Source organism: Delphinus delphis, chromosome 11 (genome assembly GCF_949987515.2).
Source record: "Delphinus delphis chromosome 11, mDelDel1.2, whole genome shotgun sequence".
In the NCBI taxonomy this organism is placed as follows: domain Eukaryota; kingdom Metazoa; phylum Chordata; class Mammalia; order Artiodactyla; family Delphinidae; genus Delphinus; species Delphinus delphis.
Genome location: NC_082693.1, coordinates 30,160,974 through 30,305,152, shown reverse-complemented (window position 1 = coordinate 30,305,152; position 144,179 = coordinate 30,160,974). Strand labels below are relative to the sequence as shown.

General features: G+C 35.1%; 1 protein-coding gene across 4 annotated transcripts; it reads left to right on the top strand.

Moving 5' to 3' along the window:
- The first annotated feature begins 32,782 nt into the window (after positions 1-32,782).
- ABCD2 (ATP binding cassette subfamily D member 2) lies at positions 32,783-110,409 on the top strand. 4 transcript variants are annotated; one of them, XM_060026162.1, is made up of 10 exons: positions 32,783-33,874; positions 35,383-35,563; positions 48,645-48,760; positions 51,505-51,673; positions 52,403-52,497; positions 55,974-56,119; positions 80,672-80,817; positions 90,852-90,936; positions 99,312-99,437; positions 108,992-110,409. In XM_060026162.1, exons 1-10 carry the CDS (start codon positions 32,939-32,941, stop codon positions 109,209-109,211), a joined length of 2,220 nt encoding a protein of 739 aa, XP_059882145.1. In that variant the 5' UTR covers positions 32,783-32,938; the 3' UTR covers positions 109,212-110,409. The 4 variants fall into 4 exon arrangements, with proteins under 4 accessions (XP_059882145.1, XP_059882144.1, XP_059882146.1 ...); XM_060026161.1 differs by having other exon boundaries at positions 48,639-48,760; XM_060026163.1 differs by lacking the exon at positions 99,312-99,437.
- The last annotated feature ends 33,770 nt before the right edge of the window (positions 110,410-144,179 follow it).

Genomic DNA, 144,179 nt, shown 5'->3' with positions numbered 1-144,179 from the left:
GTAAAAAAGGATCCTGATGTATAAGTCAAAGGTAATCTTTTAAAACTATTATTAAGGTACCCAATGCTAGTAAACAGTTAAGTACTCTATGTCTAAATGTTTTACTGGATATAGTCACTTTCAATTAACTATATTAAAGAAGAATATTGCATCAGTTAGGATTCTTAGTTAAAAGAAATGAAAGCATCTTTGGTTAATTTAAACAGAAAATAAATTAAAAGGAAATTGGATAAAACTACAATGAGATATTATCTCACACTGGTCAGAATGGCCATCATCAAAAAATCTACGAACAATAAATGCTGGAGAGGGTGTGGAAAAAAGGGAACCCTGTTGCACTGTTGGTGGGAATGTAAACTGATACAGCCACTATGGAGAACAGTATGGAGGTTCCTTAAAAAACTAAAAATAGAACTACCATATGACTCAGCAATCCTGCTACTGGGCATATACCCTGAGAAAACAATTATTCAAAAAGAGTCATATACCACAATGTTCACTGCAGCTCTATTTACAATAACCAGGACAGGGAAGCAACCTAAGTGTCCATCAATAGATGAATGGATAAAGAAGATGTGGCACATATATAAAATGGAATATTACTCAACCATAAAAAGAAACTAAATTGAGTTATTTGTAGTGAGGTGGATAGACCTAGAAACTGTCATACATAGTGAAGTAAGTCAGAAAGAGAAAAACAAATACCTTATGCTAACACTATATATGGAAACTAAAAAAATGTCATGAAGAACCTAGGGGCAAGACGGGAATAAAGACACAGACCTACTAGAGAATGGACTTGAGGACACAGGGAGGGGGAAGGGTAAGCTGGGACAAAGTGAGAGAGTGGCATGGACATATATACACTACCAAATGTAAAATAGCTAGCTAGTGGGAAGCAGCTGCATAGCACAGGGAGAGCAGCTCAGTGCTTTATGACCACCTAGAGGGCTGGGATAGGGAGGGCGGGAGGGAGGGAGACACAAGAGGGAAGAGATATGGGGATATATGCGTATGTATAACTGATTCACTTTGTTATAAAGCTGAAACTAACACACCATTGTAAAGCAATTATACTCCAATAAAGATGTTTAAAAAATAAAAATAAAAAATAAATGAATTCTCTTTGAGTATTGATATATATATATATAAAAAGGGAAATTGGATAGCTAATAGACCTGCAAAGAGGGCTGAGGAAGCAGATTTGGTAACTGGCAAGAACAAGGAAGTCGAGACAGCTGTGGGGTCACAGTCAAAATTATGCCATGATTAGTCTCATAAAGACACCACTGATGGCACTGGCAAACACTGGACACCACTGACTGCACCATTTCTACACCTGGACAATGAACAACAACCTCTTCTGGCATCACTGGCGTTACTAACCCTGAAAACTCAATGCTGTTGCAGATCCTACAACTGCCTGCAACTACAATAGGTGCCCTGTAGGTCTTATTTCTTTGGGTCACTAACCTCTGATTCAAGGTACAGGACAAGTACATCAAAGTCTGAGCTTAGATCATATGCCCATTCACTAGCAGCAAAACAGGGTGAAACAGGTATCTGGGTTTTTTTTTTTTTCCAGATTCTATGGAGGTAGGTGGGCTGTGCCTATCATCAAAATTCATAAAGTGAGAAATACCTAAGGCGTAGACAAGGTGCTCAGATTCAGATGTTGGGCTGCCGAAGGGTACAAAGTCCACTGAAGAGATGTTGTACAATAAAGTTAAAATAGTTGACATTCAAAAAGTGATTTTTTATTTGGCTATGTCAGGTATGGATTTGTATGTATATATTTATGTGTGTGCATGTTGGAGGTATATATATATATATTCCTAATAGTTGCTTCTAATGGTTTTGCTTAGATTAACATTAAAATAAGAGAGCAAAGTTGGTTTTTGCCCCCAAGGGTTAACCAAGATTGTGTCAGAGAAGAAGAAATTTTCCTCTGCCCTTCCAGGGTCTTATAACTGGTCTAAGAATTAAATTGACATGAGACACGTTAACAGGAGAAAACCAAACAAGTTTAATAACATGTATACATGAGAGAGATCCAGGAAAACTGAGTAACTCACCAAAATGGCTGAAGTCCTCACCTATTTTTTTTTTTTTTTCCCAGTACGTGGGCCTCTCACTGTTGTGGCCTCTCCCATTGCGGAGCACAGGCTCCAGACTTGCAGGCTCAGTGGCCATGGCTCACAGGCCCAGCCACTCCGTGGCATGTAGGATCTTCCCGGACCAGGGCACGAACCCATGTCCCCTGCATCAGCAGGCGACTCTCAACCACTGCGCCACCAGGGTGCAGTCCTCACCTTTAATACCATCTTCAGCTAAAGACAAAAGAGGATGTTGGGAGTAGTGGTTTGGGACTTCAAAGGGAAGAAAGGCAATTCATATGGAGATGGAAAAGCAAATGTTTGGTACATAAATGTTTGCTGGGCCATGTAGACAATGGGACACAGAGTGGACTCTGATCTGTAGGCCCTGCCAATTTTCCCACACCACACCTAGACGATATTTGCTGATATCTCTGATGATAGCTCTGTTCTGGGAACAGGCTGTCTATCTGAATTCTTTTAGGCAATTAGGAGAAAGGTCAATGTTTCTTCCTGAGTCTTTTGGGCCTAGAATGTTTTCAGCTTGAAATAATCCGCATGCCAAAGAGATATTTTGGGGTGGAAGATTTTGCTCCCTTACAGTGGCAATATAAGAGGTTCCTAAGCTTCCCTCTTCGCACAGACACACCCAGTGTACAGCTACACTTGGAGCATTCCCTATGAAAGAGATACAGAAACTAGGTGAGTGACTCCTGCACATTGGACAAATGATAAAATTTCCGCATTAAAATGAATAGGAAAGGCTGAGACACACTGTTACCATAAACCCTACCCTAGCACAATGCCATACAGTTGGGAGAGAACCCCCAACTCCTAGCTTCTCCCTGAGGAGCAAAGGGTTTGGACTCCATATCTACCACTCCAATCCACAGCTAATATTCAATGGTGAAACACTAAAACCTTTTCCTCTAAGATCAGGAACAAGGATGCCCAATCACACCACTTTCTTTCAACACAGTAAGGAAATCCTAGCCAGAGCAGTTGGGCAAGAAAAAGAAATAAAAGGCATCCAAACTAGAAAGGAACAAGTAAAATTGTCTTTATTTGCACATAACATGATATTATAGATAGAAAACCCTAAAGATTCCACCAGAAACTGTTACAACTAAAAAATTCAGTAATGTTTCAGGATACAATATCAATGTACAAAAATCACTTGTATTTGTAAGCATTAACAACGATCTATCAGAAAGAGAAATTAAGAAAACAATCCCATTAACAATGGCAGCAAAGAGAATAAAATACTTAATAAATTTAACCAAGGAGATGAAACATCTGTATACTAAAAACTATTAGACACTGATGACAGAAATTGCAGAAGACACAGCTAAATAGGAAGATATTCAGTGCTCATGGATTAAAATAATTAATATCATTTAAATGTCCATACTACTCAAAGTGATCTTCAGATTCAATGCAATCCCCATCAAAATTCCAGTGAAAGATTTTACAGAAATGGAACTAATAATCCTAAAATTTGTATGGAACCACAAAAGACCCCAAATAGCCAAGGCAATCTTGAGAAAGAACAAAGCTGGAGGCATTACACTGCTTGATTTCAAACAACATTACAAAGCTATGGTAATCAAACAGTATGGTACTGGCATAAAAACAGGCACATAGACCAATGGAACAGAAAAGACAGCCCAGAGATAAACGTACATACATATGGTCAATTAATTTATGACAATCAAGAATATACAATAAGGAAAGGATAGTCTCTTCAATAAATGGTGTTGGGAAAACTGCACAGCCATGTGCAAAAGAATAAAATTAAACTACTATCTTACACCATACACAAAAATTAACTCAATATGAATTAAACACTGGAATGTGAGACCTGAAATCATAAGATTCCTAGAAGAAAACAGAGAAAAAAACTCCTTGATATTGGTGTTGGTAGTGATTTTTTGGATATGGCACCAAAAGGATAAGGAAAAAAAGCAAAAATCAGTAAGTAAGACTACATCAAACTAGAAAGCTTCTGCGCAGTAAAGGAAAGCATCAACAAAATGAAAAGGCAACCTATGGAATGTGAAGATATATTTGCAAAGCTTATATCTGATAAGGGGTCAATATCTAAAATATGTAAGGAGCTCATACTATTCAATAGCAAAAGACCAAATGACCCAACTTAAAAATTGGCAAAGGACCTAAATAGACATTTTTCCAAAGAAGACATACAAATGGCCAACAGGTACATGAAAGAGTGCTCAATATCACCAATTATCAAGAAAATGCAAATCAAAACCACAATGATTTATCACCACACAACACTTAGGATACTTTTATCAAAAATAAAAAAGATAAATGCTGGGGAGGATGTGGAGAAAAAGGAACTCCTGCAAACTGTTGGTAGGAATGTAAATTGATGCAGCCACTATGGAAAACAGTACGGAGTTTCCTCAAGAAATTAAAAATAGAACTACCACATGATCCAGCAATACCACTTCTGGGTATGTATCCAAAGATATGTATCCATATCTCAAAGCGATAGCTCTAGTCACATGTTCATAGCAGCATTATTAACTATAGCCAAGATACAAAAACAACCTAATTGTTCATCAATGAAAGAATGGATCAAGAAAATGTGGTATATATATACACAATGGAAAGTCATTCAGCCTTTAAAAAGAATGAAATCATGTCATTTGCAATAATATGGATGAACTTGGGAGCATTAGCATAAGTAAAATAATCCAGAGAAAGACAAATACCACATGGTAACACTTATATGTGGAATCTAAACAAAAAAGTCAAACTCAGAAACAGAGAATAGAAAAGTGGTTGCTGAAGGGTGGCGGAAATAGGGAAAGCTCTGTAAAAATGGTACAGATTTTCAGTTACAAGATGACTACAGTCTGAGGATCTAATGTATACCATGGTATCTATAGTTGATAACATTGTACTGTATAACTGAAATTTGCTAAGAGAGGAGAACTTAAATGCTTTCACCAAAAAAAAAAAAAGATTGGTTCAAGATGGCGGATTAGAAGGACATGTGCTCACTCCTTCTTGCGAGAACACCAGAAGAACAACTAACTGCTGAACAATCATCGACAGGAAGACACTGGAGCTCACCAAAAAAGATACCCCACATCCAAAGACAAAGAAGAAGCTGCAATGAGATGGTAGGAGGGGCGCAATCACAATAAAATTGAATCCCATAACTGCTGCGTGGGCGACTCACAAACTGGAGAACACTTATACCACAGAAGTTCACCAACTGGAGTGAAGGTTCTGAGCCGCATGTCAGGCTTCCCAACCTGGGGGTCCATCAACAGGAGGAGGAATTCCTAGAGAATCAGACTTTGAAGGCTAGCAGGATTTGATTGTATGACTTCGACAGGACTGGGGGAAATAGAGATTCCACTCTTGGAGGGCACACACAAAGTAGTGTGCACGTTGGGACCCAGGAAAAGGAACAGTGGCCCCATAGGAGACTGAACCAGACCTACCTGCTAGTGTAGGAGGGTCTTCTGCAGAGGCGGCGGGTGACTGTGGCTCACCGTGGGGACAAGGACACTGGCAGCAGAAGTTCTGGGAAGTACTCCTTAGCATGAGCCCTCCCAGAGTCTGCAATTAACCCCACCAAAGAGCCGGTAGGCTCCATTGCTGGGTTGCCTCAGGCCAAACAACCAACAGGGAAGGAACCCAACCCCACCCATCAGCAGACAAGCAGACTGAAGTTTTACTGAGCTCTGCTCACCAGAGAAACACGCAGCTCTACCCACCACCAGTCCCTCCCATCAGGAAGCTTGCACAAGCCTCTTACATAGCCTCATCCACCAGAGGGCAGATAGCAGAAGCAAGAAGAATTACAATTCTGCAGGCTGTGGAAGGAAAACCACATTCACAGAGAGAAAAAATGAAAATGTGGAGGACTATGTACGAAATAAAGGAACAAGATAAAACCCCAGAAAAACAACTAAAAGAAGTGGAGATAGGCACCCTTCCAGAAAAAGAATTCAGAATAATGATCATGAAGATGATCCAGGACCTCGGAAAAAGAATGGAGGCAGGGCTTCCCTGGTGGTGCAGTGGTTGAGAGTCTGCCTGCTGATGCAGGGGACATGGGTTCGTGCCCCGGTCCAGGAAGATCCCACAAGCCGCAGAGCGGCTGGGCCCGTGAGCCATGGCTGCTGAGCTTGCGCATCCGGAGGCTGTGCTCCACAACGGGAGAGCCCACAACAGTGAGAGCCCCACATACCACACACACACACACAAAAAGTATGGAGGCAAAGATTGAGAAGATGCAAGAGATGTTTAACAAAGACCTAGAAGAATTAAAGAACAAACACATAGAAGAATTAAAGGATTAACAAACAGAAATGAATACAATAATTGAAATGAAAAATACACTAGAAGGAATCAATAGCAGAATAACTGAGGCAGAAGAACAGATAAGTGATCTGGAAGACAGAATGGTGGAATTCACTGCTGAGGAACAGAATAAAAAAAAAAGAATGAAAAGAAATGAAGACAGCCTAGGAGACCTCTGGGACAACATTAAACATAACAACATTCACATTATAGAGGTCCCAGAAAGAAGAGAGAGAGAAAGGACCCGAGAAAATATTTGAAAAGATTATAGTCAAAAACTTTCCGAACATGGGAAAGGAAATAGCCAACCAAGTCCAGGAAGTGCAGAGAGTCCCAGGCAGAATAAACCCAGGAAAAACATGCTGAGACACATAGTAATCAAATTGACAAAAATTAAAGACAAAGAAAAATCATTGAAAGGAGCAAGGGAAAAAGGACAAATAACATACAAGGGAACTCCCACAAGGTTAACAGCTGATTTCTCAGCAGAAACTCTACAAGTCAGAAGGGAGTAGCATGATACATTTAAAGTGATGAAAGGGAAAAAACTACAACCAAGAATACCCTACCCTGCAAGGATCTCATTAAGATTCGATGGAGAAATCAAAAGCTTTACAGACAAGCAAAAGTTAAGAGAATTCAGCAACATCAAACCAGCTCTAAAACAAATGCAAAAGGAACTTCTATAAGCGGGAAACACAAGAGAAGAAAAGGACCTACAAAAACGAACCCCCAAAATTAAGAAAATGGTCATAGGAACATACATATCAATAATTACCTTAAACATGAATGGATTAAGTGCTCCAACCAAAAGACACAGGCTCACTGAATGGATACAAAAACAAGACCCATATATATGCTGTATACAAGAGATCCACTTCAGACCTAGGGACACATACAGACTGAAAGTGAGGGGATGGAAAAAGATATTCCATGCAAACGGAAATCAAAAGAAATCTGGAGTAGCAATACTCATATCAGATAAAATAGACTTTAAAATAAAGAATGTTACAAGAGACAAGGAAGGACACTACATAATGATCAAGGGATCAATCCAAGAAGAAGATAAAACAATTATAAACATATATGTACCCAACATAGGAGCACCTCAATACATAAGGCAAATGCTAAGAGCTATAAAAGAGGAAATCGACAGTAACACAATAATAGTAGGGGACTTTAACACCTTCCTTACACCAATGGACAGATCATCCAAAATGAAAATAAATAAGGAAACAGACGCTTTAAATGACACAATACACTAGATAGATTTAATTGATATTTATAGGACATTCCATCCAAAAACAGCTGATTACACTTTCTTCTCAAGTGCGCACGGAACATTCTCCAGAATAGATCACATCTTGGGTCACAAATCAAGCTTCAGTAAATTTAAGAAAATTGAAATCATATCAAGCATCTTTTCTGACCACAACGCTATGAGATTAGAAATCAATTACAGGGAAAAAACCGTAAAAAACACAAACACATGGAGGCTAAGCAATACATTACTAAATAACCAAGAGATCACTGAAGAAATCAAAGAGGACATCAGAAAATACCTAGAGACAAATTACAACAGAAATATGACGATCCAAAACCTATGGGATGCAGCAAAAGCAGTCCTAAGAGGGAAGTTTATAGTAATAGAAGATTACCTCAAGAAACAAGAAAAATCTCAAGTAAACAATCGAACCTTACACCTAAAGGAACTAGAGAAAGAACAAACAAAACCCAAAGTTAGTAGAAGGAAAGAAATAATAAATGTCATATCAGCAATAAATGAAATAGAAAGAAAGTAAACAAAAGCAAACATCAATAAAACTAAAAGTTGGTTCTTTGAGAAGATAAATAAACTTGATAAACCTTTAGCCAGACTCATCAAGAAAAAGACTGAGAGGACTCAAATCAATAAAATTAGAAATGAAAAAGGAGAAGTTACAATGGACAACACAGAAATACAAAGCATCATAAGAGACTGCTACAAGCAACTCTATGCCAATAAAATGGACAACCTGGAAGAAATGGACAAGTTCTTAGAAAGGTATAACCTTCCAAGACTGAACGAGGAAGAAATAGAAAATGTGAACAGACCAATCACAAGTAATGAAATTGAAACTGTGATTACAAATCTTCCAACAAACAAAAGTCCAGGACCAGGTGGCTTCAAATGTGAATTCTATCAAACTTTTAGAGAATAGCTAGCACCTATGCTTCTCAAACTCTTCCAAAAATTGCAGAGGAAGGAACACTCCAAACTCATTCTATGAGGCCACCATCACCCTGACACCAAAACCAGACAGAGATACTACAAAAAAAGAAAATTACAGACCAATATCACTGATGTATATAGATGCAAAAATCTGCAACAAAATACTAGCAAACAATACAACAGCTCATTAAAAGGATCATACACCATGATCAAGTAGGATTTACCACAGGGATGCAAGGACTCTTAAATATATGCAAATCAATTAATGTGATACACCATATTAACAAATTGAAGAATAAAACCAGTATGATCATCTCAATAGATGCAGAAAAAGCTTTTGACATAATTCAACACCCATTTATGATAAAAACTCTACAGAAAGTGGGCAGAGAGGGAACCTACCTCAACATAATGAAGGTCATATACCACAAACGAACAGCAAACATCGTTCTCAAAGGTGAAAAACTGGGGCTTCCCTTGTGGCGCAGTGGTTGAGAGTCTGCCTGCCGATGCAGGGGACACAGGTTCGTGCCCCGGTCTGGGAAGATCCCACATGCCACGGAGCAGCTAGGCCCATGAGCCACGGCTGCTGAGCCTGCGCATCAGGAGCCTGTGCTCCACAACGGGAGAGGCCACAACAGTGAGAGGCATGCGTACTGCAAAAACAAAAATAAAAAAGGTGAAGAACTGAAAGCATTTCCACTAAGATCTGGAACAAGACAAGGATGTCCAGTATTTTTTTGTTTGTGTGTGTGTGTGTGTGTGTGTGTGTGTGTGTGTGTGTGTGTGGTACGCAGGCCTCTCACTGTTGTGGCCTCTCCCGTTGGGGAGCACAGGCTCCAGACGCGCAGGCTCAGCAGCCATGGCTCATAGGCCCAGCTGCTCTGTGGCATGTGGGATCTTCCCGGACCAGGGCACGAACCCGTGCCCCCTGCATCGGCAGGCGGACTCTCAACCACTGCACCACCAGGGAAGCCCAAGGATGTCCACTATTATTCAACATAGTTTTGGAAGTCTTAGCCATGGCAATTAGAGAAGAAAAGAAATAAAAGGAATACAAATTGGAAAAGAAGTAAAACTGTCACTGTTTGTACATGACATGATTCTATACATAGAGAATCCCAAAGATGTCACCAGAAAACTTCTAGAGCTAATCAATGAATTTGGTAAATCTGCAGGGTACAAAATTAATGCAGAGAAAACATTTGAATTCCTATACACTAACAATGAAAGATCAGAAAGAGAAATTAAGGAAACAATCCCATTTACCATTGCAACAAAAAGAATAAAATACCTAGGAATAAACCTACCTAAGGAGGTAAAAGACCTGTATTCAGAAAACTATAAGACACTAATGAAAGAAACCAAAGATGACACAAACAGATGGAGAGATATACCATGTTCTTGGATTGGAAGAATCAATATTGTGAAAATGACTATACTACCCAAAGCAATCTACAAATTCAATGCAGTCCCTATCAAATTACCAGTGGCATTTTTTACAGAACTGGAACAAAAAATCTTAAAATTTGTATGGAGACACAAAAGACCCGAATAGCCAATGAAGTCTTGAGGTTAAAAAAAAAAGGAGCTGGAGGAATCAGACTCCCTGATCAGACTATACTACAAAGCTACAGTAATCAGGCCAATATTGTACTGGCACAAAAGAAGAAATATAGATCAATGGAACAGGATAGAAAGTCCAGAGATAAACCCACACACCTATGGTCAACTAATCTATGACAAAGGAGGCAAGGATATACAATGGAGAAAAGACAGCCTCTTAACTAAGTGGTGCTGGGATAACTGCACAGCTACATGTAAGAGAATGAAATTAGAACACTCCCTAACACCATATACAAAAATAAATTCAAAATGGGTTAAAGACCTAAATGAAAGATCCGCCAGTATAAAACTCTTAGAGGAAAACATAGGAAGAACACTCTTTGACAAAAATCACAGCAAGATCTTTTTTGATCCACCTCCTAGAGTAATGGAAATAAAAACAAAAATAAACAAATGGGACCTAATAAAACTTAAAAGCTTTTGCACAGCAAAGGAAACCATAAACATGATGATAAGACAACCCTCAGAATGGGAGAAAATATTTGCAAATGAAGCAACAGACAAAGAATTAATCTCCAAAATATATAAATAGCTCATGCAGCTCAATATTAAAAAAAGAAACAACCCAATCAAAAAATGGGAAGAAGACCTAAACAGATATTTTTCCAAAGACATACAGATGGCCAACTGGCACATGAAAAGCTGCTCAACATCACTAACTATTAAAGAAATGCAAATCAAAACTACAATGAGGAATCACATCACACCAGTTAGAATGGGCATCATCAGAAAATCTATGAACAACAAATGCTGGAGAGGGTGTGGAGAAAAGGGAACCCTCTTGCACTGTTGGTGGGAATATAAGTTGATACAGCCACTATGGAGAACAGTATGGAGTTTCCTTAGAAAACTAAAAATAGAACTACCATATGACCCAGCAATCCCACTACTGGGCATATACCCAATAAAAACCATAATTCAGAAAGACACATGCACCGAATGTTCACTGCAGCACTATTTACAATAGCCAGGTCATGGAAATAACCTAAATGCCCACTGACAGATGAATGGATAAAGATGTGGTACATATATACAATGGAATATTATTCAACCATAATAAGGAATCAAATTGGGTCATTTGTAGAGGCGTGGATGGATCTAGAGACTGTCATAAAGAGTGAATTAAGGCAAAAATATAAAAAACAAATATATTAATGCATATATGTGGAACATAGAAAAATGGTACAGATGAACCAGTGTGCAGGGCAGAAATAGATACACCGATGTAGAGAACAAACGTATGGACACCAAGGGGGGAAGGTGGTGGTGGGGGTTGGTGGTAGGTGGACGAATTGGGAGATTGGGATTGACGATTGACATATACACACTAACATGTACAAAATAGATAACTAATAAGAACCTGCTGTATAAAAAATAAATATAATAAAATTCAAAAAAAAATTCTGTGAGGTGATGGATATGGTTATTAACTTGATGAAGGGATTACTTTCACAAAGTACACATATATGAAATCATCATGTTGTACACTTTAAATATCTTATATTTTTTATTTGTCAATTATTAACTCAATAAAGCTAGAGAAAAATAAAGATAGTAACAATGTGAGAACAATACCCCTATATAATGTGGGAAACTATGTGGAATTTTATGTCTAACAAAAAAGAAAAAGTCCACATAATTAAAACACCTTGCCATATATAAAATATGAATCCCCAGAAGTCATTAGCTACTTTGTCTACTGCAATATTAAATATATGCCTAACTACCAGATTTATATTTTGAAGTCTCCTGGATTTTATGCAAATATTCTCCAATATATTTTACTATAATGGTAAGCACAATAAAATGCAGCACTGATTATTACTTAGGGACAGGACTTCCATAGCCTGACCATCCCTTAGATTTCAACCTTGTTTTCCATTCTTCCACTTCATGTATTCCAACACCCAACCAAATTAAGATATATGCTTCTCTAAGTCAGAAAGGGAAAAACAAATGCCGTATGCTAACACATATATATGGAATCTAAAAAAAAAATGGTTCTGAAGAAACTAGGGACAAGACAGAATAAAGACACAGATGCATAGAATGGACTTGAGGACTCGGTGGGGAGGGGTAAGCTGGGACGAAGTGAGAGAGTAGCACTGACGTATATACACTACCAAATGTAAAATACATAGCTAGTGGGAAGCAGCTGCATAGCACAGGGAGATCAGCTTGGTGCTTTGTGACCACCTAGAGGGATGGGATAGAGAGGGTAGGAGGGAGAAGCAAGAGGGAGGGGATATGGGGATATATGTATACATATAGCTGATTCACTTTGTTATACAGCAGAAATTAACACACTGTAATTATACTCCAGTAAAGATGTTTAAAAAAATAAAATATATGCTACTCTTCTTCATATATAGATACTTCTTCCACCACATTTTTTTATTCAGAACTTTCAGTACCTTCAAGACCCCGTTCAAAAGCCAGTTTCTTCACGAAATTTATATGTACTTTATAAAAAATAACTTTAAGAGTTTTTCTAATATTGCCTTGAAATTTTAACTACCAGAGAATTGGGAGTGGGGAAATGGGAATGAGGCTCAGCCTTTTAACAATTATTATTTCATTCTAGAAAATGGATTTTTAAAGTCACATACCGCAACCATCTCTTTCAATAAAAGTCTGAATGAACACTATTAGTTGCCATTATAGCTACATACTAAAAAGAAAATCAGTAGGTCATAACCTCTTCATAAAACACTACAAGTTATCAATTATATGAAGAAAGAATATAGATATTTGTTACATTATTTTTTGTTAAGCAAAAAGAATAAAGTAAAACAGAGAGGTGTAAAAAAGGTTAATTGAGGGAAGGTAGGGAAAAAAGGGGAAAATAGTAAGGGAGAGAGTGAGGGAGGTGCAGAGAGAGACAGATACAGAAAGAAATAAAACCATGCTGGGAGGGATCTTCAAGATGGCAGAGGAGTGAGACATGGAGATCAGCTTCCTCCTCACAAATACATCAGAAATACATCTACATGTGGAATAACTCCTACAGAACACCTACTGAATGCTGGCAGAAGACCTCAGACTTCCCAAAAGGCAAGAGACTCCCCACATACCTGGGCAGGGCAAAAGAAAAAAGAAAAAACAGAAACAAAAGAATAGGTACGGGACCTACCCCTCTGGGAGGGAGCTTTGAAGGAGGAAAAGTTTCCACACACTAGAAAGCCCCTTCACTGGTGGAGACGGGGGGGGGGGGGGGGGGGAGTGGGCGGGGGGAAGCTTCGGAGCCAGAGAGGAGAGCGCAGCAACAGGAGTGCAGAGGGCAAAGTGCAGAGATTCCCGCACAGAGGATCGGTGCCAACCAGCACTCACCAACCTGAGAGGCTTGTCTGCTCACCTGCCAAGGCGGGTGGGGCTGGGAGATGAGGCTCGGGCTTCAGAGGTCAGATCCCAGGGAAAGGACTGGGGTTGGCTGCGTGAACACAGCCTGAAGGGGGCTAGTGTGCCACAGCTAGCCAGGAGGGAGCCCGGGAAAAAATCTGGACCTGCCTAAGAGGCAAAAGACCATTGTTTCAGGGTGCGCAAGGAGGGGGAATTCAGAGCACCGCCTAAACAAGCTCCCGAGACAGGCGTGAGGCACAGTTATCAGCGCAGACACCAGGGATAGGCATGAAACACTAACGGTACTGCTGTAGCCACCAAGAAGCCTGTGTGCAAGCACAGGTCACTATCCAGACCTCCCCTCCCGGGAACCTGTGCGGCCCGCCACTGCCAGGCTCCTGTTATCCAGGGACAACATCCTCGGGAGAACACATGGTGTGCCTCAGGCTATTGCAACATTACGCCGGCCTCTGCCTGCTGCAGGCTCACCACGCATTCTGTACCCCAGCCTGAGTGAGCCAGAGCCCCCTAATCAGCTGCTACTTTAACCCCGTCCTGTCTGGGCAGGGAACAGATGCCCTCAGGCAACCTACACACAGAAGCAGAGCCAATACCAAACCTGAACCCCAAGAGCTGTGAGAACAAAGAAGAGAAAGGGAAATTTCTCCCAGCAGCCTCAGTAGCAGTGGATTAAATCTCCACAGTCAACTTGATGTACCCTGCATCTGAGGAATACCTGAATACATAACGAATCATCCCAAAATTGAGGCGGTGAACTTTGGGAGCAACTGTAGACTTGGGGTTTGCTTTCTGCATCTAATTTGTTTCTGGTTTTATATTTATCTTAATTTAGTATTTAGAGCTTATCATTGGTAGATTCGTTTATTGATTTGGTTGTTCTCTTCCCTTTTTTCTTATATATATAAATGTATATATATTTTTTCCTTTTCCTCTTTTTGTGAGTATGTATGCGTATGCTTCTTTGTGTGATTTTGTCTGTATAGCTTTGCTTTTACCATTTGTCCTAGGGCTCTGTCTATCCGTTTTGGTTTTTTTTTTAGTATAGTTTTTAGCGCTTGGTATCATTGGTGGATTGTTTTTTGGTTCGGTTGCTCTCTTCTTTTTTCTTTCTTTTTTTAATTACTTTTCTATTTCTTTTAATCTTCAATAACATATATTTTTAAATTATGTTATTTTATTTACTTTTCTCTTTCTTTTTTTTTTCTCCTTTTTCTTCTGAGCTGTGTGGCTGACAGGGTCTTGGTGCTCCGGCCGGGTGTCAGGCCTGAGCCTCTGAGGTGGGAGACCCAAGTTCAGGACATTGGTCCACCAGAGACCTCCCAGCCCCACATAATATCAAATGGCAAAAGCTATCCCAGAGATCTCCATCTCAATGCTAAGACCCAGCTCCACTCAATGACCAGCAAGCTACAGTGCTGGACACCCTATGTCAAACAACTAGGAAGACAGGAACACAACCCCACCCAGTAGCAGAGAGGCTGCCTAAAATCATAGTAAGTTCACAAACACCCCATAACACACCACCGGATGTGGTCCTGCCCACTGGAGAGACAAGATCCAGCCTCATCTCCCAGAACACAGGCACCAGTCCCCTCCACCAGGAAGCCTACACAACACAATGAGAAAACCTTACCCACTGGAGGCAGACACCAAAAATAACGGGAACTATGAACCTTCAGCCTGCGAAAAGGAGACCCCAAGCACAGTAAGTTAAGCAAAATGAGAAAACAGAGAAATACACAGCAGATGAAAAAGCAAGGTAATAACCCACCAGAACAAACAAATGAAGAGGAAATAGGCAGTCTACCTGAAAAAGAATTCAGAGTAATGTAGTAAAGATGATCCAAAATCCTGGAAATAGAATGGAGAAAATACAAGACACGTTTAACAAGGACCGAGAAGAACTAAAGAGCACACAAACAATGATGACAACACAATAAATGAAATCAAAAATTCTCTAGAAGGAATCAATAGCGGAATAACTGAGGCAGAGGAATGTATAAGTTATCTAGAATATAAAATAGTAGAAATAACTACTGCAGAGCAGAAAAAAGAATGAAAAGAATTGAGGACAGTCTCAGAGACCTCTGGGACAACATTAAACACACCAACATTCAAATTATAGGGGTCCCAGAAGAAGAAGAGAAAAAAAAAAGAGACTGAGAAAATATTTGAAGAGATTATAATTGAAAACTTCCCTAACATGGGAAAGGAAATTGTCAATCAAGTCAGGAAGTACAGTGAGTCCCAAAAGGATAAATCCAAGGAGAAACATGCCAAGACATATTTTAAACAAACTATCAAAAATTAAAACAAAGAAAAAATATTAAAAGCAGTAGGGGAAAAGCAACAAATAATATACAAGGGAATCCCCATAAGGCTAACAGCTGATCTTTCAGCAGAAACTCTGCAAGCCAGAAGGGTGTGGAAGGACATATTTAAGTGATGAAAGAGGAAAACCTACAACCAACATTATTCTACCCAGCAAGGATCTCATTCAGATTGAAAGGAGAAATTAAAAGCTTTACAGACAAGCAAAAACTAAGAGAATTCAGCACCACCAAACCAGCTTTACAACAAATGCTAAAGGAGCTTCTCTAGGCAGGAAACACAAGAGAAGGAAAAGACCTACAAGAACAAACCCAAAACAATTAAAAAATGGTAATAGGAACATACATATCAGTAACTACCTTAAACGTAAATGTATTAAATGATCCAACCAAAAGACATAGACTGGTAGAATGAATACAAAAACAAACCCCGTATGTATGCTGTGTACAACAGACCCACTTCAGACCTAGGGACACATACAGACTGCAAGTGAGAGGATGGAAAGATATATTCCATGCAAATGGAAATCAAAAGAAAGCTGGAGTAGCAATTCTCATATCAGACAAAATAGACTTTAAAATAAAGACTATTACAAGAGGTGGGATGGGGAGGGTGGGAGGGAGACATAAGAGGGAGGAGATATGGGGATATATGTATATAGAGAGCTGATTCACTATGTTATAAAGCAGAAACTAACACACCATTGTAAAGCAATTATATTCCAATATAGATTTAAAAAAAAATTAAAAAAAGAAAAAAAAAAGACTATTACAAGAGACAAAGAAGGACACTATATAATGATCAAGGGATCAATCCAAGGAGAAGATATAACAATTTTAAATATTTATGCACCCAATATAGGAGCACCTCAATACATAAGGCAAATGCTAACAGCCATAAAACGGGAAATCAACAGTAACACAATAATAGTAGGGGACTTTGACACCCCACTTTCACCTATGGACAGATCATCCAAAATGAAAATAAATAAGTAAACAAAAGCTTTAAATGAGAGATTAAACAAGATGGACTTAATTGATATTTACAGGACATTCCATCCAAAAACAACAGAATACACTTTCTTCTCAAGGGCTCATGGAACTTTCTCCACAATAGATCATATCCTGGGTGACAAATCTAACCTTGGTAAATTTAATAAAATTGAAATCGTATCAAGTATCTTTTCCGACCACAACACTATGAGAGCAGATATCAATTACAGGAAAAAAACAGTAAAATATACATACACATGGAGGCTAAACAATACACTACTAAATAAACAAGAGTTCACCAAAGAAATCAAAGAGGAAATCAAAAAATACCTAGAAACAAATGACAATGAAAACACGATGGCCCAAAACCTATGGGATGCAGCAAAAGCAGTTCTAAGAGAAAGGTTTATAGCAATACAATCCTACCTCAAGAAACAAGGAACATCTCAAATAAACAACCTAACCTTACACCTAAAGCAATTAGAGAAAGAAGAACAAAAAAACCCCAAAGTTAGCAGAAGGAAACAAATCATAAAAATCAGATTAGAAATAAATGAAAAAGAAATGATGGAAACAATAGCAAAGATCAATAAATAAAACTAAAAGCTGGTTCTTGGAGAAGGTAAACAAAATTGATAAACCATTAGCCAGACTCATCAAGAAAAAAAGGGATAAGTTTCAAATCAACAGAATTGGAAATCAAAAAGGAGAAGTAACAACTGACACTGCAGAAATACAAAGGATCATGAGAGATTACTATAAGCAACTATATGCCAATAAAATGGACAACCTGGAAAAAATGGAGAAATTCTTAGAAAAGCACAACCTGAACCAGGAAAAATACAAAATATAAACAGACCAACCACAAGTAACATAATTGAAACCGTGATTAAAGATCTTCTAACGAACAAAAGCCCAGGACCAGATGGATTCACAGGCAAATTCTATCAAACATTTACAAAAGAGCTAACACTGATCCATCTCAAAACTCTTCCAAAATACAGCAGAGGGAGGAACACTCCCAAACTCATTCTATGAGGCCACCTCACCCTGATACCAAAACCAGAAAAAGATGTCACATAAAAAGAAAACTACAGTATCACTGATCAACATAGATGCAAAAATCCTCAACAAAATACTAGCAAACAGAATCCAACAGCACATTAAAAGGATCATAGACCATGATCAAGTGGGGTTTATCCCAGGAATGAAAGGATTCTTCAATATATGCAATCAATCAATGCGATACACAATATTAACAAATTGAAGCAGAAAAACCGTATGATCATCTCAATAGATGCAGATAAAGCTTTCAACAAAATTCAACACCCATTTATGAAAAAAACCCTCCAGAACGTAGGCATAAGGGAACTTACCTCAACGTAATAAAGGCCATATATGACAAACCCACAGCCAACATCATTCTCAATGGTGAAAAACTGAAACCATTTCCACTAAGATCAGGAACAAGACAAGGTTGCACACTCTCACCACTATTATTCAACATAGTTTTGGAAGTGTTAGCCACAGCAGTCAGAGAAGAAAAAGAAATAAAAGGAATCCAAATCAGAAAAGAAGTAAAACTGTCACTGTTTTCAGATGACATGATACTCTACATAGAGAATCCTAATGATGCTACCAGAAAACTACTAGGACTAATCAGTGAATTTGGTAAAGTAGCAGGATACAAAATTAATCCACAGAAATCTCTCACATTCCTATACACTCATGATGAAAAATCTGAAAGAGAAATTAAGGAAACACTCCCATTTACCATTGCAACAAAAAGAATAAAATACCTAGGAATAAACCCACCTAAGGAGACAAAAAACCTGTATGCAGAAAACTATGACACTAATGAAAATAATTAAAGATGATACAAAAGATGGAGAGATATACCATGTTCTTGGATTGGAAGAATCAACATTGTGAAAATGACTATACTACCCAAAGCAATCTACAGATTCAATGCAATCCATCTCTAACTATCAATGGCATTTTTCACAGAACTAGAACAAAAAATTTCACAATTTGTATGGAAACACAAAAGATCCCCAATAGCGAAAGCAATCTTGAGAAAGAAAAACAGAGCTGGAAAAATCATACTCCCTGACTTCAGACAATACTACAAAGCTACAGTAATCAAGACAGTATGGTACTGGCACAAAAACAGAAATACAGATCAATGGAATAGGATAGAAAGTCCAGAAATGAACACACGCACATATGGTCACCTTATCTTTGATAAAGAAGGCAAGAATATACAATGGAGAAAAGACAGCCTCTTCAATAAGTGGTGCTGGGAAAACTGGACAGCTACATGTAAAAGAATGAAATTAGAACACTCCCTAACACAATACACAGAAATAAACTCAAAATGGATTAAAGACCTAAATGTAAGGCCAGACACTATAAAACTCTTAGAGGAAAACATAGGCAGAACACTCTATGACATAAATCAATCACAGCAAGATCCTTTTCGACCCACCTCCTAGAGAAATGGAAATAAAAACAAAAATAAACAAATGGAACCTAATGAAACTTAAAAGCTTTTGCACAGCAAAGGAAACCATAAGATGAAAAGACAACCCACAGAATGGGAGAAAATATTTGCAAATGAAGCAACTGACAAAGGATTAATCTCCTAAATTTACAATCAGCTCATGCAGCTCAATATTTAAAAAAGAAACAACCCAATCTAAAAATGGGCAGAAGACCTAAACAGACATTTCTCCAAAGAAGATATACAGATTGCCAACAAACACATGAAAGGATGTTGAACATCACTAATCATTAGAGAAATACAAATCAAAACTGCAATGGGGTATCACCTCACACCAGTCAGAATGGCCATCAACAAAAAATCCACAAAAAACAAATGCTGGAGAGGGTGTGGAGAAAATGGAACCCTCTTGCACTGTTGGTGGGAATGTAAATTGATACAACCACTATGGAGAACAGTATGGAGGTTCCTTAAAATACTAAAAATAGAACTACCATACGACCCAGCAATCCCACTACTGGGCATACACTCTAAGAGAACCATAATTCAAAAAGTGTCACATACCTCAATATTCATTGTAGCTCTATTTTCAATAGCTAGGACATGGAAGCAACCTAAGTGTCCATCAACAGATGAATGGATAAAGAAGATGTGGCACATATATACAATGGAATATTACTCAGCCATAAAAGGAAACGAAATTGAGTTATTTGTAATGAGGTGGATGGACCTAGAGACTGTCATACAGAGTGAAGTCAGAAAGAGAAAAACAAATACCACATGCTGACACATATGTATAGAATGTAAGAAAAAAAATGTTCTGGAGAACCTAGGCGCAGGACAGGAATAAAGATGCAGACACAGAGAATGGACTTGAGTACATGGGGGGGAAAGGGTAAGATGGGACGAAGTGAGAGAGTGGCATGGACATATATACACTACCATGTAAAACAGATAGCTAGTGGGAAGCAGCTGCATAGCACAGGGAGGGGTGGGATAGGGAGGGTGGGAGGGAGAGGCAAGAGGGAGGAGATATGGGGATATATGTATAGCTGATTCACTTTGTTATACAGCGGAAACTAACATACCATTGTAAAGCAATTATACCCCAATAAAGATGTTAAAAAAAAAAAAGTGAACCATGCTGACTACAGAAATGTATCAAGGCATTCTGCCCCTTGCTATTCTTTCTAATAGGAAAAGCTTTAAAGGAAATGTTAAAGAAATACTTTCTTTAAAAAAAAAAAAGACAAAAGTAATAAGGTTGTCAACGTAATATCAAAAAGAATACTGAAGTACATTTTACATGGAATATGCAGGATATATTGAAACTACATTAGGGATTAAAAACTATGGGTGTCTTATGCCTTAATTGTCAGTTAGTCTTAAATTGTTCTTTTTTGTTTCTTTCATTTTGTTTTGCTTTTTAGTTTGCTGCTTATTTTTTTCAGTGGCATGATATCATGTAAGAGAAACTGTTCTAGATTGTTAAAATTTTATAATACCTTACGTATAATTAAAAGTGGAAAATGTAAATAAAATTAATAGAGCAATAACTAAAAATGAAAAATAATATTTTATGGTTCGTGTTACACCGAAATTAATATTAACCTAAAACATCATAATCTAGCACTGTTAGCTAGCAGACTTATTAAGATTCAGGGCAGTAACTAGCCTAGAAAAAGTACTTACATTGGCTTTCCACAAAACTAAAGCAGGTCTACCTGATGCGTTAAGAATAGTAATGATATATTTTAGAATATTATAGCTTTAAATAAATTCTTCTCTTGTAATACAAGAAAAAAGTTTTTAGATGTATGAATTACAAAAGGTAAAGTATTGTGAAAAAAATTTGGCAAATCAATAGGCAGAAATCCATCTAATACTCAGAATACAGAGGTTAATTAAAAGTAAGTTCTTAAGAGACTGAATTCTTATAGTATTTTCACACAGAAAACAATGTTTCACAATTACAGGCTGTAATAATAAACATGAGCCGCCATCTCTTGAGTCACACAGTGGAAGAGATTTTAGAATGTGAATGATACCCCAACATAGGTGTATATTTCACAATTAAGTTTTAAAAACATTATTTCAATAATTATAATTCACTAAAACCTTCAAAAGTTGAAGTTTTTTCCCTCCATTTAGGCCCTACTTTGAATAAAAATTTCCAACTGTTTGAACAAAATGTCATCAAAATTTAGAGGACTTGCTTATAAAAATGTTCAATAACAATGTAGGACAAACAGACTGATTTATAAAGTAATTCTTAAAGGACTCAAACGTTCATGAAATTCAATTAAGGAAAGGCAGCAAAGAGAAAAAGCTTTTAATGACATGCCAAAGTATTCTTTTTGTATTCAACATTAGTATTGTCTCAAAAACACTGTAATTCAGTTACATTAACTGTGCATATATAAAATTGTTTGAAACTGTGACAAGTACGGCTTCTGTTTGGTAAAATATAAAGCCTCTTTGGATGCAACCATGAAATATATGTAAACCACAACCAATTCCAGGTATATCTTGGCTACATAGGTACATAATTTAGTAAGAACCCTGTTTTACCCATGATGCTATGATCCATCAAATTTGTATTCATATTATTATTGCAGAAGTAATTTTACCTTTAATGTTCTTCAGTTCCATGTGTCAAATTACTGTCTGCAGCTATAATCGCCTTAAAATAACTACTATATCTGAAAGTAAATCCTGATGCTTTTCAGTAGGTTTGTGGCTTCAGATTGTCATGTGGTCAACGACATACCCATGAGAGATGATAAATGTTGGCACACATCTTGTACACAAGTTACAGATTCACATCAACTTGACTGAAAAACAAAATATCAGAACTTAATTTATCATTAAGTATTTATTCTTCTTTATTTGAGCTCCAGGCTGCAAAAAAGATTACAAAAGCATTATCAAAAAATATAAAAAAAGAAAATAATTGTTGGCAAAACCACTACAGCAGCAACAGTCCTACTACTCTTTGTATGCTCTATCACAGGACTGAAAGGCCCCAATTCCTTATAGATACTTCACTGACACCTAATATAAAATTTCCCAACCCCAGCCATGGTGGCTGGACAAATCTCTCCGACCTTAGCATGCAATGGTACAACTAGCTGGTACAACAAGCGGCCAGCAAGGATAGCAGCATTAAATACTTCCCACCCAATGCAAGTTAGTTGCCCCAAGCTGCTCATGTCCCAGCACACTTAATTTTATCAGCAAGTGCTGATAAAATAAACAGCAAGGTCCTACTGTATAGCACAGGGAACTATACTCAATATCCTATAATAAACCACAATGAAAAAGAGTATGTGCGTGTGTGTATATATGTGTGTAACTGAATCATCACTTTGCTGTATACCAGAAACTAACACAACATTGTAAATTAACTATACTTCAATTAAAAATAAAAACAAAACAAAAAACCTCCAAGAACAAAGCTGAACTGGGCATGCCACTAGGACCACAGGCATAAACCATGACTGTCCCAAGCAACTGAAATGATGTTCACTGTACATTTAAGTATTATCCCCATTTAACAGATGAAGAAAGAGATGTATAGAGACAGAGGTTAATTTATTGTGAAGACAATTTATTGTAAAGCTTAAGCTTCAGGGCACTTCACCTGAATATGCATGCCCTTTCCAAGCCCTGTACATAATTTTGTAGTCACAATTTTGTATTCTTTTTCCATAAAGAGGGCTCCTTACAACCTGGATCTGCCCCTGTACAGAGGTCTAATAATTAACCCAAATTCACATAGCCCACAGTACCTAAAAAGGAGTTAGCACTGGTATTGATTTGATTTGGAGAATATACAGTCATATCAGAAAATGAAAAAATAGTATTAGTTGTTTTTTTCCCCCCAAGCAGAATCCTAACTAGTATTGCTATCCTGGAGTCTTTCCCTGCTATATTCCAACCTACACACCACTAACATCACAAAGAGTCATAAAATACCACTTTCATTGCGTTACTTCTGAATTTGAATGAGTCTTCAATAACAGATCAAATTTCAACTTCTCAGTCTGTCTTTCAACCTGTCAAGCAAATACCACACACACTGTAAAATATTTAAATATATAATCTTATCTCCAATTAGTTATGTAATGTTTATTTTCTTCTTTGTCTTTCTCCATCTGAACTTTCTTTCATCCTTGTTTCTGATTTGCCAAGCCCTATCTAAAACTACCCCATGTTCTACTATTATTCACAGTATCTATTTTTTAAACCACATATTTTGGCCTCTGACCTTAAACATTTTCAAGCTTAATAGCATGTCATATTCCCCCTCCCCCCGATAAACTATAAATCTATCAGAAAGAGACTAAATTTCGGTTATTTTGTACCCCAACCTGGCACAGCACCTGGTGCATAGCATTCAACAAATGTTTTGAACAGGTGAACATTTTAGGCCTACATTTACAAAGGCAAACCTCTACCTCACCTAAATTTAAACAAGATTTTAATCTGTGTTTTTCTTATGACACTGGTCACATTCTTCAATCTAAGTTATAAAAAGGCGATCTCATTCTGAATAGCATATTCTGGCCCAAAGACTGGTTACATCTTTATATTCTACTTCCTCTCCTCTATCCTACCACCCTCATTTCTGAAGTGGCTATGAATTTGGTGAAACAAGTCACCAATCAATAAATAAGGAAAATAAAAGAGAAACTTTTCCAAATTTAAAAAAATCAGTTGCTTATACCTGACCTCTCTCAAATTTATACCTTAACCTGACTAGGAAAATACAGGGTCTCAGCGGTGACTTGTAAAAAGTATAAAACAAAAATTAGAGTTCTAGGTCAATGATTCCCAAATAAAAATAATTTTTTTAATTGGTAAGACTGACAAATTACTGATATTTTAATTTTGTCAAGAGAGGACTTAAAGGGGGAGAGGTACTTTAAAATCAAAAAAAGTAAGAGAAAAAAAAAGTAAGAGGAATATAATTTTAGAACAGTCCTTAAATTGAAAAACCTGACATTATCACTGATTAGCAAGTTTCAGGGACAGTAGATTGGGAACTGCTATCAGAGATGTATAAATTAGTTTCAGCTTAGATCAAATATCTTTACCCTAAAAGAGACTTTGTTTGAAATGAAATGTTATGACATCTTGCAAAGATGTCCACAAACCATAACACTAAAGGCAAACCAAGTTAAGTAATTTAAAAAGGAAAATAAGGGAAGCTTAGCCCTTTCCCTCACAAAAGAAGACATTTTATGTATAACTGGTAGAGTCCCTGAACTGAAGAGCAGCAAAAAGTCAAATACCAAGGAAAACTGTAAAGACCTTTGCAACTATAAAGATGCTCCTATTAGATGATTCTGTAATTACACTTAACATATATCAGATTCCTATAATATACAAGAATACTCTCCCTCAGTTTAATGTATACAATCAAGTTGTTATGACCAAAACATAAACTTGCTATAGCCTGCTTCATTCATTCCCTTGACAAAAATGTATAGTCCCTTAAGTGTTTTCCTGTCCTTATGCAGACCCCCCCCCCCACACACACACACACTGCAAAATAATCCTTTCAAGTTCTTTAATACCTCCCCTCTCAATCCATCTCTTCTAAGAACTCTTGCTAAAGATTAGGTCTCCAACTTGATCAATTATTTATCTCACATCCTTTTCAACTTTTAAGAACCTGTATTTCATTGCTTCTCTGTGGTGTTTGTTCTGCTATCCTTCAAGGCTTAACATAATTTCCTGTTTCTCAATTCTCTAAATATCCGCAGCCCTTTATTTATCCACAGGCCACTTTTACAATACACATGTTTCTATATAGCACTGTGTAGTGGTCAAGCACATTGTTCTCTAATCCTAACTCTTGTCACTGATTAGCTAGGTGACCTTGGGTGAGTCACTTAACATTAATGGTTTCCCCATCAGTAAAATGGGGATAACATCTGTACATACCTCATAGGGTTCTTGTTAAGAGTAAATGAGCTAATATACAAAAAGCACTTAGAACAGTGCTTGTTATATATTAAGTGCTATGTATCTAGTATTATAGTCATTTACCTAATTCTAATCTCACCATTCTACCATATATTCTTTTTGTGGGCCAAAATTATATCTTTCCACTTCTGAGCCCTTACAGCTTAACACCCCCATACAGCCTAACAATGTCCTAAACATGTAGGCATGTAAAAATATACTTGTTGAATACTTAATGTTGAATGTTGTAAGGGAGCAGTTGTTCTGAGGGGACTCTGTAAATGTTCTCCAGTTATTTCACTTGTCTATATTTTAAGTTCCTAACAGTTCCCCAAATTTTCAACCACAAAACCATCCTAACATCAGAGGGGAAGAAACAAGTACTCCAGGATGGGCTGGGATAAGAATTAAAATTTCTATTCTATAGTAGCTCCAATCAGCTGCTAGTGATTACTAAGCATTGTCTGGGATTCTGAGGCCCTTTAGGGTCTTATGATCAGATGCCATGATCAACTAATCTTGTCAACTGTTATAGTAGAAAGTGGAGGTACTCATCTTTTCATTACAAATCTGCGGTTTGACCCTAAGGAGCCCCTTCACCTCCCTGCACCCCCACCATGCACAAGAAAATTTATTTTAAATTACATATTGTACCTTAAAATTTCACAGGAGTTTTGTATTTTGCTCTATAATGTATCCATGTTAGTTTAAATTTTAAAATATATTTTTCTCTGATCTCCGAGGAGATCTGATGCTCCAAGGAGATGTGTCATGTTTCTTCTGTGGTTTCTTAAGCCCCCTGGTACCTAATACCTCCAGGTACAGCACTACCTCACTTTGAGAAACACAGTCTTTGACTACACGTTTCCTGTAGTTTACTGCTTTTACATCCTCCCAATAGCAACTAAAATATTACTCCCTGAATAACCAGAAGTTTGAGATATATAACAGAATAAGAATAGCACTTTTACATTTTCATGCTTAAAATGTAACACACTTGGGCTTCCCTGGTGGCGCAGTGGTTGAGAGTCCGCCTGCTGATGCAGGGGACACGGGTTCGCGCCCCGGTCCGGGAGGATCCCACATGCCACGGAGCGGCTGGGCCCGTGAGCCATGGCCACTGAGTCTGCGCGTCCGGAGCCTGTGCTCCACAACGGGAGAGGCCACAACAGTGAGAGGCCCGCGTACCGCAAAAAAAAAAAAAAAAAAAAAAAAAAGTAACATATTAAATGCTTAAGCATTTGTAAAATGACTTCATATCTCATTTAATATTCACATTTTAGAAAATATTATAATCAAATTGTATGAAATTATAATCATATATCAACTAAATCTTGTGAAGCCTGTAAATGAATTTTCACTTTTCTCCAAAGTGGAAGTTTGATGGTAGAACACTAGCCAGGAATAATCAAGATAAATTTCTAAAATAAAATGCTAACATATTCTTCAACAGGATAAATGTGCCTGCTAAAATTATTGGGCACAGTTACAATATTTGGTGAATACAAAAACTGTCTTTCCTCTTACAAATTCGTTAGAATGTAAATGTGTTATATTCTAACCATATACCACTCTCCTGGGTCTACTTGTGAAAAAAATTGTATTTAATGGCTTAGAGTTTCAATCAAAACAATTTTTTTCATCAAGGAATTTGATCAAATGAAATTATAGACCCACATGATTTCCATCCTAGTGGACTTCAAGGTCAATAGCAATGAATAGGTTATATAAAACTAAATTGTCAACCCATTATGTTTTATGTGATTACTCCTAAATACAAAGTACATTGTAAATTCTCTGTAAGTTATTAAAGTAAAAACTATTTATTTTATCTCACTTTAAAACAAACAATATTGGATTTTTATGGTTGATAGTGCCCCCCCATCAATATATTTAAGGGCCGCAAGGAATGTCTTCTTCCATAATACTTTGCAAATTCATGCAAAGATTATATATTGACCTAAAAGAAACCGCTCCCAAGAAAGAGGGGCAGGGCGGGAAGAAGGCAGAAAAGGGCTTAGGTGCTCAGAGGCCTCATTAGAGGAGGACGCGGGACACTAGGTGAGCAGAGAACCGCATGGAAAGTAGCACCACCCGTGAAGCCTTTGGAAACACAGCGGGGAAAAGCTGGATTGCTTCTGGTTTAGGAATAGAGACTTGGTGCTAGGATCTCCCATCTCAGATAACGATTGAAAGCCGCACTCCTGACAAGTTCTTTCCAGCTAAGTCTCTGCACTCCCCACCAGGGCTAACGGAAGAGGCGCCATTATGGGAATGGGACTCAAATGCTACAGTCTCAGGCTCCAGTAGCACAACTCACCGGGACCCCCCGACCCAATTCATCTCCTCAGAACTTCGGAGCAAGAAGACACCGGGGTCGCGACAGGCTGTTGCTCTGACTTCTTCGTTTTGGGATGAGTGACACGTTCTTAGGCCTCAGACAGCCCCTTCTCGGCTCCAGGGAGTATGGCGCAGCCTCCCAACAGCCTCTGTGGCCTCGGGTAGGCTGCTTCCGGGCCTCCCGACAGCCTCTGCGGTTTCTGCGGAGAACATATCCTGACAGAGCCGCAAGCGAAGCTCTGGGAAAGCAGTCAGCCCGCCTCAAGGAGGAAGAACACAGATTTAACAGCTCAGGCAAGGGAAACCTAAGTAAATGAAATATTGGATTGTGGCCACAGGGTTAGTGTTTCAAACCACCTGCACCATAATTTTATTTAGTTCTGTATTGGTTTCAGACTTTTCTTCCAGGTCAAAGACCAGACTTGGTGGAGAAAAAGAGAGGACAAAAGTTATAGATCCATAATCCTAAAGATAATATTTCCTTTCCCACTTACCACTCTTTCTCCAAATCCTTTAAAATCTTTCACTTGTAGTTTTAATATTCAGTAAACAGTTGTCTGTTAGAAACATTGCACCATAGTAATTGATTATTCTGTATATTTTGTTATTTTTTGAGAGAACTTCATCAAAACTTAATTTAGCTGTAAAGGCCCAAAGACTTTAAACTCCTTACTGAAAAAAAACCTCAAAACAAAAATTGGGTTTAGCTGTTCATATCTGTGTTATGTTTGTATGTCCTTACAAAAATTTATATTACAAAGTGTTCTATGATATTTTGGTTAGAAACTAGGAATCTCTTATCCCAAACAAATGCACAAAATACTTTTTTTTTTCCCAATTGTCATGATTGTTTTCCACATTTTAACCTGGGGAATATCTCATAATTTCAAATATAATACGTTTTCTGTTGTCCTTAGGAAATAGTACCTAAAATAGGATTATCTCCCAGGATATACATCTTGTGTAATCATATAAATACTGATTTTTATAACAAAAATTCAGTGAACTAAAAAATTAGACTAGTTGGGCTTCCCTGGTGGCGCAGTGGTTGAGAGTCCGCCTGCTGATGCAGGGGACATGGGTTCGTGCCCCGGTCCGGGAAGATCCCACATGCCGCAGAGCGCCTGGGCCCGTGAGCCATGGCCGCAGAGCCTGCACGTCCAGAGCCTGTGCTCCACAACTGGAGAGGCCACAACAGTGAGAGGCCCACGTACCGAAAAAAAAAAAAAAAAAAATTAGACTAGTTATTAGGTAGTTATTTGTAACAGCTGAAATGTTGACTTAAGATATCATCAATGTTATGCCTCACATGAATAAGGCTAGCATGACTGATAGATAATAAGAGTCAAAGACTGAGCTGTTTTAGGGCCAGAGGGCAATTAGGTAACCTCTTGGGTCAGGAAACTGTTCAAGAAAGAAATACAGCACTGATAAAATATTTAGCATTTGTTGAAAAGGAAATCCATCCAAAATTCTTAAACCTTAATTTATCTTTATTACTAAAAATTATTTACTTTCTGATGATTTACTATCTAAACACATAAGCATATATTATCTACATGATATATATTTTTATTTACATACCTGTATATGTAGATCTCTTTATTATAAAAAATTACATTTTACAGTTTATAAATCATATAGTTTTCCTGATATGTGTAAATATGTGTATATGTTCTCTAACATATATAAAATGTATTTAATCCTGCTCTTCCATGGACATTGGTAGTATCCACTTTGACACGGACATTGAGAGTATCTCACTTGAGAACAGAGTAATTTAATAATTATTGCCTAATTTTATTATTATTATTATTTTTATTATTATTATTTTTTTTTTTTGCGGTACGCGGGCCTCTCACTGTTGCGGCCTCTCCCGTTGCGGAGCACAGGCTCCGGACGCGCAGGCTCAGCGGCCATGGCTCACGGGCCCAGGCGCTCTGCGGCATGTGGGATCTTCCCGGACCGGGGCACGAACCTGTGTCCCCTGCATCAGCAGGCGGACTCTCAACCACTGCGCCACCAGGGAAGCCCTATTTTTAATTTTTATTTACTTTCAATATCTTTGTCTAAGATTATTTCTTCCCTCTTAAGAAAATGTTAATACTTCCCCATATAAAAACATGTAAACTTGACAAGCTTGAGTGGAAATTAGACTGAACTATGTTTACTATAGTAAGCAGTGATTTTTTTTTCCACCTCCCTTTTCTCTAGTTTGGAACTCAAATTAAATTAACATTATCGCTGCTTTAATTGCATCATGCCAGTATAAAAAAATGAAAGAAGTACTTTGACATTCGTAGTTTCTTATTTAAATGGCATATATTTCCAACTGGAATTACCTATCTGGTTTTCTATCATCTCTGCCTTTCCTGAAGGCTTGAGCCTAGTCTCAGATGCTCAAATCAATCCTGGCCTTTGGGGGCAGGGTGGGATAAAGGGTGGGAGTGGAATTTAAGTGGTGATAGTTAGGCCTGTACTTTAGTGGCTTAACAAGTTAAATCTTATATTGACCTTTTCCCTAGTTCTAGTAACTGGACTTCAACCTTCCTTGTACCACATTTCTGGCAAACAAATTTCTCTTCTTGATCATTTTCTTTATACCCAGTTCCTCAGTCTAACAAGGCTTTCACTCCAGGCTTTAAAAGCTTTTTCCTGTACCCCAGCTTCATTACCAGTTGGTAAACTGACCTGCCTACATATTTAGGCCTGCATATTTAGGTCTCTAATTTTCTTTGCTTCTAGATTTCCCACTGCCCTGCTCCTCCCCTGATCTTGTTGTCCTATGCCAGTGATGCAGGCCACTTCCCTTGACTGCCAGCTGCTTTCTGACCCATGCATCCCTCTGTGTATCATGTTCTGCCAGCTGAACATCCTCCTATCACCCCCAGTTAAGTTTATCCTGACCCTCCACATGTCCTATCATAGTCAGGAGATGTGACATAAAGAATTAAAATTTATAAATGTAAGGCAGCCTTATTTTGACACATGAAAAGCATGAGATTAGGAACAAAAAATTTTTTGAAAATAATCACTATGACACTATGATCTCTATGTACAGACTTAGAAAGTCTTAATGGAATGATAGATTACTGTGCTAATATGGCCAGCTATCAAAGAACCTTGCATGAATTTGCTACTCATGTATTAGTAAATCTGCTGAATTGAATGCAAACAAATGAAAAGAGATCTGTGATAATTCTTGGAACTCATATAGGTACCTGGAAAAGGAGGAGTTTGGAAAGTTTAAAAATACGGTTACTAATAAAAGTGAGGATAGTTCTTTATTCACCATAAACTGAATAATGAAGATCACAACACTGAGGCAAGTTTTATATTCTAGCACAGGGTTTGGCAAACTTCTCTAGAGGGCCAGATAATGAATACTCTGGGCTCTATTTCATCTACCCAGTTCTGCCACTGTGGCTTGAAAGCCAAGAAGTAAATAAATGGGCGTGGCTTGAAAAACAATAAGTAAATAAGTGGGTATGGCTATGTTCCAATAAAACTTCATTTATGGACCCTGGTATAAAAATTTCATATAATTTTCACATGTCACAAAATATTATTCTTCTTTTGATATATTTTCAGCCATTTTTTAAATATAAAAACTATTCTTAGCTCTGGGCTATATAAAAATAGGTGGTGGGACAAATGTGGCCCACTGGTTGGGTTGTAATTTGCCAACCTCTGTTCTAGTTTAATGCATATCTTCCCAGGCTTCCAACTGACTAGATATGTGTGTGTATGTTGTGTATGGGGGAACAGGGGCAGTGGAGAAACAAAAATGTTTTTGCATTTTTGAGAATAACTCATCTTTGCCTAAAAACATGCCTTTTACATTTTTAAAAATATCAAAATTTTGCTTGACTGTTTAGCAGCTAAGTTCTCCATTAGGGATGTAGAGAATTTTTTAAAACGCTTTTGATTTTTATCAAATAATCAAAATGGAAATGGGAAGTAGCCAGTAGATTATCTGTAAACCTAAACAAAGCAAAAGCTTACAAAAGTCAAAAACTCTTGCAAAATGAGGTAAGATCCTGGAGAAGCTATTTCTACCATCTAACTCCTGTTTGATTCCCAAATGGTTAACTTTTGATTATAAAGTAACATACCTCTAAGTAACAACTCTAAAGGACCCAAGGGGGTGGTAGAAGTGAAACACTGCTCTCATTTATTTAATAGTCACCTTGTAAATAATCACCAATGCATCAGATCTCTATTGCTAAAAATAGCAGTTATGGGGCTGGAAGATTTTCATTATAAGGACAAGTAAACTTTGGAATGGATGCATAGCAAAGAATTATTTTCTATTATACAGAAGACTTATCTCCTATTTATTTACCAAAAAATAGGCTCAACTTGTCTGATAGGTTCTGGGACTTCATGTGAAATTACAGAGACGGAAAAAAATAATTAATGGGGGAGGGAGGAGTGCAGAAAAACAGATCCAAGTACTTGATACTTTGTTTTTTTCCAGTGCCCCTCCCATTTGTCACTTTCATCTCGCTCCCTTTCAGATTCATTCCATACTCTTTTCATTATATGTTGATCCTCTTGTCTCTCTTCCCTCATCTCCCCAGTTCCTCCTCCCTCATTCGTTTTTAAGCTCTTAGAAATCTCCCTTTCTTTTTGCTCTTCCTCTGTGGTATCTGCTGAAACCTTAGAGAAGTGATGTATTTTCTGAAACTTCTGTGGGTTTCTAAGTGACGCTGAGCATGCTCAGTCGCTAGGGCAGGTTTTGTCGCCAGCAGCTGCCCTGATTCGACCTCTCCAAAAATAGACATTTAACTCTCTGAACTGTTTAAGGATGTAATTCGTTTTGCTCTCTCTTCATTTTCAAGGTTCAAAGGAAAGCGGCGAGGATTCCAGGGGTCCCGTCGCCCCTACAGCCAATGAGGGGCCTGAGAGGGAGGAGCTTGGGGCTGCTTGGTGCAGCTTGAGCTTCTGAGGGAATCATCCTCACTAGACGCAGTGGAGTCTGAGCTGTGCTGCATGTCACAGAACAAAATCTTAAAAAATAAAAACAAAAAACAGAAGAGGAGAAACGCTGCAGAGTATGGAACGCTATAGAACTTTCTGAAACATTTGCTTGGGATTCCCGGGGAGCATGATCTTTTAAAACCAATTCTTTCTGAAGCCGGTTTGGGTAACTGGGAAAATGATACATATGCTAAATGCAGCAGCTGATCGAGTGAAATGGACCAGATCGAGGACTGCTAAAAGGGCTGCCTGCGTGGTGGCTGCAGCATATGCTCTGAAAACCCTCTGTCCCATCATTGGCAAGCGTTTAAAGCAATCTGGCCACTGGAAGAAAAAAGAAGCTTACCCGGCTGCAGAGAATAGAGAAATACTGCATTGCACCGAGGCCACTTGTAAAAAACCTTCGCCTGGAGTGAATGCAGATTTTTTCAAACAGCTACTAGAACTTCGGAAAATTCTCTTCCCTAAACTTGTGACCACTGAGACAGGATGGCTCTGCCTCCACTCGGTAGCTCTAATCTCAAGAACCTTTCTGTCTATCTATGTAGCTGGTTTGGATGGAAAAATCGTGAAAAGCATTGTGGAAAAGAAGCCTCGGACTTTCATCATCAAATTAATCAAGTGGCTTATGATTGCCATCCCTGCCACCTTTGTCAACAGTGCAATAAGGTACCTAGAGGGCAAATTGGCCTTGGCCTTCAGAACTCGCCTAGTCGACCATGCCTATGAAACCTATTTTACAAATCAGACTTATTATAAGGTGATCAATATGGATGGGAGGCTGGCAAACCCTGACCAGTCTCTTACTGAGGATATTATGATGTTCTCTCAATCTGTGGCTCACTTGTATTCCAATCTGACCAAACCTATTTTAGATGTAATCCTGACTTCCTATACGCTCATCAAGACTGCTACATCCAGAGGAGCAAGCCCAATTGGGCCCACCCTTTTAGCAGGGCTTGTGGTATATGCCACTGCTAAAGTGTTAAAAGCCTGCTCTCCCAAATTTGGTAAATTGGTGGCTGAAGAAGCTCATAGGAAAGGCTATTTGCGGTATGTGCACTCCAGAATTATAGCCAATGTTGAAGAAATTGCCTTCTACAGAGGACATAAGGTAAGAAAGAAATTAAGGTGACGGGTGAAATGTGAGACTGTTCAAGCTGCCACTGCAGTGCTAGATACCATCTGTTGTACTGTTGATGGACCCACTTCTTTAGGGTTTTAGATTCTTATGACATTCAAACCTGTATTAAAATATATGCTTCATTACCCTTTTTAATCACAAGCTGTTAAAGAATTATATGTAGAGTGCAAACTTTTCTAAAGTTTCATGAAAATAACATTTTCAGCATTCTAAAACAGTCTACTTAGTCTCAGTTATCCAAATATGCTCAGAATTATCTCTAAAGCATTTTCTTAAAACTGAAATCCTAAGTAGATGGTCCTAGAACATTGAAGAAAATATATGTTTAGAAACTAAGTAAACATACTTCCACTGAGATGGAAAATTTAGGATGGTATTGTTTGTTTGTTTGTTTATCAAGAGAAAAAAAAAGTGCTTTCATATGAAAGACAGGTGTGACAGTTTTGCATGCCTGGTCCATGATGGAGTTCCTCAGTTCTAAGAAGTGCAGGAGAGTGGCTTACAAATGGCATTTCCATTACTCTTAATGTTCAGTACCATGTTTTGACACAAATTAAAAAAGGTAATGAAATGAAATTTTGTCTAGCTTAGAGGGAAAAGCTAAGATTAGAGATGAAGAGGCAAAAAGGAGCTCCAGAATGTTATTTTTAAATATTAAAGATTTTCAACATTAAGCAGGTCCCTTAAATAGTTAACCTGATTACATAAACTTGCAGTACATTAAAGACTTTTTAAGGTGATGCATTTGAAATCTTAATACAAATGACTTGGCAAATGAAATAGTAAGTTATTCTAAAGTTGAAATGGTATTATAATTAAAAAGCAGAATTATTTATTTTTGAAACATCATCAATAACAACAACAAAAAATTTTATAGTAGTACCAATCTGAAGAAGAAAATTTAAAGCAAATTTAGGACTTCTATTCCCACTTGAAAATTGGCTTATATGTTGTAGTAATCATATTTATGTCATTCTTGAATCACTGAGCTCAGTGATATAAATTATAGCATGTTATAGGCTTCTTGCATTTAAGACAAAACCCAGTAAATTGAGTTAATTCAAAAGTGGAGTCTAATTACACATATACATGTCTTGTGTTTATTTTCAGATATTTTTGCTATAATCAAAAAGGATAAGGTTCTAACTGTTTATTCATGTCTTATGGCATATCATTTAATTTTAACATCTTATACATATAAATTTGAAAACATAAGTATAAATCACTTGTATATATTTATATTTAACATTATATTTACTGAATATCGACATTTAAAAAATAATATAGGTGTGATTACAACTTAAGTAATGACTAATTCTGACATTAATCTGTATTTATTGGTTGTTAGAATCACAGATAATAGTATACTAAGTAAAACAAAATAGTATGTAATTATCTTTAAAGAAAGTCCTCAAACATACGTTATTTATTTTTATAGTTCATACTAGGTTAATTCTTATCTCTTTTTGTCTCCATAGGTAGAAATGAAGCAACTCCAGAAAAGTTACAAAGCTTTAGCAAATCAGATGAACCTCATTTTATCCAAACGTTTGTGGTACATTATGATAGAGCAGTTCTTGATGAAGTATGTTTGGAGCAGCAGTGGACTAATTATGGTGGCTCTACCTATTATCACCGCAACTGGCTTTGCAGATGGTGGTAATGGCATTTATGCTTAATATTAAATATATGTTTCTGATTATTTCTCTTTAAGGTGTCACTGCTGGAGTTATGTCAGTGAATTGTGTAGTCATCATTCTATAGTCCTTAATGGTCAGAAACAATGGCAGACTTTGCAACATCCAGTAATAAGACCAGCAATATGAAAGAAGTGACTCAAAAGACCTTTCCAGTTCTGTGATATTTCAGAAACCTCTGATGTAGTGTTTTTGGGAGATGATCTTGAGCAATTTTAATTATACGGCCTAATATAGAATGATTCTCTAGTTTACAGTTCAACTCAACACAAATCAATACCTTCAAAAGGAGTATAATAGAAAGTCTCCCCATGTGTTGTAAATTTCAGTCCTGCACATAGCATGCATTTAGTCTATAAATATTCTATAATTAGATCTGCCCTGATTTGTGATTTGAATAGTTGGTTGACTACATAAGACAACTAATAATACTGTTTCAGGGAGAGCTTCATGCCATGGAACAAGGTCTCCTCTACTTGTAGGTAATATAGAAAACCTCCTATTTGGTGGTATTGTGGGGATAGGGATTGTCAAGTTTCAGGGGTCTAATTCTATCCTACCACTGTCCCAGTGTTTTTTTTAATCAACATTTTTCATCCTTTGGAACAACTAAGAAAGATAAAGACAAGGAGGACAATATTAAAATGTTATGTAATACTTGAGATGGGAGTTTGGGTCTTAATTGGCAGGACAAAAGGGGATTAATTAAAGAAGCAGCATTTTCCTCTCTTTTTCCAAAGTAAAATATTCCCCCTCCTCTTTAAAAACCACTTGACCAAAATTGGTCTTAGTGTTGAAAGAGCTAGACAAAAACATGGACTTTGTGGTGAGACAGAGCTTTGCTCAAGTCTTTGCTTTCCCTCTTTCTGTCTGTATCCTTTTAGTCATGTTAATTAAACTGTCTAAACCTCAGTTTCCTCATCTGTAAAATGAGAATCAGAAAGGCTACTTCAGAGTGGGGTGGTGAGGATTTAGTAGAATAATGTATCAAGAGCATGTATCAAGAATATTGACATGGTGACAATTATTGCCTAGAAAACAAAAGGCAACACTAAGAAAAATGTAACAGAATTCACACTATTTTACAGTTATTTTTGGTGTAGAACTAAGTATTAATAGTTATTTGTTTGAAGTCATCCAATAAAAACAAGTAAAAAATTACATATGCTTTAATATTTTAAAACAGTGCTTTAATGCTTTACCAACTCTCACAAAAACACCTGTCAAATTTGAGTCATTCTTAACCTAAAATTGTTCATTTTGGTAAAGTAGGATTTGTCCATCCCTTGTGGTAAGTGCTATACATATACCAAATGTACTGTGCAACTCAAGTGTCTAATAGTGTATTTAGACCACTAGGAAAACTGAATTTTATCTGTTTATTTAATGTTTTCAAAATTTGTTTTAATCATTTTTAAAAGCTTCTATTGAAAAAGGCATTGTTAGTATTTTTAGATTTAATCCTTTCATAATGAAATAAAATAAATTGCTTTTTCAAAAGAGTATTAGAGAAAAAAACACAAAAATGTATGGTCTTAAGATTAGTTTTACTAAGAAATTTAACAAAATTGTCAGATATTCATAGTGAATATCTATCCATCAGTGTATGGATATTTTAAAAGTTTCATGTATAATGTATATTAGAAACTACCCCAGTGACAAAATTATAGTGGTGTTCTGTTAGCCTTTGGAAGAACCGGTCTTATTAGAAAACCCTGGAGTATTCAACATAGAACAGAGAAAATGCAGCTATTAATGGTGACAAATTAACCCCACAGAGACCAGTAAGAAGTAAACAATGTATGCAAACAATCTAACAATCTTCTGTAGGTGATGTAATAAGATATTTTAAAATAAATCCTACAAATCTTGAAAATACAATAGTAAATTAAAGAAACAGCGTTAAAATTTTAGATTGAAATTGTGATAATAATCACATTGATGCAAGTGAAAGAAAATAATTCTTAAAGCTTCTTTTCAAAAGAAAATTTTATAAAAAGAAAAGCAATGTAAGAATTTCATAGAAGAATAAAATGAATTCATATGATAATATTAAGAGAGTGTGTCTTGATATCTTCTATAATTTCTAAGGTTACTGTGTGTATGCTTATAATGTTCATATGTATGTATTTATGAAATATATTTGACTTATGATGACATACCACATGAAAACACTAAGTTATCATTTTACTCAGACAAAATAATTAAGTTTTTTTTTAGATAATGATATTATCTTTGAGGCTTTAGGTCTTGGAATTAAATACTATCTATCCTAATCTAGTCTTCAATCTTAATTTATACTTATGCCCTGAGTTGTCTCTTACATTAGAGATAAATTAAGCGCCTGATAGTACATATTTTAATGCAAAAATAGATGGGAAAAAATGGATGAATAAGAGGGATGGCAAAGAGGAAAGGGAGAAAAAGCAGAAAAGAGGAAAGAAAGAGAAGAGTAAAGGAAGAAACAGGCCACTGTTCAAATCTTGACTCTGCTATTTAGTAGTTATCCATCCTTAAGAAAGTTACAGAAACTTTATATGCCTCAGTTTTCCTTTCTTAACTATTGGAATAATAATATATATTTTACAGAATTGTTATGAAATTATAAATAATGTATTTCATGTGCCTTGAAACAGTCCATGGCAAATAGTAAGAATTTAGGTGGAAGCAACGGTTAATATTTATTACATTCTTACTATGCGGGCTCTGGTATCAGATTGCCTGGGTTCAAATGCTGGCTCTTTTGCTTATTGGGCTGTGACTTTGGACAAATCATTTAACCTTTTTGTGCTTCAGTTTCCCCATTTCCAAGATGGGGGAAATTATAGGAGGGTTGCTATGAAGATTAAGGAAGATTCCATGTGTAAAATTTATAGCAATGCCTGCATCATAGGAAATGCTCAATAGATGTTTGCTGGCCTGATCATTGTTAAAAGAGCAAGGCATTTGAAAGTGATTAGGAAGTTGGAGGTAAAGATGCAAATAGGAATAGCCTACATAAATTGTTTGAGAGGAGAAAAGAAAAACAGTTCTGGAGTAGATTGGTTACACCATCTAGCTACAACTTTAAGTAAAATCTTGTGGTAAGGACAGGATTATGTTTATATTCAACTTCACATTACAAAACTGCATATGGTATCATGTCATTTTCATGTCAGAAGCGGAGCTTACAGGTGATCTAGTCTGGAGCCCCAGGCATGCCTAAGATCACACAAATGGTTAGTGAAAGCACTAAGGATAGAAGACATTATGTAGTTCCTTGTGCTTTGCTTTTTTCCCCTTCACTATGCTGCCTCTATATTAGCTATATTAGAACTTATTCTATAAGGGACTTAACTTATTTGAGACCAAGTAATCATGGGAGCAAACGGTTGAAAAAGGCATTGAAATAGTTGATTTTGTATCATCTCTATTATCTGTATAGAGAACATTACCCCTTTATTTGCTTCATATTAAGAGAAAGACTGAAATTATGTGAAGAAAATAGTTACTTGGGAGCTATAATCTCAGTTGTTTAATGTTATAGGCCACTTCCACTTTTCTTCTCTTTATGTCAAGAGCAGTTCTGGGCAAGGCCAGGGAAAGCTACTTATAGGTCTCTCCTGCCAGACCTTATTACAGACACCTAACGAGTAGGGAAGAGAGCAGCTAAGCCACTGGCACTGCCAGTGTTGGTAATCTGCTAGTGTGAGGTGGCACATCAGAAGTAGCAACTGAGAGATACTGTTCTTAGGAATAGAGCTATATTCTACCCATCACCCTAGTAACATGGGTGATGTTTGTATTCTCAAAATGTACCTGCAACAAGATTCTATCCATAGCTCCTGCTGCATTAGTATGTCTCATATTCCTATGTCAAATTATTCGAATAAAATGTTATATTATAGGTCAGTTTAGATATGATTACTCTCCTGTCGACCAATAACAGTAATTATCAATATATATCAAAGACATACTTTTAGTTGTAAGTAGCTATGCATATATGTAGTTATGATTTTAAAGTATAACACATATCTCAACAAGACACAATCATTAGTGTACCACTCAACCAATTGTCACAAAGTTAAGACATATACATAATCACGACTCAGAAGAAATAGAACCTTACCTTCATCCCAGAAGCCTCCATACCCCTTCCCAGTCCTATCCTCATCATTAGCCCCCCACCCCAACTCCACTTACTCCTGCCCTTGCCATGCCACAGCAAAGATAATTATTTTACTGACCATTCATTAATATTTACTGGTTTTTTAATCTTCTATAAATAGTATCGTATAGTATGCATGAGCATTCTAGTCGCTCCACATCTTTGTCAATGTTTGACGTCAGTCTTTTTCGTTTAGGCATTTTTTTCAGCTTAGGCATATGGTGAGTGTATAGTGGTACTTTACTGTGGTCTTAGTTTTAACTTCTTTGATGACTAATAAGATTAAGCACTTTTTATTCATTTATTGGCCATTTGGATAGCTGTTCTTATGAAGTGCTGATAATTTTTAAAATTAATTTTAAATTAGCTTATCTGTTTTTTTCTTATTGATTTGTGAAAGCTGTTATGTATTCTGTAATAAGTCTTTTGTCAGACACACACACACAAAATCTCAAATATCTTTTCCCACTTGATTCTTCCTTTTTCAGTCTCCTAACAGTGTCCAAGAGAAGTTATCATTTTAATATAGTTCAATTTATCAATCATTTTCTTTGTGGTTAATGGTTTTATGTCCTGTTTAAGAAACATTTGTCTAACCCAAGGTCATAAAGGTACTCTCCAATTTTATCTTTTAGAAATTTATTGGTTTTTCTTTTCACATTGATATCATCAATCTATTTAGAGTTGATATTTATATATGGTATGAAGTAGGGTAAGGCTATAGTTTTTGCTGAGATTTGTCAAGATGACAAAGGTAAAATGTAAATGAAATTAAATAAACTCAGATTAGAAAAGCAAAGGATAAAAGTACAAAAGAATAGCCTACTTTTTTAACTTTTAAAAATTAATAGACTTAAACCTGAGTTATAAAATTCTTTCTCATCTTTTCAGTGAAATAGCAACAGATGTGACTGTTTCAGTACATACTTATTATTAGCAGTGATGAAAAGTAGCAGTAAAATGAGCAGATATGTTAACTATTAAATCCTTAAATGTGGAACTTTTGAAAAAATATTTTAAATATTTGGTGAGGAAAATGAAATATGTTTACCTAGGATACAAAATAGGCGAGTGCTTTAGGTCATGAATTTATATCTCTGACACTAAGGAATCTGGCCTTGTCATAGAAGTTATTTGCTTAATGTGTACATGACAAAATACTCTTGCACTGCTCTCAAACTACCTGCCAAAGAAAAACCAGTAGAATAAGTCAAATGAAGTCTTTCCAGAGCTATTTGTAATTTTGTTACAAATTTGTAATTTTGAAAGCATGGAGAAAACCCAGTAGATAATAGTCTGCCAAAGCAACATAGAAATTACCATGCCATACCAAACACCAGTCCATCTGTGCTAGTGTTATTTCTTTTTTGAATTTTATTTTATTTATTTTTATACAGTAGGTTCTTATTAGTTATCTGTTTTATACATATCAGTGTATACATTTCAATCCCAATCTCCCAATTCATCCCACCACAACCCCTGGGCTTTCCCCCCAGGGGAAAAGCCCATACGTTTGTTTGCTCATACGTTTGTTCTCTACACCTGTGTCTCTATTTCTGCCTTGCAAACTGGTTCGTCTGTACCATTTTTCTAGATTCCACATACATGCATTAATATACGATATTTGTTTCTCTTTTTTTGACTTGCTTCACTGTGTATGACAGTCTCTAGGTCCATCCATATCTCTACAAATGACCCATTTTCATTCCTTTGTGTGGCTGAGTAATATTCCATTGTATATGTGTACCACATCTTCTTTATCCATTCATCTATCAATGGGCATTTAGGTTGCTTCCGTGACCTGGCTATTGTAAATAGTGCTGCAGTGAACACTGGGGTGCATGTGTCTTTTTGAATTATGTTTTTTTCTGGGTATATGCCCAGTAGTGGGATTGCTGGGTCGTATGGTAGTTCTATTTTTAGTTTTTTAAGGAACCTCCATACTATTATCCATAGTGGCTGTATCAATTTATATTCCCACCAACAGTGCAAGAGGGTTCCCTTTTTTCCACACCCTCTCCAGCATTTATTGTTTGTAGATTTTTTGATGATGGCCATTCTAACCAGTGTGTGGTGATACCTCATTGTAGTTTCGATTTGCATTTCTCTAATTAGTGATGTTGAGCAGCTTTTCATGTGTCTCTTGGCCATCTGTATGTCTTGTTTAGAGAAATGTCTATTTAGGTCTTGTGCCCACTTTTTGATTGTGTTGTTTCTTTTTTTAATATTGAGCTGCATGAGCTGTTTGTATATTTTGGAGATTAATCCTTTGTCCATTGATTTGTTTGCAAATGTATTCTCCTATTCTGGGGGTTGTCTTTTTGTCTTGTTTATAGTTTCCTTTGCTGTGCAAAAGCTTTTAAGTTTCAGTAGGTCTCATTTGTTTATTTTTGTTTTTTATCCATTACTCTACGAGGTGGGTCAAAAAAGATCTTGTGTGATTTATGTCAAAGAGTGTTCTTCCTATGTTTTCCTCTAAGAGTTTTAGAGTGTCCGGTCTTACATTTACGTCTTTAATCCATTTTGAGTTTATTTTTGTGTATGGTGTTAGGAAGTGTTCTAGTTTCATTCTTTTACATGTAGCTGTCCAGTTTTCCAGGACCACTTATTAAAGAGACAGTCTTTTCTCCATTGTATATCCTTGCCTCCTTTGTCATAGATTAGTTGACCATAGGTGCGTGGTTTTATCTCTGGGCTTTCTATCCTGTTCCATTGATCTATATTTCTGTTTTTGTGCCAGTACCATATTGTCTTGATTACTGTAGCTTTGTAGTACAGTCTGATGTCAGGGAGCCTGATTCCTCCAACTCTGTTTTTCTTTCTGAAGATTGCTTTCACTATTGGGGATCTTCTGAATTTCCATACAAATTGTGAAATTTTTTGTTCTAGTTCTGTGAAAAATGCCACAGGTAATTTGATAGGGATTGTATTGAATCTGTAGGTTGCTTTGGGTAGTATAGTCATTTTCACAATATTGATTCTTCCAATCCAAGAACATGATATATCTCTCCATCTGTTTGTGTCATCTTTTTTTTAACACCTTTATTAGAGTATAATTGCTTTACAATGGTGTGTTAGTTTCTGCTTTAAAACAAAGTGAATCATCTACACATATACATATATCCCCATATCTCCTCCCTCTTGTGTCTACCTCCCACCCTCCTTATCCCACCCCTCTAGGTGGTCACAAAGCACGGAACTGATCTCCCTGTGCTATGCGGCTGCTTCCCACTAGCTATTTTACATTTGGTAGTGTATATATGTCCACTTTGATTTGTTTCATCAGTGTCTTATAGTTTTCTGAGTACAGGTCTTTACCTCCTTAGGTAGGTTTATTCCTAGGTATTTTATTCTTTTTGTTGCAATGGTGAATGGGATTGTTTCCTTAATTTCTCTTTCTGATCTTTCATTGTTAGTGTATAGGAATGCAAGAGATTTCTGTGTGCTAATTTTGTATCCTGCTACTTTACCAAATTCATTGATAAGCTCTAGTAGTTTTCTGGTGGCATCTTTAGGATTCTGTATGTATAATATCATGTCATCTGCAAACAGCGACAGTTTTGCTTCTTCTTTTCCAATTTGTATTTCTTTTTCTTCTCTGATTGCTGTGGCTAGGACTTCCAAAACTATGTTGAATAATAGTGGACATCCTTGTCTTTTTCCAGATCTTAGTGGAAATGCTTTCAGTTATTCACCATTGAGAATGATGTTTGCTGTGGGTTTGTCATATACGGCCTTTATTATGTTGAGGTAGGTTCCCTCTATGCCCACTTTCTAGAGAGTTTTTATCATAAATCGGTGTTGAATTATGTCAAAAGCTTTTTCTGCATCTATTGAGATGATCATACTGGTTTTATTCTTCAGTTTGTTAATATGGTGTATCACATTGATGGATTTGTGTATATTTAAGAATCCTTGCATTCCTGGGATAAATCTCACTTGATCATGGTGTATGATCCTTTTAATGTGTTTTTATATTCTGTTTGCTAGTATTTTTTTGAGGATTTTTGCATCTATATTCATCAGTGATATTGGTCTGTAATTTTCTTTTTTTGTAGTATCTCTGTCTGGTTTTGGTATCAGGGTGATGGTAGCCTCATAGAAGGAGATTGGGAGTGTTCCTTCCTCTGTAATTTTTGGAAGAGTTTGAGAAGGATGCTGTTAGCACTTCTCTAAATGTTTGATAGAATTCACATTTAAAGCCATCTGGTCCTGGACTTTCATTTGTTGGAAGATTTGTAATCATAGTTTCAGTTTCATTACTTGTGATTTGTCTGTTCATATTTTCTATTCCTTCCTGGTTCAGTCTTGGAAGGTTATACCTTTCTAGGAATTTGTCCATTTCTTCCATGTTGTCCATTTTATTGGCATAGGGTTGCTTGTAGTAGTCTCTTATGATGCTTTGTATTTCTGCGGTGTCCATTGTAATTTCTCCTTTTTCATTTCTAATTTTATTGATTTGAGTCCTCTCAGTCTTTTTCTTGATGAGTCTGGCTAAAGATTTATCAAGTGTGTTTATCTTCTCAAAGAACCAGCTTTTAGTTTTATTGATCTTTGCTATTGTTTTCTTTGTTTCTATTTCATTTATTTCTGATCTGATCTTTATGATTTCTTTCCTTCTCCTAACTTTGGGTTTTGTTTGTTCTTTCTCTAGTTCCTTTAGGTGTAAAGCTGATTGTTGATTTGAGATTTTTCTTGTTTCCCGAGGTAGGCTTGTATAGCTATAAACTTCCCTCTTAGAACTGCTTTTGCTGCATCCCATAGGTTTTGGATCATTGTATTTCCATTGTATTTTGTCTCTAGGTAGTTTTTGATTTCCTCTTTGATTTCTTCAGTGATCTCTTGATCATTTAGTAACATATTGTTTTGCCTCCTTGTGTTCGTGTTTTTTTACGATTTTTTCCCTGTAATTCATTTCTAATCTCATAGCATTGTGGTCAGAAAAGATGCTTGATATGATTTCAAATTTCTTAGATTTACCAAGGCTTGATTTTTGACCCAAAGTGTGATCTATCCTTGAGAATGTTCTGTGTGCACTTGAGAAGAAAGTGTAATCTGCTGTTTTCGGATGGAATGTCATAAATATCAATTAAAGCTATCTGGTCTATTGTGTCATTTAAAGCTTCTGTTTCCTTATTAATTTTCTGTATGGATGATCTGTCCATTGGTGTAAGTAAGGTGTTAAAGTCCCCCACTATTATTGTGTTACTGTTGATTTCCTCTCTTATAGCCATTAGCATTTGCCTTATGTATTGAGGTGCTCCTATTTTGGGTGCATTTATATTTATAATTGTTTTATCTTCTTTTTGGATTGGTCACTTGATCATTATGTAGTGTCCTTCCTTTTCTCTTATAACACTCTTTAATTTAAAGTCTATTTTATCTGATACGAGCATAGGTACTCAAACTTTCTTTTGATTACTATTTGCATGGGATATCTTTTTCCATCCCCTCACTTTCCATCTGTATGTGTCCCTACGTCTGAAGTGGGTCTCTTGTAGACAGCATATATATGGGTCTTGTTTTTGTATCCATTCAGTGAGCCTGTGTCCTTTGGTTGGAACTTTTAATCCATTCTCTTTTAAGGTAATTATCGATATGTATGTTCCTATTACCATTTTCTTAATTATATTGGGTTTGTTTTTGTAGGTCCTTTTCTCCTCTTGTGTTTTCTGCTTAGAGAAATTCCTTTAGCATTTGTTGTAGAGCTGGTTTGGTGGTGCTGAATTCTCTTAGCTTTTGCTTGTCTGTGAAGCTTTTGCTTTCTCCGTTAAATCTGAATGAGATCCTTGTCGGCTATAGTAGTCTTGGTCGTAGGTTCTTCCCTTTCATTACTTTAAATATATCATGCTACTCCCTCTGGCTTGTAGAGTTTCTGCTGAGAAATCAGCTGTTAACCTTATGGGAGTTCCCTTGTATGTTAGTTGTCATTTTTCCCTTGTTGCTTTTAATAATTTTTCGTTGTCTTTAATTTTTTTCAATTTGGTGACTATGTGTTCAGCATGTTTCTCCTTGGGTTTATCCTGACTGAGACTCTCTGTGCTTCCTGGACTCAGGTGGCTATTTCCTTTCCCATATTAGGGAAGTTTTCAACTATAATCTCTTCAAATATTTTCTCAGGTCCTTTCTCTCTCTCTTCTCCTTCTCAGACCCCTGTAATGCGAATGTTGTTGTGTTTAATGCTATCCCAGAGGTCTCTTAGGCTGTCCTCATTTCTTTTCATTCTTTTTTCTTTATTCTGTTCCATGGCGGTGAATTCCACCATTCTGTCTTCCAGGTAACTTATCTGTTCTTCTGCCTCAGTTATTCTGCTATTGATTCCTTCTAGTGTATTTTTCATTTCAGTTATTGTACTATTCATCTCTGTTTGTTTGTTCTTTAGTTCTTCTAGGTGTTTGTTCTTTAAATCTTCTAGGTCTTTGTTAAACATTTCTTGTACCTTCTCAATCTTTGCCTCCATTCTTTTTACGAGGTCCTGGATCATCTTCACTGTCATTATTCTGAATTCTTTTTCTGGTACGTTGCCTATCTCCACTTCATTTAATTGTTTTTCTGGCGTTTTATCTTGTTCCTTCATCTGGTACATAGTTGTTTGCCTTTTCATTTTGTCTGTCTTTCTGTGAGTGTGTTTTTTGTTTCACAAGCTGCAGTATTGTAGTTCTTTTCTTCTGATCAGTTTTATTTCTTCTTAACAGAGGCTATCAGTGAAAGCTATTATTCAAACTACTTTTAACCCAAATTCATAAAATCCCATAATTATTTTAGATCATCAGCCAGATTCTCTGAGCCAAAACTATTCTTAGCACTTTAACTGATACAGCAGTTACTATTTTGGTAGCTTGCAAGAATCCTTTGTTAATTTTTTGTGGCTATCTAAATTTTATCCCACATTTAAATGTGTTTAAGAATATCTACATTCTGTTCCCAGCCATTTTAGCCATTCAGGTCTTTCTCTCATCACTTATACTAACAGTCAAAGCCTTTCTTTTTTCATTCTTCAAGGAAACAGACTAACTTCAAGGGAACTAAAGATAGTTTTCTAGAGCAGTACTTAACTCTAGAACTGGGAGGTTCCCATGAACTCATGGTTTTTCTGATACACAAGTAAAATCAGTGCTTAACACCAACCCATACTGTAACTTGACCAGGTTATTATTCAATTGGCATTGCTTGAAATTTCCCTTCTTTGAGACATTGCTTATGCTGTACTTGTGATCTTTTAAAATTGTATGCAGTCTTCAAGGCCTCACTCCCAGTCTACTCCTCCATGAAGCATTTCTTGTCTCTTGCAGAGAAATTATTTTTGCATCCTTCAAATGTGTCATATTAACTCTCCTCATAGGCTGCCCTGCATTGTTATTTGGGAACTTGTCTTCTTTCTCCTATCAAACTGTAAGCTTCCTAAGGAAAGAATCTGAAAATTACATTTAATCCTTGCATATCCTGTAACACCTTGCCTAATTTCTTGTAAATCCTGCTGTTCAGTAAATATCTGCTGAGTGAATTTTACCTTATATTATGCATGGATCTCTTTCAAACTCAGCTGAGCTGTCTATGAGCAAGTAAAGGTGAAAGTATCCAGTAGTTATAGCAGGGCACATGTTAAATATTTGCATGTCATGGAGAAAAAAAAAAAACCTTTTCACTGAGATAAATCCAAGCAAAATAAATAGCAAAGTGGGCTCATGGCTATTTATATTATTCTAATTTCTTCATTAATTTACAGCTTTCAATTTAGAATTTTGGTGATAGTCCATAGAAAGACTGGATAGAGAATCAAACTGCTGCCAAGATTAAAGTAATGACCTGGAAAGAATAATTTTAAAGAATAATACTAAATGGAGTAGATAATAATAACAATAATAACAATAACACTTAGAGAAAGTAATAACACCTAACATTTAAGAGCAATTATTATAAACTATGGATTAGGCTAACACTTTGTTTACATTTCCCCTTTAAATCTCACAACAACCCTCTGAGATAGAATTGTTTGAGATAGTACTATTAATTCCCTCATTTACACATGAGGAAGTAGCATGGAGAAGATTAGTGGCTTGCTCTACTAACCTTACTACTTGCCAATAAGTAGTAGAGTCTGGACTCTAACCTAGTCTGACTTCTGGCTTTTAACCATAATTCTGCGTTGACAGTAATTTAGGATATTTATCTATCCATCCATCCATTCAATACACATTAAGGAGTATTGTGTTCTAGACACTCTGGTGAGTACTAGGAATAATGAATAAAATACAGTCTTGCCCCTTAAAGAACTTATAGTCCACTGGAAAAGCCAGACAAGTGTTTCCAGGGAAACCTGTACTAAAGAGTTAACTCTTTAAGAAAGAGCTTGGCAAAAAAGAAAGTATATTAAAGTCAGAAAATATTATATATGCAAATACCAGAGAGTAAGCAGAATATTGCATGGTTGGGGTGTTGCTAAACTGTAGGGTGAAAGTTGAAACAGGTAGACAGAGCTAGATTATGAGGGTCAGCTACTTTGCATTTCTATTAAAGAAATCACACTTGAAATATTTGCTTAGATTCTAGTTAATGGTATTTTATTGACTGAATCAGTAGTATTTTATTACCTAGCTCTAATAAGGGCAGGACGTTGACTTTGGTAAGGGTTGAAAGAATGCTAAATGAAAATAGTCTTAATTCCTATAGATTTAATTCTTCTAACTCTCCTTCTAGAAAAATAATAAGACAAAGGAAGATTTAAATAAAATCTGGTACAAACACTATTTTTTAAATAATTCATTAATTTCTAGGAAATTGCTGATACTAATGAAAAATTTTCATGCGGTTGTTTTAGTCACAGTCTCATAGTACAAAACACAACATTTAGTTACTTAAAAAATTCAACAGTTTTGTAATTTGCTTTTAGATCTAGAGGATGATCGAAAGCAAGCTATGGTTAGTGAGCGGACAGAAGCGTTTACCACTGCTCGAAATTTATTGGCCTCTGGAGCTGATGCTATTGAAAGGATTATGTCTTCATACAAAGAGGTACTTGCATTTCTTGTTATCAATTTGATTAAAATAAGATATATGGAAATCAAGCAAAAATGTAAATTACCACATATGTTTATTATTTTGGAAACATCTTTTCTCTACCAAAAATTGCTAAGAGTATAATCAAGATAAAGGACAACAACTCCCAAGTCTATTGCTGCTAATACCTTTCAGTTTTTATACTCTCAATTGTCAACTCCTTTTTCTGTCTATAGTATGACATATTTGCTCTTAAATTTTACTAAAATGTCCTTTGGTATGGATTTTGGAGCCAGAGTGCCTAAATCTAAATTCTTGCTGCAGTATTTACAAATTATATGAACTTGACCTGTTTGTGTCTGTTTCTTCATCTGTAAAATGGGGATAATGATAGTGATGACTTTGTAGAGTTGTTTTGATAGTAAGCACTTTAATAAGTGTTAGCCAATAATATTACTTATATACCTTGCAAACTTTTACTTATACTTCAGGATAAGTCAAGCCTTACCAACCATGTATAAAAAACCCTTTTGTGATTCTACTTTCTTTCTGACTTCCCTGCAGAGTCTGGGTCTTCCTCCTCTGTGTTCATAGTACATCTGGTGCTTTATTTACCACATATAATTATCTGTCTTTTGCATAAGACGCTGAGTGGAAAGCAGGAACTATCTTATTCATCTTTACATTCCTAATATCTATTTTAATGCTTGGAATATTGTATATGGTCAGTAAATATTTGCTGAGAGAATGGTAATAAGACCTACAGATAGCACAGGGTTAAGATTAAAAATCACTTTATTCAATTCAGATATTAAATAATATTCCCATGGACAGTCATTCTCACTATTAATTACTCTTGTGGCTTTTGTATCAATATAAATTGCCAGAGCATCATTATAAATTTAGCTACCTATTAAATTATCCTTGAATAAATTATATAAGATAGTTGCAAAGTTTGTGATTTGCTGACAAAACTTTTCAATCTCATTTAACAACTGATTTGTTGAATTGGGTTTTTTTAAAAAAGGTAAAACCAGTTGTTTAGGGCCACAAAGCAAGACAACTCAATTAAAACTTTTTTTCAAATAGTAATTTTGATAATCTGGAGACACAGTTTTGGGGATAGCTTTTTCAGCTAATAAATTACTTATTATTAAAGTTAAATGAGAAATCAAAATTTTTATATATCTCACATTCAATTCATTTTGCCTGTATGTACATTGAATCATAGAACTTTTACTTCTAAAGAATCTTATTACTCCTGTGAAAGCACATGAAAGCATCATGGATTCTCCACTAGCTCTAGAGGGAACAAGGTTTCTTTTTAGACAAACCCCCTTGTCTTATATCCCAAAGTAATTTGTCCACAGTCACATTCTCATTTCTTTTTTTTTTTTGACACTCTTTGCCCATTCATCCCTGCATCCTGGTCTACTAACTCAATGCCTCCTGCCTTTCTTTAATTGACCTCCACATTTGTTTCAGACTTTTTTAATGCAACTATATTTACTTAGGTTTCTTTTGGATCCATATTTTGTTAATCCTTAGTTCTGATTTCCTCTACTTGGGAACTCAAGAGATTCTTCTAGATAACAGTTTAGAAATTATCCTATATAATAGCTATAACATTAATATATAGAAATGAAATACTAATCTAATTATAGACCTCTCACACAGTAGAGACATGTGGTAGAAAGCTTTTAACAATAATACCTGCTCATTCACTGTTTAAGTTTTGCACACACAAAAATCTTACACAATGTTGGTAATGTATTAGTCCATAGTTTATTGTTTAAGAGACATTTATTAGTGACATGCCTTGCTTATTGATACCAATTTCCTACTAAACAGTTCTGTAAGGGAATGGTTTTTGTTGCTTCCTTTTCACTGAGAAAGATGGTCTTGACAGGCCATGAGTCACCTTTCAGATGAGTCACCTTGATAACAAGGTGTTCTTTTAATAGAAAAGCAGCAGAGATTCAACCTAAATTGGACAACTGGCAGAATAGGAGCAATATACCACTCTATTGAGCCTTTTGAACTAAAGCAGAGATTTATCTCATCTAGAAAAAAAGTCATATTTAATATTTTTCTTTGGGCATATAAATCATGTTTGGCTTGAAAAGAAGCTGAATTTTGTGGGATTTGGACTGAAAAGGATTTAAAGCTTTTCACTGAGCTCACGCCCAATATTGGTATCCACTAGCAGGGGTATTTTCTCTGGCTAAACTTAGGAATTTTGACAATCAGTTTGACTAAGAAATGTCATTTCATAATAAGAAAAATATGCATTTTTCTTCTATTTAAAATCTATTTTTAATTGAAAAAAGATATCAAAATAAAGAATCATTATTTCACTGAATGGATTTAAGCTTTTCACAAAACTTCTAATTTCTGGAAATCAAATTTTCTTGCAAACAGGGGCCAAATCAGAAAATTGATTGAAAGATTTTTAAGTCTCTAATAATAACTAATAATAACTAATATTCTGAAGTCTTTACATTTCACTTTGAACCCTGACTTGAATGAATAATTTTTATGTGTTTTTTAATTCCAATCAAACTTAAGCTGTCAACTTGCTATGCTGCTTTCTTGGTAAGTTTTTTAGTGTTACTGGCTTTAGTTATCAGATGTACTATCTACTTTTCAAGTATAATAAAATAGGATCTTTAACATTAAATCAAGAAGCTTATATGATTGCATATTTGTTTAAAAGTCTGTCTTGAGTATACTGTTTTATCTCCCTATGTTGGTTTTAGATAACTGAATTAGCAGGCTATACTGCTCGAGTATACAACATGTTTTGGGTCTTTGATGAAGTAAAAAGAGGCATTTATAAGAGAACTGCTGTCTTGCAAGAGTCTGAAAACCATAGCAAGAGTGGAGTTAACATAGAATTACCCCTCAGTGAGACATTGGAAATCAAAGGTATTAAACTCAAATGTTTTTATATTTTTTCTATATTTAAATGTTTATCAACAGAACCAAAGTTTTTTAGAAGATAGCTTTGAACAGATGTAAGGAACCAACATTTAGTTATTTAAACAGTTATTCCTAAAGTTAGTGCTGCATTTTGAGAAGTAGTGACTAATGTTACCATAAAAAATATTATGCTACTTTTATTTAGGACAAAATGTCTAGAATTATTTTTAGAAACTGCACATATGGCAAAATGAATTGTTTGCATTTAAAATTCAAATAACAGAATTAGAGCTAATGTCATACTGTTCTCCATCATTCTGTCATTTGGTTTGGTTATTATAGTTTTAAAAATTATAGTTTTCTATGTCTTAATTTCCTTTTTACAACTGTTTTTTTTCTATAGGAAAGTTTAATTGAGAGAAATAAGTAGTTATAAACAGTGTGGCTGGGTTATACCAGATAGAGTTTAGCTTTGCTCTCATTATGATATTAACATCATATTACAGTAAAATAATATTTCTGAGAAAGATTTTCCAAATAGATATGTCAAAATGTGCAAATTTACATTAGACTTTCTTTAGATATAGATATCTATATTTACATTTATTTCTATGATTCATTAATGTGAATTATCTTTATAGTGAATTTATCTGTTATGCTACATTATACTTTAAGTTATTTAATTAGCAATAACACATGATAGCTTTTGAAACTAAACTCTTCCTTAACTTATAGGAAAAGTTATTGATGTGGATCATGGAATTATTTGTGAAAATGTTCCCATAATTACACCAACGGGAGAAGTGGTGGCTTCCAAGCTAAAGTTCAAAGTAAGATGATATTCAAGAATCTTCTGATTGTTGCGAACACAATAATACAAAACAACTCAGAATTCATGTACTTTATATTAAATACTTGGAGGAGCATATGGAAAGGAGGGGAAATCGAGAAAGGTATGCATAGAGGCTCAATTACAGAAGCAGTGACTTCCTCAGAAAGCAGAGAGAAAGAAAAATTTGATTTCTACCGCTTTATGGCCTGGTTGAAAATCAAAATTAGAGTACACTGAGAACATGTACAAAGTAACTTTTGGGAACAATAGGAAATTTCTTCAGAAATTAATATCTGGAAATACATTTTATTTTTTTTCCTTATAGGAGTTACTCAAAAAATACAAGCCTATATTGTTATATATTTACTAAAATATGAGAGAAGTCATCAGCAAGTTTATATTCTCTAAATTTAATTTATATTTTCAATAATCACATCTTCTATTAGGAAAAAATGATCAGAAGATTCATGAATTGGAATTTAGCTTTTAATTCTGTTGAGAATAATAGTTATTTTTTATTTAATACTCTGTCTTGATTACAAAAACTAAGGTGCAAAAATAGCTAATAAATCTGAGACCCTGATTTAAAGTATTGTAAAATTCAAACACACATTTTGGAATTCAAGTACAAAATAATTTGCTGATAAGTATAATGGAGTTATCTGTGCTTAGTTCAAACAATGACATGATTGGACTTGATAACAGAATTAGAAACATGACCCTATATGTGCATTTAATGATTTTAATATGGACCTTAGCCTAGGTTTAATTATTAAAGATATATTTGAAAATGCATAAGCCTGCTGGAAGAGGATGAGAAGTACTGAAAAGGGAGAAATTCTGTGTTAATAAACGTAAGAGAAATTGTATTTTAACTACAATTTGGTTGGGCTCTATTTTTCCATTAATGGACCTGTAGAGTAGCAATAAGGTGCTAATGATGCAGCATAATCTTAAGTAGATTTAAAATAAAGCCTTTGAAGAGGCCTACATGGGATATTTAACTATTTGCTAATACTTTAGCAATTTTTAATGTATGATTTTGTATAGAGGTTTTTCATCAGGTTAGGTTTCATAATATCAATTCTTGTTGCTCCATTTATTAAATAGAGGAAGAGTCTTGAATTCTGCCACCTACTAACTAAATACATTATTGTGGACACATAACACTCTTTCTGTGAAAAAATTCAGAGCTCAGTATATTTTTATATAAAATGAATTTTAAAATACTTAATCTAGTGAAAGTGTCATAAATTTTGAGGTTCTACAAAGGTATATGTTAATATAGTATACTTTTATGATAATTATTTATTTCTGAGTCAGACAGGGAGTTTTATTTAAAGTCTCAGGTCCCCAAAGTATAATACAAAATTTTGTTTCCTCTGCATGGATTGATAAATAAACAGGTTTCTAGAGGAAAACATTCTCATTCTTATGTTAGCCTTTTGGAATTAAAAAACCATTTGGAGAAGAAAATTTCAGTAAATGTGGGAATTCTTTTGCCTCACACTGTTTACTAAACATCAGAGAACTTATGCTAAAAAATAATATGAATGTAGAAAAGTCTTCTATTATGACTCAAAATGTGTTAAATTTCTGAGAATTCCTAGTAGAGAATGACCCTATTAAATATTTTGTTTATATACCTTTTCCATGGCACATACCTTTAAAAAATCATTTGAAAAGTGTTTATGCTTCTATAAAATTAAACTTTCTTAATCCTCTCTCTACTGAAAGAGCAGAGCAAATCACAAAACCCTTTCTGGGTTCTTCCCAGGATTTTTTTTAACTTTATTCTATTAAAATGGCATTTCAGTTTGCCTACAATTAGGGAGAAAAAATATCTGTGGTCAGATTTTAGAGACTCAAGCTTGCACCTGTCTTATGTCCTTGTGGTAGCTATCTTTATTGCCTGGAATGCTCTTCCACCACATCTTACTTGTTGCTTCTTGTCACCAGGCTAAGGCAAAATGGTATCTCCTCAAAGAGGACTTTCCTGACCACCTAATCAAAAGAAGCCCCCTTCCCCTGCCAACCTCACAATGCCACCATCTTTCCCTAACACATCTTCCGTTTTTGCTATCATAATAGCATTTACGACTAGTTAATTTTTTGTTCATGTGTTTATTGCCATCTTTGCCATTGAAATGTAAGCTCCATAAGAACAGGGACTTTGTCTTGAGCAGCACTGTAACTTCTGTGCCTAGAAGAATGTCAAGCACATTTAGATATTCAATCAATGTTTGCCAAGGAAATGACTAATTACTTAGAATATAAATCTGAACCATTTTTGCTTTACATATATTTATTACATACATTCTTAGTTCTTTTATCTAACCTTCATATCAAGCTTTTTTTCCTTCCCTTCCTCCCTCCCCCGCTTCCTCTCCCTACCACCTTCTTTCAGCAAAAATATTTTAGCTTATGTTATACACGGCAAATGAGTAATGGATATACATGGATATGGTTCCTTATACTGACATAATACAAGTAATATAATGCTCTTTCACCTTTGAGTTTTCAACATAATGTATTCTACATCATGGACCTTAGATATATGTATCTAATACTGTACAAAGCTATATATACAGGCATACTGTAAATTTCTGCCTCTTGTACTTTCATACTATATTCATTATTTAGTCACTGATTATAAAATATCATTTGTTCTTAGAAGTAAATCAGAGTTTTAAATAATGTTCCTTTTTCTTGACCCTTACAATACCTTTAAGATAGCACATTGACAACTTCCTGATCCTATTGGGTGGAATAAGAAGTCATGAAATTTAACTGTTTAAATGATAAATAAGCTGAAAGATTCTAAGAGAATCATCCAATCAACAATCAATAAATAGCTTAATTCATCCCTAGACATAAGACTAAATTACAGTCTTCTTGCTTGTCTCTGTCTTAATTTCATAAATGTATTTTCTCCATCTGTGAATAAACCAAAATTAGAATCATTTTATGTCTCTCATTATGGGCTTTTGTAATTTCTGTAACATTTCAGACTACTGAATTAAACAACCCAGCTGACTTGTAGAACTCCAACTTACAAATACAACAAAGTTGTATCTTAATTGAAGTAAATTTAATCAAATATTAATATAAATAAAATAAATTCAATCTATTTTAATTTAAATTAAATTTTTCCAATTTCTTATTTCCACGTGGTTATGTTCCTATGTATTTGTGTAGTATGTGATGGCAAGACCTCAATGAAAATTTTGGGAAGTCAGTGCTCATTTGAAGAAGATCCATTTCTTTGGAATTGGATTATTTTGTGATGCTTTTAGCGTCAGAGCATAGTCAAAAGCCAGATTTGATGGTCTCAATCCTGATATATTTTTCTTTGATTCCTTGCCCATCCTAGGTTATCATGTGTTTGAAAGTTTAAAAACAAATCCCTTTTAAATGCTGCCAAATGAAACCATTTTTACATATTGTAATTTCTAATTTTATTTCTTATGTTAGGTAGAAGAAGGAATGCATCTTTTGATAACTGGTCCCAATGGTTGTGGGAAAAGTTCTCTCTTCAGAATTTTAAGTGGGCTCTGGCCTGTGTATGAAGGAATCCTATATAAACCACCTCCACAACATATGTTCTATATTCCACAAAGGTAGGTAAAGTTTCTTATATCACAATGAACAATTTCCTTTTACTTTTGAATTATCTTGATTCCTTAAGCTCTTCTGTAGGTAATCTTTAAGCATGTTTTTATTGAGAGATGCAATTAAGGAAATAAAAATTATCCTAAAAGTTTTATTACTGCTTTGATTATAATAGTTTCCAGGATAATAACAATTCTTTTCATTTTCACATCATTGTAATGAACATTCAAAGACTATAGATGTTAGTCTAAAGGAGTAGCAGGCTAGTCCAAAGAGTAAGTATATTGCCTTAGATGTCAGATTATCTCTTCTCACAAAAAAATTAATAGTTCTTGGATAGTATAGTAGTCTTTCCATCAGGCTGCATATGTTCATATGTTCTAAAATTGTTCAATTATGTTTTAAGAGCCTCTGTGAAATAATCTTTATCACAATTCTGTTATATAATTAATTAATGATTTGAAACTACCTTAATTAAAAATATTTTACTCTAATAATGAGGGTAAAAGTAAGCATAGAAATATTTAAAAGGAACATTTTTCTTCTGAAGTTTTAAACTATCTGCCTTCATAACAATTTACAGATGTCTAAACAGAAAGTTATACTTGAAAATTTGGAATATTCATTGTGGGTGAGAGAAAATTAAATTTAAATAAAATTAAAATTAAATTCATCTGACCCAGTAATTTTTCCATCTGTCATCACCCTGGGTTAGGTCGACATCACAACAGTACTCCTACTGTGTTAGAGGACTATTCTGTGGAACGTAGTAGAGCACCTATGCTGAAATTATATTACAAGAGCAAATATAAAAGTTACATCAAGTATGATGCCATCACATCTCTCTTCCTCTTCTTCCTTTGTTAGAAAGTGTTTGTACAGTCCTGCCCAATGGACTAATTTTTAGATCATATGTTGTAATTATGCAGATGAGGCTTTGTGGGGTTTTTTCTTTAAAGTAAGACCTATCAGAGTAGTAGGAAACTATCTGAAGTGTAGAAGGATGAAGAACTGTATTGGCAGTAAAAAAATATTGGATGTGAGCAGTGCTATGAATACTTATATTTAACACAAAATAGATAACAGACAGCAGAATCACTGTCTCTTTCTGTCTGTGCTTTAGAATACTTTTGGGAAATGTTCTGGATCTGAAAACTAAATAATACTGCCAAAGTTTAAGTTTCAGACATTAATGCATTAAGTAGACCGATTTTAATTTCTTATTTAGGTTTTAAAGCATAGAATCATGAGGAAAATATTCTGTTACATCATAGAATCTACTCTTTTAATGCAGATAAAATTGTATACATAAATTTTATATTTTTCACTATTTTAGATTTCATTTATAATATAGATACAGTTCTTAAATATAGCTATACCCTGAGCAATAAAAGACATTTCTCAGACTTAAGAAAGTGCATTATCAGCAAAGCTAGCCTTCAGAGATGAAGGAGAAATATTTTCCCAGACAAATAAAAGCTGAGGGAATTCATGTTCATTAGACATGCCTTACAAGAAATGCTGAAAGGAATTCTTCAAATTGAAATGAAAGGCTGCTAATTAGTAACAGGAAAACATATGAAAATATACAACCCTGGTAAATGTAAATATATAGTCAAATTCATAATACTCTAATACTGTATTATGGTGGTGTGTTAACCATCTAACTCTTAGTATAAAGGTTAAAGGACAAGAGTATTAAAATAACTATAGTACAATTTATTAATGAATACACAATATAAAAAGAGGAAAATTATGACATTAAAAACATAAAAGGGGGAGAGTAAAACTTGCAAGAAGTTTTATATATGCCTCATAGGAACCAGAAAGCAAAAACCTACAGTAGATTCACAATAGATAAAGAGAAGGAAATCAGAGCATACCACTACAGAAAATCACCAATTCACAAAGGAAGGCTACATGAGAGGAAGAAAGGAACAAGAGACAAAACAACCAGAAAACAATAAGATGACATTAGTAAATCCTTACCTGTCAATAACTAGTCTAAATGTAAATATATTGACTTCTCCAATCAAAAGACATAGAATGGCTGGATGGATGAAAAAAAAGACCCAACTTATTTGCATTATAAGACATTATAAGACACTCATTTCAGCTTTAAAGACACACATAGACTGAAAGTGAAAGGATGGAAAAAGTTATTCCATCTAAATGGAAACCAAAAGAGAGCAGGGATAATTATACTTATATCAGAAAAATTAGATTTTAAGCCAAAATTGCTAAAAAGAGACAAAGAAGGTCATTATATAATAAAAATGGGGTCAATTCATCAAGAAGACATAACAGTTGTAATATATGTACACTCAACATCAGAGCACCTTAATATATTAAGCAAATACTAGCAGATCTGAAGGGAGATAGACAGCAATAAATTAATAGTCAGGGACTTCACTGCCCCACTTTCAACAGTGGGTAGATCATCCAGACAGAAAATCAACAGGGAAATATTGGACTTGAACCAATATTTAGACCAAATGGATTTAGTAGACATATACAGACATTCCATCCTATGGCAGCAGAATACACTTCTTCTCAATCATGCCCGGAACATTCTCTAAGAATATTATATGATAGGACACAAAATAAGTCTTAGCAAATTTAAGAAGATTGAAATCATACCAAGTATTTTTCCCATTGTAACAACATGAAACTTGCAATCAATAACAGGAGGAAAGCTGAAAATTTTACAAATAGTGGAAATTAAACAACACACTCTTGAGCAACCAGTGGATCAAAGAAGAAATCAAAAAAGAAATTAAAATATCTTGAAAGAAATGAAAATGGAAATACAGTATATGAAAACCTATCTGATGCGGCAACAGCAGTTCTAAAAGGGATATTTATAGCAATAAGTTAAGAAAAAAAGAGATCTCAAGTAACTAACTTTACATCTCAAAGGAACTAGAAAAAGAAGAACAAATAAAGTCCAAAGTTTGCAGAAGGAAGGAAATAATAAAGAGAAGAGCAGAAATAAATGAAATAGAAACCAGAAGACCAATAGAAAAGATTGATAAAACTAAGAACTGATTATTTGTAAAGATAATATTGATGAGCCTTTAGCCTATCCCTGGGATGCAAAGATGGTTTAACATTGCAAATCAATAAATATGATACACCACATTAATAGAATGAAAAACAAATATCATATGATCATCTCAATAGATGCTGAAAAAGCATTTGACAAAATGCAATATCCTTTCATAATATTAACTCTCAACAAACTGGATCTAGAAGGAACATACTTCAACATAATAATGGCCACATTTGACAAACTCAGAGTTAATATCGCATTCAATGGTGAAAGAATGAAAGCTCTCCCTCTAAGATCAGGAACAAGACAAGGGTGCCCACTCTGAACATTCTCATTCAACAAAGTACTGGAAATCTTAGATAGAGCAATCAGACAAGACAAAGAAATAGAGATATTCAAACCAGAAGGGAAGAAGTAGAATTGTCTTTGCAGGTAATATGATCTTTCATGTAGAAAATCCTAAAGACTTAACCAAAAACATTTAGAAAAAAATCAATGAATTCAGTCAAGTTGAAGGATACAAAATCAACATACAGAAATCAATTGTGTTTCTATACACTAACTACAAACTATCTGAAAAGAAATAAAGAAAAACTATTCCATTTACCATAGCATCAAAAACAATAAAGTATTTAAGAATAAATTTAACCAAGGAAGTGAAAGACCTATACACTGAAAACTATAAGACTTTGAGGAAAGAAAGACTTTGAGGAAAGAAACTAAAGAAGACACAAACAATTGGAAAGATATCCCATATTCATGGATTGAAATAATTAATATTATTAAAATGTCCATACTGCACTAAGCCATCTATAGATTCAATGCAATTCTTATCAAAATTCAATGGCATTTTCCACAGAAATAGAAAAAACCATCCTAAAATTTTTGTGGAAGTACAAAAGACCCTGAATAGTCAAAGCAATCATGAAAAAGAAGAACATGGTTGGAGGCATCACACTTCTTGTTTTCAAACTCTGTTACAAAGCTATAGTCATCAAAACAGTATGGTACTAGTATAAAAATAGACATAAACCAATGGAAGAGAATAGAGGGCCCACAAATAAATGCTTGCATATGGTCAATTAATATTTGCCAAGAGAGTCAAGACTACTCAAGGATAATCTCTTCAATAAATGGTATTGGCAAAATTGGATAACCACATGCAGAAAAATGAAATTGGACTTCCTCTGTCTTACACCACTCACAAAACTGAACTTGAAATGGATTAAAGACTTAAATGTAAGACCAGAAACCATAAAACTCTTAAGACATAGGAAAAACTCCTTGACATTGGTCTGAGCAATGATTTTTTGGATATGACACCAAAAGCACAAACAATAAAAGCAAAAATCAGCAGGTGGAACTACATCAAACTAAAAATCTTCTACACAGTGAAGGAAACCATCAACAAAATGAAAAGCCAACTAATGGAATGGGAGGAAATATTTGCAAGTCTTATATCTGATAAGAGGTCAATATCCACAATATATAAGGAGCTCATACAACTCAATAGGAAATAAAAAACAGTACAGTTTAAAAATGGGCAGAGGATCTTAATAGACATTTTTCCAAAGAAGATATACAGATTGTCCAACAGGTACATGAAGAGGTGCTCAACGTCACTAATCATCAGGGAAATGCAAGTCAGACCACAATGAAGTATCACCTGTCTGAGTGGCTAATCTCAAAAGATAAGAAATAACAGGTATTGGCAAGGATGTAGAGAAAAGGGAACGCCTATGAACTCCTAGTGAGAATGTAAGTTGATGGAGCCACTATGTAAAGCAGTATGGAGTTTCCTCAAAAAATTAAAAATAGAACTACTGTACGATCTAAACTCCCATGTTCATTGAGGCATGATTCACAATAGCCAAAATATGAAAACAACCTAAATGTCTGTCAACAGATGAATAGAAAGAGATATGGTATGTATGTATATACAATGGAATATTCTTAAGCCATGAAAAAGGAAATCCTGACATTTGTGACAACATAAGTGAAATAAGTCTGACAGAGAAAGATAAATACTGTATTGATATCACCTATATGTGGAATCTAAAAAAGCTGAACTTGTAGAAACAGAGTAGAATGGTGGTTACCAGGAGCTGGAGAGTGGGGGGAATGGGGAGATGTTGGTCCAGAGTACAAACTTACAGTAAGAAGTTGAATAAACTCAGGGAATTTAATACACACCATTGTGATCAGAGTTAATAACACATTATATACTGGTAGTTGTTAAGAGAGTAGACCAATGTTCTCACCACACAAAAAAAGTGGTAATTATGTGAGTAATAGAAGTGTCAGGTAACAATACGGTGATAATTATTTTGCTGTATGTAAGTATATCAAATCAACATGTTTATAACTTGAACTTACACCATGTTATATGTCAATTTTATCTCAGTAAACCTGGAAAAAATATCACTGAGCTGTACACTTAAAAATGGTTAATATGGTAAATTTTATTTTACATGTATTTTACCACAGTTTTTAAAAGTGGAAAAAAAAGAAAAAAAGTGCAAAAATTCTAGTCTTTGCCCTCAGGAGACCTATGTTATTTTGCAACAAACATAAATCACTAGGAAACTTTTTCTTAATTATGAAATTTACTGTTGCCTAGGCAAAAGGTCAACTACAACTTAGTTAAGAAAAATGAGAATGAAAGTCTATTTTTAAGGCTTAATTTTTTTAATAATGTTAAAAGTCATTTTATCTTGATTATAAAGCTTCTAGAAACATGAAAACTTGTATTTGTTTAAAATCCTATAGGACCAATATCTTGCAAAAGAGCATAAAATTTATTTAAATGTATATGTAAACTAGGAGAGCCTAAATATAGTATTTACATCTAGTATTCTAAAAGCTATTGATTTTTTCAAAAAAGTTTGAAAATAATCTTATGTGTCTTTATGATTTAAAAGAAAGCTGCTACATAGACGGGAGGGGAGTTTGGGGGAGAATGGATACATGTATAGGTATGGCTGAGTCGCTTTGCTGTGCACCTGAAACTATCACAACATTGTTGATTGGCTATACTCCAATATAAAATAAAAAGTTTTTAAAAAAAAAAGAAAGAAAGCTGCTACAACCTATTTCAAAATATTTGTCAGTAGGTAATTTTAAACTTTTCTTTTTAGGATATTCTTATTAATGAATATTATCTAGTATCTTATTGCATTAATTTATAGCAATAGAATATAGGTTAAGTACTAGTTTGGCAGAAAAAAAACCTGTAAATTAAATATAGAATTGAGTCTTATGTACCTACAGAATAAACTTCATAAGTCACAAACAGACCTTTATAATAATCCCCGTTTTCACTTTTCATGATTGAAAGACTTCTTGGTAGAGGATCAGTCTCTTTATGCAATGATCAAATGTAAATTAATTGTTATTTTTATGGGGAAAAAGGAGTGGGTTTTGTTAAAGTGGATTTCTAATAATGTCATGTAGTGTACAGAAGAAAAAGTAAACTGGGAGAAAAAATGTTCTGATTAAATATATTGAGACTGCTTATTTTTTTAATGAAATTTGCAGAGAATTTGAAGAGTTGCTATGGCTCAGTTTCAAGTTGGGAAACCTGAATTCCTGAGAAATTGTGAAATCACCTCAATATTTTCCCAGTTAATATCTTCTGATACTTCAGCAATGTGAATAATGAGAACCAGATAAAAAAAAATTCTGGCCTTTGTTCAAGAATACAAATAAAAAGTTATTTGGGATGGTAGATGGTAAAATTCTTAGTTTTGCTCAGATAGTTCTTAAACTATTTTGGCAATCTTAGGCTGTTTGAGACTGAATTTCCTGAGCAATGTGACTATACTCTTTAAACTGATAGTTGAAACTTATTGTTCCCTACTGTATTAGCCATCTGACCCTCAGGAAAATTCTTACACTTGAATACAGATCCTGAATTTCTTTTGTCAGTTCTTGGTGCACTTTGTCTTAACCACTTAAAGGTTGATTTATGATCTGCTCTAGCTTTCACTAATCCACAAATTTATGGCTCAATAGTCATTTAGTAATTCCCTAGTACATCTCTGTCTTCAGCCATTAAAGACTCTGAAGCCCAATCTTTTTTTCTTTTTTTTTCTTTTTTGGGCTGTGTCTGGTCTTAGTTGTGGCGCGCAGGCTCTTTGTTGCTGTGTGCGGGCTACAGAGCTCATGAGCTCAGTAGTTGCAGCTTGCGGGCTTAGTTGTCCCGCGGCTTGTGGGATCTTAATTCCCCGACCAGGGATCAAACTGGCGTCCCCCACATTGCAAGATGGATTCTTAACCACTGGACCACCAGGGAATCCCTGAAGCCCAATCTTTAATTTGTTTAGTTCACTTGCTAACAAAATACTATTGTGTGCTAACACTTACCAAAATGGGAAATTGAAACATTTGGTGGGGGTTGGGGAAACAGAGCGTGAAGGAGATGAAGGGAAGGAGGGAAGAAGGAAGGAAAGAAGAAAGAGATGGAGGATGGAAGGGAGGGCAGGAAGCAAGACAGAAGATAATAGGTGTTCACTGACAAAAGGCAGCAAAATCTTGGGTTCCTTTGTACTATTTTTTTAAAAAAACTCTCCAGGGTATCAGTTGTATACATCACATATTTCTCCCCAGCAACAGTCTCCAGTTTGGCAACAACCCACCATGTAATTCTGTTCCCAAAGCTCCTGCTGTCACTATCCTTTCTTGGTAGAAATATCTAGGGACAGAAATTTTAACCATGATCTTCTTACTACTGTAAACTTTATGCCCAAATACTTACACTAATGCCAACAGATCTAAAATAGATTCAGACTTCCCACAAATTTGCATGAAAAGATAATTTGTACACATTTCTGCCCGTACTTGACTTTGAAATATGAGAAGTAAAAGGTTAAGAAAGTGAAAGGATTATAAGGATTGAATTAAATTTGACTAAACATTTTTTAAAAGAAAGAGAAAAAGAAAAGAAAAGAAAAAATGGGGGTGGAATAGTAGGGATATTTTATTTCATATCTTGGGAAAATTACTGTACTTTATTCTTTGTCAATGCTCTACTCTTTTTTTTTTAAATCAATGTTTATTAATGCCCTGCTAGAAAATGCTTTAGAGGATAGTGAGTAAAGACACAGTCACTCTCAATGTGTGTTTGTGTCTAATTTGGTTATAAACAAAAACATGCAACTATGTCCTATAAAAACCCAGAACAAATGCCTCAAGAAAGACAAGAAATGCTATAGAAATATTCAAAATGAGAAAAAATATTGTAGAACAGCATGTCACTTGACCTGGGTTTTGAAAGTTAGAATTTTAACAATTGTCATAAATTGGATGTTTCTCAAATGTCTAAGTAGAGCAGAAATGCCACAGATTCAAGTAAGCATGAGTCTTCTGGTTTTGTTTTTTGGATACTTCCTTCTAAGCAGGGCTGTTCTATTCACCCTCCTTCTAATACACCAAGCTGAGGAAAGCAATTATTTATTATTAATATTATGTCATTGGTACATACTGAAGATAATAGCATCCATTCCCTAGGTCCTTAATCATTCCTAAGATGTTCTTTCAGCTGAATTTCTTTGAATTACTTTTTAAAGTTCTCTAGTGCTTTGGGGGTCTGCCCTTTCCCTAGTATCCACCTAAGAAGCTCGTCTCCTCTTTTTGAATAAATGACGTAGTCTTAACAGGTTAAATTTTAGTCTACTAGTGCTTCTTGCAAAACATAGCAAAAGATGACAGTAACTTGTTTCTACAACACTCATTTTTGTTTTTGGTCAGAAGATATTCTGAAATTATAAATAACATATTATCAGCTCAGTATTTATTTACTAACTACTTCATTCACAAGGTATTATATTCAAGTATCATGTTACTTAATCTTCTAGACTAAATGTAAATGCTGCTTAATAGATAAAGTAGTTATGAATCAGAGTTTTAAATTAAATACAACATTAAAATCCTAAATTTGGTTGTACACAGGAATAATAGCATGACTAATTAGATTGTACAGAGAATTAAATATAGATAACATTACTTCTATCTTTTAACATATGAACAGTACCTATTGATCACTCTCTGCATGTCATGCTAAATAGATTATTTTAAATGATTAAATTTGAGTTCAAAGGGATTATAAACTTTAGTACTTAGAGTTGCACACCAGTTTAAAGCCAGGGTCAGAGTTCACCAAATCTTTGGATACAAATCCTCTGTATTCACTGCCCCTTATTGCAGGTTAATAAAATAATCTTATTAAAAACATCTACCTCAGGTAGAAGATAAAAAAGCCCTACTGTTTGACCTTAAAATATTTTCTCAGACAGTCTTAATTAATAAAATAAAAAGATTCTCTAACACTGTCCCAAATGTATGGGGAATAACGAACTATCATTCTTTTATAGTTTGCATTCACTTCCAAAAATTTCTATATTCTTCAACTGTTTCTCTTAGAAGAGTTTATGACATGAAATCTCATCTTTTAGAAGTGCCAACATGTAACCCATTGTTTTCTTTGATGGCATTTCCACACATCCCTTTAATAATATAGGTTATGTATTTTTTAAATAAGGTGAGTTAATATTGATTTTTATTTTGACAATCTTATGACCTCTTGAGATAATTGGTGGATCCTAGGGCATCTTGAGCAAGGGCTGAGCATCACTGGTCTATTACTACTAACACAAGCAATTACTATATATTAGTCACTGCTTACATATATTACATGTTTCTGATTTTTCTGTATGACAACTCATAAAGTTGGTGTTAGTATCCCTATTTTATAGATGAGAAAACTTGGAGAGGTTGAAGTCATTCCACTGATAACTTTTGGAGCCAGCATTTGAACTTTGGTGTGTCTGACTCTAAAGTCACTTTGTCTTGCTTATTGCTAGCAGCAGGATACATGTTTCTGAAAAATTACTACTCTCCTGCCTGCCCTTGAAAGTGAGTATCACCAGTTAAGGTTGTTTGCTTGGTATGCTGAATCTGTACTAATATCAAGCTATTGTTTGGAAGCAGAGGTCCTTATAATTCTTGGGGTATAGGGCAATCCAAGCCAATTTTAGCATAAAGTTTAGCACAGATACTTGGCTGTCATTCATTTATGTTAATGTGAAAGAAGCTATATTCTTGTGTAAAAGTGAAATTCGTTTAAATTAAACTATGTTAAAATCACTTTCAAATTAGAATATGTTCTCTGTTCTTTCCTATTCTTCTAAAATCTATTTCTCTATAAAATATAAAATAATCTCTCAAAAATATACCCATAGTTTTAAATCAGACTTCTTGCAGAAATGTAAAATAAGCAAATCTTAATTTTCATGATGCATTATGGCATAAAAAATTATTATTTACCCTTTAAGTTGTCAAAAGAAGAGATTATCTTTTGCAACAAAGACTGTGTTTTGTGTTAGGAAGTTCAGCAGAATGGACAGAATACTTAAATAACACTAGTAACAGCAGCATTGCCACAACTGTACTGCATGCTAAGATGTGCCTGTGTCAAATAAGTTCTGTAGATATTTTAAAATATGAACTTTCTTTTGAATTGTTTCTTTATGAATGCCTTCCAAATCCAGGATTTCCTCTTTGGAGGGATAAGAGAACTATGTTATACAACAGCATTGTTTAATCCACACATTTAAAACTAGATAATGACTATTAAGGAACCAGAAAGCACATGAGACCAGAAAGGAGGTTAGAAGACCAAATTTGCCTCCTTTCTCCATGGAAGAGAGGGTGCCCTCATAGTAAAGAATTTTTGGTGTGATCCTTACTTTTCTTCTTTTTGCCTAAGATCTCAGATTAAAAAATGAGGGTGTGATCTGGAAAAGGACGTACATAAGAATATGGGGTCGTGCTACTTTAGATATCTTGATGACTGTTTTCTATTGAGTCTCTAGCTTTCAGACTTTTTGATTCTTTTTGATGAATCTCTAGGTGCCAAAACGAGATAGGGAGAGCCTCTGAAGGACAAGGAGTGTATTAACTTAAGTAAGATGCAGGCTAGCCTGAGTGGAATGTTGGTCTGAAAGGGCACTGTAGTAAAGGAAAAATGTAATATGGCTTAATCCAGGCATATTCATGGAGCCCCATACCTAAAAGGTTATACATACACTGATCTTGTTGCCCCCAAATTAGACAAATCTGGACTTGAGGAGAGGGAGTTGTCACTGGAACAGATTTTGCCCTTTTTGAGTCACTGTTGAATAAATCTTTATAGAATATAAGCTAGAAAGGGCATGTCTCTGTACAGCACTCTGTACAGCACTTGGGGTATTCTACTAAGTCTGTAGTATACCTATTGGCATACTGTAACTGTGCAATGAATGATGAATGATTTAATAAAGGAGTGAATGAACATCTCCACTGATTTGGTTTCTACTGCCAAATTGGTCTGACTTCTTATACTAATTAGGAAGCAAACTATTTATTTCCTTGCTTGCACTAGATATGTCACAGAATCTTCTTTGTGATGGCAATAAATATTTGTCACTTAACATATATGTTTTGTGTGTGTGTGTGTGTGTGTGTGGTACGCAGGCCTCTCACTGTTGTGGCTTCTCCCGTTTTGGAGCACAGGCTCCGGACGCACAGGCTCAGCGGCCATGGCTCACGGGCCCAGCCGCTCTGCGGCATCTTCCTGGACCGGAGCATGAACCCGCGTCGCCTGCATCGGCAGGCAGACTCTCAACCACTGCGCCACTAGGGAAGTCCAACATATCTTTTTTAAAAGAAATTATTTTAGCCATGAATAAGGCTCAGTAGTATTGCTATAGCTAATTCACTTCTATTCCTTTGCTTTCTGACTATTAGATTCAAATCAAGTAAACTTTGCATAAATATCTTTGGACACTTGGCTCAGAATGATAAACTATACATTTTAGTACGTCCTGTGTAATAATTGGTACAGTTCAGTTTTTAAAAATCTCTTTTAGAGATCTATAAATATAAAAATAATTTCCTGTAGCTTTTTTTTTTGCTTTAATTTTTATTTATCACTTGGAAAAATGTTAAGGATACTTTTTTTTTATATTTAACTCTTTTATAGGCTAATTTATAAAAATGATAATGGAAAAATCTTCCTTTGCATATAAAAGTTTTCATTATTTTATGAGTCAATTATTAGGTTAAACCAAATGGAATTGCAATTTTTGTAGGTCAAAAGGTCAAATATCAGGAATTTCATACAGTAATCTAATATAATGATAAAAGCAACAAAGTTGACTTTTAAAAAGTTTGCATTCTTCCTAGTTTGGGAGTACTTTGATTATTACACTAACAGTATTTTTATTACTACTTGGAAATAAACACAGTCCCTGCTCTTAAAAGGCTGTGCACATATCTCCTTTGGTACCTAGAAATATCTTATCTTAGAAATGTAATTTCAGGAATGGTAAGTATATCTTTTCAGTTGGGAATTTCTTCTTTTTTGCTACATATTTATTTTAAGACTATTATGAGTGACTTATGCATTGAGGACTCAAATCTAGTTGTTGCTGTTCATGAAAAAATTCTGATGACATGATTAGTTCCAGAATGTACATTTATATGAATTATTAATAGCTAGATTTTATGGCTTTCAAATTGCTAACTTATTACTATGGTAACACAGCAGTACTTAGCTGTACCTTATTCTTAAACTTAACACATCTCATGCCTTAAATACATGAGTATTGCTGTAAAATTTTTATCAATATTGTTCACAATTAAATTCTAGATGACTATGAAATATTTAGCATTTTGGGTGATCATTCCAAAGACTTCAAGTACAGAGCTAACATTTCTCAGTGCTGTCTTCTTCCTACTTTGTCCCTATTAAAGAGAAAAAGAGAGAATAGTATAAACCCTAATAAATGTCAATACATTTTGCCAAGAATCATATATTGTCAGATATTTAATATAGAAAAGTAGGCAGTATAATACAAATTATAGAAGTACCTTGAGACATTGTAATATAACTGTAAAAAGCCATAATCCCTGGGAGTGGATTTGATCTCTAATAATTTTACTTTAATTTTGCTATTATAATTAACACTTTTAAACATAGATGCATTCAAAGTAATTTCAGATTACAAAGGAAATTTTGATAATTGCTCAAATAATGATAATCTAAATTATAGTATGATACCTGTAGCTTTATTCCAATATCTTTTCCACAACAAATAGAGGTAATTCTGGATTTTACTTAGAGAAAGTAAATTGAAACTAGATAATGTTTCTTTTTGATATCTACTAATTGTAAGCAATCTATTTCTTTTGTTTGGACTACGTTTATACTTTCTGATGGGCCAGAGCAAGTGTTGTGGTAATTGATCTACCTGAAATATTTAGAAGATAATCTGAATAGGTCTATATATCTAGAAAGGAAAGTTTAGTAAAGAGTACTTTGAGTCCTTATCAATTATGTATAACTGTGGTAGCACTAGAGAAACTTGAGCTAACTTAAAATGTTAAATTCCAGGCCTATGAGCAGGAAAAAGGATCACATGCAAACTAATCGTATAAACATGGGATATAGGGTCCTCCATTTTTTTGTGCTTTCAAATAGATTCAACATCAACCCAAATTTCCTTGATGTAGCCTTTCCAGAGAATTCAGTTGTAACTTTATAGTAGTATTTTAAAATAAATTATATTAATAAAATCTATTATTAGAGTATCCTTAGTTGCTATGTACCTCAATAAACACATATAGAATGTGTTATTTTTACCATTTCACATGATCATAAAACAATTGAGAAAAAAATGGAACTTTAATAAAGCAATATTTTTTGGGTCCTTAATGAATATATACTTTTACGAAATATTTTTGTATAATTTCACCAATATTCCGTTCACATAAATTTTCAAAATAGCAATTTTCATATTCTATTAAATCATTTTGAGTAACAGTAAATCAAATAACAAATCATGTAGACATTTAATTTAAATCTCATCCTGATTGAATTTTTTAAAACTTAGTAGCTAAGAGTGTCTTCTTTTTAGTTCTGTTTTTACTTTTTTAGATTTTGAGAATGCATATTCAACATATTATTAGGCTTATAAACACAATAAGAAATTAAGCATTGCAAAGCAAAACTCAATTATAATTAAGAGTTTTTATGAGATAAATTTTCATATCTGTTCATCAAAGAGAATTGACAGATTTCAGAAGTCATAAATAATATTAAATGAATCTTTTAAAGAAGTTACAAAGTTTTAAAAATAAATTTTATTTGTTTATTTACTTAGTTATTTATTCATTTTTGGCTGCGTTGGGTCTTCACTACTGTGTGTGGGCTTTCTCTAGTTGGGGCAAGCGGGGCTACTCTTCGTTGCGGTGCGCAGGCTTCTCAGTGCGGTGGCTTCTCTTGTTGCGGAGCACCAGCTCTAGGTGCGCGGGCTTCAGTAGTTGTGTCACGCGGGCTGTAGAGCGCAGGCTCAGTAGTTGTGGCACACGGGCTTAGTTGCTCCGCGGCATGTGGGATCTTTCCGGACCAGGGCTGGAACCCATGTCCCCTTCATTGGCAGGCGGATTCTTAACCACTGCACCACCAGGGAAGTCCCGAAGTTACAAAGTTTTTTAAATTAATTTTTATTGGAGTATAGTTGCTTTACAATGTTGTGTTAGTTTCTACTGTACAGCAAAATGAATCAGCTATACATATGCACATATCCCCTCTTTTTTGGATCTCCTTCCCATTTAGGTCACCACAGTGGATTAAATAGAATTCCCTGTGCTATACAGTATGTTCTCATTAGTTGTATATTTTATACATAGTATCAATAGTGTATATGTGTCAATCCCAATCTCCCAATTAGAAGTTACAAAGTTTTGCTTCTTCAAATTCCTTTTACAAAGAAAACATTTGGCAGCCTTATGCATATTGATACCTTTGAGGTCCCATAAATTGCTGCAGTGAACTAAGTGGTGCTCCAGTTACTAAAAGAAATATTTCTAGGTAAACGAGATACTTAAATGTTTAACAGAATATACTCTCTAAAATCTAGGTAATTATGTATTTATTATTTATTAATCATGTTGAGAATAATCCAAATTTACTATGGGAATAAAACCACATGTCTTTTAGCTGGCTAAATAGAAATTCTTTTGTATCTTCTTTTTTTCTTTGTTTTTTTAAATTGAAGTATAGTTGATTTACAATGTTATGTTAGTTTCTAGTGTATAGCAAAGTGATTCAGTTACATATATATTCTTTTTCGTATTTTTTTAAATTGACCTATAGTTGATTTACAATGTTAATTACTGCTGTACATCGAAGTGATTCAGATATATATATATGTATATATATATATATATATATGTATACACACACACACACACATTCATACATATCTATACATTCTTCTTATATTCTTTCCCATTATGGTTTTTCATAAGATATTGAATATAGTTCTCTGTGCTATACAGTAGGACCTTATTGTTTATCCATTCTATATGTAAAAGCTTACATCTGCTAATCCCAACCTCCCACTCCATCCCTCCCCCAAACCCCTCCCCCTTGGCAACCACCAGCCTGTTCTTTATGTCTGTGAGTCTGTTTCCATTTCATAGAGGGGTTCATTTGTGTCATATTTTAGATTCCACATATAAATGACATCATATGGTATTTGTCTTTCTCTTTCTGACCTCACTTAGTATGATAATCTCTAGTTGCATCCATGTTGCTGCAAATGGCATTATTTCATTATTTTTTTATGGCTGAGTAGTATTCCATGGAATAAATACACCACATCTTTATCCATTCATCTTTCAATGGACATTTAGGGTGTTTCCAAGTCTTGGGTATTGTGAATAGTGCTGCTATGAACATAGGGGTTCATGTATCTTTTTTTTTTGAATTTTATTTTATTTTTTTATATAGCAGTTTCTTATTAGTTATCCATTTTATTCATATTAATTTATATATGTCAATCTCCACTATTTGATCTTCCAGGTCACTTATCTGTTCTTCTGCCCAGTTATTCTGCTATTGATCCCATCTAGAGTATTTTTAATTTCATTTATTGTGTTGTTCATCATTGTTTGTTTCATCTTTAGTCCTTCTAGGTCCTTGTTAAATGTTTCTTGCATTTTATCCATTCTATTTCCAAGATTTTGGATCATCTTTACTATCATTCTGAATTCTTTTTCAGGTAGACTGCCTATTTCCTCTTCATTTTTTAGGTCTGGTGCATTTTTATCTTGCTCCTTCATCTGCTGTGTGTTTTTCTGTCTTCTCATTTTGCTTATCTTACTGTGTTTGGGGTCTCCTTTTTGCAGGCTGCAGGCTCGTAGTTCCCATTGTTTTTGGTGTCTGTCCCCAGTGGCTAAGGTTGGTTCAGTGGGTTGTGTAGGCTTCCTGGTGGAGGGGACTAGTGCCTGTGTTCTGGTGGATGAGGCTGGATCTTGTCTTTCTGGTGGGCAGGTCCACGTCTGGTGGTGTGTTTTGGGGTGTCTGTGGACTTATTATGATTTTAGGCAGCCTCTCTGCTAATGGGTGGGTTTGTATTCCTGTCTTGCTAGTTGTTTGGCATAGGATGTCCAGCACTATAGCTTGCTGGTCGTTGAGTGAAGCTGGGTGCTGGTGTTGAGATGGAGATCTCTGGGAGATTTTCACCATTTGATATTATGTGGAGCTGGGAGGTCTCTTGTGGACCAGTGTCCTGAAGTTGGCTATCCCACCTCAGAGGCACAGCACTGACTCCTGGCTGCAACACCAAGAGCTTTCATCGACACGGCTCAGAATAAAAGGGAGAAAAATTAGAAAGAAAGAATTAGTATAAGTAGAAAGAAAGAAAGGAGGGAGGAAGGAAGGAAGGAGGGAAGGAAGGAAAAAAGATAAAGTAAAATAAAATAAGATAAAATATAATAAAGTTATTAAAATAAAAAAAATTATTAAGAAAAGAATTTTTTAAAAAAACAAAAACGGACAGATAGAACCCTAGGACAAATGGTGGAAGCAAAGCTATACAGCATAAATCTTGCTCTCAAAGTCCACCTCCTCAATTTGGGATGATTCGTTGTCTATTCATGTATTGCACAGACATCAAGTTGATTGTGGAGCTTTAATCTGCTGCTTCTGAGGATGCTGGGAGAGATTTCCCTTTCTGTTCTTTGTTCTCACAGCTCCCAGGGGCTCAGCTTTGGATTTGGCCCCGCCTCTGCATGTAGGTCGCCAGAGGGCGTCTGTTCTTCGCTCAGACAGGACGGGGTTAAGGGAGCCGCTGTTTCGGGGGCTCTGGCTCACTCAGGCCGGGGGGAGGGAGGGGCACGGAGGGCGGGGCGAGCCTGCGGCGGCAGAGGCCGGCATGACATTGCACCAGCCTGAGGCGTGCCATGCGTTCTCCTGGGGAAGTTGTTCCTGGAACCTGGGACCCTGGCAGTGGCAGGTTGGACAGGTTCCCACAAGTGGGGTGTGGATAGTAACCTGTGCTCGCACACAGGCTTCTTGGTGGCGGCAGCAGCAGCCTTAGCATCTCATGCCCGGCTCTGGGGTCTGCGCTTTTAGCCGCGGCTCACGCCCGTCTCTGGAGCTCCTTTAAGCAGCGCTCTTAATCCCCTCTCCTCACGCACTAGGAAACAAAGAGGGAAGAAAAAGTCTCTTGCCTCTTCAGCAGGTCCAGACTTTTCCCCGGACTCCCTCCCGTCTAGCCGTGGTGCACTAACCCCCTGCAGGCTGTGTTCACGCCGCCAATCCCAGTCCTCTCCCAGCGCTCAGACCGAAGCCCGAGCCTCAACTCCCAGCCCCGCCCGCCCCGGTGGGTGTGCAGACAAGCCTCTCGGGCTGGTGAGTGTCGGTCGGCACCGATCCTTTCTGCGGGAATGTCTCCGCTTTGCCCTCTGCACCCCTGTTGCTGTGCTGTCCTCCGTGGCTTCGAAGCTTCCCCCCTCCGCCACCCGCAGTCTCCGCCCGTTGAAGGGGCTTCCTAGTGTGTGGAAACCTTTCCTCCTTCACAGCTGCCTCCCGCTGGTGCAGGTCCCGTCCCTATCCTTTTGTCTCTGTTTATTCTTTTTTCTTTTGCCCTACCCAGGTACGTGGGGGGTTTCTTGCCTTTTGGGAGGTCTGAGGTCTTCTGCCAGCATTCAGTAGGTGTTCTGTAGGAGTTGTTCCACGTGTAGATGTATTTCTGGTGTATCTGTGGGGAGGAAGGTGATCTCCGCGTCTTACCCTTCGCCATCTTCCCGTAAGCCTCTATATATGTCAATCTCAATCTCCCAATTCATCACACCACCACCACCACCACCACCACGCCCCCCCATGCCACTTTCCCCCATTGGTGTCCATACGTTTGTTCTCTAAATCTGTCTCTATTTCTGCCCTGCAAACCGGTTCATCTGTAGCATTTTTCTAGGTTCCACATATATGTGTTAATATACGATATTTGTTTTTCTCTTTCTGATTTACTTCACTCTATATGACAGTCTCTAGATCCATCCACATCTCTATTGACCCAATTTTGTTCCTTTTTATGGCTGAGTAATATTCCACTGTATATATGTACCACATCTTCTTTATCCATTCATCTGTCGATGGGCATTTACGTTGCTTCCATGACCTGGCTATTGTAAATAGTGCTGCAATGAATATTGGGGTGCATGAGTCTTTTTGAATTATGGTTTTCTCTGGGTATATGCCCAGTAGTGGGATTGCTGGGTCATATGGTAATTCTATTTTTAGTTTTTTAAGGAACGTCCTTACTGTTTTCCACAGTGGCTGCACCAAATTACATTCTCACCAACAGCGTAGGAGGGTTCCCTTTTCTCCACATCCTCTTCAGCACTTGTTATTTGTAGATATTTTAATGATGGCTATTCTGATTGGTGTGAGGGGGTACCCCATTGTAGTTTTTATTTGCATTTCTCTAATAATTAGTGACTTTGAGCATCTTTTCATGTGCCTATTGGCCATCTGTATGTCTTCTTTGGAGAAATGTCTATTTAGGTCTTCTGGCCATTTTTGGATAGGGTTTGTTTGGTTTTGTATTTGAGTTCAATGAGCTGTTTGTATATTTTGGGAATTAAGCCCTTGTCAGTCACATCATTTGCAAATATTTTCTGCCATTCTGTTGGTTGTCTTTTCATTTTGTTTATTGTTTTCTTTGCTATGCCAAAGCTTGTAAGTTTGATTAGGTCCCATTTGTTTATTCTTGTTTTTATTTTTATTGTCTTGGGAGACTGACCTAAGAAAACATTGGTACAATTTATGTCAGAGAATGTTTTACCTATGTTCCTTTTTAGGAGTTTTATTGTCTTTAAACCATTTTGATTTTAAACCATTTTGATTTTATTTTTTTGTACAGTGAGAGGGTGTGTCCTAACTTCATTAATTTACATGTGGCTGTCCAACTTTCCCAATACGACTTGCTGAAAGACTGTCCTTTTCCCATTGTATATTCTTGCCTCTTTCATCAAAGATAAATTGACTGTAGGTTTGTGGCATATTCTTTTCCAGTATAGATTATTACAAGATGTTGAATATAGCTCCCTGTACTGTATGGTAGGACCTTACTGTTTATGTATATATAGTAGCTTGTATCTGCTAATCCCAAACTCCTAATTTATCCCTCACTTTCCCCTTCCCCCTTTGGTAACCATAAGTTTGTTTTCAAATGAATTTATTTACAAAATACAAAGAGACACAGACATAGAAAACAAACTTATGCTCTTTTTTAAGATATTGCCCTTTCACATAGGTAGATAACTAAGTTGAAATGAACTTTTTTGTCTCCATAATGGTTTATTGAATGCCTACTATGTGCCTGTAGTGCTGTACTAAGTGCTCTACATTGCTTTATAAAAACCTACTGCTTCATTTAATCCTCATAACAAATGCAATAAAGTGAGTTACTTTACAAATGACGTAACTATAGCTCAGAATTTGGGTCACATTGCTAGTAAATGGTGAGATTGGGACTCCAGTCCAGAACCATCTCCCCAAAGCCTATTATCACAACCATGACTCTATACTGTCTTCCCCAAAATGTAGATATAAAATATAATTTTATCAAATATTTCCAGTTAATCAAGTCTTATGGTAGAATCCTGTAGAAACACCATTGAAGTGAATGTTCAGATGTATTTTAATCATTGCAGTCTCAGTTATGTATTGTGTCATGGCTGTTCTGTGGATTGAATTATATTTGGGGTTTATGCTAAGGCTGTCTATACTTCTGATTTACATTAAGTTGGAACTGGCATCACTTTGTAAGTTAGCTAAAGTACTGACTCCTAATATTTCCTTGTATTTCTTCTTAGTAGTCTCAGGATACCAACTAAAAATTTGTTCACTGGCCCTGATGGTCAGTATCTATTTTATGCTACTGTTATTATTACCAGATATTAATTTAAGATAATATCACATTATATAAATGCTTAAAGTGATGGAAATAAACAAATAACTTTTTGTCCTAATTCTGTTTTTAAAAAATATATGGTTAGACTGGAGAGGGAAAAAAATCAGAGAGCAGGAGAACACATACGGAATATGGTAGAAGAAAAGTGACTAGAAAGGTGCGGCCACTTGGGAAAACAATTGGTCAGTTCCTCAAAAAGTTAAACAGAGTTACCATATGCCCCACTACTAGGTGTATGCCCACTATTCATAATAGCCAAATAGTGGAAACAACTGAAATATCCAGATTAACAAAATATGGAATTTAATTCAGATATTAAAAGGAATGAAATACTGCTACATGCTACAACATGTGTGAACCTGAAGATATTATGCTGAGAGAAAGAAGACCACATATTGTGTGATTCCATACATATGAAAATATGTGAAATTCCCAGAATAGGCAAATCCACAGATACAGAAAGTAGATTAGTGATTGCCAGCTGTTGGGAGGAGGGAAGAACTAGGAGTGCCTGCTCTTAGGTATGGAGTTTCTTTTGGGGGTGAAGAAAATGTTCTGGAATTAGATACTGGTGATATTTACATGAGCTTGTAAATATACTGAAAATCATTGAATTTTACACTTTAAAAGGGTAAATTTTATAATGTGAATTATACCTCAATTTAAAAAATATGACTAGAGATTCCTTATATTTGCAAAGACTCCATTGAAAATCTTATTACATGAATGCATATATGTATAATTGAAATATAAATATTTTGATTTTCAAATATTTGTTAAATCTGTTATAAAATAAATTTTTGTGCTTCAACTAAATCATTTGCATGTTATGGGAAAATAGGTAGAGAATTGATCTACAAACACAGTTTGTATTTAAAACCTTTAATTCTCTCTCTCTGTACACACACACACACACACACACACACATTTTTTTTAAGTTGCTATAAATAAATCTTCACCCCCAACTTCTTTAGGGTGTACAGTTGACACTTGAGCAATGCAGAGGTTAGAGGCGCTGACCCCAGCACAGTTGAAAATCCATGTATAATTTATAGTCGGCCCTTTATGTATAATTTATAGTCGGCCCTTTATATCTACTGTTCCACATCTGCAGATTCAACCAACCACAGATTGTAAAGTACTATAATATTTCCTATTTTAAAAAAACCATGTATAAGTGGACCCATGCAATTCAAACCCATGTTGCTCAATGAGGAACAGTATTTTCAGAGAGCAAGAATAGTCTCTAATATAGACATAGTATGATGATCAAATTTATGAAAATTAACACTGATATAATATTATCTGAACATACTTTTGTTGGTTCTCAAACCGGCCCTTGTACACAGTGGGCAAGAAGAGACAGAAGAAAGAGGCAGACCACTCCAGATTGGTGGATGGCAGGTTTAATAAGCAAGGAAATTTACATTTGAGGCTTGTCATGGGCAGCCTCAAGATGAGCCTCTCCACTTCTATCCACCAGAATCTTAAAAGTTTATATAGAGGCCTTCATGGGGTTCGGTCATGTATACCATCCATATGATCTCAACACCACATTGCTCCCTCAAGTCTGTGTCCTTGAAAATAGTTGGCAGCTGTGGGAACTGTGGGTTGAGCATACATTCCAAGGTCAGGGAAGAGGGTTGGAGCGTCAGATTGCCTGGGTCCAGCTCAGAGGTCAACTGGCAGTGAAGTCCTCTTGATTACCTCCTCCAACAACTTTCCACGTTCAAAGTTTGCCAATTGTCATAATACTATTCTTTATAATAACTTGTTTTTCTCAGTCCATCATCATACATTGTATTTTAGTTGCCATGTTGCTCTAGTTTCTTTTAATGTGAAAGAATTCCTTAGCCTTTCTTTGTTTTTTATGACATTGATATTTGTAATGAGTGCAGGACTGTTGTTGTTGTTGTATATTCATAAAATCCCACAATTTGGGTTTATCTGATAGCTTCCTAATGAAACAATACAGTTTACACATTTTTTTGCAATAATACTACCTGCATTAGTTTTCAAGATCTACTGAAACCAAAAACTCGCTGGTCTGAAGCAACAGAAATTTATTTTCTCACAGATCTAGAGGCCAGGAGTCCAAAATCAAGGTGTTGGCAGGGCCACCCTCCTTCTGGAAGCTCAAGGGGAGAATTTTTTCTTACCTCTTCCAGCTTCCAGTGGTGCCAGGCTTGTGACAGCATAACTCCAATCTCTGCCTCTGTCTTCACATGACTTTCCTCCCTGTGTTTTTCCTCTTCTTTAAAGGTATTTATTGGATTTAAGACCCATCTGGTTAATCCAGGATAATCTTATCTCAAGATCCTTAACTTAATTACATCTGCAAACACCTTTTCTTTTCCTAAATAAGGTCACATTCACAAATAATACGGGTTAGGACTTGGACTTATCTTTGAGGTCCACAATTCAACCCTGTATACTTCCTAAATGCTGTTGTGATCTTCTCAAAGGGTAGTATCAGGATGCAGCAAATGTACACAGAACGAGGAAATAGATTTTTGTTCAAAAAATTATGAATTCATGCTGATATTCTAATTCAAATTAAACGTTACAGAATATTTTTCTCACCTTCCCACATTTCATATTTGTATCTTCCTTCTTCCACGGCGAGAACCTTACCTCCTAACGTTATTAAAATGTTTACTTATTTGATCAATCCTACAACATAGTTTCAGAATTGCTAGCCTATAGCAACAAGAAACATGAACAATTAGTTTTAAGGTTTCTTTAGGGTTTTCAACTGAAATTATGTAACCAAATTTGAAAGTTACTTGGATCAGTCCCTCCTCCCCATTTTATGTGGTTATGTTATTCATTTGATATACTTTTCAGTTCATTTGTTTCTGTTTGTACTCAATTTTAGGGTTTATTCCTTCATTTTACTGGTTAAATTAAAAAAAATAATAACACTTTAACATGATTCTAAGAGTAAAAACTATATAGAAAGTATTCTTAAAGAGGTCTTTTCCCTCCCTTATCTATTCTGCCTTGTTCCTCCCATCTCCTATAGGTAACTGATTTCATTAGTTTCTGGTTTACTGTTTCCTTTTGTAAATATAAGCAGACAGATGTATATTTTCTTATTTTGCTTTCATTTTACATAGAAGTGGTATACTACATATTAGTGGTTCTATCAAATGGGGATGGTTTTGTCCCCTAAAGGGACAAAATAATATTTGGAGACTTTTTTTTTGTCACTGCTGCAGTGGATGCTAGTAGCATCTGGTGCGTAGAGATCAAGTGTTCCACTAAACATCCTATAATACACAGGATATACCTCAGTGACAAAGAATTATCTGATTTAATAACTCCATAATACCACTGTTGAGAAACCCAACTATATATCTACTTTGCACTTTGCTTTTCAACTTAACAATATATTATGTAAATCACCCTATATCAATTCATAGAGATCTTCCACATCCTGTTTTATAGCTGCATAGTGCAGGTTCTATAGTTTATTCAGTCAGTCTCCTTTGTATGCACATTTAGGTTGTTCTCAATATTTTGCAATAACAAAGAATGCTGTAATGGATAACTTTGCACATTTTTTTGTTGATGGTGGTGTATTTTTGGAAGTATATCTTTAAAATAAATTCCTAGAAGTGGGTCAAAGACCACATGATATATTGGTTTGTAGAATCCTCTCCAAAGGGTTGTACCATTTTGCATTTTCACATTGTATAAAAATACCTTGTGTCTCCATAGGCTTGCCAATTGAGTGAGTTGTCAAACTTTTGAACTTCTGCCAATGTGATAAGTAAGAAACTCAGTATAGTTTTAATTTGCATTTCTCTTATTTTGAATGATACTTTTTAAGTTTTGTTTGTTCACATTGCTGGGTCAAAACCTCAGATTTTATGTTTAACACAAATAGTTTTAGATGAAATACAGAAGCAACATTTATAAAATACAACAGAACAAGTATGTATTTCTATGCTGAAAACATACAAGTATTTCTTGTAGAAACTTTTCGTGTGGCTATGTCTCTATATGTTTTTACATGAATATAACAGTGTTTTATCCTGCCACGCCTGAGAGAGAAATACTCATCACCAGGTAATAAATATAATCCTAGAAATATGGTATTTAAAGTCTGCTCTGGAGTTTTCAGACCACCAGGATGTCACATTGAGTAAACTAAACTGATTTTGTACTAAGATTCTTGTGTTCTTGGTGTTTTACAGGCCGTACATGTCTCTTGGAAGTCTTCGGGATCAAGTCATTTATCCAGATTCAGTGGATGACATGCATGATAAAGGCTATACAGACCACGATCTAGATTGTATTCTACATAATGTTCACCTCTATCATATAGTTCAAAGAGAAGGAGGTAAAGTCTATAATTTGTGTTTTTTTCATGTATTTAAATTAATTTTTAAAAAGAAAACTTGGGTTTAATTTGAATGTATGCTGTTGTTGGAACATAAGCACACAAGTAAAGATGGAGTTTACAGCTTTTGTTGCTTTTCCATTCTTGACATGCTCTTTTCTGCTTATGTTATATTTCATGCAGCACACTAAGCTTTTTACTAAGTCTGCTGCTAGCATTTGAAAACAGTTTTTTTTTGGTCATATTTTAATGTACATGTGTCCCTGAGGCCATAGTCAATCTAAATGTATGTAAAGTTCATGACAGAAATATTCTCCTGTCAAACTCTCGGCTTATATTAAATGTAATAATTTGAGAAGTAGGTATCACAAACTTATTTATTTTCAGAACCACAGTCTTACCAATACATTTTTTTTTTCTCTAAAGCAACACACAGAGAATTAGATAAAATATAGAAACTTCTGTACTGTAGTATTTCAACATAAAACATACTTTTGAAAGAGTAGGAATAACAGTTATACATATTAGCTCAAAAAAGAATTACTTTCAAAAACACAGAATTACTTTCAAATAACTTGATAAAAATATAATTTGATAGCCTAGAAAAACTAATGAAGTAGCAAGCTAGAATTCTAGGTTAAATTTTGCATGGGTTTTATGTTTTACTTTTTAGCCCATTTACATTATCAAAAGAAGCAGCATACTGCAGTAGTTAAGAATGTAAGCTTCAAAGTCAGAGTTCTAGAATCAAGTCTTAAATAGCTGGGGGACCTTCAAGATGGCGGAGGAGTAAGACATGGAGGTCACCTTCTTCCCCACAAATACATCAAAAATACATCTACATGTGGAACAACTCCTACAGAACACCTACTGAATGCTGGCAGAAGACCTCAGGCTTCCAAAAAGGCAAGAAACTCCCCACGTACCTAGCTGTGTGGCTGACAGGGTCTCAGTGTGCCGCTTGGGTGTCAGGCCTGAGCCTCTGAGCTGGGAGAGCCGAGTTCAGGACATTGGACCACCAGAGACCTCCCGGCCCCATGTAATATCAGTCAGTGAAAGCACTCCCAGAGATCTCCATATAAACGCTAAGACTCAGCTCTACTCAAGGACCAGCAAGCTCCAGTGCTGGACACCACATGCCAAATAACTAGCAAGACAGGAACATAATCCCACCCATTAGCAGAGAGGCTGCCTAAAATCATAAGTTCACAGGCACCCCAAAGCACACCACTGGACGCAGGCCTGCCCACCAGAAAGACAAGATGCAGCCTCATCCACCAGAACACAGGCACCAGTCCCCTCCACCAGGAAGCCTACACAACCCACTGAACCAACCTTAGCCACTGGGGGAAGACAATAAAAAGCAACAGGAACTATGAACCAGCAGCCTGTGAAAAGGAAACCCCAAACACAGTAAGTTAAGCAAAATGAGAAGACAGAGAAATATGCAGCAGATGAAGGAGCAAGGTAAAAACCCACCAGAACAAACAAATGAAGAGGAAATATGGAGTGTACCTAAAAAAGAATTCAGAGTAATGACAGTAAAGATGATCCAAAATCTTGGAAATAGAATGGAGAAAATACAAGAAACGTTTAACAAGGACCTAGAAGAACTAAAGAGCGAACAAACAATGACGAACAACACAATAAATGAAATAAAAAATTCTCTAGAAGGAATAAATAGCAGAATAACTGAGACAGAATAACGGATAAGCGACCTGGAAAATAAAATAGTGCAAATAACGACTGCTAACCAGAATAAAGAAAAAGAATGAAAAGAATTGAGGACAGTATCAGAGACCTCTGGGACAAGGTTAAACACACCAGCATTCTATTTATAGGGGTCCCAGAAGAAGAAGAGAAAAAGAGACAGAAAATATTTGAAGAGATTATAGTTGAAAACTTCCCTAATATGGGAAAGGAAATTGTCAATCAAGTCCAGGAAGTGCAGAGAGTCCCATACAGGATAAATCCAATGAGAAACATGCCAAGATACATATTAATCAAACTATCAAAAATTAAATGCAAATAAAAACTATTAAAAGAAGCAAGGGAAAAACAACAGATTACAAGGGAATCCCCATAAGGTTAACAGCTGATCTTTCAGCATAAACTCTGCAAGCCAGAAGGCAGTGGCAGGACATATTTAAAGTGATGAAAGGGAAAAACCTACAACCAAGATTACTTTACCCAGCATGGATCTCATTCAGATTCAACAGAGGAATTAAAAGCTTTACAGACAAGCAAAAGCTAAGAGAATTCAGCACCACCAAACCAGCTATACAACAAATGTTAAAGGAAATTTTCTAGGCAGGAAACACAAAAGAAGGAAAAGACCTACAAAAACCAACCCAAAACAATTAAGAAAGTGGTAATAGGAACATACATATCGATAACTACCTTAAATGTAAATGGATTAAATCCTCCAATCAAAAGACATAGATAGGTTGAATGGAAACAGAAACAAAACCCGTATATATGCTATGTACAACAGACCCACTTGAGACCTAGGGACACATACAGACTGACACGGAGGGGATGGAAAGAGATATTCCATGCAAATGGAAATCGAAAGAAAGCTGGAGTGGCAACTCTCGTAACAGACAAAAAAGACTTTAAAATAAAGACGAGACAAAGAAGGACACTACATAATGATCAAGGGATCAATCCAAGAAGAATACAATGATTGTAAATATTAATGTACCCAACATAGGAGCACCTCAATATATAGGCAAATGCTAACAGCAATAAAAGGGGAAATTGACAGTAACACAATACTAGTAGGGGACTTTGACACCCCACTTTCACCTTTGGACAGATCATCCAAAATGAAAATAAGTAAGGAAACATAAGCTTTAAAGGACACATTAAAGAAGATGGACTTAATTGATATTTATAGGATTCCATCCAAAACAACAGAATACACTTTCTTCTCAAGTGCTATGGAACATTCTCCAGGATAGATCATATATTGGGTCACAAATCAAGCCTTTGTATATTTAAGAAAATTGAAATCATAGCAAATATTTTTTCGGACCACAATGCTATGAGACTAGATATCAGTTACAGGAAAAAAAAAACGGTCAAAAATACAAACATATGGAGGCAAAACAATGCACTACTAAATAACCAAGAGATCACTGAAGAAATCAAAGAGGAAATCAAAAAATACTGAGAAACAAATGACAATGAAAACACGATGGCCCAAAAGCTATGGGCTGCAGCAAAAGCAGTTCTAAGAGGGAAATTTATAGCAATACAATCCTACCTCAAGAAACAAGAAACATCTCAAATAAACAACCTAACCTTACACCTAAAGAAATTAGAGAAAGAAGAACAAAAAAACCCCAAGTTAGCAGAAGGAAAGAAATCATACACATCAGATCAGAAATAAGTGAAAAGGAAATGAAGGAAACAGTCGCAAAGATCAATAAAACTAAGAGCTGGTTCTTGGAGAAGATAAACAAAACTGATAAACCATTAGCCAGACTCATCAAGAAAAACAGGGATAAGACTCAGGTCAACAGAATTGGAAATGAAAAAAGAGAAGTAACAACTGACACTGCAGAAATACAAAGGATCAGGAGAGATTACTACAAGCAACTATATGCCAATAAAATGGACAACCTGAAAGTAATGGACAAATTCTTAGAAAAGCACAACCTTTCAAGACTGAACTAGAGAGAAATAGAAAATATAAACAGACCAATCACAAGCACTGAAATTGAAATTGTGATTAAATATCTTCCAACATGTATGGACACCACAGGGAGAAAGAGGTGGGTAGGGATGTTGTGATGAATTGGGAGATTGGGATTGACATATATACATTAATATGTATAAAATAGAAAAATGATAAGAACCTGCTATATAAAAAAATAAATAAAATAAAATTTAAAAAAATCTTCCAACAAACAAAAGGCCAGGACCAGATGGCTTTACAGGTGAATTCTATCAAACATTTACGAAAGAGCTAACACCCATCCTTCTCAAACTTTTCCAGAATATAGCAGAGGGAGGAACACTCGAAACTCATTCTAGGAGGACACCATCACCCTGATACCAAAACCAGACAAAGATGTCACAAAGAAAGAAAACTACAGGCCGATATCACTGATGAACATAGATGCAAAATTCTCAGCAAAATACTAGCAAACAGAATCCTACAGCACATTAAAAGGATCATACACCATGATCAAGTGGGGTTTATCCCAGGAAAGCAAGGATTCTTCAATATATGCAATTAATCAGTGTGATACACCATATTAACAAATTGAAGGAGAAAAACCATATGGTCATCTCAATAGATGCAGAAAAAGCTCTTGACAAAATTCAACACCCATTTATGATAAAAACCCTCAGAAAGTAGACATAGAGGGAACTTACCTCAACATAATAAAGGCCATATATGACAGACCCACAGCCAACATTGTTCTCAATGGTGAAAAACTGAAACCATTTGCACTAAGATCAGGAACAAGACAAGGTTGCCCACTCTCATCACTATTATTCAGAATAGTTTTAGAAGTTTTAGCTACAGCAATCAGAGAAGAAAAAGAAATAAAAGGAATACAAATCGGAAAAGAAGAAGTAAAGCTGTCACTGTTTGCAGATGACATGATACTATATAGAGAGAATCCTAAAGATGCTACCAGAAAACTACTAGAGCTAATCAATGAATTTGGTAAAGTAGCAGGATACAAAATGAATGCACAGAAATCTCTTGCATTCCTATACACTAATGATGAAAAATCTGAAAGAGAAATTAAGGAAACACTCCCTTTTACCATTGCAACAAAAAGAATAAAATACCTAGGAATAAACCTAGGTAAAGACCTGTATGAAGAAAACTGTAACACACTAAGGAAAGAAGTTAAAGATGATACAAACAGGCAGAGAGATACACCATGTTCTTGGTTTGGAAGAGCCAACATTGTGAAAATGACTATACTACCCAAAGCAATCTACAGATTCAATGCAATCCCTATCAAATTACCAACGGCATTTTTTACAGAACTAGAATTTAAAAATTCACAATTTTATGGAAACATAAAAGATCCCTAATAGCCAAAGCAATCTTGAGAAAGAAAAATGGAGCTGGAGGAATCAGGCTCCCTGATTTCAGACTATACTACAAAGCTACAGTAATCAATATAGTATGGTGCTGGCAGAAAAATAGAAATATGGATTAACGGAACAGGATAGAAAGCCCAGAGATAAACCCACACTCATATGGTCACCTTATCTTTGATAAAGGAGGCAAGAATATCTAATGGAGAAAAGACAGCCTCTTCAATAAGTGGTGCTGGGAATGCTGGACAGTTACATGTAAAAGAATGAATTTAGAACTCTCCTAACACCATACACAAAAATACAATCAAAATGGATTAAAGACCTAAATGTAAGGCCAGACACTATGAAACTCTGAGAGGAAAACATAGGCAGAACACTCTATGACATAAATCACAGCAAGGTTTTTTTGACCTACCTCCTAGAGAAATGGAAATAAAAACAAAAATAAACAAATGCAACCTAATGGAACGTAAAAGCTTTTGCACAGCAAAGGAAACCATAAACATGACGATAAGACAACCCTCAGAATGGGGGAAAATATTTGCAAATGAAGCAAGTGACAAAGGATTAATCTCCAAAATATACAAGCAGCTCATGCAATAAATATCAAAAATAAACAATCCAATCCAAAAATGGACAGAATACCCAAATAGACATTTCTCCAAAGAAGACATACAGTTTGCCAACAAACACATGAATAGATGCTCAACATCACTAATCATTAGAGAAATGCAAATCAAAACTCCAATGAGGTATCACCTCACACTGGTCAGAATGGCCATCATCAAAATATCTATAAACAGTAAATGCTGGAGAGGGTGTGGAGAAAAGGGAACCCTCTTGCACTGTTGGTGGGAATGTAACTTGTTACAGCCACTATGGAGAACAGTATGCAAGTTCCTTTAAAATCTACAAATAGAACTACCATATGACCCAGCAATCCCACTACTGGGCATATACCCTGAGAAAACCATAATTCAAAAAGAGTCATGTACCACAATGTTCATTGCATCACTATTTACAATAGCCAGGACAGGGAAGCAACCTAAGTGTCCATCGACAGATGAATGGATTAAGAAGATGTGGCACATATATACAACGGAATATTACTCAGCCATAAAAAGAAATGAAATTGAGTTATTTGTAGTGAGGTGGATAGACCTAGAAACTGTCATACATAGTGAAGTAAGTCAGAAAGAGAAAAACAAATACCGAATGCTAACACATATATATGGAATCCAAAAAAAAAAAAAAATTGGTTCTGAAGAACCTAGGGGCCAGACAGGAATAAAGACACAGACGTAGAGAATGGTCTTAAGGCCACAGGGAGGGGGAGGAGTAAGCTGGGAATGAAGTTAGAGAGTGGCAGGGACATATATACACTACCAAATGTAAAATAGATAGCTAGTAGGAAGTAGCCACATAGCCCAGTGAGATCAGCTCGCTTTGTGTCCACCTAGAGGGGTGGGATTGGGAGGCTGGGAGGGAGACGCAAGAGGGAGGAGATATGGAGATGTATGTATACGTATAGCTGATTCACTTTCTTATACAGCAGAAACTAACACATTGTAAAGCAATTATACTCTAATAAAGATGTTGAAAAAAAATCTTAAATAGCTCTGTTCTCTGTATCCTCACCTATAAAGTGGGGATAAATATCTACCTTATAAAGATTCTGTGAAGATTAAGTTAGACTGTATGTAAAGTATTTAGAACAGTGGCACATAGTAAATGTGCAAGAATCAGTTGCTAAAGGTAATAGAACTAGTTGATATTGATACCATGATATTTTGTCTTTGTGTGATGGTACTTGATATTTTATATAGAAAGTTCACATATATTATTTTATTGATCCTTACAATAAGCAAATGAGTTAGGCAAAAGAGGCATTATTCTATTTATTTTATTGTGTTTATAATATCATAATTCATAAGTGCTGTAAATATGGAAAGCAGGTTGTCTTTTTGTTTCATATGGTCAACTTTTCCCCAGTTTTAAAACACTGTGGCTGAATAACAACTGCCTGTTAATTTGGGGTAAGTTATTTTGGGTAAGTTTGAAATCGAACAATCTGAATAGAAATTTATAGTAAACATGAGATATTCTATCCTTTTAGAAGTCAAAAGAAATTCTGGAACTGTTTTTAAGAATTTTCCAACCTTAATAGTGTAATAGTAATTGTTATGGTTTATTGAGTACTTACTCTGCAGAATATAACATATTAAGCAATTTACAGTGTCATCCTGCTTAATATTTGTGACTGCCTCATGATGTGGGTTTTACCAACTCTCTTTTACAGATGAAATTCAGAAGTTTAGTAGTTTCCCCAGGGCCCTCAGCAAGTGGTGGGACAGGGATTCAAACACCGATGGGACGTGAAAGTCAATATTCTATATTAGGCTATGCCACTGCGCTATGCTATCTTAGGTTCTTAGATACTAATAAGATTTGCTATATCCTTACACATAAAAAAACAAATGCTAAGGAAACCCACTTTACTTGCCTAGTCCTTAAAACCTGAAACTTGTTTTAAAGTAAAGCAGGAAAGCATTTAAATTTGCAAGGACATCACTTACTCTGGAAGAAGCATGCTGAAGTTCTAGTAAGATTAGCTAACACTTTGCTTAGAGATATTCTTTGCTTTAGTAAAAGATGGATTTTAAAACTATGTTTTTATCCATCAAAGATATTACAAAATAGAAAGGAGTAGAAGTGTTAACGAATAGACGTGAACTAAAGCAGTTTGTTCATCTTTAGGAAGCAGGAATACTGTTCACTTCTTAACTGACTTATTCTCACCATTTCAACATCAAATATGATATTATGACTTAGAGTTTTGATTTATATGTTCTCTGATCATGAAATATTGCCTACTAAAACTTTTGGGTTTAGTGGAACAAAGGACATGATTTATTTAAAATACATAAAATTAAAGCTTCCTTTGACCCAAATACTTTTGTCTTGTGCATTCTCAGTGGAGGGGGGATATTTTTTTAAGCCCAGAATTTTTCTCCACTGTGTAGCAATCTGAACCTATTTGTCAAATCCTCACTTATGTTTCATAAATGCTATAAAGTTAAGTCATAGAGAAAATTTTATTTCAACAGTTTTCACTAGAAGCAAGAACTTTGAACCACATGGCATTTAGAGATTGCTTTTTCCTAATTTAAAATTATGGTTTTAAATAGATAGAAAATCCCTGGAAGTTTGCCCAAGAATGAACACTGGTCCCTACTGGGGAGTATCACTGGGAAACAGGGAAAGTCTTATTTTCAATCCAGGGCACAAGAAACAATGAAACTCTACTTCTTATTTCCTTTCCCTTTGACCAAGTTTATTTAGAAATTTTAATAAAGATGAAAGTTCAGCTGAGGAAGAATAAAGAAAGCAAAGAGCCTGGATTTTTTCCAAATGGAAAAATTAAGCCTTGAATACTCTGGGATTTGGAAATGTCGTGTGTGTGTGTGTGTGTGTGTGTGTGTGTGTGTGAAGTTTTGACAGTCATTTTCCTCTTTGAAAATCAGGTTTTGCCTAGTCTGCTCCATTTTATGATATTCCCACTTCAGAAAAATACTTGCTATGGCTGTCTTCCTAATAGGCCCCATGGTTTTGTTTCTAAGTAACATTTTTTTCTTATTACAAAATTAAGAAAGACCATAAAAATAATTTTAAAATAATAAAATTTTCAAATATTATAAAAATGTATAGCTTAGAAAGTAAATGTCTCATAATTCTATTCCCAGAGAGATTGTGTATGTGTATTTATTTACAGAAATGCAATCATAATTTATATATGTATATGTGTTCTTCTAGTGAAAATCATAGAAAGAAAATTTTCTCTATGACTTAATTGTATAACATTTATGAAACATAAGTGAGGATTTGAAAAATAGATTCAGATTGCTATACAGTAGATAAGTGTTCTGGGCTTAAAAAATTTTCCCCCTGCCAACTGAGAAGGCGAAAGAGAAAAGTATTTGAGTCAAAGGAAACTTTAATTTTACATATTTATATAAATCATGTCCTTTGTTCCACTAAACTCAAAAGTTTTAGCAGGCAATCGAAAAATCTGCATATAACTTATAGTAGGCTGTCTTTAACCAAGTTTCCTCCATATCTGCCATTCTGCATTTGTGGATTAAACCAACTGCAAATTGTATAGTACTGTAGTATTTACTATTGAAAAAAATACCTGTATAAGTATTTCACAGTTCAATCTGTGTTGTTCAAGGGTCAACTGTATACAAATACACACACAATTCTGCAATTTGGTTTTCCATATAAAAAATATTCTAGGTACATTTCTATATCAGTATGTATTGATCTAACCTATTTTATTAAAAAATAGAAGGCTTGCTTTTTGAATAAATAGCCAACAGAAAGTCCTGCATATAAATAGATCTGCATATAAATCCTAGCTCTAATATATAGCTGTGTAAAATTTGATATATCAATTTCTCCATGAATTTCAGCTTATCGACCTATAAAATAAAACTAATAATAGCTACCTAATAAGGTTGTGAAATATACAATGAGAAAACTCATATACAGTGCCAGTCAGATGGAAACCATTTAAGTTAGCTCCTGTCATACCCTTTGTAGACTTTGCAGTAAGCCTATGCAAATCTGTTGATCTTTTCTCCCACCACCCTCCAAAATAAGTCTATCAACTCTTTGGAGATATTCAGAAACAAACACATTTTCAAAGTGTCAGTATTTGGAATTCTTAGAAGACGTTTTGTCAATGTAAGTAATTATTACTTGTAAAAAATATCAAATCTAAATTAAAATGCTTAAAAATAAGGCTCTCTAGCTTATCCAAGCATTTCTGAGGAATATCAGGTTCTTTGTGTTAATAACTTAAACTTGCTAGGAATCACTTGTCTAGAAAAAAACTGTAAAAGATGCTCTCTTTAGTTAAAAGATGCTTTATAAAATATATACTTATATATATTTTAAAGGATGGGATGCTGTTATGGACTGGAAAGATGTCCTGTCAGGAGGGGAAAAGCAAAGAATGGGCATGGCTCGCATGTTTTACCATAGGTAAGTATATTATACTCAAGTAATGACTATTCCATTGTTGTAACCAAAAAATGTTTGAATAGGATTCCGTGCCCTCATCTTTAGTCTGAAAATATTTTTCTGAAAAACTAGTGCTTAGAATTTACAGTTTTTTAATTTCCTAGGTTATTTTTTTAATGTGACAGAAATCTCCAAGTATTTAAAAAAAATTTTTTGTTGAGTAATGTTAGATGAAAAAATTAAATTTTTATATGTCCTAAGTTTGAAAATAGATTATTAATTTTAAAATGTGAAGAATACATAACCACTGTTATACTGTTGTGAACACAGGAGGTAGACATTCAGTAATACATCTCAATTAAATTATTAAATTCAAACTAAATTAACTTTCTAACCACTCAGTAGCCTATAAAACTTAGTAGTGCTCTCCTCCTTGAAAATCAGAGGCATATCCAATGGAAAAAGGAACCAGCCAGCCTAAGTCTTCATGGACTCAGAAATAAAGAGATGCAGGAAAAAATTTCTCTTGATAAAACTTTTCTATTTGCAACCAGCTTCATAGCCTTTTGAATTCAAGGTACCAAACCTAAGACATTGAAAAGAAGTGTTAAAGCTATTCTGATTTATTCCTCTTTTTTGTCCTATTCTTCTGTGAAAAATAAATTCCCCCCCCCCTTTTTTTTTTTTACATTAGGCCTCTGGCAATGAAAACCTGAGTTGTTACTCACTTTTAATACTTTTATCTTGGGCAAAAAAGCCCAAGAGTTATGTACATGAATGCCTGAATAGACCATAAGCTGGGGCATATGCCATACTCTTGAAGAAGCTGCAGTGGAAACAATAATATCTTCATAGGGAACATTTAAAAGCTGATAAAAACCACACACAAAAAAATTATCAAGTAAGCCTCATTAAACACTTAGCAACAAGTTGGCTACCAATTTTTTTAAAATCTTTTATTATGGAAAAACCATTACAACTTCATCAAAGAAGAGAAAATTGTAAGATGAACCCCATATTCTCATCACACTGATTTAATACAGCACTTGATTTATCTATTTTTTATTTATGAAGCATTTTAAAGCAAATCCAAAATCATGGAATTTTTTCATTAAATACTTTGGCATCAATCTCTGAAATATTAGGATATTTTCTTACATAATATATCATAATCATAACTAAAAATTTGATAATAATCACTTAAAATCATTTAATGCCTGGTTCATATTCATTTTCCCTGATTGTCTCAAAAATAATTTTTTATACTTGGTTTGTTCAAACCAAGATCCAAGCAAATTTTATATACTGAATTTTGTTGTTATATATCTTTTAATTATTTTTTAAAGAGTCTCTTCTTCTCCCTGCCTCTGTCCCCTTCCCCCATCTTTTATGCCATTGACTTGTTAAAGAAACTGGGTCAGTTGTCCTGTAAGAATGTTGTCCTTTGTAGATTGGTCTGATTCCTTCCTCATGAGATCCCTTTACCTCTTTCCTCAATCTCCTATTTGTCTTGTAAACTGGAAATTAGAGCTAAAAGCTTGATTATATTTAGGTTCAGCCTTTTTGGTAAGAATATAACATAAAATATTTATCATTAAAAAAATAATTTAAACAACTTTATTAAATATAATTATATGTTTATTTTATAAAAGTAGAAAATATGATAAGTAAAAATAAGAAAAAAATCTGTTGTCTCACTACTTGTAACACATAAAATTTTGGTATAGTTTTTTCTCTATTTTGGTATACAAAAGTTGGTTGCTATTTTTTAATGTAACTACTTTCATACGTATATTGCAGTTTGTATCCCTCTTATTTTTTTTTGGCCACACCACACGGCTTGAAGGATCTTAGTTCCCTGACCAAGGATCGAACCCAGGCCTGTGGCAATGAAAGCACAGAGTCCTAACCACTGGACTGCCAGGGAATTCCCTATATCTCTCTTTTTATTTTGTATGCTATTATGTGTACTATTATGTAATAGCTAGCCAGGGTTTATTTATTAGTATTATCATTAGTGTTATTATTATTATAACAGTTATGTACCAAATACATAAATGTATTTAAGTATACAATTCTATGACTTTTGACAAATGTATATACATTATGTAACCAATATCCCAATTAACATAAAGAATGTTTCCATCACCATAGAAAGTCTCTCATGCCCCTTTCCAGTCAAATCTCTCCGCAGACAATTTCTGTTCTGATTTCTATCCTCATAAATTACTTCTCCTGTTCTACAATTTCATATAAATTAAATCATACAAATATGTATTATTTTTGTGTTATACCTGGATTTTATTAATGAAAAAATATTGTGTAATAACATGGTATTTGTAATAATGACACAGTTAGTTCAAGAATATGGCAAGCTAAAGAAGTATGAACCAAAACTTGTGAACTCAGAATTTTTAGTGAAGTGCATTTTGGAATGACCATTTTGAGATGATTTGGTGAGATTCAAGAGTAAACTTTACAGTGTGACGTTTATGACTAGCTGTTACCCACTATTACCCTGAATCTGTTTGAGCCTCATCCATAAATACTCACTAATATGATCCCCAGCATAATTGGTGAAATGTAATATGATGGAATGTAAGGTATGACCATAAATTTCTCACTGTGTCAGTGTGTTAATAAGATAAGCTCTGTAAGAAAAAACAACAGGCATTAATAAAAGATGCTAACCTAAATAGATTTTAAGTACCTATAACTTAAAATAAGTACTTGAAACTTTTGTATCTAAAATATTTTGGATATAATGTGGTACTGAATAAAAATAAAGTTATAACAGTGGAAAGAATTTAGTGCTCCACAGAAAGTTGAGGGGAGATGAGCAAGTTGAAAAGCAGAATTTATTGAGAAAAAAATAAAATGAAATAGAACTGCTAAATCCAGTGAAGGACCTGCACTGTTGGTGAGAATGTAAGTTGGTGCAGCCACTGTGGAAAACAGTATGGAGGTTCCTCAGAAAACTAAAAATAGAATTACCATATGATTCAGCAATCCCACTCCTGAGCATATATCTGGACAAAACTATAATTCAAAAAGATACATGAACCCCTGTGTTGATAGCAGCACTATTCACAATAGCCAAGACATGGAAACAACCTAAATGCCCATCAACAGATGAATGGATAAAGAAGATGTGGTACATATATGCAGTGGAATACTACTCAGGCATAAAAAAGAATGAAATAATGCCATTTGCAGCAACATGGATGCAACTAGAGATTATCATACTAAGGGAAGTAAGTCAGAAAGAGAAAAACAAATACCATATGATGTCATTTATATGTGAAATCTAAAATATCACACAAATGAACTCTTCTATGAAATGGAAACAGACTCACAGACAGAAAGAACAGACTGGTAGTTGCCAAGGGGGAGGGGCTGGGGGAGGGATGGAGTAAGAAGTTGGGATTAGCAGATGTAAGCTTTATATATAGAATGGATAAACAACAAGGTCCTACTATATAGCACAGAGAACTATATTCAATATCCTGTGATAAACCATAATGAAAAAGAATATCAAAAAAGAATGTATAGGGGCTTCCTTGGTGGTGCAGTGGTTAAGAATCCTCCTGCCGATGCAGGGGATGCGGGTTCGTGCCCTGGTCCGGGAAGATCCCACATGCCATGGAGCGGCTGGGCCCGTGAACCATGGCTGCTGGGCCTGCACGTCTGGATCCTGTGCTCTGCAACGGGAGAGGCCACAACAGTGAGAGGCCCGCGTACCGCAAAAAAAAAAAAAAAAGTATAGGGACTTCCCTGGCAGTCCAGTGGTTAAGCCTCCATGCTTCCAATGCAGGGGGTGCGGGTTCGATCCCTGGTCAGGGAACTAAGATCCCACATGCCACGCAGCGTGGCTGAGGGGGAAAAAAAAGTGTGTGTGTGTGTGTGTGTGTGTGTGTGTGTGTGTGTATCTGAATCACTTTGCTGTACAGCAATGATCAACACAACATAGTAAATCAACTATACTTCAATAAAAAGTAAAAATAGGGTTTCCCTGGTGGCACAGTGGTTAAGAATCCACCTGCCAATGCAGGGGACACGGGTTTGAGCCCTGGTGTGGGAAGATTCCACATGCTGTGGAGCAACTGAGCCCGTGCACTACAACTACTGAGCCTGCCCTCTAGAGCCTGCAAGCCACAACTACTGAGCCCACCTGCCACAACTACTGAATCCTGCACGCCTAGAGCCCATGCTCCACAACAAGAGAAGCCACTGCAATGAGAAAGCCCACACACAGCAACAAATACCCAATGCACCCAAAAATAAATAAATAAAATAAAATTTTTTAAGTAAAATTTTTAAAAAATCGAGTGAAGGAAAAGTATAATAATGAGAAAGTGCCTCCCCTCATTCTCAAAGGGTTAATAACAAGATTTGAGCTGTAATGTGGAACACTTGAGCTAACTAAAATGGAGAACTTTCACAAGGAGTATTAAGTATCAAAGTTGTGTACTCTTTTTGAGAGGATTTTAATTTTTCTTAAAGGATTACTATTTTTATTTTTGGGGGGTACTTTTTCCTTTTTTTTAACAACTTTATTGGAGTATAATTCTTTACAATGTTGTGCTAGTTTCTGCTGTATAACAAAGTGAATCAGTTATTTGTATACATATATCCCAATATCCCCTCCCTCTTGCGTCTCCTTCCACCTTCCTTATCCCACTCCTCTAGGTGGACACAAAGCACTGAGCTGATCTCCCTGTGCTATGTGGCTGCTTCCCACTACCTATCTATTTTACAGTTGGTAGTGTATATATGTCCATACCACTCTTGCACTTCATCCCAGCTTACCCTTCCCTTTCCCTGTGTCCTCAAGTCCATTCTCTACATCGGCATCTTTATTCCTGTCCTGCCCTTAGGTTTCTCAGAACGTTTTTTTTTTTCAGATTCCATATATATGTGTTAGCATACGGTACTTGTTTTTCTCTTTCTGACTTACTTCACTCTGTATGACAGACTCTAGGTCCATCCACCTTGCTACATATAACTCAATTTCATTTCTTTTTATGGCTAATATTCCATTGTATATATGTGCCCATCTTCTTTAACCATTCATCTGTCAATGGACACTTAGATTGCTTCCATGTCGTGGCTATTCTAAATAGTGCTTCAATGAACATTGTGGTACATGACTCTTTTTGAATTATGGATTTCTCAGGGTGTATGCCCAGTAGTGGGATTGCTGGGTAGTATGGTAGTTCTATTTTTAGTTTTTTAAAGAACTCCATGCTGTTCTCCATAGTGGCTGTATCAACTTACATTCCCACCAACAATGCAAGAGGGTTCCCTTTTCTACACACCCTCTCCAGCTCTTACTGTTTGTAGATTTTTTGATGATGACCATTCTGACTGGTGTAAGGTGATACATCATTGTAATTTTGATTTTGCATTTCCCTAATGATTAGTGATGGTGAGCATTCTTTCATATGTTTGTTGGCAATCTTTATATCTTCTTTGGAGAAATGTCTATTTAGGTCTTCTGCCCATTTGTGGATGGGGTTGGTTTTTTTTTCGATATTGAGCTATATTAGCTGCTTGTATATTTTGGAGATTAATTCTTTGTCAGTTGCTTCATTTGCAAATATTTTCTCCCATTCTGAGGGCTGTCTTTTTGTCATGTTTATGGTTTCCTTTGCTATGCAACAGCTTTTAAGTTTCATTAGGTCCCATTTGTTTATTTTTGTTTTTATTTCCATTTCTCTAGGTGGTGAGTCAAAAAGGATCTTGCTGTGATTTATGGCATAGAGTGTTCTGCCTATGTTTTCCTCTCAGGGTTTTATGGTGTCTGGCCTTACATTTAGGTCTTTAATCCATTTTGATTTTATTTTTGTGTATGGTGTTAGGGAGTGTTCTAATTTCATTCTTTTACATTTGGCTTTCCAGTTTTCCCAGCACCACTTATTGAAGAGGCTGTCTTTTCTCCATTTTATATTCTTGCCTCCTTTATCAAAGATAAGTTGACCATATGTGCATGGGTTTATCTCTGGGCTTTCTATCCTGTTCCATTGATCTATAGTTCTAGTTTTGTGCCAGTACCATACTGTTTGGATTACTGTAGCTTTGTAGTATAGTCTGAAGTCAGGGAGCCTCATTCCTCCAGCTTCGTTTTTCTTTCTCAAGATTGCTTTGGCTATTTGGTGTCTTTTGTGTTTCCATACAAATTGTGAAATTTTTTGTTCTAGTTCTGTGAATAATGCCATTGGTAGTTTGATAGGGATTGCCTTGGATCTCTAGATTGGTTTAGGTAGTATAGTCATTTTCACAATGTTTATTCTTCCAATCCAAGAACATGGTATATCTCTCCATCTGTTTGTATCATCTTTAATTCCTTTCATCAGTGTCTTATAGTTTTCTGCATACAGGTCTTTGATCTCCTTAGGTAGGTTTATTCCTAGGTATTTTATTCTTTTTGTTGCAGTGGTAAATGGGAGTGTTTCCTTAATTTCTCTTTCAGATTTTTGATCATTAGTGTATAGGAATGCAAGAGATTTCTGTGCATTCATTTGTATCCTGCTATTTTACCAAATTTACTGATTACTCCTTCTAGTTTTCTGGTATCATCTTTAGGATTCTCTATGTATAGTATCATGTCATCTGCAAACAGTGACAGTTTTACTTCTTTTCCAATTTGTATTCCTTTTATTTCTTTCTCTTCTCTGATTGCTGTGGCCAGTACTTCCAAAACTATGTTGAATAATAGTGGTGGTGATTTTATCATGAATGGATGTTGAATTTTGTCAAATGCTTTTTCTGCATTTTTCAAGATGATCATGTGGTTTTATCTTTTTTTTGCTGATGTGGTGTATTTCGTTGATTGATTTGCTTATGTTGAACCATCCTTGTGAACTTGGGATGAATCCCACGTAGTTGTGGTGTATGAATTTTTTAATGTGTTGTTGGATTAGGTTTGCTAATTTTTTGAGAATTTTTATGTCTACATTCACCAAAGTTGTTGGCCTGTAATTTTCTTTTTTGGTGGTGTCTTTGTCTGCTTTTGGTATCACAGTGATGGTGGCTTCGTTAGAATATCTTTGGGAGTGTCCTCTCCTCTTCAACTTTTTGGAAGAGTTTGGGATGGATCAGTGTAAGTTCTTCTTTGTATGTTTGGTAGAATTCTCCTGTGAAGCCATCTGGTCCTGGACTTTCATTGGCATTTATTCTAAAATATCAGAATTTCTTCAGAGGAAGTTGTCCTGGTAAATACTTGGTACTGATTTTCAACCCTGAAATAAACAATAAATGACAGGCATGAGTTGACCTTTGGTCCCATTAACAAAACTAAGTCATGCTACTGAGTACCAAATAAGCCCGGACAGGCTTGAAAGAAAACAGAGAAAAGGAAAAAAAGATAAAGAGCTGTGGGGTGAAAATGAAAGGGAGAGAGTTATCAGGAGGAAATGGTGGCAAATAATAGGTGCCTCTGATAGTAGTAAACAATCATTTCCAGAGTAAAAATTGAGCTAGGAAATAAAATTGTTGAGTATAATCAGAAAAATATTTACTGATTTTTTTCCTTAAGAAAATGGTCTCAAAGTTACTAGGTTAAATACCTACTCTAAATTTGTCAGATTAAGCATACTTACTTTTGTAGGGTCTTCGATCAATGAAATTCCATTAATTGTGATTAGGTACTCACATTGTTGATAAAATTATCTTCTCAATAAATGTTTGCCAACAGGATTGTGACCTGTTTGATAGTTAGCTACTATGTGTAATGTATTTTCTGTGTTAATTAGTCAGAACCTTGTCACCAAGAATGAACCTGCGTGCTGCAGGAAAGTGCATTCAGTAAACTGTCTTATTTTTCCTCTGCCTCATATTCACGATTCACCCATCTGCAATAAAGCATATTGTATTATGAGCAGGTATCAAAAAATCTATTTTAAAATCTAAGAAGAGATGTAGAGAACAAATATATGGACACCAAGGGGGAAAAGGGGGATGGGATAAATTGGGAGATTGGAATTGACATATATCCATTATTGATAATAAAATAGATAACTAATGAGAACCTACTGTATAGCTCAAGAAACTGCTCATTGCTCTGTAGTGACCTAAATGGGAAGGAGAGCCAAAAAAGAGGGGATATATGTATACATATGGCTGATTCACTTTGCTGTACAGTAGAAACTAACACAACATTGTAAAGCAACTATACTCCAATAAAAATTAATTAAAAAAGTAAAATCTAAGAAAATATGAAATTCTAGTCTGAAGAGGGGTAATGACTTCTTTTTTGCTTTATTATTTATCACCATTAATATTGTCATTTTTCTCTTTTGCTCCTTTAAAATTGTTAACCTTGCAGCTCATATTGCCCAAAGAAAGATTTATAATTCAAAATGAAAAATTTTAATGTATTTGTGCTTATTTTTAAGACCAAAATATGCATTGCTGGATGAATGCACCAGCGCTGTCAGCATTGATGTTGAAGGAAAGATATTTCAGGCTGCGAAAGGGGCTGGAATTTCCTTACTTTCTATAACACACAGGCCTTCTCTTTGGTAAGTGTTTCCAATGCTCATTTATGATAGATGATTTTTCTTTATATTTCTGAAAGAATAACTTTGCCAAAGTTTTTACTATAGAGCATAAGACATTTCAGTTATTTTCTGCCTGTATTTCTCTTAACGTTAAACTATGTCTAAAAGAGTAAAATCAATCTCAAGCTAAAGGATGAAGTTTATGTATTTGATAACATATGACAGAGATTAGTGATCTTTTCTGTATACTTCTGAGTAACTATCTTTAGGCTTTTAAGATTTCCAAAAATTTGACTGCCCAATGGGTGGGACCTTACCAAAATTAAATTGAAAACAATGTATTTCTATGTCAAGGGAAAAATTGAAATGTGAAAATACTGCTATTAAAATATGAGAGCTAAAATAAAAGTAATGGAAGAACAAAAGGTACACCAAACCTAACATTATAACAATAAATGTTTTGAAAATTATCATCACATTCCAATAATTCTGCAAGGAAGTAGAAAAATCCACTGATTTTTTAAAACCGAAACAGTCATTATTCCATAGCATACACTGGGAAAGAATATATTACATAATTTACATCATCTTTTTAGTTCTTTTTTAAATATCCAGGAAAAAGAAATACCACAACTTGATATCCCTCCAAATGATTAAGTTGGAGAAAGCACAGGAAAATAAAGCATGGTTGTTTTTGCTTTGTTTTAAGGAAAAATGAACAAAAATGTTTTATAAATAATATTTCATAAAACTAATGGGCCCTCCCATCAGGAAACTTGCACAAGCCTCTTAGATAGCCTCATCCACCAGAGGGCAGACAGCAAAAGCAAGAAGAACTATAATCCTGCAGCCTGTGAAACAAAAACCATGTTCACGGACAGATAGACAAGATGAAAAAGCAGAGGGCTATGTACCAGATGAAGGAACAAGATAAAACCCCAGAAAAACAACTAAATGAAGTGGAGATAGGCAACCTTACAGAAAAAGAATTCAGAATAATGATAGTGAAGATGATCCAGGACCTCAGAAAAAGAATGAAGGCAAAGATTGAGAAGATGCAAGAAATGTTTAATAAAGACCTAGAAGAATTAAAGAACAAACAAACAGAGATGAACAGTACAATAACTGAAATGAAAAATACACTAGAAGGAATCAATAGCAGAATAACTGAGGCAGAAGAAGGGATAAGTGACCTGGAAGACAGAATGGTGGAATTCACTGCTGAGGAACAGAATAAAGAAAAAAGAATGAAAAGAAATGAAGACAGCCTAAGAGACCTCTGGGACAACATTAAATGCAAAAATATTCGCATTATAGGGGTCCCAGTAGGAGAAGAGAGAGTGAAAGGACCCAAGAAAATATTTGAAGAGATTATAGTTGAAAACTTCTATAACATGGGAAAGGAAATAGCCACCCAAGTCCAGGAAGTGTAGAGAGTCCCATACAGGATAAACCCAATGAGAAAGACTCCAAGACACATAGTAATCAAATTGGCAAAAATTAAAGACAAAGAAAAAGTATTGAAAGCAGCAAGGGAAAAACGACAAATAACATACAGGGGAACTCCCATAAGTTTAACAGCTGATTTCTCAACAGAAACTCTACAAGCCAGAAGGGAGTGGCATGACATATTTAAAGTGATGAAAGGGAATAACCTACAACCAAGATTACTCTACCCAGCAAGGATCTCATTCAGATTCGATGGAGAAATCAAAAGCTTTACAGACAAGCAAAAGCTAAGAGAATTCAACACCACCAAACCAGCTCTAAAACAAATGCTAAAGGAACTACTCTAAGTGGGAAACACAAGAGAAGAAAAGGACCTACAAAAACAACCAAAAACAATTAAGAAAATGGTAATAGGAACTTATATATCAATAATTACCTTAAACATGAATGAATTAAATGTTCCAACCAAAAGACACAGGCTCGCTGAATGGATACAAAAACAAGACCCATATATATGCTGTCTACAAGAGACCCACTTCAGACTGAGGGACATGTACAGACTGAAAGTGAGGGGATGGAAAAAGATATTCCATGCAAATGGAAATCAAAAGAAAGCTGGACTAGCTATACTCATATCAGATAAAATAGACTTTAAAATAAAGAATGTTACAAGACACAAGGAAGGACACTACATAATTATCAAGGGATCAATCCAAGAAGAAGATATAACAATTATAAATATATATGCATCCAACATAGGAGCACCTCAATACATAAGGCAAATGCTAACAGCTCTAAAAGAGGAAATGGACAGTAACACAATAATAGTGAGGGACTTTAACACCTCACTTACACTAATGGATAGATTATCCAAAATGAAAATAAATAAGGAAACAGAAGCTTTATATGACACAATACACCAGATAGATTTAATTGATATTTATAGGACATTCCATCCAAAAACAGCAGATTACACTTTCTTCTCAAGTGCACATGGAACATTCTCCAGAATAGATCACATCTTGGGTCACAAATCAAGCCTCAGTAAATTTAAGAAAATTGAAATCATATCACGCATCTTTTCTGACCACAATTGTATGAGATTAGAAATCAATTACAGGGAAAAAAAAGTAAGAAACACAAACACATGGAGGCTAAACAATACGTTACTAAATAACCAAGAGATCACTGAAGAAATCAAAGAGGAAATCATAAAATACCTAGAGCGAAATGACAATAAAAACATGACGATCCAAAACCTATGGGATGCAGCAAAAGCAGTTCTAAGACGGAAGTTTATAGCAATACAAGCCTACCTCAAGAAACAACAAACATCTCAAATAAACAACCTAACCTTACACCTAAAGCAACTAGAGAAAGAAGAACAAAAAAACCCCCAAAGTTAGTAGAAGGAAAGAAATCATAAATATCACAGCAGAAATAAATGAAATAGAAACAAAAGACAGTAGCAAAAATCAATAAAACTAAAAACTAGTTCTTTGAGAAGATAAACAAAATTGATAAACCATTAGCCAGACTCATCAAGAAAAGGAAGGAGAGGACTCAAATCAATAAAATTAGAAATGAAAAAGGAGAAGTTACAACTGACACTGCAGAAATACAAAGCATCCCAAGAGACTACTACAAGCAACTCTATGCCAATAAAATGGGCAACCTTGAAGAAATGGACAAATCCTTAGACAGGTATAACCTTCCAAGACTGAACAAGGAAGAAATAGAAAATATGAACAGACCGATCACAAGCACTGAAATTAAGACTGTGATTAAAAATCTTCCAAAAAACGAAAGCCCAGTACCAGATGGTGTCACAGGTGAATTCTATCAAACATTTAGAGAAGAGCTAACACCCATCCTTCTCAAACTCTTCCAAAAAATTGCAGAGGAAGGAACAGTCCCAAACTCATTCTATGAGGCCACCATCACCCTGATACTAAAACCAGATAAAGATACTACAAAAAAAGAAAATTACAGACCAATATCACTGATGAATGTAGATGCAAAAATCCTCAACAAAATACTAGCAAACAGAATCCAACAGCACATTAAAAGTATCATACACCATGAGCAGGGATGCAAGGATTCTTCAATATACGCAAATCAATCAATGTGATATACCATATTAACAAATTGAAGAAGAAAAACAATATAATTATCTCAATAGATGCAGAAAAAGCTTTTGACAAAATTCAACACCCATTTATTATAAAAACTCTCCAGAAAGTGGGCCTAGAGGGAACCTACCTCAACATAATAAAGGCCATATATGACAAACCCACAGCAAACATCATTCTCAATGGTGAAAAATTGAAAACATTTCCTCTAAGATCAGGAACAAGACAAGAATGTCCACTCTCACCAGTACTTTTCAAAATAGTTTTGGAAGTCCTAGCCACAGCAATCAGAGAAGAAAAAGAAATAAAAGGAATACAAATTGGAAAAGAAGAAGTAAAACTGTCATTGTTTGCAGATGACATGATACTATATATAAAGAATCCTAAAGATGCCACCAGAAAATTACTAGAGCTAATCAATGAATTTGGTAAAGTAGCAGGATACAAAATTAATGCCCAGAAATCGCTTGCATTCCTATACACTAATGATGAAAAATCTGAAAGAGAAATTAAGGAAACACTCCCATTTACCATTGTAACAAAAAGAATAAAAGACCTAAGAATAAACCTACCTAGGGAGACAAAAGACCTGTATGCAGAAAACTATAAGACACTGAGTAAAGAAGTTAAAGATGATACAAACAGATGGAGAGATATACCATGTTCTTGGAGTGGAAGAATCAATATTGTGAAAATGACTCTACTACCCATAGCAATCTACAGATTCAATGCAATCCCTATCAAATTAACAATGGCATTTTTAACAGAACTAGAACAAAAAAACCTTAAAATTTGTATGGAGACACAAAAGACCTGGAATAGCCAAAATGGTCTTGAGGGTCAAAAACAGAGCTGTAGGAATCAGACTCACTGACTTCAGGTTATACCTCAAAGCTACAGTAATCAAGACAATATGGTACTGGCAGAAAAACAGAAATATAGATCAATAGAACAGGATAAAAAGCCCAGAGATAAACCCACCCACCTATGGTCAACTAATCTATGGCAAAGGAGGCAAGGATATACAATGGAGAAAAGACTGTCTCTTTAATAAGTGGTGCTGGGAAAACTGGACAGCTACATGTAAAAGAATGAAATTAGAACACTCCCTAACACCATACACAAAAATAAACTCAAAATGGATTAGAGACCTAAATGTAAGACCGGACACTGTAAAACTCTTAGAGGAAAACATAGGAAGAACACTGTTTGACATAAATCACAGCAAGTTCTTTTTTGATCCACCTCTTAGAGTAATGGAAATAAAAAGAAAAATTAACAAATGGGAACCTAATGAAACTTAAAAGTTTTTGTAAACCAAAGGACACTACAAACAAGACAAAAAGACAACCCTGAGAATGGGAGAAAAAATTTGCAAACGAATCAATGGACAAAGGATTAATCTCCAAATATATAAACAGCTCATGCAGCTCAATATTAAAAAAAACAAACAACCCAATCCAAAAATGGGCAGGAGAAAAAAAAAACCTAATGGTATTTTTCCTTTTTAAAAAATTATGATACCATTTTTATCATTCCCCTACTTTTTTCTTGATTCATCATCATAATAATAATTGCTAATGCCGATTCAGCACCTATTCTATTCCAGGCTCATTTTATTTAAGCCTAATAACAACACTATAGAGTACAGGTAGTCTAATTATTCCCATTATACAGATGAAGAAACTGAGAGCTAGAAAAATGAGAAAAGTAATTTACTGTGATCATACTCCCTATACTCTACTATATTGCTCTACGTATTTAAGGAACTCAAAATGTATCTCATGCATAAATCATAAAAACACTTTTTCATTCACACTGAGTTCTATCTCTACATTCGCATTTCTAATTCATAAATCAAAATCTTTTCCTTTGACAAGTTAGTAACGATATAATGGACTCTATATGCTTTGGCCTCCTATTTCCCAAGGGACAGGAAGGATTCTTCCTCTCTCTCTGACTGGAGCATTCTTTGGCATGTGGCTGATCACATTTATGCCAAATCTGTCATTATATACACGACTTCAAACCTAGACTAAGTAGCAAGCTTTATTTGAGTTAAAGCCTTTGGGTCTTTGAAGCCTTTCCAGACCCTCTACCTTATAGAAATGTTTACTTTAAAATTGTGAGTAAGCTGAGCATTCCATGCAGATCAGGCTTTAATTGTTCAACCTTCTTTGACTGAATTCTACTTCTATAGAGAAGATAATAATCTATTTCACACTTTATTTAAACATTCATATTTTTCATATTTTTCTTTCCTCAGATAGTTTACCTGAAAATAGAGGATTTCATGAAGTGACCCTTTCTACAGAATTTTGTAGTTTGTCTCTCTGTTGTTAAAGAATTAATTAGCATCTGGAGTGATAGGACCCTGATTTGCCAGTCTCCCCAGAGGCAGTCTGGATCTAGTCCAGGATGAGGTAGAGTCCATGTCAATGAGTGTGATTGCTCTGATTTCCCCTTGGATAAAACCAATAGGAACTGGTTTAAGACAGTCATGACATATGCCTGTGGAACCAGGCCAGATGAACTCTTGAGTCCTTTCTGGCTCTTAGTCTTGGTGTTTTTCTGACTTTTATCAATGGGTTTATTATGCCTTCCTGTCATTTAGTTCCTATTCAAGTAGCCTAAAGAGGCATTGGAAGCATATTCAGCCATTTTTTTCTTAATTTAAGAACAAAGAAGTTTTTGTTGTTGTTGTTGGTATTGTTGTTTTTAAGACTTTTTTTTAGTTTTAGGTTCACAAAAAAATTGAAAGGAACAGAAATATGCCTTATACTCTCTGCCCAAACATGCATAGCCTCCCCCATTATCAACATCCCCCACCAGAGTGGTATAATTGTTACAATTGATGAACCTATACTGACACATCATTATCATCCAAAGTCCATAATTTACATTAGGGTTCACTTAGTGTTGTGCAGTCTGTGGGTTTGGACAAATTTATAATTACATGTATCTATCATTATAGTATTATATAGAATATTTTCACTGCTCTAAAAATCCTCTGTGCTCTGCTTATTTATCCCTCCCTCCGCAACACCTAGAAACCACTCATCTTTAATGTTTCCACAGTTTTTCCTTTTCCAGAATGTCATATACCTGGAACCATACAGTATGTGGCCTTTTCAAATTGGTTTCTTTAACTTGGTGATGATAATCATTTAATTTTCCTCCATGTCTTTTCATGGCTTGCTAGCTCATTTCTTTTTAGTGCTGAATGATATTCCACTGTTTTGATGTCACAGTTTGTTTATCCATTCACCTACTGAAGGACATTTGGTTGCCTCCAAGTTTTAGCAATTATGAATAAAGCTGTTGTAAACATTCATATGCAGGTTTTTGTGTGGACATGAGTTCTATCAAGTCCTTTGGGTAAATATCAAGGCGTTCCGTTACTGGATCATACTGTTAAGAGTATGTTTAGTTTTGTAAGAAACTGCAAAACTCTCTTCCAAAGTAGCTCTACCATTTTTCATTACCACCAGCAATGAAAGAGAGTTCCTATGGGTCCACAGCTTTACATTTGGTGTTGTCAGTATTCTGGATTTTGTCCATTCAAATAGGTAGGTAGTGGACAATTTTTTAAACAAATAATAAAATCAATTTTATACTTTCTAACAAGAAAAACATGTTTTTAATTGCAGCTACCCATAGTATATTTCCCCGTAAACTGAAAAGCGCATTAGTTCTGCTTTATGAACTAGTTTAGTCATTTTACGTTGTAGAAACCTATTATTTCTGATTATCCTTTCTTCCTACATGAAATTCTTATTTTACCTGAAAAGATTTCAGAAAAGGAAAAATATATATTATATTTTCCTCCATAACAACAAATGGGTAATTGTTGATTGTAAAGATGAAAATCAATACCAGTATCAGAAGAGGTCAAAAATTATAGAAGTTTATTAAATTATCTGATTCTTGAATAGAATTACAGTTTTATAATTATCACTATCCAGTGGTTTATCTTATTTGTGTAGAATGTCTGCAGATTATTTCCAATGAGGCTCTGTTAAAATAGTAGTTTCTTTTAAATTCCTCTGACTAAGATAAACTCTGAAATATTATTTTAGCCCATGATATAGAACACACCTTTGAATATCAGGTCATGAAACACCTATACAGTTTCTTCCCCCATGTAAAAACCAAATAATGTTGTAGGACCAGAGTGATGAGCCAAACCTCCAATATAAATTGAAGATGGAAGTTGCTCAAGATCTGAACTACTGTGTTTTAAAATTGCTCCTGGTTGTAGATCAAAGGTTAGGAAAGCCCAAGAGAAGTTGAGAATGTAATAAACAAAATGATTTTTTTACTATTATTTCTCTTATATCACCATCCTTCTTTTGTTTTTCCATTACTTTTGTTTTAGCTCTCATATTTTAATAGCACTTTTGTCACATTTAAATTTTTTCCCTTGATTTAGGAATACATTGTTTTCAATTTAATTTTTGTCAGGTCCCACCCATTGTGAGGTCAAATTTTTGGAAAACTTAAAACCCTAAAGATAATTACTCAAAAGCATATGGAAAAGATTAATCTCTGTCATATGTTATCAAACATATGAACTTCAGCCTTCAGCTTGAGAGTGATATTTACTCTTTTAGACATAGTTTAACTTAGTTTAGCTTCCCCATCTTACAGCATGTTGAAACCACCCAAACAAAATGGGATGAAACCCAAATTTCTATCAATTGGTGAATGGATAAAATGTGTATACAATAGAATATTATTCAGCCATAAAAATGAATGAAGTACTAACACTACAACTAGATGAACTTTGAAATCATTTTGTTGGGTAGAAGAAGTCAGTCACAAAAAGCCACATTTTGTATGAGTCCATATATATGAAATGTCCAGAACAGAAAAATCCATAGAGACATAAAGGAGATTGGTGGTTGGCAGGGGATGAGCAGAAGGAGAAATTGGGAGGGACTGCTAATGTGTATGAGCTTTCTTTTTGGGGTGAAGAAACTATTCTGGAATTGGATAGTGCTGATGGTTGCATGAGCTTGTAAACATACCAAAAATCATTGAATTTTACATTTTAAAAGGATGAATTTATGGTATATGAATCATATCTCAGTTTAAAAATGGAGGTAAAAGCTATTTGATATACCCCCACTGATCATAGTAAATAATGACTGATGAGAGCTTAAAAGAGGGCAAGAAGTGAGAAAAACTGTAAGAGAAAAAACTGAGGACACATAAGAACATGTGCCTCTTCAGCATAGTGACAAAATGCAGTGGCTCAGCCATGCAAGGACAGCTCTGCCAGATTACCCTTTTTACACACACCCCACAATTCCCAGAGATTGGTGACCTTAGCCTTCATTTAGGAGAAGGTGAACTGCCTTCTGTCTCATCAATAAAGTCATCTCTATACCTCTCTGAAGTTCCTAATTATGAACTTGAGCCATGAGAAAAGAGATTAAATTATATGAAAGCATGGAAGTATTGATAGCTGAAGATTTCTATCAGTTCCTTTTTTTTAATGTTTTAAAACTTTAATTTTTGAGAAATTTTTATTTATGTTGACTAACTCATTCCCAAAGGATAGTGTACTAATGAATTGGTATTGTATTTCCTTTATTTTTCTTAGTTATTTTTTTAATAGCCTTTTAAATTTTTACTTTCTTCCCTCTGCTTCCTTTCCTTATTCCCATTCTAAGTGTGCTTTGATATTTATTCATACTGGGCTATGAATATAAATAAATGCAACAGTATGTCTTCCTTTGCAATTCATGTATATTCACAATATAAAATAAATTTAATACAAGCAATAGAACTTCCTAGAGGCTAGACTAATGACTTTTGGAGTAAAACAATTCACAATATTTTACCTCTTGAGGGATTCTTGAAAATCAAATGTAAAATAGGCACCTTACTTAAAATTTGCCTTTGGATATCAATTAGAATGATAAATCTATAACTAAAATGGCTTTTTGTAATTATTGCTAATAATATTATTTCATTTTGATTATGCAGGAAATACCACACTCATTTATTACAGTTTGATGGTGAAGGAGGTTGGCGCTTTGAACAATTGGACACTGCTATTCGTTTAACACTAAGTGAAGAAAAACAAAAGCTAGAATCTCAGCTAGCTGGAATTCCCAAAATGCAGCAGAGACTCAATGAACTATGTAAAATTTTGGGAGAAGACTCGGTGCTGAAAACAATAAAAAATGAAGATGAGACCTCCTAATTTATTTTGACATGTTTTAAAAGTTAATTTTTAGTTAAAGGCTCAGAGACATTTATAGGGCATGCATTGTGTTAAGCTAAGCACAGAGGAAAAAAAGACAGCAAGAAATGTTTTATAAGATTTTAGCATCAAGGAAATATAAGATCTGACTTTTCAGAAGAAAATAAACGAATGCATTATGTAAGATTTGTCATTATGGCTTATACTAATTCCTAGTGAAAGCCTAATTCACATGTAAAACAGGATTTTCTAGGTAACTTCATAATGGATACTAGATTTGCTAATGTGTATGTGTTGTGTCTGAAATTCTTAACAAACATGGGACATATCTTGAGAATGGACAACTTAAGAGCAGTGTTTGGGTTGAAACAAGGTGATAAAGTTAGAAGTTTGAGTAACATTTCTATCCATTTATGGTTTTTAGATTTAACAGCTAGAATTCATGTTCCTTTATTGCTAGTGGTCAACTAAACCTGTGTACAAAACCTCTAACAGTTTGATAAATAATTTCAATACGAAAGAAATTCTTTTAATGGCAGTGGTTGAAAGAAAGAAGCATGGCTATACTTCTTTTATATGTATAAAATATCCTATTTTTAATTTTAGATTTTGAGCATCTCATGGGCACATAAATTCATTTTAATGAGAATCTTACATATTTGTTAATAAACTTTCATTTTGAAAAGAGAATTGCCAATACAGAAAAGGAGTATCCAAACAATGTTTGTCTCAGCCTGTTACTTTACTTGGAAGGATTATATATTGCAAATTCTGTCCAGAAATACTTAGCTTGTTTTTGTCCCCAAAGGAGGAGTCCACCACATTTTGAAAATAGCAGTGCTATAATAGAATAGAGGGATTTTCAAAATCATAGTAGTAATAACATACATTGGAATAGTACTTTATAATTTACAATCCTCACTTACATCAATTAATTTTAATACTGTGGCAAACTTTTGAGGCAAATATTTTTTTTCCTAGTTTGCTTTTGAGAAAATTGACACTCAGATTTGCTCTAATCATGCAGTTTATTTAGGGGCAGATCCAGGGGTCAAATGAATTTCCCCTGTTTCCCTGGTTCAGTGCTATTTTCAGTATTATCCTTGAAATTCAACTGGGCTATAATAGCAATAAAAGTTAGATGAGATGTTGAAAAGAGAATAAATTTAGTAATGTTAGTGTTATTGTTATTTGATTATTGTTTACAAGGTATGGAAATTTAAGTACAAAATGGAAAGGTTATTGATCTGTGGTTTAAAATAGGTCAGGAGGGCTTCCCTGGTGGCGCAGTGGTTGGGAGTCCGCCTGCCGATGCAGGGGACACGGGTTCGTGCCCCGGTCCGGGAGGATCCCACATGCCACAGAGCGGCTGGGCCCGTGAGCCATGGCCGCTGGGCCTGCACGTCCGGAGCCTGTGCTCCAAAACGGGAGAGGCCACAACAGTGAGAGGCCCGTGTACCGCAAAAAAATAATAAAATAGGGCAGGAAAGTTAGTAAATCTTTCAGCACCTATGCACTCATATGCAATATTAATGTACCCCTACAGTCAGCATTCAGAAAGGGAATTGTGTTATAAATCAATTTAATATTTATTGAACATAATGAGAAAGAATCTGTATGGAATAGTCATATGAAATAAATCTTATATATTCGATTGCCTTGGAGTTGGAAGTATGAGAGCCAGGACTACCATTTTAATCTCCTACTGCGTATGCCACCATGTTTATAGGCCAGAGAAAATGGAAATGCTGTTGTTAGTGGTTTAGGATTTTATTTGCATATTTAGACACAGCCATAATAGATGCTAAGTCAGTGATTCTCAGACTTTTTCAGCTGGTAGAGTACCTGTATGTCGTTCATGATGCTTGTAATAGAACATGTAATAGAATCATGACATTTTCATATTTTCAATTCTTCCATGCTAAGACATTTTTATTATCAATAAATGTAACCACCTTATGTGAAGGAATGTAATGTAAAATCAAAACCAGTACATCTAAGTTTTTCTGTTAGTATCATTAGCTGTTCATTTATTCATTTGTCAGTTACTACTACTTCCTATTAGAAAAGTGAGGCAGACATCAAAGGTTTAAAAAAAAAGCATGGAACGAAAAATTAAACTTGATAAAAATTATTCATTAATCTAAGTTCTATATTAGCAGTTATTCAGTTTATACGGCTGTAGGGAAAATTCTGGGGCAAATAGCTTAAGTTAATTTTTAAAGATATAAGAAGAAAATGAAAAGTCCTCATTTGAAACATGTACATAATTTTTATGCCTTAATTTTCTTAATTTGAAAAATAAAGCTTTTAGGAACCAATATATTGTGTTTTGAAACTTTGAAAAGAATGCCAAAACAAATATTAGATTTTTAATTAGCCCTTATTTAATATACCCTACCAACTGACTGAAGTAAAGAACTCATTATTTATAATGTACAGGTTTCAAGGATGTTTAAAATTCTTTATTAAAAGCTATACACACTGCAGTTTAAATGTTAAAGTTCTAAGAGAAACATGTTTCTTTTTTTTGTTTTTTTTTTTTTTTTTGCGGTACGGGGGCCTCTCACTATTGCGGCCTCTCCAATTGCGGAGCACAGGCTCCGGACGCGCAGGCTCAGCGGCCATGGCTCACGGGCCCAGCCGCTCCGCGGCATGTGGGATCTTCCCAGACCAGGGCACGAACCCATGTCCCCTGCATCGGCAAGCAGACTCAACCACTGCGCCACCAGGGAAGCCCGAGAGAAACGTGTTTTGCATGCGCTTTTTTGTGCCTGTTTTTTTTTTCTGAATTTTCTTCCATGACCAATATCCTCTAACTTGCAGGGGAAAAAAATCTTTAATTTGAACTTGTATTTATGTTTCATTTAACTGTTTACAAAATGGTCCAATGAGTATACCATATTTTACTATTCTTATAGTTATATTTTGTGAAAAATGTGACAAGAGTGAGAAATGAAGTAGCCATCTTTGAATATAGATGAGGAAAGGAAAAAGAGAGAATATTTCAATTTTCAAACAAGTTTTACCATGTTATCTATTTTCCCCAATTATTTTGACTTCCGTTTGTTTTGTTTTGGTCAAAAAGAGCTGTAAGTTTATAGAGCTTGATTTTTAAATGTGCTTTTTTTGGTTAACTTATAAACTTGGAAAATAAGTTGCATTCTATGAAAATGTTGTGTTACATTTCTACAGCATGTAATGTTATGCCAAGCATGAGTCTAAAATAGTGTGCATTCTCGTCGACAAGATAATGTGTAAAAATCTTTCTCCATTAATCTCAAGGAGAATGATATATCTTGAAATTCAACCCGAGTTTACATTTGTTTCCAAAGGGAATGGTTTTCCCTTGATAGTAATTTAGTTTTTGTGTCAAATTTTGTTCTTCCAGTAAAGGTATAAATGAACATGTTAGTTTTTTTGAGACTTTGCTTCCAAATATAATTTCATATTTGGCAGTAGTTTTAGCTTATTAAAACCTGTTTGGAATAGTTTTTTGATTCCATAAGCCTAGAAAAATTTGTTACACATTGGAACACCGATCCAGAGAATGTTACACACTTCTGAGATATGCATAAAATGGTAATGGTTATTAAACCATCGATTAAAAGAGATGTCTTTGATATAACTACTTTATGGGCAAAATTATTTTCATTTAGAAGTGTAAAGTACTTTCACATAACCCAGAGTATTTACAGGTCTGATGATTTACATTTAGGTATGATTAAGAGTTGTAATGTTTGCCACATGAGCACTTTCAGGTGGATGTATAAAATATTTTTATTAAAAGCATCCCTTCTTCATTGCTGGTACCTTTCCTGATTACCAAGTACAAAACGGCTTTATAGTTTTTATTGTGAAATTTTCAAAACCAATTATCTATACTTATAAGCAGGGGTTGAGTAGTAGTTGTATTAATGAAAGCAAATGAGAAAAATGCCCTTAATGGTAAAAATCACTATGTGGCTAAGCTACAATGTGGTTATGGTGTGAATACATTATAATATAGTCTCCATCCAGTATGCAGTTATTTGAGCTCAGCATTACTTGTGAATTCCTAAATCATCATGAAAAAAACTTGATTAATCAAAGCAATTACAGATTATTCCAGTGATAGAAAATATCCTATTTCTATATTTTAAATGATTCTGTTGGGTGTCTACATACACCTCAGTTACAAGTTGTATGATGCACAATTTTGTCAAGTACTGTGCACAGTAGTCACCAAATAGTTGTTTAAATATTTATTTTCTTTATTAATTCAACACATTTATTTATTAAGTACCAACTTATGCCAGACACTGTGCTATGTTCTAGAAATGAATAAAATATGGTCCCTCTCCCAAGAAGCATACGGTCCCCTGAAAATTAGAAAAATGAGTACCTTCATTCGGAGAAAAATTCAATAGCTGCTATTTATTATTTACCAAGTAGGCACAAAGCATTGCATATACATTGACTCATTAAATCTTCACAAAACTCTAATAAAAAAGGAAAGTGAGAACAGAGAAGTTAAGCAATTCATCCAACCTAATGCAGCTACTAAGCTATAGAGCTGAAATTTGAACCTAGAAATATTTGATTACAAAGCCTTTGCAACTCCCCATCACCTTCCTTTTAATTCGTTTAGGTCATTTTTCATTATTACAGTTTTTAACTCTAAAGTTGTAGTATATTTTTTAACTGTCTCAGGGTTTCTGGTTAACCAAAAAGAAGCTTTTTTTTTTCATCTAAAAAGGAAATTTGTCACACAAATTATATTTTTCCTTGTTTTTATTATAAATGATGGATATGGTCCTATGGGAGAAGGAGAACAGAAGGCAAATTTTCAGATATTTTGAGGAAGAAATTCCAAATCGGTTAACATTTATTAATTCAGTAAATATTTATTGACACATTCAAGGTACCAGTTACCATGCTAGGGATTCAGAAGTGAAGGAGACAAACCTTTTCTCAGCCCTCATGAAACATTTTAGTACCTCAATACTAAACAATTTTATTCCTGTTAGATATTGTGGTCCCATCTAAATGGTATATTTGTTTTCTAGTGTCTTCTCAGTTCTTATATTTCCTGCCTAAGACCACTCTCTTGCAATATTTAAGCAATAAGCATTTTTTGGCAGCAGAATTCCCTTGATTATACACTTAAGGGCTTCATAAGCCTCATGCCCGCCAACTTGGTCTAAATTACAAGGTCCAATAAAACCAGTCTGTAGGACTATATCATCCTTCACCAGTAGGTGCTCCCATACATTTAGCATGTTGTCTTGAAACCTGAGAAATATGAGCTTCTCAAGTTCAGATCATGTAAAGTGAGCCAGTTTTGTACAATGAAAAAAGCATCTCTCTCGTGTTAACACAAAATGAAGATAACTATAGCAGAAAAGTTCTAAAAAGCAAAACACAAAGCAAAACAAAAACAACCAAAAAAATCCCCAATAATTATAAAAGTAAATAGACAAGGGTTCCAGAGTTAAGCATATTTAAAACTATATGCTTTATCTCTGTACTTGTGTTCTAATGTAGGTGATATGGTGATTAAGTATTCACCTTATGTATTTTTATGTAATTTAATGCCTATAAAATAGATAAGGCATCAATGAGGCAATGAAATATTAAACACTGAATGATATTCTCTTGGCTCTATCATTTAATTACAGCTTGATCTGTATAAAAAAGGAGACAACTTTATATATCAAATATATTATTTAATTTTTACATATTGAATATATTAAACTTAATACTTAAAAAGTATTGGGTCTAGACATTATGCAGATGTATAAAGTTAGACAAGTTTACACTAGAACGTGTCAGAACTCACAAAGGGTGAGGTAAAAGAAGTCCTATAATCAGATGACATTTTATTGGGAAACTAATGTAATGGGAACTTTTGCAACACAGATATTGATAATTCAAGGTAATAAAAAATGGTTGAAACAATAATCAAAGTCCCCTTGTTTAGGACAGCTTGTTGCTCAATATGGGAAAAGTTTCCAAGATCCATGTAAGTGGGGTTTAGATAAATGAGGGTAATATAGATCCAAACAGATACATATATTTTCCTGCAACCTAACACAGACACACACACACACACACACACACACACACACACACACACACACACACCTTAGAAGTTTAATAGTTTAATACAAAAGCAGCATAATGATCTTGAGAACTAAAGTAACTGAATAATTTTTTTATTGTGATAAAAAACATAAACTTTACCATCTTAACCATTTTCAAGTGTATTTTTCAGTAGAGTTAACTACATTCACATTGTTGTGAAACAGATTTCTAGGATTTTTTTATCTTACAAATCTGAAATTTTATCAATAACTTCTCTTTCCCCCTCCTCCCAGCCCCTGGTAACCATCATTCTACTTTCATGAATTTGCCAATGTTAGATACATCATCTAAGTAGAATCATACAGAATTTGTCTTTTTTTAACTGGCTCATTTCATTTAGCATAACGTCCTCAAGTTTAATCCATATTGTGGCTTGTGAAAAGATTTCCTTCCTTTTGAAGGCTGAATAATATTCCATTGTATGTATTACCACCTTTTGTTTATGTTTTCATCCGTTGAAAGAATAGGTTGCTTATTCCTCTTGGATATTGTGTATAGTGCTGCTATGAACATGGGTGTGCAAATATTTCAAGACCCTGCTTTCAATTATTTCGGATATATACCCAGGAATGAAATTGTTGGTTCATATGGTAGTTCTGTTTTTAATTTTTGAGAAACCTCCATTCTATTTTCCATGGTGGCTATACCCATTTACATTCCCTCCAACAATACACAGGGATTCCCTTTCTCCACATCCTAACCAACACTTGTTGGTTATCAGTTGTCTATTTGATGATAGTCATTCTAACAGATGTGAGGTTATGTGTCGTGGTTTTGATTTGCATCTCTCTGATTATTAGTAATGTTGAGCATTTTTTCACATGCTTCTTGGTCATTTGTATATCCTCTTTGGAGAAATGTCTATTCAAGTCCTTTGCCTGAAGAATTTTTTAATTAAAACTTGTTTCATGATGTTTAGGACTGCAGTCTGTTTCTTTTGCTTCCAAAAGCTGTCTCCCCTTACCCCTCATCCATCCTTCTGCACCTCATTCCTTTGGCTGTACATGGCAGGTGTTCCCTTTTATTTCCTCCCTTATTCATTTTCTTTCTCAAATCAAGAATGTCTTTATTCCACCAACTTCATCTACCAAAACTCTATCTAGCTTTAAGGATGTCTTAAATTCTTTCCAGTTATACAAAACTTTCTTTTTTAATGCTTACAGAGCACTTTATTTAAAATCCTGTCGTCACATTTATCACATGCTACCTTTTATTCAATTTTATTCATTTGTCACATAATCTAAAATAACCCCCCAACAAGTTCCTCTCTATCACATCAGTTTTATTTATGAAACTTATTTCTCCATTTATCTTATTCATTAATTTCTTAGTTGTTTCTCTGTCTCTACTACCTTTGCCCTCTGTAGACTGTGAACTCTGTGGACCAGGAATTTGCTTGTATTATTTATGGCAATATTTATAGCACCTAGAACAATACATGGCAGTTGGAGGACATTTAAAAAGTATTTGTTCAATAGGTGCATAAATGGATGAGTAAACAAATGAATAAAAATAGTGCAAAAGAACAAAAATGAATGAATGAAAGAATATTAATGAGAATGAGTGAAATCACTGAGGAAGAGATATAAAAAGAAGTGCATTCTCTCCTTCATATCCTCATAAACTAAACCCATACTGCTAGGTAAAACTATAATGTGTATTTTTTTTCTTTTCTGCTGAAAAAACTTGAGCATATTGGGATTTCATATATTTGCTTCATCCACCTTCTTTCCTTTTCTCTAGAATAAGTTAAGAAGTAATACACTGGTCTCAGTCTTCCCAACAGGATGCTGATTATAAAAGTTCCCCATAATTTGCTGATTCAGTAGAAATTAGATATCACATTAACTATCTAATTGGATCACCTAGCTGCATGTTTTCTTTCTTTCTGAGATCCCACAAGTGTATATCCTTCCTCTTTCTACTTCTCTGGGTAGGTGTCAACACCCCTCATGTCAGGTAGAATAGGCCCAGGAATTCATAGATCCTATACCCTCATTATCAATCCCAATGACCATAAAGAGGTCTTTCTCCAAACTAGAGACATGAATAGACCTTTGCTTTCTTTAATGTTTACATAAAATTCATTAGCAACTGAACAACTTCACCCTAAGGACCACTAGACTCCTGATGGTAAGAACAAAAGGGTGAATTCTAAGGCTAAAGCAATTTAATTCCAACCCATAACAGAGTCTATTAGAATGCAGCACTTCTTCTCTCCTCACAACAAGCCTCAGGTGTGGCTATGTTGGGCAGTGATTTGTGAAATGCAGCAGGACCCTGTGGGGTCCTCCCAGGTATAAATTCTTTCTGTGTCCCCTGTTTCTTTTGTGTAGGAAATAAGCTTTGTTCAGCCTCCTTGACCTTCCCTGAGTTCCAGAGGGAAGATTCAAACAGCTGCTTATCAGAGAATGGAGGGAATGCAGAAACAAAGAGGAGCAGTCAAGAAACAGTAGTGCAGCCATGGGGCAGGGTCCTGGTTCCTCCTCAAGGAATATATATAACAGAATACCTTTGAATTCTTCTGAAGGAGAAAAGACCCCCAACCACGTGGAGGATGGTAACTTGAGACTGAGAACAAGGGTCCTGGAACACTGCCCTGGTTACCTCACCACCAAATAATCAGAAGAAAATCTGCACACAGTGGAAGATAACAATGACTCTGACCCCCCTCCTCAGGTGATTCTCCCTTTAAAAACTTTCATGGCTGAGCAGAATATTCGGAGCTGGTTTTTGGACATGAATCCACGTTCTCCCCAGGTTGCTGGTCTCCTGAAAAAAAGTAGTTTTTTCCTTTTCCCTTTCATCTCTTGAGTATTGGCTTTCAAGTGGCGAGCAGCTGAACCTGAGCAGTAACATCAGGAAAACAGACTTTGGAGAAAGACTGTTTTGTTGAGTCCTGCCTCTGCCACCTCCTTGATGACCATGTTACTTAATCTCTCCATCCCTTGGGTTTCTCATTTTTAAAGTAGAGATAATAATACTACTTACCTCATAGTATGTTGTGAAGATTGAATGTATTCATACTTATAGAGTGCTCAGGAGAGAGCCTGGCATATGCTTATAGTTATTACCATTTATGCATATACTCGTATGAGTTATCTAAATAAAAATCTAATCAGCATCCCTCAGGAAATGGTTGGTTTTGATTGAGTCATGGAAAAGACAGGGCTAGTTTAGAAGAGAGGGGTTGTCCTTTTGGATTAAGAGACCCCCCCCAGGTCTGACTTGTTAGAAGACAACTAGCTTAGTGTCTGATATATTACTATACATCACTAGTTACTCAATATGTTTGTGGAATAAACGATGGAATAACTGAATGAATAAATTAGCTATTAGCAGAAGAAAAAGGGAGATAGGCACACAAAAAAAGGTAAAAATTCTTTCTTTTGCAATTTTGCCTAGTGTCCAAATGCTAGTTGGCATATCACTTAAATTGTATAGACTTTGCATTGGGTCTTTGCAATGGGTCCACTGGTTACTAAAGCCTAAAATTATGTATAAACTGATGTGTCCAAAAAGTTAAAACACTAATCTTCCTCTCAATTTAGTTTCTCCAGTCCCAAGTCTGCCAGTGTCCCAAGACAATTTTGGCAGATCCACTTCTTTTATTTCTTCCATACAATCCCCTAAAGGGAAGAGGACATGAGGAGGAGAAAGGGACTTGTAGAAAAAGAAAAATAAAGAGAAAGATGAGAAAGAAAAACGGTAATATGAGACTGTGGTTGTAGTACAAAGGAAGGTATGTTTAGAGAGGAGAGGAGTAGTAATTCTGGAGACTTATGACCTTCATCACACTGGCTTCCCTCATCTCTGTTACCTTCTCAAGTGAATTTCCAGATTCCCAGGGAACACCTGAATAGATGCTCATTGAAAATCCTCTTTCATTATGATGAGGATGGAAAGTTGGAATGTACCCCAACCTCTTACTGATCTATTTTGACTTATCATATTACCTGAAAACTATATTGATCACACCCATCCAGCAAAACTACAATCATGTGTGATCCTAATCACTGGTTCTCTTCATGCCTAGACAGGAACAGCTGAGTGTTGATGGAGCAAGTCACTCTTCACAGTAAAATCTTCACTAGAAAGTTATGATGATTCAGTACCACTCTGCAATTCTATCATATTTCTTTAGTTCATTCACTCTCTCACTCTCAACAACTCTCTGCTCTCTGAACAAATGCAACCCTACCTCCTTCTCCTTTTCTCACAGCTCATTTGTTCTACCCCTTGTCCCTTCTCACAAACAGAGGACTGCTTCTTTTGTTTCCTCAATCAGTTGCTCCAAGGAATACTCCTTGTTACTTCCTCATTCCTCACAGTCCCTATCTAATTTAGCACCAAATTCTGTTCATTTTGCAGCCTAAAAAATAACTCTCAAATAAGCCTCCTTTCCATCTTCACATTAGCAAGTTTCAAGGAGAAATGATTTCTCTCACTTGGATTACTGCCATTGCTTCCCAACCAATCTCATAGTATCCATTCAATAACTCTTAAAATTCAATCTATTCTTTTAAAAAGTTTAAATATGTTTTTCAGTGTGATATTGTACATATACTGAAAACTGCACAAAGTGTGAATATACGGTGAAATACATTGTCACAAATCCAACACCTGTTTAACCACCACCTAACAAATAGGGCATTGCCAGCACTGAAGCCCACCTAATGATCCTTCTAATAACTATTCCCTCCTTCACCACTCATAGTATAACTACTATCCTAACTTCTAACACCACACATTAGTCTTGCCTGCTTTTAATTTTATGCAAATAGAATGAAACTGTATGTGTTTTTCTGTGTCTGGCTTTTATCTAACATTATGTGCTTGAAGTTCACCCATGTAGTAGTGTTCAGTCTTAGTCTGTTCATTCCCATTTTACATAGAAATCCATTTTATATGTAAGTGACAATTTACTTATTCATTCTACTCTTGATGAACATTTGGTCTGTTTCTACTTTAGGGCCGTTAAGAACAGCAAACTGCTATGAACATTTTCTACATGTCTCATGCTACACATGGGCACACATTTCTCTTGGGCCTATCCACTATAGTCACAATAGTCACAGTGATTTTCCTAATGCAACTCTAATCCTATTGTTCTTCTCTCAATGACTTTCAATAACTCTTGGGAAAAACTAAAATCTTAATTTGGCCTATAAAACCCTGCATAATCTGGATTCTCTCCTTCCAGAGCCTCTTCTTGAACAATGCCTTCTTTGCTCCAAGTTCTTCTTTCATTCCCTGAAATGGGAAACATACCTTCTTGTCACAGGGTCTTTCACATCTTCTTTATCCATACATCAATTGATGGACACTTAGGTTGTTTCCATATCCTAACTATTGTAAACAATACTGCAATGAACAAAGGGGTGCTCATATCCTTTTGAATTCGTGTTTTTGTTTTCTTTAGATATATACCCAGAAGTGAAATTGCTGGATCATGTGGTAGTTCTATTTTTAACTTTTTGAAGAAACTTCATAATGTTTTCCATAATGGCTGCACAAGGATTCCCTTTCTCTACATCCTTGCCATTACTTACTATTACTTACTATTTCTTATCTACTTGACAATGGCAATTCTGACAAATGTGAGTTGATATTTCATTGTGGTATTGATTTGCATTTCCCTAATGATTAGTGACATTGAGCATCTTTTCATGTGCCTGATGGCCAACTGTATGTTTTCTTTAGAAATATGTTTATTCCTCTGCCCCTTTTTAAATTGGATTGTTTTTTCATTGTTGAATTGTATAAATTTTAAAATATATTTTGGATATTAACCTCTTCTCAGATATCTAATTGCAAAAATATTTTCTCCCATTCTGCCTTTTAATTTTGTTGATGGTTTTATTTCCTGTGCAGAAGCTTTTTAGTTTGATGTAATCCTACTATTTACTTTTGCTTTTGTTGCCTTTACTTTTGGAGTCAGATCCCCCAAAAAACATTGCCAAGATTGATGTCAAGGTACTTACCACCCATGTATTCTCTAGGACTTTTATGGTTTCAGGTTTTATATTCAAGTCCTTAATCAATTTAGAGTGATCTTTTGTGTATGGTGTAAGACAGTAGTCTAATTTTATTCTCCATATGTGGCTGTCCAGTTTTACCAACACCATTTAGTAAAGAGACTATCCTTTCCCCATTACACAATCTGCACTCCTTTTTCATAAATTAATTGACTATATATCCGTGGGTTTCTTCCTGGGCTCTCTATTTTATTCCATTGGTCTATATATCTGTTTTTATATCAATACCATACAGTTTGATGACTATAGCTTTGTAAAGTCATAAAATCAAGAAGTATAATGCCTCCATCTTTGTTCTGCCTCAAGACTACTTTGGCTATTCAGAGTCTTTTGTGGTTTCATACAAATTTTAGGAGTGTTTTTTAATAGTTCTGTGAAAAAAGACATTGGAATTTTGATAGGGGTTGTGTTGAATCTGCAGATTTCTTTGAGAAGTATGGCTATTTTAATGATACCAATTCTTCCAATCCATAAACACAGAATAGCTTTCCATTTATTTTTGTCTTCTTCAATGCCTTTCATCAGTGTCTTATAAATTTTAGTGTACAGGTCTTTTACCTCCTTTGTTAAAATTATTGGTTAACGTTTTGATGCAATTATAAATGGGATTGTTTTCTTAATTCTCTTTCTGATGGTTTGCTGTTAGTGTATAGAGTGGAACAAATTTTTGTATATTGATTTTGCACCCTGAAACTTTACTGAGTTTGTTCATTTGTTATAAGTTTTTCTTGGTGGGGTCTTTAAGGTTTTTTATATGTAAAATAATGTCATCTGCAAACAGTGACAGTTTTACTTCTTACTTCTTACTTTCTAATTTGCATGTTTTTATTTCTTTTTCTTGTTTGATTACTGTGGCCAGGACTTCCAATACTATGTGGAGTGAAAGTGGTAAAAGTGGACATCCTTGTCTTCTTCCTAATCTTAGAGGAAATCCTTCCAGTTTTTCACTATTGAGTATGATGTTAGCTATAGACTTGTCATATATGGTCTTTCTGATGTAGAGTTATGTTCACTCTATGCCAACATTGTGGAGAATTTTTATGGGTGTTGAATTTTGCCAAAAAATTTTTCTGCATCTATTGAACTGATAATATGATTTTTATTCTTCAGTTTGTTAATATGTATCACATTGATTGATTTGCAGGTGTTGAATGATCACTGGAAAAAATCCCACTTGATCGTGATGTATGATTATTTTAATGTATTGTTGGATTCAGTGTGCTAATAGTTAGTTGAGGATTCTTGCATCCATGTTCATCAGTGATAGTGGCTTGTAATTTTCTTTTTTTTTGTAGTGTTCTTGCCTGGTTTTGATATTAGGGTAAAGCTGGCCTCATAAAATGAGTTCAAAAGTGTTTCCTCTTCAATTTTTTAGAAGAGTTTGAGAAGTATTAAATCTTCTTTGATTGTTTGGTAGAATTCACCATTTAAAGGCATCTGGTCCTGGACTTTTGTTTGTTGGTAGGATTTTGATTACTGCTTTAATCTCCTAACAAGTAATAGGGCTGTTCAGATTTTCTATTTCTTCCTGATGAAGTATTGCAAGATTATATGTTTCTAGAAATTTATCCATTTTAGAAGGTTGTCTAATCTGTTGGTGTATACTTTTTCATAGCAGTCTCTTATGATTCTTTTATTTCTGTGGTGCTGGTTATAACTTCTCATCTTTCATTTCTAATTTCTAAAAAAAAGGCCCTGCCTTTTTTCTTAGTGAGTGTAGCTAAAGGATTGATTTTTTTTTTTTTTTTTTTTTTTTTTTTTTTGCAGTACGCAGGCCTCTCACTGCTCTGGCCTCTCCCATTGCAGAGCACAGGCTCCAGACGCACAGGCTTAGCAGCCATGGATTACAGGCCCAGCTGCTCTGCGGCATGTGGGATCTTCCCAGACCAGGGCACAAACCCGTGTCCCCTGCATCGGCAGGCGAACCCTCAACCACTGCGTCACCAGGGAAGCCCCAGGATTGATAATTTTGTTTATCTTTTCAATGAACAAGTTCTTGGTTTCACTGATTTTTCCCTATTGTCTTATTAGTCTCTCATTTGTTTATTTATGCTTGGACCTTTATTATTTCTTTCCTTCTACTAAATTTGTGCTTCAGTTATTTTTCTTTTTCTAGGTCCTTTACATGTAAAGTTAGATTGCTTGAGATTTTTCTTGCTTCTTGAGCTAGGCCTGTATCAGTATGAACTTGCCTCTTAGAACAGGTTTTGCTACATCCCCACAGATTTTGGTATGTTTTATTTTCATTTTCATTGTATTAAAGAATTTTAAAATTTCCTCTTTGATTTCTTCATTGACCACTGGTTGTTCAGTAACATGGTGTTTATCTTAACATATTTGTTTGTTTGTTTGTTTCGGTACGCGGACCTCTCACTGTTGTGGCCTCTCCCGTTGCGGAGCACAGGCTCTGGACGCGCAGGCTCAGCAGCCATGGCTCACAGGTCCAGCCGCTCCGCGGCATGTGGGATCTTCCCAGACCGGGGCACGAACCCGTGTCCCCTGAATCGGTAGGTGGACTCTCAACCACTGCGTCACCAGGGAAGCCCTGTCTTAACATATTTGTGATTTAAAAATTTTTTTTCTTGTGATTGATTTCTTGTTTCATACCATTATGATTGGGAAAAGTGCTTGATATTACTTCAACATTCTCAAATTTATTGAGACGTGTTTTGTGGCTTAACATATGATTTATCCTGGAGAATGTTCCATGTGCATTTGATAAGAATGTATTCTGCTGATTTTGGATAGGGTTTTCTGTACATATATATTAAGTTCCTTGGTGTAAAACTCATTTAATGCCACAATTTTCTTATTGATTTTCTACCTGGATGATCTATCCATTGATGTAAGTGGGGGATTAAAGTCCCCTACTATTATTGTATTGCTGCCAATTTCTCCATTTAAATGTGCTAATATTTGCTTTATTTATATAGGTGCTCTTATATTGGGTGCATAAATATTTACAAATGTTATATCTTCTTGTCATGACCCCTTTATCATTACATAATGCCCATCTTTGTCCCCCATTAAGCCTTTTATTTTAACGTCTATTTTGTCTGATGTAAATATAGCTACCCCAACTTTCTTTTGGTTTCCATTTGTGTGAGACACCCTTTTCCATCCCTTCACTTTCAACGTGTGTGTGTCCTTACATCTTAAGCAAGTGTCTTGTAGACAGCATATAGATGGGTCTTTTTTTTTTTTAATTCACGCATCCATTCTATGTCTTTTGACTGAAGAATTTAGTTCATTTTCATTTAAAACAATTATTGATAGGTATGTACTTATTGCCATTTTATAACTGCTGTTTAAAATGTTAGTTAAATATAGCCAATTATACAGAGAATTATATGGACAAATATATAAGTGCCTTTTCTTAAAATATAACTTAATTACGAGAATATATTTGAACACTTCCATCTTGATGGAATGTCAATCTTGGAGCATCCAACTATTTGGTCCTCTCCAGTGCAGCTGTAAGGTACAGACAGGACTCTCACTACCAGCAGCATTCCTGTGGTAAAACTATGTGGGGCCTAGATTGTCCTCAAATTATCAGAGCAACTTTTTTTAAATAAGAGAATAATGAACAAATAACAAACAGAAATACAAAGTAGCATCACAGAAATAAGACACTGCTGTATGTGTGAAAAGTCGGTGAATAACTATAAAGTGTAACTTCTGGATTGGATATTTTACATGAATTTTTCATTTCTTTATTGTTTACATTTTTAGTTGATACTTTTAATCATATAGGATATTTGATATTTTATATATATATATATATACACACACATATATACCCACTCTTTTTTTTTTTAGATTCTTTTCCCACTTAGGCCATTACCCTTGTGCTATACAGCAGGTTCTTATTAGTTATCTATTTTTATATAGTAGTGTGTATATGTCAGTCCCAATCTCCCAATTTATCCCTCCCCCCCATCCCCTGATAACCATAAGTTTGTTTTCTACATCTGTGATTCTACTTCTGTTTTGTAAATAAGTTCATTTGTACCCTCTTTTTAGATTCCACATGTAAGCGATATCATGTGATATTTGTTTTTCTCTGTCTGGCTTATTTCACTTAGTATGAAAATTTCTAGGTCCATCTATGTTGCTGCAAATGATATTATTTTGTTCTTTTTATCGCTGAGTAATATTCCATTGTATATATGTACCACATCTTCTTTATCCATTCCTCTGTTGATGGACACTTAGGTTGCTTCCATGTCCTGGCTATTGTAAATAGTGCTACAATGAACATTGGGGTGCATGTATCTTTTTGAATTATGGTTTTCTCTGGGTATATGCCCAGGAGTGAGATTGCTGGGTCATATGGTAGTTCTATTTTTACTTTTTTAAGGAACCTCCATACTGTTCTCCATTGTGTCTGCATCAATTTACATTCCCACAAACAATGTAGGAGGGTTCCGTTTTCTCCACACCCTCTCCAGCATTTATTGTTTGTGGATTTTTTGACGATGGCCATTCTGACAAGTGTGAGGTGATACCTCATTGTAGTTTTGATTTGCATTTCTCTAATAATTAATGATGTTGAGCATATTTTCATGTGCTTTTTGGCCATCTGTATGTCTTCTTTGGAGAAATGTATATTTAGATCTTCCACCAATTTTTTGATTGGTTTATTTGGTTTTTTGATGTTGAGCTGCATGAGCTGTTTGTATGTTTTGGAGATTAATCCCTTGTCAGTTGCTTCATTTGCAAATATTTTCTCCCATTCTTAGTGTTGTCTTTTGTTTTTTTTTTATGGTTTCCTTTGCTGTGCAATAGAAATTATACATTTGTAACTGAATGTATGGATGTATTTTGGACTTTAAATTATTTGAATTGAACAACTTGCAAACTGGCTTTGCTGCTAAAAGCTTTCTGCCCTCACATTTGTCTTTTGTCTTTTTTTTTTTTTTCAGAAAATGGTTTACAGGAAAATTTCAAGGAAAAATAAAATTTATTTTTTGAACTACATATATTGTAGAGGGAATGATTTAAAAAATATAACATTTACCTGTTCATATTTGTTTAAATACCTAGTTCTTTCATATTTAATATTATGTGTTTTATTAGATGTTTTCTAATATCTCTTCAACATTCTGTAGTTATTTGATTCTTCTTTGATTCTTTGATTTTATCCTCTGATCCTAGTGTGATCAGGATGAGTGGAATTATATCTTATTATATATCCCTCTAGTGGCTAAAATTTAAAAGGAGTGCAATATTAAGGGAGAAAAAGAATCACAATTGTTCCAGAGAAAGAATATGCATTTAGAGAAGGAAAAGGGTCAGGAAGAACAGAATGTAAGTGAACTAGAGAGTGAGAGAAAACTTAAATAAGAAGTCAGGTAGGTAAAATAGGTAGATAAGGAGATGAGTCAATATTTTCTAGCAAACATTGCACCAGGAACTTATCATGTATTTTCTCACTTAATGTTCACAAAAGCTCTACAAAGAGGATACAATCACTATTTCATAGGCAAAGAAGTTGAAGCTTAGAGGATAAAATAACATGTTCAAATCATACAATTAGAAGCTGTAGAATTGGAATTTGATTCCCTTAATATTCAGTGAAGTTGGAAACATTGACGATTAAGTGGATGTTTTCCTTTATTCCTTATAGGGTTGCAATTTCCTGTTGGCTCAACAACTGGATGAGCAAGGATATGATAGATGGATGTGACAGGGCTACCACCCTAAAACACACCTATCCACCTACTTATGGTTCTTGTGGAACTGGAAATGAGGGGTGGAGTTCATTGATGACATCCAGGTTCGTAGCTCCAAATATGATACATTAGTTTAAATAGATGAAGGAAAAAAAAAACCCAACAACCCAGCAACACCATGACAATTTGGGCTAAAGAAGTAGTTTGTATATCCTAGTTCTGCAAAACATAGTATTCATATGCAGGAATTCTTCATGACCTTGGGTTAAGAGAGATAATAGCCTTCATCTCTCACATATGCCTGTTATTTCTTATTTTTCTTTATCATTTTCATGACATGTAATACTGTCATGAAAATACTGTACCTATAAACAAAGGCTAGGGATGGGCTGTATTTAGTAAAACAATACACTGGTTCTAGGCAATATCTAGACATAGTGAATAGTTTTAAGGATATGTCTCAGGCAATGAAACATGTACCAAGCAATGCCTGTTAAATTCTAAATACTGCTTGTCAAAATCTAGAGCTTATTGTTTTCTGAAGCATTTTTTTTCTTAATGTTTGAAGGAACTCCTAACACATATAAAGAAAAAAATTTCCTGTAAGGTAGATCTCACTTGTATATTGCCTACTTGACTATCTAACTTAGAATTTTGAATATGTTTATTTATTTATTTATTTTGCGGTACGCGGGCCTCTCACTGCTGTGGCCTCTCCCGTTGCGGAGCACAGGCTCTGGACGCACAGGATCAGTGGCCATGGCTCACGGGCCCAGCCGCTCTGCGGCATATGGGATCTTCCCGGACTGGGGCAGGAACCCATGTCCCCTGCAACGGCAGGTGGACTCTCAACCACTGCACCACCAGGGAAGCCCTGTATACTTCTTTTATCCTTTTATAAGATTTTAATTTCCTTTGAAGAAAATGTTTTATTTATTATGTTAATTTTATTTTTAAAAGTAAAAGTAGTACTGACAAGTCAAAAAAATCAAAGTGTATAAGGAAAGCATTCATAATTTCTATCTTTTCCATTTAATCCTATCCCATTATATATCCCATGTGATCAAATTGGTGGGTAATCTCCAAACCTTGCTCTACTTTCATACCAATATACAAGATTTATTTCCTTTTTATTGCTTACTCCACATATAATTCTGTAACTGCAAAAAATTCTTATTATAGATATTTGCTCTTAAATCACTTATTTCTAATGTTCATTTTAGTAGGAGCATATTATTCTATACTACCAATGCATTGTCCCACTATTGATAAATATTTTGTTACCAATTTTTTAACCCTGCTATAAGAAGATTTGTACCCAACTGAAAAGCTCTTAGAACTAATAAATGAATTTGGTGAAGTTGCAGGATATAAATTTAATTTACAGAAATCTGTTGCATTTCTACACACTTATAGCAAACTATCAGAAAGAAATCAAGAGGAAAATATCATTTATAATGCATCAGAAAGAATACAATACCTAGAAATAAATTTAACCAAGGAGATGAAAGAACTGTACTCTGAAAACTATAAGAAGGAAGTTGAAGATGACAAAAATAAATGGAATGATAGCCTGTGTTCTTGGGTTGGAAGAATTAATACTGTTAAAAAGCCCATACTACCCAAAGCAAACTACAGATTCAGTGTAACTCCTATCAAAATGCCCATGACATTTTTCACAGAACTAGAACAAACAATCCTAAAATATGTAATGGAACAACAAAAGACCTCGAATATCCAAAGCAATCTTGAGAAAGAAGAACAGAGCTGGAGGTATCACACTCCCTGACTTCAAATTATACTACAAAGCTACAGTCATCAAAACAGTATGGTATTGACACAAACACAGACACATAAACCAATGGAACAGAATAGAAAACCCAGAAATAAACTTATGCTCATATGATCAATTAATCTACATCAAGGGAGGCAAGCATATACCATGAGGAAAAGACAGTCTGTTCAATACATGTTGTTGAAAAAACTGGACAGCTACATGCAAAGAATAAAACTGGACCACTTTCTCACATCATATAAAACATAAACTCAAAAATGGATGAGAGATTTAAATGAAACCATAAAACTAGAAGAAAATATAGGCAGTAACATCTTTGACATCAATCTTGGCAACATTTAAAAAAATTTGTCTCCTGGGGCAAGGTCAACAAAAAGCAAAAGTAAACTAAAAGGACTACATCAAACTAAAAACCTTTTGCACGTCAGAGGAAACTACCAACAAAATGAAAGGGCAACCTACAGAATGGAGAAAGATATTTGCAAATGATATATCTGATAAGAGGATGATATCCAAAATATATAAATAAATACATACGGCTCAACATCAAAAAAAAAAAAACCAAGGAAAAATGGGATGAGGATCTGAATAGTCACCAAAGAATACATATAGATGGTCAACAAGCCCATGGAAATGTGCTCAACATCACTAGTCATCAGGGAAATGCAAATCAAAACCACAATGAGACACCATCCCACAACTGTCAGGATGGCTACTATCACAAAGACATAAAACAAGTGCTAAAGAGGATGTAGAGAAAAGGAAATCCTTGTGAGTGTTAGTGGGATTGTAAATTGGTGCAACCACTATGGAAACAGTATGGAGATTCCTCAAAAAGACTAAAGATATATTATCATATGATCCAGCAATTCCACTTTGGGGAATTTACCTGAAGAAAACAAAACCCCCACTAATTTGGAAATACACATACATCACTATATTCACTGCAGCATTATTTATGATAGCCAAGATATTGAAGCAACCTAAGTATCCATCAATAGATGAATGGATAAGAAAGATGTGATAGCTATATATATATATATATATATATATATATATATATATATATACACACACACACACACATATACCACAGTGGAATATTATTCAGCCATAAAAAAGAATAAAATCTTGCATTTGAGGCAACATGGATGGATCTGGAGAGTATTATACTACGTGAAATAAGAGAAAAACATTGTATGATTTCACTTATATGTGAAGTCTAAAAAACAAAACAAATGAATAAACAGAACAAAATGGAAAAGAGACTCATAGATACAGAGAATAAACTGGTGGTTGCCAGAGGGGAGAGGGATGGGAGGATGGATGAAATAGGTAAAGAGGATTAAGGCATACAAATTTCCAGCTATAAAAATAAATAATTCATGGGGATGTAATGTACACACAGGTAATATAGTCAATAAACTGTAACAACTTTGTATGGTGGCAGAGGGTAACGGAACTTTATTGCGGTGATCATTTCATAATGCATAAATATATTGATTCATTATGTTGTACACCTGAAAATAATATAATATTTTATGTTAATTGTAACTAAAAAAACAGATTTGTAGGTAAGTTCCTGCAGAATAACTTCTCAAAAATGGACTGGGAGAATTAATAGATATTTTCAAATGTCTAATCAAAAAGATAGTAGCACTCCCTTCAGGGATACATAAGAATATCTGTTTGCCTGCTCAGCTCCCAGTACAGAACATTATCAATCTTTTAATGTTTACCAAACTGGTGAAAAATAATACCCTATTATTTTCTAATTTGCTTCTTCCTGACTACTGGAGGTGACAAATATCTTTTCACATGTCCCTTTTTAAATCTCTATTACCTCACATAGTTTCTTCTTTGTCCCAAGTCCTGCCATCATTCTGAATCTTTTCAATGTACATGTGAATTAATCATCCAAAAACATGGCGATTTTTTTCCTTGGCATCTTCATCTCTAATGATATTCACCTCCACCTGCATAAGCCATCCACTTCCATGGCTACAGATGAACTTGTCATCATCTGGAACTACTTGAACTTCTAAACTAAATTTAGATATCTTATTCAGAATACCACATTCTTTCAGCTATTCTCCTTCCCTTTCTCAGATACTCCTACAATAGCTGTTAATCCACTTAATTGAGACTTCCAGTCCCATCTCTTTGTTTTCTGTAAAAAGATCATCTCATAAGCAAGAATGCTCTGCTCTTCAAAAAATGAAGCAATCAAAGCTTTGGAAAGCAATGTTTCTTACTCTTCATTGGGATAATATAATATCTTCGTTGGGATAATATAATATCCATGATTTTCAATATGAGGAGCTGTAGGGAGTGTTTAGAAATATTGGGATTGTTTCGGGTTATCACAAATACTAAGGGTTCACTACTGATATATGAGACAGGCTTCTAGGAGAATGGTATATGTCCTTCAAAACCTGGAACTATTCCACACAAAGAAGTATTATCCCATCCAACATACTAACAATGGACATTGTTAGGAAACACCACCTCCCTTTTTTTTTTTTAATTCAGCAAATCTGTAGGATACAAGATTTTTTTTCACACACACACACACTGTATTTTATTTTTACAAGAGGTAAATAAACTGACACCAAGCATTGTAAAAGGATGACCACAACAAAAGCAACAATGATTGTAATTACCAAACATGAAACACACTCATACTATGTCATAATATTGACATTCAGTCCAGTAATCCTCCACTGTAACAGCTCCTCTACTTTGCAGTGAAAATTGATTTGTATATTTTTCCCTCTGAGTCCTTGTGGGATTTTCTTTTTTTATTCAAACAGAAAGTCACAAAAATTCTAATCATCCTCATCACTTCACTCAGTCCCATGCAATTAATATTTTTTCATCTTGATCTTTTGTTAGCACTTTTATGAATTCATTAGTTTTCCATTAGAGCTCTGAAAATGCTTATTCATTCAGTTCAGCAGCATAATCATTTACCAGAAACCTGTATTCGTCAGAGTCTTTTCCATAAATTACTTGAAGATGAAACCATTTTATAGGAACATTTTTGCAAAAGCATCAGAGTACACAAAGAACTGTCTGTAAATGACCAAAGACTTAAAAATGATCATGGTTGAGGATTTGATGAAAGTTCATAATAATGTAATTGACAAGGAAATTTAGTTATTTCTGAGATATACATTTTAAAGTAATAACTAAAATTATGACTTATAACATTATACCAGAACGTATAAGATTTTTAGAAATTTCATGTAATGACTGAAACATTTATATTAGCATATTTACATACAAATAACTCAAAGAAAGTTAAGTATCAGTTGTTGTTTTTTTTGTTTCCTTGTATTTTTATACTGCAGGTTCTTATTAGACATCAATTTTATAAACATCAGAGTATACATGTCAATCCAAATAACCCAATTCAGCACACCACCATCCCCACACCACCATGGTGTTCCCCCCTGGGTGTCCACACGTTTGTTCTTTACATCTGTGTCTCAACTTCTGCCCTGCAAACCAGTTCATCTGTACCATTTTTCTAGGTTCCACGTACAGGCGTTAATATATGATATTTGTTTTTCTCTTTCTGACTTACTTCACTCTGTATGACAGTCTCTAGATCCATCCATGCTCAACAAATGACTCAATTTCATTCCTTTTTATGGTTGAGTAATATTCCATGGTATATATGTACCACTACTTCTTTATCCATTCATCTGTCGATGGGCACTTAAGTTGCTTCCATGACCTAGCTATTGTAAATAGTGCTGCAATGAATATTGGGGTGCATGTGTCTTTATGAATTATGGTTTTCTCTGGGTATATGCCCAGTAGTGGGATTGTTGGATCATATGGTAATTCTATTTTTAGTTTTTTAAGGAACCTCCATACTGTTCTCCATAATGGCTGTATCAATTTACATTCCTACCAACAGTGCAAGAGGGTTCCCTTTTTCCACACCCTCTCCAGCATTTGTTGTTTGTAGATTTTCTAATGATGCCCATTCTAACAGGAGTGAGGTGATACCTCATTGTAGTTTTGATTTGCATTTCTCTAATAATTAGTGATGTTGAGCAGCTTTTCATGTGCTTCTTGGTCATCTATATGTCTTCTTTGGAGAAATGTCTATTTAGGTCTTCTGCCCATTTTTGGATTGGGTTGTTTGTTTCTTTAATATTGAGCTGCATACCTGTTTATATATTTTGGAGATTAATCCTTTGTCCATTGATTCGTTTGCAAATATTTTCTCCCATTCTAAGGATTGTCTTTTTGTCTTATCTACAGTTTCCTTTGCTGTGCAAAAGCTTTGTAGTTTCATTAGGTCCCATTTGTTTATTTTTGTTTTTATTTCTATTACTCTAGGAGGTGGATCAAAAAAGATGTTGCTGTGATTTACGTCAAAAAGTGTTCTTCCTATGTTTTCCTCTAAGAGTTTTATAGTGTCCAGTCTTACATTAAGGTCTCTAAGCCATTTTGAGTTTATTTTTGTGTATGGTGTTAGGGAGTGTTCTAATTTCATTCTTTTACATGTAACTGTCCAGTTTTTCCAGCACCACTTATTGAAGAGACTGTCTTTTCTCCATTGTATATCTTTGCCTCTTTGTCATACATTAGTTGACCATAGGTGTGTGGGTTTATTTCTGGGCTTTCTATCTTGTTCAATTGATCTATTTTTCTGTTTTTGTGCCAGTACCATATTGTCTTGATTACTGTAGCTTTGTAGTATAGTCTGAAGTCAGGGAGTCTGATTCCTCCAGCTCCGTTTATTTCACTCAAGACTGCTTTGGCTATTCAGGGTCTTTTTTGTCTCCAAACAAAGATGATTTTAAGATGATTTGTTCTAGTTCCATAAAAATGCCATTGGTAATTTGATAGGGATTGCATTGAATCTGTAGATTGCTTTGGGTAGTATAGTCACTTTCACAATATTTATTCTTCCAGTCCAAAAACATGGTATATCTCTCCATCTGTTGGTATCATCTTTAATTTCTTTCATCAGTGTCTTATAGTTTTCTGCGTACAGGTCACTTGTTTCCCTAGGTAGGTTTATTCCTAGGTCTTTTATTCTTTTTGTTACAATGGTAAATGGGAGTGTTTACATAATTTCTCTTTCAGATTTTTCATCATTAGTGTATAGGAATGCAAGAGATTTCTGTGCATTAATTTTGTATCCTGCAACATTACCAAATTCATTGATTAGCTCTAGTAGTTTTCTGGTGGCATCTTTAGGATTCTCTATGTATAGTATCATGTCATCTGCAAACAGTGACAGCTTTACTTTTTTCCAATGGTGTGTTTCTCCTTGGGTTTATCCTGTATGGGAGTTGCTGCGCTTCCTGGACTTGGGTGGCTATTTCCTTTCCCACATTAGGGAATTTTTCGACTCTAATCTCTTCAAATATTTTCTCTGGTCCTTTCTCTCTTCTCCTTCTGGAACCCCTATAAATCAAATGTTGTTGCGTTTGATGTTGTCCCTTAGCCTGTCTTCATTTCTTTTCATTCTTTTTTCTTTATTCTGTTCCACAGCAGTGAATTCCACCATTCTGTCTTCCAGGTCACTTATCTATTCTTCTGCCTCAGTTATTCTGCTATTGTTTCCTTCTAGTGTAGTTTTCATTTCAGTTATTGTATTGTTCATTTCTGTTTGCTTGTTCTTTAATTCTTCTACGTCTTTGTTAAACATTTCTTGCGTCTTCTCAATCTTTGCCTCCATTCTTTTTCCGAAGTCCTGGATCATCTTCACTATCATTATTCTGAATTCTTTTTCTGGAAGGTTGCCTATCTCCACTTCATTTTGTTGTTTTTTGTGGGTTTTATCTTGTTCCTTCATCTAGTATATAGCCCTCTGCCTTTTCATCTTGTCTGTCTTTCTGTGAATGTGTTTTTTGTTCCACAGGCTGCAGGATTGTAGTTCTTCTTGCTTCTGCTGTCTGCCCTCTAGTGAATGAGTCTTTCCACCCCCCTTAATAATCTGATTAAAAAGAGGAATGCAGATATAAATACATTGTTTTATGATTTAAGCAGTTCTACTGACCCCTGATGCCCATTAATGGAGCCCAGATTTAAAAACTCTTGCATAAATTAGGTAGTATTTAAAAATACAATTGGCAGTATTCAACTCTTGCAAAGCTTCCTCATGTTGATCTTCCTGTCATGCTTGAACCCCACAGAATAAACTGCTCTTCTTTTTCTGTCTTTTAGGAAAGTCTAGTTAAGCATGAATACAATAACCCCTTCAATATTTTTTTCCATACAATGGCTGAAATGTTATAATTTTCACAAAGAACTTCACCACTCTAAGAATAATTTTTAAGACACTATAAAATGCACAGATTTTGTGTAACAATATTACTATTAATTATAAATGCCCTCTTCTATTTCCTACTCTGCCTAAAGAATGTATTACTGAGAAAATTTATTTTCCTTCTGTTCCTTGAAAAGGGATTAGTTAGGACTCACAGTGCCCTGGACAATCTAGATAAATTGTAGACTTTAAGGATGTTCTTAATCTTCACAAGGAACATATTCACATAGAGTAAAGCATCAACAAGTATACTAAATTTTCTTCTCCTCACAATTGGGTAGAGTTGTTTCTTCTTTCCTTAATTAGATATATAAAAATTGCTGTTCATTCTAATATGGTTTAAGTTCCATTTACTATGTCATCTCTTTTTTATCTCTCCACATACCTTCACTCCCTTTGCTTCTATCATATTTAACTGGTCACCATCTCCTGGATTTGGAATGTATTTCACCCTTCTTTGCTTTTTGTCAAACCTTTTTTTTTTTACTCATTATTCTATCAGCGGAAGTATAGTCATCCTTCAAAACCCAACTCAGCATTATTTTGTCCATAAATTCTTTTCCTGATTAACTACAATCAGAATTATTTAGTGATTTAGAATTATTTAGTGATTTTTCAAAAGAGATAAATAATTTTATCTCTTTTATGGTTTTATTTGATTATGTCACATGTAGTTTATTGTATATTTAATGTATGCCTTTCACTAGACAGTAAACTCTTGGAGATCAGAGCTATCCCTTTTTCATATTTGGGTCCATGGCCCACAGGACACAGCACCATGCCTTGACTACATCTAAAATATCTCCCTTTTTATTTCTTTAACAACATACTATTCATTTCCCCTTCAGCAATTATCACAAGATGTAATTACTTTCTTTATTTACACATACATTTACTGCCTGAATCTTTCAATAGAACGTAAAGTCCATGAGGAAAGGGACTATGCCTATCCTAGATACCATTGTTTCTCCAGATGAAAAAGGAGTTAATCAATAACTACCTGTTTTTCCATAAATTTAGCCTCCAGATTGTCAACATCTTGAAGTTATGGACTAATGTACAATTTATCTTCAGATTATTCCCTAATGTGTAGTAAGTAAATGCTAGTTAAAACCATATATGGAGAGAGGAGGTGGTCAATATGGTGGAGTAGGAAGACACTGAACTCCGTCCCTCCCATGGACACACCAAAATTACAACTATTTACCCCCCAAAAAAATCCCCAAAACAAAAACAAAAAATCCCAAATTATGGCTACTTACAGAGCAACTAGCTATGAGAGTAACCTGAGACTAGAAGAAAAGATTTTCTACAACTAAAGATATAGACAGGAACCACAATGAGACAGATATGTGGGGTGAAGACACACTAGAGTCAAGACCCACACCCCTGGGTAGGCAGTGCACAAACAGAAGAAGAATCACAAATTGCAGAGGATCTCCCCAAGAAGCAAAGGGTCCAAGCCAAATCTAGGAAGCATAGAGAGTACCAAACTAGATGAACAAAAAGAGGTCCACATCAAGACACATTACAATAAAAATAGCAAAAACTAAAAAGAAAAAGAAAATCTTAAAGGCAGCAAGGGAAAAAGAATTTTTAAAGAAGCCCAAAGAATGCTCATAAGAACATCAGCTAACTTTTCAGGTGAAACTCTGCAGACCAGAAGGAAGTGGCATAATATTCAAAGTAATGAAAGGAAAAAAACACTACAATGAAGAATACTCTACCAGGCATGTTTATCATTCAGATTTGAAGAGGAAAAGATTTTTTCACAGACAAGCAAAATGTAGAAGAGTTTAGCATCAGTAAACAAGCTTTAAAAGAAATGTTAAAGGAATTCCTCTAAGCAGTCTAAAAAAGACCACAATTACAAACATAAAAATTATGAAAGGAAAAAATCTCATTGGTAAAGAAAAACATATAGTTAAGGTAGCAGATCAACCACTTATAAAACTAGTGGGAGAGTTAAAAAGCAAGCAACTATATTCACAATAAGTAGTTAAGGGATGCACAAAACAAAGATGCAAAAATGTAGAGTGGCTTGAATGTGTTCAAAATGAGATCATCAATTTAAAATATATAACAAACATAACAATAAAGAATAATAATCAAATCACAAGAAAGCAAAAGAAAAATAGAAGAAAGGATAAAAAAAATGACTACAGGGCTTCCCTGGTGGTGCGGTGGTTGAGAGTCCGCCTGCCAATGCAGTGGACATGGGTTCGTGCCCTGGTCCTGGAAGATCCCACATGCCGTGGAGTGGCTAGGCCTGTGAGTGGCTGAGCCTGCATGTCTGGAGCCTGTGCTCTGCAACGGGAGAGGCCACAACAGTGAGAGGTCCATGTAACGCAAAAAAAAAAACCACTACAAAACCAAAAAATGGCCATAGTACATACCCATCAATAATTAATTTAAATGTAAATGGATTAAATGCTCCAATCAAAAGATGTAGCCTGGCTGAATGGATTTAAGAAAAAAAAGAACAATATATATGCTACCTACAAGAGACTGACCTAAAGACACACATAAGCTGAAAATGAGGAGACAGAAAAATATATCGAATGCAAATGAAAATGAAAAGAAACCTGGAGTAGCAATACTTATATCAGACAAAACAAACTTTAAAACAGACTGTACCTAGAGACAAAGAAGGGCATTACATAATGATAAAGAGACTGACCCAACAGGAAGACATAACAATTATAAATATGTATGCATCCAACATGGGCACACCTAAATAAATAAAACAAATATTAACAAACATAAAGAGAAAGATTTACAGTAATACAGTAATAGTAGGGCACTTTAACACCTCAGTTACATCAATGGACAGATTTTTCAGACAGAAAATCAATAAGGAAACATTGGCCTTAAATGACACATTTGGCCAGATGGAATTAATAGATACATACAAAATATTTCACCCAAAACAGCAGAATACACATTCTTTTCAAATGCACATGGAATATTCTTCAGCATAGATCTCACACTAGGGCACAAAAGAAGTCTCAATACATTTAAGAAGATTGAAATCATATCAGACATCTTTTCCAACCACAAAGTATGAGACTAGAAATTACCCACATGAAAAAAAAATCTGTAAAAAACAGAAACACTTGGAGGCTACTCAACATTCTTCTACACAACCAATGGTCAATGAAGAAACAAAAGAGGAAATAAAAAAATACTTGAAGACATGAAAATGGAAACACAATTCTCCAAAATCTATGGCATACAGCAAAAGCAGTTCTAACAGGGAAGGTCATAGCAATGCAAAACTACCTCAGGAAACAATACAAAATCTTAAATAAACAATCTAAACTTTACAGCTAAATGAATTATAAAAAGAACAAACAAACCCAAAGTTAGTAGAAGGAAAGAAATAATGAATATCAAAGCAAGTATAAATAAAATAGAGACTAAAAATAGAAAACATCAATGAAACTAAGATGTAGTTCTTTGGAAAGAAAAACAAAATTGGTAAACTTTTAACCATATTCATGAAGAAAAAAGGAAAGGGTACAAATTAATAAAATCAGAAATGAAACTGACATCACTGAAATACAAAGGATCATAAAAGATTACTATGAAGAGTTATAGACCAATAAAATGGACAACATGGAAGAAATGGAAAAATTCCTAGAAATGTATAATCTCCCAAGACTGAATGAGGAAGAAATAGAAAATATGAACAGACCAATTACTAGTAATGAAATTGAGTCAGTAAAAAAAAGAAGTCCCAACAAAGAAAAGTCCAGGATGAGACAACTTCACAAGTGAATTTTACTAAACATTTAAAGAAGAAACACTATCCTTCTCAAACTATTTCAAAAAATTGAAGAGGAAATAATGCTTCTAAACTCATCCTACAAGGCAGAATCACCCTAATACCAAAACCAGACAACGACAATTTAAAAAAAGAAAATTACAGGCCAATAACACGGATGAGTATAGATGCAAAAATCCTCAACAAAATATTAGCAAACCAGTTAAACAGTAGGTTAAAAGAATCATACGCCATGGGATTTATCCTGGGGATACAGGATGGTTTAATATCTACAAATGAAACAGTGTGATACCCCACATTAACAACTTGATGCATAAAACTAATATGACCATTGCAATAGATGCAGAGAAAGTTTTTTTAAAAATTCAACATCCATTTATGAGAAAACCTCTCTACAAAGTGGGTATAGAAAGAATATACCTCAATATTATAAAGACTATATATGACCAACCTGCAACCAAAATCATACTTAATGTTGAAAAGCTATAAGCATTTCCTCTAAGATCAGGAACAAGGGTGCCCACTCTTGCCACTTTTATTCTACATATTATTGGAAGTCTAAGCCACAGCAATCAAACAAGAAAAAGAAATTAAAGGTATCCAAATTAGAAAGGAAAAAGGAAGTGTCATTGTTGCAGATGACATGATAATATATATAAAAACCATAAAGTTGCTACCAAAAAGCTATTAGAACCTATAAATGAAATCAAGGACAATTCAGGTTACAAAATTAATATACAGAAATCTGTTGCACTTCTATATACTACTAACAAACTATTTAAGAAATTAAGAAAACAATCCCATTTACAACTGCATCAAAAAGAATAATACCTAAGAACAAACCTAACCAAGGATGTTAAAGAGTTTAACTCTGCAAAGCATAAAACTTTGATGAAAGAAATCAAAGATGACACAAACAAATGGAAAGACATACCATGGTCATGGATTAGGAGAATTAATATTGTTAAAATAACCATACTACCCAAAGCAATCTACAGATTCAATGAAATCTCTACCAAAATAAAAATGGCATTTTTACAGAACTAGAACAAATAATCCTAAAATTTGTATGGTACCACAAAAGACCCCAGAGCCAAAGCAATTTTGAGAAAGAAGAAAAAAGCTAGAGATATCATGCTCTCTGATTTTAAAGTATATTACAAAGCTAAAATAATCATAGCAGTATGGAACTGGCATGAAAACAGACACATAGATCAATGGAACAGAAAGAGAATATAGCCATGCTTATACAGACAGTTAATCTGTGACAGAAGAGGCAAGGCTATACAATGGGGAAAAGACAGCTTCTTTAATAAATGGTTTTGGAAAAACTGGAAAGTTAAATACAAAAGAATCAAACTGGACTACTTTCTCACACAATATATAAAAACAACAACAAAAGCCACCTCAAAATGGACTAAAGACTTAAATGTAAGACCGAATACTATAAAACTCCTAGAAGAAAACATAAGCAGTACAGCCTTTGACATCGGTCTTAGCAATATTTTTTTGGATATGTTTTCTCAGGCAAGGTAAAAAAAGCAAAAATAAACAAATGGAACTTCATCAAAAAAATAGCTTTTGCACAGTGAAAGAAACCACAAATGGAATGAAAAGGCTGCCTACTGAATGGGAGAAGGTATTTTCAAATGATATATCTGATAAGGGGTTAAAATCCAAAATATACAAAGAACTCATACAACTCAACATCAAAAAAAAAAACCTAAAAAGAAAACTTGATTTAAAAATGGGCTGAGGGCTTCCCTGGTGGTGCAGTGGTTGAGGGTCCGCCTGCCGGTGCAGGAGACAGGGGTTTGTGCCCCGGTCTGGGAGGATCCCACGTGCCGCAGAGTGGCTGGTCCCGTGGGCCATGGCCGCTGAGCCTGCGCGTCCGGAGCCTGTGCTCCGCAACGGGAGAGGCCACAGCAGTGAGAGGCCCGCGTACCGAAAAAAAAAAAAAAAGGGCTGAGAATCTGAATAGACATTTTTCCAAAGAATACATAGTGATGGCCAACAGACATGTGTAATGATGCTCAACATCACTAATTATCAGGGAAATGCAAATCAAAATCACAGTGAGATGTTACCTCACACCTGTCAGAATGGCTATTATCAAAAATACAACAAATAAAAAGTGTTGGCAAAAATGTAGAGAGAAAGGAACAAGTGCACTGTTGGTGGTATTATAAATTAGTACCACCATATATAATACACCTGAAGAAAATGAAAGCACTAATTTGAAAAGATACATGCACCCCAATGTTCATAGCAGAATTATTTATAATAAACAAGATATATGGACGCAAGCTAAGTGTTCATTAAGAGCTGAATGGATAAAAAGTTCTGGTATATATAACAATGGGATATTACTCAGCTATAAAAAGGAATGAAATTTTGCTATTTGCAACAACATGGATGGACACACAAGGTATTATGCTTAGTGGAATGTCAGACATAGAGTGACAAATACTGTATATTATCACTTAGATGTGGAATCTAAAAAATAAAACAAATGAATGAATATAACAAAACAGAAATAGACTCACAGATATAGAGAAAAAAAAAACAACTAATGGTTACCATTGGGGAGCGGAAAACGGAGACAGGCAAGATAGGGGTACAAACTACTATGTATAAAACAGATAAGTGGCCTTCCCTGGTGGCGCAGTGGTTGAGAGTCCGCCTGCCGATCCAGGGACATGGGTTCGTGCCCCAGTCCGGGAAGATCCCACATGCCGCGGAGCGGCTGGGCCCGTGAGCCATGGCCGCTGAGCCTGCGCATCTGGAGCCTGTGCTCCGCAACGGGAGAGGCCACAACAGTGAGAGGCCCACACACCGCAAAAAAAAAAAAAAAAAAACAGATAAACAACATGGATATATTGCATAGCACAGGAAATTATAGCCATTATCTTGTGATAACTTATGATGGAGTATAATAAATAAAAATTTGGAATCACTATAAAACACCTGAAACTAATATAATATTGTAAATAATATTTAAATCAACTATACCTAAAAATATTAGAATTGAAAAAAATAATTTTTAATTAGGCTTCTATAGGCAAAGTTGTATGAGATATGATAATTTTGTGACTTCTATTGACCTAAAAGAAAAGACTAATAACCAATTCACCTCAAAGTGGTTTGCATTCATTATCCAGAAAATTGTTATATTCTTCACTGATAGTCACATTAATATTTACTATAATAGCTTCATACTTAAAAATTACTTTTGACATAAATTAATATTTAGATTAATTTGTGGAGTGTTTTCCTCACTAGTTGAAACAAAAGATTTATATAACTGCATCAGGTCACACATATCCTCATAAATGCTATTGAGTAGAGCAATAGTTTAAGTCAATTTATTTGTTTAATTTTACTGTAAATCCTGTCTTATTCTGTTTGGGCTGCTATAACAAAAATATCATAGACTGAGTGGCTTATAAACCATGGAAATTTATTTCTGACAATTCTCTAGGCTGAGAAGTTCAAGGTCTAGTTCCCCCCAGATTCGGTGTCTGGTGAGAACCCACTTTTCATTTCATAGACAGCTGTCTTCTTTCTGTGCCCTCACATGGCATAAGGGACAAGGGAGTTCTCTGAGAACTCTTTTATAATGGTACTGTTCCCTTTCCCTTATGACCTAATCACCTCCCAGAGGCCTCACTTCCTAATACCATCACACTGGGGGGTGTGGGGTGGGTTGTAATTTCAACATATGAATTTTAGATGAGACCAAAACATTCAGTTCATTATAGTGTCCCAAAGCATTGGCTTTTATTATCATTCTTTATTTCAGCATGCATTACATTTAGTATAAAATAATCATATTTACTCACATTGTTGTAAAAGTATGTACTGTGGCTAGACTGAACAACCCATTTTAAAATGCACATCTTTGTCAGTCTCACATTTGATATAAAATACTAATTTGACAGTAGTAATTATACAAGAATCTTTCTTAAAATATCTTAATTATTCTAAGACCTCAAGAAAGGAATATATAAGTAGAAGGTCTTTTATTTTGTTTTTATTTCATATCAAAATGTATAGAAATTAGATTGCTTTCTTAATAAGATAACAGGACATCTGTTTTAAAATATTAAAGACCTGAGTTGGAGCTTTAATAGTGGCTGATAAATTTATCTGACTTCATTACCTTTTTGTTGGATCCCTAAATGAAGCATTTTTCATGAGAGAAAAACTGATTTATAACAGATTAAAGAGTACTAATAGCTCAGGCAAGCACATCCTTGGTATTCAAATGCCATTTCATGAGCACACTCTCCTAAACAAGGTCAGTAGCTTCATTTTAATGTATGAAAACAATCCATTTTTATGGACACTTAAGACAGAGATGACAAATCCAATAAAATACAAAATCTCCCACTAGAATGGAATGCCTGGAACTGGAACTTGTTAGATGTTTGTTAAATGACTTAAATATGTGCTTTAAATGGAGCTTGAATATATCTTGTCAAAAAGGGAAATCTTTAGCTCACATTCATAAATCACTGGATTGTAGATATTATACTAACCATTAAATAGCCAGATAAAACTTTGCTTTAACTTTCCAAAGTGCTAAAAATACATTGCCAAGACTTTTAAAAGCACTAAGAAAAATGGACAATTAGACCTCAACAAATCATAAAAATCCTATTCTAGTAGTTTTTGTGTGGAGACTTTAGGGTTCACTATGTAGTGTGTAGTGTAGTGCAAATAGTGACAGTTTTGATTCTTCTCTTCCAATTTGGATACATTTTATTTCTTTTTCTTGTCTGACTGCTGTGGCTAGTACTTCCAATACTTTGTCAAATAGAAGCGGTGAGAGTGGGCATCCTTGTCTTGTTCCTGAATTTAGCAGGAAAGTTTTCAGCTTTTCATCATCAGAAGTCTGGGCTGCTTCTAGTGTACCACTTGAGTAAATGCCAACACCACTGCTGCCCCACCTGGGCTCTGCCTGAGGACCAGGTTACCTCTGTGCCCCAAGGTCATGTCTTTTCCCAGGTTCCAGTCACCCTAGATCCAGTGTTGCACTGTGGCATAGAGCGAGTGGGGTCTGGGCATTCACTCACCTCGGGCTGGGGAGCATGGTGAAGCAGTTTCTTGGGAATCCTAGCAGCTTCTAGGGCAGATCCCTCTCTGCCTTGCTTGAGGGCATCCAGCACCTGCACACTCCTCTCTAGTGGAGTCCCTGATTCTCCAGCATTTCTATCTGTTCCAGAAGTTCTCCACCCAGCCAA

Bases quoted from the DNA above. Each gene is read 5' to 3' on its own strand.
- ABCD2 (XM_060026161.1), top strand. From the start codon at position 32,939: ATGATACATATGCTAAATGCAGCAGCTGATCGAGTGAAATGGACCAGA. The intron at 35,564-48,638 runs GTAATGGCATTT...ATTTGCTTTTAG, and splicing joins AACTGGCTTTGCAGATGGTG to ATCTAGAGGATGATCGAAAG. The intron at 90,937-99,311 runs GTAAGTATATTA...CTTATTTTTAAG, and splicing joins GCTCGCATGTTTTACCATAG to ACCAAAATATGCATTGCTGG.